This window comes from Schistocerca nitens, chromosome 2 (assembly GCF_023898315.1).
Source record: "Schistocerca nitens isolate TAMUIC-IGC-003100 chromosome 2, iqSchNite1.1, whole genome shotgun sequence".
NCBI classification, from domain to species: domain Eukaryota; kingdom Metazoa; phylum Arthropoda; class Insecta; order Orthoptera; family Acrididae; genus Schistocerca; species Schistocerca nitens.
In genome coordinates this window covers 425,974,261-426,118,439 of record NC_064615.1, presented here as the reverse complement: position 1 = coordinate 426,118,439, position 144,179 = coordinate 425,974,261, and positions in this window count along the sequence as shown.

Here is a 144,179-nt window from a genome sequence, read left to right as displayed (position 1 = left end):
GACCTGAAATGCTACCATTCTCATTATTACGTCAGATACGTAATGCACGTAGTAAGGTCGTCGTATTCACGATTTCCTCTTCAAAGTAACATACCGTACTTATTATTTAACACATAATGAAATTAAAAATTTAAGTTATTCAAGAGATGCTAGTTGAAAATATGTATGAACTTCGAATGACACGACGAACCGTCTCGTTCAGCATATGGATTTAAACCCAGGTCATGCAGACTAATCAAAGGTTTCGTGACTAACGGAAACTAACAATCATTCCTGACTCGGCATACAGAGAGTGATATACCTCGATTTTAGACAGCATCAGTTAGGAAATATCAACTTTAAATTACATAACGTAAACATTATTAACGGACGCGAATTCCTACCCAGCATCTATTGTCCCTGTTAACGAACTAAGAGAGATGTTAAATATTGCTTCTTCACAAGTAACTTACTTGAAACGCCGTGAGGTAAGGCATTGTTTTCGACAGGGATTCGAACCCAGAACGTAATCGGATTGTTATCGAAGCACAATCAACTGTGACATATCGGATTTTATAGGCAGTAGCAAGATGTTTTAACTTAAATGACGAGACGAAACATTAATTTTTTCCTTCCCAGGTCTCCAACCCGGCACCTATCTCTGTTATACCTAGAGAAAACGAACGTTAAATATGGTTTGTTACACCAGCATCGAAATGTGAGCATTTTTGGATTAGAAATAATATGACGCAGAGTTCATTGCTGACTGGTAATCGAACCCCCACAAATATCGTCGTTGAATACGCACAAAGAGACGTCAGCTACCGAATTTTTCGCCACATCCTTTAACTCACAGCGATCTCGGAAATAGTTCTGTGTCTCACTGGGAGTCAATAACGTTAGATACCGTTAGTATTGACAACGAATGAAAATACATTAAAAATCAAAATTATTATCCACCAGCAGAGAGGTGTTCTCATGCTAAAGCTTGATAATACATAATGAAAGTTTTAGTGCCGGGCCAGGATTCGAACCCAATCCCCAACAATGTGTGGAGATGTTGAGGAATCTGCAGTTTTGCGTTAAGGGCGGCCTGAGTTGCATTCCCAGTTCAGAACCAATTTTATCCACATAATGAAGCTCAAATAAAAGGTGGAATAAGTGTCCTGTGACCCTACATAGCGTGTGTTTCGTCGCTAGAAATAAATAACTAATATAAGAAAGGTTACTGGTGATAGCGTTTCTATATTTCGCCACTCCTGAGTTTATTGTGGTTCAACCTAATGTCTCCTTGGTAGAGAAGGAATGTCATGTTTAATGTGAATTTCGGACCACAATGCCATTACACCTTCTTCACTTGGCGTAGCCAGAAGAAAATATAATCTGTCTCTCCCTATCAAAAATCATCAGCGGAAGTTGGAATCGAAGCCAGACCACGATTATATGAATCTATCAGCTCTATCAGCAGTCCAACAGACCACCAAATCCTCTTCTCTGTGCCTCATTCTTCTATTGTAAGGCCGTTGTGCCACACTGGATGAGAGGTGGGACACACAGGCTCCTTGTAGTGGTTTGCAGCATGTTCAGTACATTTATTTACTTGGTTGACCGAATCGCCATGAACTAGCTGCCTCGGCTAACTGTAACTTCTGGCCGTGATATGGCTATGGCTCAGCTAGTAGTGTAATGGTAAGTGTGGTGCACAGTAGGCAAAACGTCGCGAGTTCAAATACATTCATTGCTACATTTTTAAGCGCAATTCTGTTGTCTGCTGAAGTTATCAATCTAATGCAACATTGAACATAATTCCCTTCACTTCTAAATCCAATATAGTAGCATGTGGAAAAAGGGCCAACTACTGCGACTTTTTGTTCTTGTCAGGTTTAATAGACGGCCAGGCAGAAGAGGCATCTCGAAACCTTTTTATTATGGATGGGGAGAGCGCATCGTGCCAAAATACGTTAGAAAAGTATTTTCTACATTAGCTGCCTGTGGTAGTGGAATTTTATTCTTCTTCAAACCTTGTTTGACAGCTTTAACTCAGAACAAGTTTTCTACAAGTAATCAACAAACTGCATGTGCATTGTCAGACTCTTAATGATAACATCAGAGAATTCGCATATATCGTTGATGATTAATTTCTCTCTCATGTCTACAATTGTTTAAACAACACTAAAAGAAACCCCAAGAAAATGTGCACTGTTTTATAAGAAATGAAATAAAACTACCCGTGATAACCTTACGACGAAAGTCTGTTTTAATAAACCTGAGTGAATCTATCGGACGGAATTAGTAAAATACTACTCAGATTTCGATTGGGTCTGTCTTTATTTGGTGTGCTGTATCATACTCAAGAGGTATGCAAATTGAGCATTTCACAAATGAAGTTATTTACTTCTAGAAACCCAAAATTTGCTTGTCAGCAATGGAAAGAGGCATTACCAGTTTTGCAGTATTGGAAGTTTTTCACGGTTGCACTATGAGCCGAACGTACTTCCTTGTGTTTTCCTTATCGATGTTTGATCTGACTGCTTGTAGCTCTTTCACAGAAGAGCTAAAGAAAGTCAGGCAGCGTGACTGGAACCGCGAACCAGAACGGATGCATTTTTGGAGGTCAGCATGTTACCACAGAGCTAAAGGAAAGGTATGTGTCTGGTATTCCTATTATGAGGCTAATTGTGGCTAGAACTCGTAAATCGCTATGTAAAGGACACGATTATTTGCGATATCCATGTACAATAACTTTCCTGGGCTGAAAACCGTAAATTTACAATCTTTTGCTACAACTCAAGCGATAATAACTCAGATTATTCAATGGAAATGACAGGGAAAATCAAGTGAACTTTGAGGCTTAATTCCGTGCACACCAGGAAGTAACTCGTCGATCACAGAGTTGCCAAACATCCTTGCATTGTTGCCAAATCTCAGTTACAGTACCAACAGGAAGAATACGAACCGATGTGTTCCTAGAGAGGGCTGAGAAGTGACCACAGCTGGTATCTCAAAGACGCGGCTGGTACGGCCTGGAATACGTAATGCGTCTGATTCGCATTTCTGTAACTAGGTTTAGGGACTGGAGCGTAGTTACCAATAATACTCAGAACTGAATGTAAACTAAGCATCATAAATCATCAGCTCTCATAGTTTTTTTATATTTCTTTCGTAAGTGTACTCTAAACTAAAAAACTCATTCATGGACGTTTTAGTGCCTGGCCGATAGTCGAGCACAACAAACAAATATAAATAAAAAACAATGTTTGTGTATGTGTGTGTGTGTGTGTGTGTGTGTGTGTGTGTGTGTGTGAGAGAGAGAGAGAGAGAGAGAGAGAGAGAGATAAATATAAAAAAGAATGAGAGAGAGAGAGTAAATAAAGAAATTGCATCATGGTTTGTAAAGAAATCTTTCATTAAAATGACACGTTCCACATCATTACGAAATGTCGTCTTCATTATCTATGGAACAAATACACTCCTGGAAATTGAAATAAGAACACCGTGAATTCATTGTCCCAGGAAGGGGAAACTTTATTGACACATTCCTGGGGTCAGATACATCACATGATCACACTGACAGAACCACAGGCACATAGACACAGGCAACAGAGCATGCACAATGTCGGCACTAGCACAGTGTATATCCACCTTTCGCAGCAATGCAGGCTGCTATTCTCCCATGGAGACGATCGTAGAGATGCTGGATGTAGTCCTGTGGAACGGCTTGCCATGCCATTTCCACCTGGCGCCTCAGTTGGACCAGCGTTCGTGCTGGACGTGCAGACCGCGTGACACGACGCTTCATCCAGTCCCAAACATGCTCAATGGGGGACAGATCCGGAGATCTTGCTGGCCAGGGTAGTTGACTTACACCTTCTAGAGCACGTTGGGTGGCACGGGATACATGCGGACGTGCATTGTCCTGTTGGAGCAGCAAGTTCCCTTGCCGGTCTAGGAATGGTAGAACGATGGGTTCGATGACGGTTTGGATGTACCGTGCACTATTCAGTGTCCCCTCGACGATCACCAGTGGTGTACGGCCAGTGTAGGAGATCGCTCCCCACACCATGATGCCGGGTGTTGGCCCTGTGTGCCTCGGTCGTATGCAGTCCTGATTGTGGCGCTCACCTGCACGGCGCCAAACACGCATACGACCATCATTGGCACCAAGGCAGAAGCGACTCTCATCGCTGAAGACGACACGTCTCCATTCGTCCCTCCATTCACGCCTGTCGCGACACCACTGGAGGCGGGCTGCACGATGTTGGGGCGTGAGCGGAAGACGGCCTAACGGTGTGCGGGACCGTAGCCCAGCTTCATGGAGACGGTTGCGAATGGTCCTCGCCGATACCCCAGGAGCAACAGTGTCCCTAATTTGCTGGGAAGTGGCGGTGCGGTCCCCTACGGCACTGCGTAGGATCCTACGGTCTTGGCGTGCATCCGTGCGTCGCTGCGGTCCGGTCCCAGGTCGACGGGCACGTGCACCTTCCGCCGACCACTGGCGACAACATCGATGTACTGTGGAGACCTCACGCCCCACGTGTTGAGCAATTCGGCGGTACGTCCACCCGGCCTCCCGCATGCCCACTATACGCCCTCGCTCAAAGTCCGTCAACTGCACATACGGTTCACGTCCACGCTGTCGCGGCATGCTACCAGTGTTAAAGACTGCGATGGAGCTCCGTATGCCACGGCAAACGGGCTGACACTGACGGCGGCGGTGCACAAATGCTGCGCAGCTAGCGCCATTCGACGGCCAACACCGCGGTTCCTGGTGTGTCCGCTGTGCCGTGCGTGTGATCATTGCTTGTACAGCCCTCTCGCAGTGTCCGGAGCAAGTATGGTGGGTCTGACACACCGGTGTCAATGTGTTCTTTTTTCCATTTCCAGGAGTGTATTAATCTAATCTAATCTAATCACATTGTTGACTAGCCATGAATTGTCTTGAATTACCGAAATTTTCCCCAATATCAGTAACCAAATACTTGAAAATATGTGGATGCGTACCAAGTGTATATAAGTATATCTTGAAATACACAGGTTTCATTTTATTGAGGTTATAAATATTTAATTTATAACATGCTGCTACACAAGCAGCTCCAACTCTAACTAATAGAATCCTAACACTACCGCGCGAACAACGCGCCATAACAGTACTGATAAGGATCAATCGCATAACCTAAGTCGCCTAACCTATACATTTTTGTGCAACACGAGCCTAGTAATACTAGAGCTCGTGTTGTTGCACTGTCGGCTGCTGCTGGAAGACTGACTCTAACGCGAGAGCAGCGCGGCGGGCCAGTCCGTATCAGCTCTTATCTTGCGCAACCGGAAGTAGCAAAACCACATTTTCTGCGACACGAGCTAAGTAAATATAACCACATTTTCTGCAACATGAGCTAAGTAAATATATAGGACGCTGTAGCAGAAGCAGCGAAAAATTCTAATTCCCAATCAAGGTCACGCGCTGCTCGACGCGTAACACATATCTAACACAAGTCATTACAGCAAAGACGTTTTTCGTCGCGGCGAGATCTATTTACGAAATTTCAGTCACCAACTTTTTCTTCCGAATGCGAAAATATTTAGTTGAGCCCAACCTACATAGGTAGGAATGATCATCAAAATAAAATAAGAGAAATCAGAGCTCGAACAGAAAGGTATAGGTGTTCGTTTTTCCCGCGCGCTTTTCGGGAGTGGAATGGTAGAGAGATAGTATGATTGTGGTTCGACGAACCCTCTGCCAAGCACATAAATGTGAATTGCAGAGTAGTCATGTAGATGTAGATGTAGATGCAGAAAGGCACAAAGGGGTATTCGACCGAAAAATAGCCATGAATAAGATTGTAACTGTGGTCGACAGCATCGTCATCTACACCTTGACAACTCGAATGGTGACAGTTCTCGGTCTGTTACTTACGTTTACTGGTACCAAAGCTACAGAATAAAATCAGAAAAATGTTAATAACCTGATGATCATTAACTTTGGAATCCATAGTAAAGTAAAGCAGTCATCAGTTAGAAAATTTGTTTGAACACCACAGTGTTCTAATAGGCACGGCCCTGTTGGAGGTGGTATGGCGTTGCTTTCCTCCGACCTTTGAGTTCACTTGCCTAGACAATTAAAAGGGGAACCTACAGTTTAACGTGGCTTTCGGACCACAGTGCAACTCGGTATTTATGACATCAACAGGCACTGCCCGAGGGGGAAATAAGTGTGAAATGGGAAATAAAATTCCAAAGACTGACCAGGGGTCGAACCCGAGACCTTCGTACTCGTAGTTTTGCTATTTATCACTTTGCCTTCAGGTTGGCATAAACAGAAAAGGAGAAAAATTAAACAACATAAATGGTCTCTCTATGATGCCTCAATCTTCATTGCTATTATGCGTCTTATGAGATGCGGGTTTTGCAACTGTGAAATACTTTCCCACATTACAGAAGCGAATATTAAATTTGAACTAATATTGCGAAAATTTCGAATTTGGATAGCTTAGAATGAAAATCTTTTTGTTTATTGCAAAGGAAAACAATTGATTTTCTAAAACATTCTCTGTCATACACAACTTGAAACAGGTCACGTCGACCAAATCATATAGAAGAACTGACAGTGACGTATATCGGAAGGCAGTGAGATCCCTTAGCTTTTGGTGTGGCAGTATTCGGCAGTGATCTATAGTTGCAAGTATATGAAGAAAGGCAGGACGTTTTTGTTATCAAGTGACGTCTTCATCAATTACTTCAGTTTTAATGGACTCTACGAGTAATTGCTGATATTTGATATTAACATGAAAAGAATTCCATAGACAGGGAAAGAATCTGTGCTTGGGCAACTACTTCTATAATGACCAAAAGACATTAAATGATGTTCAAGCACATGTGTTACAGCAACGGTATGAAGAAAATGATAGTAATAATGACGGTGATTATCGAATTATCCGGTAACTTCAAACTTCACATTGGATTTTCTCGAACAAAGAAATTTGCTGAGTTAGTGAAAATTTCAAATGGCTTCACATCGGGGCTGTGATGCCTAGAAGAGTCTTTACATCCTGCTGGCATGAGAATAGCATAATCTCCGCGTCAGAATCTTGCTTCTACTTAACCACTTAATAGACTCGCATTTTTTCCACAGTGACTAATTTTGTAAGCTAAGCATATGATCTGTTACAGCACACTCCTGGGGCTGGGAAATGTGGCCACAGTGGTCTGGTGGAACGAACTATCACAGGTGCAATGCGTGGGTTCAGGCATTTACTTTTAAGAGGCACAAACAGATTTACATTACCCCTGGTAACATCAAGAGAACGATGTTATAATCCAGAATCCGAATTAAACATCACGTTCCTTCATTACCAACCTGGCAGAGCCGGTTTACGTTGGGAAATGACATTGGCGGATGACAAGGTAAACAGAAATATTGTCGTGAACGTAAATCTGCTCTCATTAGAAAGTCTTATTTTATTTGATGAACCGATAGCCCTTTAAAGGAACAGGGCTCTTATTTTAATTGTACTTGATTGATTTACAGACGATGAAAAATTTCGTGCTGGGCTGTGATTTGAATTAAAGCTGTCAAACAAGGTTTGAAGAAGAATAAAATTCCACTACCACAGGCAGCTAATGTAGAAAATACTTTTCTAACGTATTTTGGCACGATGCGCTCTCCCCATCCATAATAAAAAGGTTTCGAGATGCCTCTTCTGCCTGGCCGTCTATTAAACCTGACAAGAACAAAAAGTCGCAGTAGTTGGCCCTTTTTCCACATGCTACTATATTGGATTTAGAAGTGAAGGGAATTATGTTCAATGTTGCATTAGATTGATAACTTCAGCAGACAACAGAATTGCGCTTAAAAATGTAGCAATGAATGTATTTGAACTCGCGACGTTTTGCCTACTGTGCACCACACTTACCATTACACTACTAGCTGAGCCATAGCCATATCACGGCCAGAAGTTACAGTTAGCCGAGGCAGCTAGTTCATGGCGATTCGGTCAACCAAGTAAATAAATGTACTGAACATGCTGCAAACCACTACAAGGAGCCTGTGTGTCCCACCTCTCATCCAGTGTGGCACAACGGCCTTACAATAGAAGAATGAGGCACAGAGAAGAGGATTTGGTGGTCTGTTGGACTGCTGATAGAGCTGATAGATTCATATAATCGTGGTCTGGCTTCGATTCCAACTTCCGCTGATGATTTTTGATAGGGAGAGACAGATTATATTTTCTTCTGGCTACGCCAAGTGAAGAAGGTGTAATGGCATTGTGGTCCGAAATTCACATTAAACATGACATTCCTTCTCTACCAAGGAGACATTAGGTTGAACCACAATAAACTCAGGAGTGGCGAAATATAGAAACGCTATCACCAGTAACCTTTCTTATATTAGTTATTTATTTCTAGCGACGAAACAAACGCTATGTAGGGTCACAGGACACTTATTCCACCTTTTATTTGAGCTTCAGTATGTGGATAAAATTGGTTCTGAACTGGGAATGCAACTCAGGCCGCCCTTAACGCAAAACTGCAGATTCCTCAACATCTCCACACATTGTTGGGGATTGGGTTCGAATCCTGGCCCGGCACTAAAGCTTTCATTATGTATTATCAAGCTTTAGCATGAGAACACCTCTCTGCTGGTGGATAATAATTTTGATTTTTAATGTATTTTCATTCGTTGTCAATACTAACGGTATCTAACGTTTTTGACTTCCAGTGAGACACAGAACTATTTGCGAGATCACTGTGAGTTAAAGGATGTGGCGAAAAATCGGTAGCTGACGTCTCTTTGTGCGTATTCAACGACGATATTTGTGGGGGTTCGATTACCAGTCAGCAATGAACTCTGCGTCATATTATTTCTAATCCAAAAATGCTCACATTTCGCTGCTGGTGTAACAAACCATATTTAACGTTCGTTTTCTCTAGGTATAACAGAGATAGGTGCCGGGTTGGAGACCTGGGAAGGAAAAAATTAATGTTTCGTCTCGTCATTTAAGTTAAAACATCTTGCTACTGCCTATAAAATCCGATATGTCACAGTTGATTGTGCTTCGATAACAATCCGATTACGTTCTGGGTTCGAATCCCTGTCGAAAACAATGCCTTACCTCACGGCGTTTCAAGTAAGTTACTTGTGAAGAAGCAATATTTAACATCTCTCTTAGTTCGTTAACAGGGACAATAGATGCTGGGTAGGAATTCGCGTCCGTTAATAATGTTTACGTTATGTAATTTAAAGTTGATATTTCCTAACTGATGCTGTCTAATATCGAGGTATATCACTCTCTGTATGCCTAGTCAGGAATGACCGTTAGTTTCCGTCAGTCACGAAATCTTTGCTTAGTCTTCATGACCTGGGTTTGAATCCATATGCAGAACGAGGCGGTTCGTCGTGTCATTCGAAGTTCATACATATTCTCAACTAGCATCTCGTGAATAACTTAAATTTTTAATATCATTATGTGTTAAATAATAAGTGCGGTATGTTACTTTGAAGAGGGAATCGTGAATACGACGAAATTACTACGTGCAATACCAATCTAATAATGAGAGCGGTAACATTTCAGGTATGTCATTTATTGTAATAAATGTGAGCTTACAAGCCTTAAGGACAGTCTTATCTGTGATAAGGTGTTCCGTGATATTTGTAGTATCGTGGTATTAATTTACATCTTGAGTTATTGCGATACAGAGCAGTGTTTTCTAGTGGTGATTTGTTAGAACCATTTTCAAAGTCAAACGACTGTACCGAGGAGCGATTAGAGGACCTGCTAGACAGCTGCGTTATGGGGGTTGTATGCGAATCAGGCGAAATGGAATTCAGGTCGTTCGGATACTTTTGAGCACGACTGTACATTCTTTGACATAAATCCTGGCGTGTGGCCAGTGGGCTCAGAGACTACGTCCTAATAGTTCACTTAAGTAGTCAATAAAAATAGCGCTCCCTCAAGGTTCTAATATTTGCACGATCTGACGACACTGTAGTATGAGATAGTTTCTCCAGAAATCGTATCTTCCACTCGAGCTGTTATAGTACAGTATCTGTTCATGGTCAAGTAGTACACGTAGCACAATCTGGACGCAATGTCGAGACTTCGTGATCATTCGTTCATATATATTTTTAAGGCGTGACCAAAGAATTAGACGTTACAAACTAAGTATTATATACCTAGGCTTGAAAACGATAATAATTCTAACATTGGAAAAGTTCGTCTCATTAACACAGTTGCGGAAATTCTTGTAATGTTGTGAGTAATATAGTTGTAGACAGTGCGGCATATGGTGGCTGGGATCGGTCCGGAGAGCGTGCATGGATGATCGAGATTGTCGACTACTGGCGATAAGTGGCAAGTCCAGGTTGGAGTCCCGATTCGGCATAAATGTTCATGCGCTACCAAACGTAGTTGAAGTAAAAGGAATTCACAATTGAGAGTAAATTTGGTAAGGTACGTAACTATCGAGACTTCCTGAACGTCGAAAATTACCACGCGACGACGATATTATTTGAAACAAGAAAATTCGGTTCTGAGGTGATTTGTCTCATAACCCCACACTTAACACAAATTTTCCTTGCTGCTTACAGAGTCTTCACCCCTCTACTAAACGTAGTGCGAGCCGTATGACCCAAATGCAGGACTTTTTTCACTTGCGCCCAAATTTTGTAAAGCTGAACGAACGTTCACAAGTGGTTCAGTGGTTTACGGGCGCCACTTAGGCTAATGTTATTGCAGCTGCTCGTCGTCTTCAGGTGGTTACTGACGTGTTGCTGCAATGGCTCGCCAGCATATGCGCAGGCTCCCTACAAAAGCGCAGGCCCCAAGGAGTGGGACTATAACGTCATCGTAGGCGAATTACAGAAGACGTCGATATCCAGAGTCCCCTGCTGGAGGAATGGGCACAGCCTTCGCAGATGCGACGCCGAAGAAGCACGGCCGCAAGTCGTGACCAAACTCGCGAGCGGGCAGATATTTGGAGCCCATTTTAGGTATCCTGGTATCGATTCCCCGACAGTGATGACTCGTTGAAGTCGTTCGTCTATGGCGTATGTAGTGATAGTACCGCGAATATTGGTTTCCATACCCTGCTAAGCTGGAATACCATGTGTCCCTTAATCAGGTTCCAACGTCCGGGTTCCCCGGTTCGATTCCCGGCGGGGTCAGGGATTTTCTCTGCCTCGTGATGACTGGGTGTTGTGTGATGTCCTTAGGTTAGTTAGGTTTAAGTAGGTCTAAGTTCTAGGGGACTGATGACCATAGATGTTAAGTCCCATAGTGCTCAGAGCCATTTGAATCGTTTTTGAACTTTATCAGGTCGTGATTCATACGTATTTCTACTACTTGTTTAATGATGGAGTCTTTGTCTTTCCGTGGTTCGTGCAATGTCACCTAATCTGGCGTGACGTCTATGTTCATCGCAAATACATTTTTAAAAGAGCCACACTTCTGGAAAATGTATGATTTCTCATACTGGTACGGGATTTTGGGTATTGCTGGTCTCCTTAGACGCAGTTTATCATTAACAGAACCCAGTACCGTTTGCATTCACGCTGAAAGGCGAAAGATGCATTTTATTTGGTGTTTCTTGAATAGCCTGCCGATCATCAAGGACAAGCCACTAACATAAGGTAGTATAACCATATTCGTAGGATTCTCCGTTTCTTCTGACTGTCCTTGAGGTTTAGTGCGTGCCGGTTGAAACGCATTGCGAATCTGCTTGTGATAGTACCCGTTCTGGAAAGACACAGATAGAAGACGGCTAAGTTCTCCTGATACGCTCTCTGGATCTGAAATAACTGTAGACCCGTGAATGAGATTTCGTAATATACCACTCCGTTGAGATGGGTGATGGCAGGTCGTATCTCTTACATATACGACAGTGTAAGTTGTTTTAGGGAAGATACTGTGAGTCAAGTACCACCTTTTTTTATACGTGATCACTTTCTGAGCGAACGCAGCAGTAGGCGGTGGCGCTTCAAGCGGCCGAGTTCCATTGCCTTACACGCGAGCCATCGCAAGAAGGTAAACTATGAAGACCCACTGTGTTTAACTTCTGAGATAAACAACCGAGTGACGTTGCGATATTAGTGTTGGGAAAGGGACTAAATTTTGCACCCAGCCCAAAGACTTTCCCCATGAAGGATTTAACCAGTGTGGTTGAGCAAGTTGTCTTGGAACTTCCAGTGAGACAGCTGAAGACATTAGGCGAGAGACTTGTTGGGCTATTACTAGGATTCCTGCATCCAAACAGAACATCAACATCGAAGAAAGAAAAGGGATTTATTCCTTAACAGAAGACGCAGAAATAGTAATTTTAACTCCTGACGTAAGGAACGCTCCTGTTCTTTTGCCTGAGCATCTAACATTGGCAAGATGACGGATTTACTGCAGGATTCAGCGTATTGTCGTCTCCAGAAAGATCTAATGCCTGCAGTACAACGGAAGATATCTTCCCTCCTTAAATCCAGCCAGTTTCCTGATCATCCAAAAATTAGCTTAAGAATACAGACGCCAATTCAGTCATGACTTTATGGCCTGCCTGAGATACACAGGGAATGCATTCCGCTTCGCCTCATTGTGAGCAATATAAGAGCCCCAAGACATTAACTAGCTAAATACTTGAATCCTCTTTTGATTTCCTTTGGTAGGAAAATGAAAATCAGAAGACTGAAGAATTAGCGTCTCGAACTTGTTGGTGGAGTAGTGAGTTTCGATGTGGTCACTTTTTTCACACGAATACCTGTAGCGGAACCATTACAGCTCTCAGGAGCTAAGCTGGAGCAGGACATCCTTTCAGGCATGCAATTATTTCGTTTTACTCGTTATTTAACGAACAATATTTCGAACAAATTGATGGTGTTGCCATGGGTAGCCCTTTGTCCCCTAAAGCACATAACATGTTTATGGAAGACTTCAAGGACGCAGGACTTCAGTCGGCAGTTTTGAGACCTAAATGTTACTGGAAAGGCGTGGACGACACCTGTGTCGTATGGTTACAGGGAACAGCAACACTTTCTTCATTTCTGGATCTCTTTACTTCTGGGAGTGAAGAAAAATGGTCCGTGGAAAAAAATACTGTTTCTCGGATCAGTGTGTTGCATAAAATTTTCACTGACGTATATTTGTGAGCTACGATCTGCCATCACTCAACACAGTGGTATAGCAAGAACTCTCGTTCATAGGGCTGGAGTCATCTCAGCTCCAGGGAGCTTATCGGCAGAGCTTAGCCATCTTTGCTCTGTATTTTTCCAGAACGGGTACTGTGATAAGCAGATTCGAAATGCGTTTCAATCGGCACGCACTAAACCTCAAGGACAGCCAGAAGAAACTCCACTGGGATGGCCTACGCTAGTCGCGTCTCCTAAAATCTGTAGTACAATGTGGGTCATTTTTGACCCACGAGGCTTTGTCGCGGACCCTATCCTCCCTCCGTAATCATCGTAGAACCAAACACTCTCGTCACTTTTTATCATTTATGGGATTGTACAACGCACAAAAATTCCATCCCCCTAGCCCATCTAGCAGTATAAAATATTTCACTATTATACCTGAAGTACCACGTGGACCATTTATGACCCATACACAGCTTAACACAATCTGATATCAATAACACCAGTTTTCAGACTCTTAATAGTTTCTGGGCCTGGTTCGACGTTATTCCCGAGATGTTGGAATATATTACGACACTTAAGACAAAATTAACCTCAAGTACGAAGAAATCGGGGATCGTATGATGCTTTGTGCAATTATCTTACGTTTGGTTCTACGTCATCAAGGAGACAACACAAGGAAACTGATACATTCTGTCTTGATTCAGAAATATGGACTCCATTTACTGACAACTGCACTGCATGCTACAAATCAGGTAAGAACATGAATGTCGACGAGCAGCTGTATCCTTGAAAGTGCAGGTGACCATTCATACAGTACATGCCAAGTAAATCTGATAAGTAAGGGATAAAGTACTAAATTTTGTGTGATGCTGACAGGCGCTACTCCCGGAACGGATTCTCTTACAGTGGAAAAGATGACACTCATGTTGTGAGCAGGATCACCAAGGTCTTGGTCACCATGTCATTATGAAGTTGATATAGCCATTCCTCAACAACGGTTGTAACATCACGACTAACAATTTCTTCACCTCCGTGAAACTGGTGGATGAGCTGAAACAAAAAGGAACATGTTTAGTTGGCACACTTAAGATCTGGTCACTTTCGTTCACACGAATACCTCTAATGGCTTCATTACAATTCACATGAGCTAAACGGCTCCTGCAGCACGATATGGAAACGATGCATTTTACGCAACACACATGTATACTTTGTGCGACAATCTTCTCACAGTATGTTTAGAGATAAATAAAAAAGTCCGTATTCTGAGTAACATGCATGCTGGATGTCAAATCAATGCAAGAGTACTGAGAAGAAACTTCGACGAACTGTGAAGTTTCATGATACAGTAGACCAAATTACTAGACTCATTAGTTTCCGAGCTGGCACCCATCGATGGCCTGCACACATAGTTTGCAGATTTTTTTGACCTTGCCTTGATTGATATTCACTCAGGTTTAAATTACGTACCTCTAAAAAGATTTCACGGCGAGACTTTATCCTCAGAGCAGAAGATGAGTTTGCTGGCTTCTACAAACCGCAGAGAAGAGCTAGTCTCACCTTGCAGGCACTCAGTACCGCCGTTGGCCAACCTGGAGCTACGTAGAAAGCATTGCCAAATTCAGGTTTCCTGCAAAGAACAAAACGGGAATAAAACATCACACGTACATTCCAAGTGAAACAAGAATGCGAGCAAAAGTCGATAAGCCAATAATCTTGTCGAATGTCTAAACTGTTAGCCCACCCCAGCATAGACATTTCTGTCCACTCCTTTGTTCCTAAATGTTTCCAGTTATTTGTAACTCTAGAGTGAAACTGTTTCATCTTGTGTTTATATTCCCTGATTTTAATAAGCAAATGCTGCATTTTAGAGTCGTTTATAAATACTAGGTACTTACGTTATTTGTCTGTAAAAGAAACATTCAATTAGTACTCCTATAAGCAGTACATACTGACGCTGTTCCAATTTTTTTTATAAAGGAAAACGGTCTAAAATTGTTTTGATGATGCTCGATGAAAGACTCAGGAATTCCTTCTGTAATATTTAAAATAAAAAGCGTATATTGCTGTAAACTTATTTTTGACATTGTGCTATTCATATTAGAGATCAACCTATCCCTTGGAAGCAATTTAAAGTCTTTCTGAGCTGCTTTTTAACATGGTGACAAACAAAAAACCGTCCAAAAAGCAATAAAACGGTAGTTCCATACTGTGGGTACAAAACGACCCACGTGGTTCTTCTAGTGTTAAGATCGGCAGGCTATTCAAGAAACATCAAATAAAGTGTGCCTTCCGCCTACAGCGTGATTGCAAAAGATACTCGTGCTCTGTTAATGACATCCTAGCTCTGAGGAGACCAGCAGTACATAAAACCGTGTACCAATGTGGGAAACAGATTGGGCAGAGATGTGTTAAAGGTAGATACGACCAACATAGACATCACACAAGATTAGTTCAGGCAGAAACGTCTGCTGTTGCTGAATACGATCTTGACAAGGGGCATAGTATGAACTACGGAGAGAGAAAGATCCTTTCGTCCGCCTCTATTTAAAGGGACTCCATCATTAGAGAAACAGTCGAAATACGAGTAGCTAACGATCTCATTAACAGACAGATGGTATTTCAATAAAGCGGAGCATGAGAACTAATATTCGCGGTCCTACGGCATCTTCGGTGCAGACAAACGAATACAGCGAGTTAACACAGACAGGAAATCGGAGTCAGGACACAAAAACGCGAACACTGGGCCGTGACTTGCGGCTCCGCTTTTACCACGTCGTGCATCTCATGCGAACAGCGTGACCGTTTCTCCGGCAGAGGGCTCTGAATGCCAACGTCTTCTGTAATTCGTCTACGACGATGTTACAGTCCCACCCTTTGGGGTCTGCGCTTTTTTAGTGGCTAGCCCATATATTGGCCAGCCGCTGCAGCAACACGTTAAAAAGCGTCTAAATATGATAAGCACCTGTCCCGATTCACAACGTTATCGGTCGGGATACCAACTGTCATTTGTTTCGTTTTGTTTTAGGGCGCAGAAACAACTAAGGTCATATGCGCCCATGTCAGAACCGTACAACACAAAGACGAGAAAGGAGTTAAAGCGACTACACATTAAGCACAATCAACGAAAAAAAATCTAAAAGTAAGTACTTGAAGGAAGGTTCATAAAACACGCCATGGAGACAAAGGAGATCATTAACACAAGATGCTCATGGTTTAGTGGCTAGCGATGCTGCCTCTGGGTCACCGGGTCCCGGGTTCAATTCCCGGTAGGATTGGGGCTTTTCTCTGCCCGGGGACTGGGTGTTTATGTTGTTCTCATGAAATCCTCATTATCATCACCATTATTGATGACAGTGGCTGGATCGGATTGTGTGTCCGCAGCTCGTGGTCGTGCGGTAGCGTTCTCGCTTCCCGTGCCCAGGTTCCCGGGTTCGATTCCCGGCGGGGTCAGGGATTTTCTCTGCCTCGTGATGACTGGGTGTTGTGTGATGTCCTTAGGTTAGTTAGGTTTAAGTAGTTCTAAGTTGTAGGGGACTGATGACCATAGATGTTAAGTCCCATAGTGCTCAGAGCCATTTGAACCATTTTTTGATTGGATTGTGTAAAAAATTGGACTCTTTACAGCTTGGGAATTTGTACGGGCGCTGATGACCGTGCCGTTGTGCGTCCCACAAACCAAACATCATCATCATGAACTGAAGATTATATGTCCTTCCCCATATTGTTATGACGGATAAAAGTAAAACAGTAGATAGCCGGCACTTCGTTCGCTAGAAAGCACGATAACTCAGTCGGCAAACATAAATTAGAGCGTAGGTGGTTAAAAAAAGGGCATTCCGTCAGGAAAAGGCGAACCGTCAAAGGTTGAGGACAATGAGTATGAAGTGGAGGGGGATCACCACATAACAAAGGGCAATGGCTCAAAAGACGGTGTCCAGTACACAATCCAGCTAAAATGATCTTACGGCGAGGGATCCGAGAGGAGGTCGGCCAAACCGCTGGGTGAGGTTTAATTTCAAAAATGGTTCAAATGGCTCTGAGCACTATGGGACTCAACATCTTAGGTCATACGTCCCCTAGAACTTAGAACTACGTAAACCTAACTAACCTAAGGACATCACACACACCCATGCCCGAGGCAGGATTCGAACCTGCGACCGTAGCAGTCCCGCGGTTCCGGACTGCAGCGCCAGAACCGCTAGACCACCGTGGCCGGCAAATCCCTGACCCGCCGGGAATCGAACCCGGGAACCCGGGCGTGGGAAGCGAGAACGCTACCGCACGACCACGAGCTGCGGACAGGTTTAATTTCTCGTACCTCGTTCCCATTAAGGGAAAAGCAGTGATATTAGTTGAATACAGTCTTAGTTGCAATTTTAGTTTTTTTATTTATCAACTACGCCTTTCACCTTATTTAGGCATCTTCAGGTTGATCTTAATTTGGTATTTCTTAGGACGATCCATTTGACAGTGTAGGTAATGGGCATCGTCCAGTACATCGGGCCAACATTGCCTTCGTTAACCTCAGTAAATACTTTCTAGATGGACGTGAGTGACTCCAAGACCTGCATAATCCGTTCACGCTCACGACAGTAAATAATCGAAAAAGATGCGGCTTAAGTAGTTAGCATTATGCATAGAGTTATTGTGTGGTTCAGCCCCCACATTGATTGTTCGAAATGAAACTCGTATTTTTTCACCTAACATCCTGAAAGCCATATATCAAGGCAGTTGTGGAGATGTAGCATTTGTCCATTTAGTTAAAAGTATTTGACTCAACTCCCTATATACGTTTATTATAAAAAACACGTTCATATAGTTTATGAATCGAAATTTGTGAGTGGATTGAGGATTCTTTGTTTGGAAGAACGAATAAGTCATCTTGAATGGAGAGTCATCAACAGATGTAGAAATAACTTCGGGTGTGTCCCAGGGGAATATGCTGGGACTTTCACTTCCCCATGAACCATGGCCTTGCCGTTGGTGGGGAGGCTTGCGTGCCTCAGCGATACGGATGACCGTACCGTAGGTGCAACCACAACGGAGGGGTATCTGTTGAGAGGCCAGACAAACGTGTGGTTCCTGAGAGGGGCAGCAGCCTTTTCAGTAGTTGCAGGGGCAACAGTCTGGATGATTGACTGACCTGGCCTTCCAACATTAACCAAAACGGTCTTGCTGTGCTGGTACAGCGAACAGCTGAAAGCAAGGGGAAACTACGGCCGTAATTTTTCCCGAGGGCATGCAGCTTTACTGTATGGATAAATGATGATGGCGTCCTCTTGGGTAAAATATTCCGGAGGTAAAATAGTCCCCAATTCGGATCTCCGGGCGTGGACTACTCAAGAGGACGTCGTTATCAGGAAAAAGAAAACTGGCGTTCTACGGATCGGAGTGTGGAACGTCAGACCCTTAACCGGGCAGGTAGATTAGAAAATTTAAAAAGGGAAATGGATAGGTTAAAGTTAGATATAGTGGGAATTAGTGAAGTTCGGTGGCAGGAGGAACAAGACTTCTGGTCTGTTGAATACAGGGTTATAAACACAAAATCAAATAGGGGTAATGCAGGATTAGGTTTAATAATGAATAAAAAAAATAGGAGTGCGGGTAAGCTACTACAAACAGCATAGTGAACGCATTATTGTGGCCAAGATAGACACGAAGCCCACGCCTACTACAGTAGTGCAAGTTTATATGCCAACTAGCTCTGCAGATGATGAAGAAATTGAAGAAATGTATGATGAGATAAAAGAAATTATTCAGGTAGTGAAGGGAGACGAAAATTTAGTAGTCATGGGTGACTGGATTTCGAGAGTAGGAAAAGGGAGAGATGGAAACATAGTAGGTGAATAAGGATTGGGCTAAGAAATGAAAGAGGAAGTCGCCTGGTAGAGTTTTGCACAGAGCATAACTTAATCATAGCTAACACTTGGTTCAAGAATCATGAAACAAGGTTGTATACATGGAAGAATCCTGGAGATACTAGAAGGTATCAGATAGATTATATAATGGTAAGACAGAGATTTAGGAACCAGGTTTTAAATTGTAAGACATTTCCAGGGGCAGATGTGGACTCTGACCACAATCTATTGGTTATGAACTGTAGGTTAAAACTGAAGAAACTGCAAAAAGGTGGGAATTTAAGGAGATGGGATCTGGATAAACTGAAAGAACCAGAGGCTGTACAGAGTTTCAGGGAGAGCATAAGGGAACAATCGACAGGAATGGGGGAAAGAAGTACAGTAGAAGAAGAATGGGTAGCTCTGAGGGATGAAGTAGTGAAGGCAGCAGAGGATCAAGTAGGTAACAAGATGAGGGCTAGTAGAAATCCTTGGGTAACAGAAGAAATATTGAATTTAATTGATGAAAGGAGAAAATACAAAATTGCAGTAAATGAAGCAGGCAAAAAGGAATACAAAAGTCTCAAAAATGAGATCGACAGGAAGTGCACAATGTCTAAGCAGGGATGGCTAGAGGACAAATGTAAGGATGTAGAGGCTAATCTCACTAGGGGTCAGATAGATACTGCCTAGAGGAAAATTAAAGAGACCTTTGGAGAAAAGAGAACCACTTGTATGAATATCAAGAGCTCAGATGGAAACCCAGTTCTAAGCAAAGAAGGGAAAGCAGAAAGGTGGAAGGAGTATATAGAGGTTCTATACAAGGGCGATGTACTTGAGGACAATATTATGGAAATGGAAGAGGATGTAGATGAAGATGAAATGGGAGATATGATACTGCGTGAAGAGTTTGACAGAGCACTGAAAGACCTAAGTCGAAACAAGGCCCCGGGAGTAGACAACATTCCATTAGAACTACTGACGGCCTTGGGAGAGCCAGTCCTCACAAAACTCTACCATCTGGTGAGCAAGATGTATGACACAGGCCAAATCCCTCAGACTTCAAGAAGAATATAATAATTCCAATCCCAAAGAAAGCAGGTGTTGACAGATGTGAAAATTACCGAACTGTCAGTTTAATAAGCCGCAGCTGCAAAATACTAACGCGAATTCTTTACAGACGAATGGAAAAACTGGTAGAAGCCGACCTCGGGGAAGATCAGTTTGGATTCCGTAGAAATGTTGTAACACGTGAGGCAGTACTGACCTTACGACGTATCTTAGAAGAAAGATTAAAGAAAGGCAAACCTACGTATCTAGCATTTGTAGACTTAGAGAATGCTTTTGACATTGGTGACTGGAATACTCTCTTTCAAATTCTAAACGTGGCAGGGGCAAAATACAGGGAGCGAAAGGCTATTTACAATTTGTACAGAAACCAGATGGCAGTTATAAGAGTCGAGGGGCATGAAAGGGAAGCAGTGGTTGGGAAGGGAGTGAGACAGGGTTGTAGCCTCTCCCCGATGTTATTCAATCTGTATATTGAGCAAGCAGTAAAGGAAACAAAAGAAAAATTCGGAGTAGGTATTAAAATCCATGGAGAAGAAGTAAAAACTTTGAGGTTCGCCGATGACATTATAATTCTATCAGAGACAGCAAAGGACTTGGAAGAGCAGTTGAACGGAATGGACAGTGTCTTGAAAGGAGGATATAAGATGAACATCAACAAAAGCAAAACGAAGATAATGCAATGTGGTCGAATTAAGTCGGGTGATGCTGAGGGAATTAGATTAGGAAATGAGACACTTAAAGTAGTAAAGGAGTTTTGCTATTTGGGGAGCAAAATAACTGATGATGGTCGAAGTAGAGAAGATATAAAATATGGACTGGCAATGGCAAGGAAAGCGTTTCTGAAGAAGAGAAATTTGTTAACATTGAGTATAGATTTAAGTGTCAGGAAGTCGTTTCTGAAAGTATTTGTATGGATGTAGCCATGTATGGAAGTTAAACATGGACGTTAAATAGGTTGGACAAGAAGAGAATAGAAGCTTTCGAAATGTGGTGCTACAGAATAATGCTGAAGATTAGATGGGTAGATCACATAACTAATGATGAAGTATTGAATAGAATTGGGGAGAAGAGGAGTATGTGGCACAAGTTGACAAAAAGAAGGGACCGGTTAGTAGGACATGTTCTGAGGCATCAAGGGATCACAAATTTAGCATTGGAGGGCAGCGTGGAGGGTAAAACGTAGAGGGAGACCAAGAGATGAATACACTAAGCAGATTCAGAAGGATGTGGGTTGCAGTAAGTACTGGGAGGTGAAGAAGCTTGCACAGGATAGGGTAGCATGGAGAGCTGCATCAAACCAGTCTCAGGACTGAAGACCACAACAACATCAACTTTCTGTTCATTTAGTGTACTGAGAACCTTGCGGACAATATTAATAGTAACATAAAACTTCTCGCAGGTAATGCAGTTATCTACAATGATAAATTGTCTGAAAGGAACTCCACAAAATCCAGTAAGCTCTCAATAAGATTTCAAAGTGCTACAAAGATCGGCAAATTGTTTTAAATGCTCAAAACGTAAAATGATGCACCTCACAAAACGAAAGAATATAATTTTAGTTAGTCGCAGTGGAAATTGGTCAACTGATACGTTCCTGGTTTAAACAATTTGTAGGGATATGAAATGGAGCGATCATACAGTCTCAGTCATAGGTAAAGCAGTTGATAGAGTACGGTTCGTTGGTAGATTATTAAGGAAATGCTGTCAGTCTATAAAGAAGGTTGTATAAGAAATAATCGTACGGTTCATCCTAAGATGTCGCTTGTGTGTATGTGGCACATCCAAACAGGACTAACAGGGGTAATGAACGGATACAAAGAAATGCATCAATATTCACAGGTTTGTTTGACCCACGGGAGAGTGTCACGACGATGCTAAAAATAGAAAAAACTGAACTGTCAGAGGATTGATAATAGACTCAAACTGTCCCGTAAAAATCTACTTAAAAAGTTCCAGATTTAGGCAATGAATCTAGATCTAGTAGTATATTACAAGCCCGTACATATCGCTCCCACAGGTATTGTGAAGATTAGAGCAGACTAATTACTGCACACACAGAGACATACAAGCAATCATTGTTCCCGCGCTCCATACATGAATGGAACTGTCAAATGTCCTAATAATTTTACACTGGGACGTACCATCCGCCATACACTACGCAGTGGTTTGCAGAGTACAGATGTAAATGTTAAGATACTGTATGTACAATAAGAACGATGTGCTCAGATTGAAAAGGGAGTAAGACAATGAAGGGGTCTTTCTCCCGTACCATCCAACCAATATATCGAAGGAAACATACAGAGAAGCTGAAACTTCCTAGCAGATTAAAACTGTGTGCCGGACCGAGACTCGAACTCAGGACCTTTGCCCTTCGCGGGCAAGTGCTCTACCAACTGAGCTACCCAAGCACGGCTCACGCCCCGTCCTCACACCTTTACTTCTGCCAGTAACTCGTCTCCTACCTTCCAAACTTAACAGAAGCTCTCCTACAAACCCTGCAGTCCAACCAGTATATCGAAGGAGCGAAGTCGGAAATAAAAGAAAGGTACCAGAGGGTGACAATTCAGAATGGAATTATATCAATGCTAAGTTTCCTCGATGACATTATTATCCTCAGTGAATGTGAAATAGAATTACTGGTCCAGTTAAATTGAAAGAATGTCATTCGTGCAGAATACTGTTAAGTGTAAACCGAAGAAGGATTTGCACAGTACTAGCGGAAGCTGTAGGGACTAAGAACTTTAGGGAAGACAGGAATACAACCAATAAATAACTGAGACCATTAGGTGCAGATGCTACACTGACAAGGTAATCGTCCAGTCCGACATGTCGAAACCTATCCTGAAGTTTTGCATATAGTAAGAATACACTGAAGGAAACGCACTGTCAAAGATTTATCTGCTGAGGTGAATTGCAAGTATTTTTAAAAATACTGTGTGGAAAAGAAAGATCACAGGCTCGACGTACTCGAAGAGCTGGTGATTTTGAAGAATATTTCTAAGAACGATGGCCTCATACTCAACGAACTGTTAAAATTACGTAACAAAAAGTTTTTCAATGGCCTTAATGCACTGCTTCCGGATTTTTGATATCTTTAATTTTTTACTAAGTTTTCCGGCCTCTAGTTTCGAAACGTCTTTTTCTTCAAATCACATGTTGTTGTATACTAATAAAGTTTCCTTCATGGAGATGTTTTTAGATTATACAGCTGTTTGTGTAAACATTCTACAATACTCTGTACTTCACGTAATGGGAATTTCAGTAAAACCTAATCGATGGCTCTTAGTTGTACTTCATTTACTTGACTACTTTGTATTTTCAAAAAAAAAAAAAAAAAAAAAAAAAATTAAGTTATCAGCCTTCGATTTTTGTTTTTTTATACTTATCTGTTGTTTAATTCAGTTATTTCTGTTACAATGTCTCAGGTGGACATATGATACTGTTCGCGCCCACGCGAATAAATAGATGCAGCTGTGAGAAGAGGAGGTAGCGCCGCTTGGCGCTAAGTCCAAAAGTGTGGACTGCGATTTTTAAGCCTTTAGACCTTACCAAAAATGTCTCAACCGAATAAATTTTTGAGCAACTTGCAGTTCATGTCGTCACTTAGTTTTTGCAGATGTAATTGTTTCAGTAGTGGCAAACAGAGGAAAGAAAATCAAGTCAGCGTGTGATGTCACATTACAGACGATTTATAACCGGAACTTCAATTTGTAGACTTTAAAAATCTTGTAACAGTTCCTGTAGCACAGTACTTATGATGATTTTTGAGTAATATGTATTTTACTAACAATAAAACAATTCCTTGTTTATTCCTCCGCAAAAATGCGGAGTGACTGTTGGAAGTCAAAAACAAACATTTTCGTTACAAAAGGTACACCGAATAAAATAAAAGTTAATGCATTTAGGCACTTCACAGTAATTACTGCTCTTATTTAGACAGAAGTGTAGTGCAATAAGAAACAGTCATGGCCTTTGTTCTGTAAATTGTGTTGCTTACCAATTGATCAAATTTTGTAAAATTTTGTTATACAAAATGACAACGCATAAATGACAGAAGTTCAACAATACCCTTCCACCAAAACCCTGAAATGACGAAGAGTTACCAAAAAATTTTGTTGTCCGGTAACGTTTAGAAAAATGCTTTACATTGTTGAAATTTTGTTATCGATAAGCAGAATCACCCTGTTAGTTTCAGGTAGAATCCGAATTACATTAACAGTTTTATCGTCGTCCTCCTAAAGACAGAGTGTTGTTTTGTACAGGCCAAGAGTCCAACAAAAGCAATGAACCAATCTCTAAAAATGGTAAGAGGCAGTTTCTGATGTAGCATTGAAAATTGTTCTATCCCACTTTTCCAGATTTTGCTACATCGATTGCAAGATTTTTGCAACTAAACAGTTCTTTTGGTCCAATTTGCCTTGAGGTCGCAGTATAAAACTGCGCAAACAGTAATCCACTGATACTTCTCACTGGCATTGATGTGTACGAATGTGTCATAGCACTCATAAACTTCGCAAGAGACTTCGTCTTTTTTCGATCGAAATGATAAACTTTGGTTTGCATGCAGTTCTTACGCGAAATCTGAGTGATTATCCTAATGAACAGCGTTTTATGGGATAACAGGAAGCTTCATGTCAGCCACGAATCTCTCTATAGTATTACCTATCAGTTTAACGAAATCGAAGAAGCCTGGAAATAAGTAATGTTCATCTCACTTGTGAACCAAAGCGACCATCCGCGTAGATCTTCCTCGGAAACGGTGCACTGGCTCTCACGAGCAGTTCTAAATGTTTGGAGTAGTTATTCTGTCACAGTTTTGTGAGTCTGACTTTGGTGCATATGTCGTACTTCGTTTAAATGTTTCTGCCATTTACACAATTCATGTTCAGTTTATACAAAATGAAGACAGCTTTGCACACTGTTTAAAACATGGCGCTGAGCATTATGGGACTTAACATCTTAGGTCATCAGTCCCCTAGAACTTAAAACTACTTAAACCTAACTAACCTAAGGACATCACACACATCCATGCCCGAGGCAGGATTCGAACCTGCGACCGTAGCGATCGCGCGGTTCCAAGCTGAAGCGCCTAGAACCACTTGGCCACTTCTGCCGCCACTGTTTAAGTTTTTCCCTTCCTTCATTTAACCAAAAGAAATTGTAGTGTTTTCTTTGTCACTGAAAGCTAATAGTTTACATATTTCTGTGTGCTTTTAAGGCGCTCTATTATTGCTCTGATTTTATTAGCACAACAATAATTGTTCAAACCATAATTCACGGAATCGTTGGAGTGACTTCCAGTTTCTTATGAAGTTTCCACAATTTTTAACGAAATGACATCAGAATGAATATCCAAGAAATTAACTAATAAGTAGAAGATACTTAAGTCTTCAGGAGAAGTAGGTAATTTCGACTGCATACCATTTTCTTCATATTTCATCTCCACAAGGTTCAAAACATTAGTAGGACTCCACATTACTGTGAGAGTCTGGAACCACCATAAAGACAGATGCTATTGGTAAGCACATACGAAGAAATCGCAAAGAAATTCAGTTCAGCTTCAGGGTGTTTCAAAAATGACCGGTATATTTGAAACGGCAATAAAACCTAAACGAGCAGCGATAGAAATACACCGTTTGTTGCAATATGCTTGGGACAACAGTACATTTTCAGGCAGACAAACTTTCGAAATTACAGTAGTTACAATTTTCAACAACAGATGGCGCTGCGGTCTGGGAAACTCTATAGTACGATATTTTCCACATATCCACCATGCGTAGCAATAATATGGCGTAGTCTCTGAATGAAATTACCCGAAACCTTTGACAACGTGTCTGGCGGAATGGCTTCACATGCAGATGACATGTACTGCTTCAGCTGTTCAATTGTTTCTGGATTCTGGCGGTACACCTGGTGTTTCAAGTGTCCCCACAGAAAGAAGTCACAGGGGTTCATGTCTGGCGAATAGGGAGGCCAATCCACGCCGCCTCCTGTATGTTTCGGATAGCCCAAAGCAATCACACGATCATCGAAATATTCATTCAGGAAATTAAAGACGTCGGCCGTGCGATGTGGCCGGGCACCATCTTGCATAAACCACGATGTGTTCGCAGTGTCGTCTAAGGCAGTTTGTACCGCCACAAATTCACGAAGAATGTCCAGATAGCGTGATGCAGTAATCGTTTCGGATCTGAAAAATGGGCCAATGATTCCTTTGGAAGAAATGGAGGCCCAGACCAGTAATTTTTGAGGATGCAGGGACGATGGGACTGCAACATGGGGCTTTTCGGTTCCCCATATGCGCCAGTTCTGTTTATTGACGAAGCCGTCCAGATAAAAATAAGCTTCGTCAGTAAACCAAATGCTGCCCACATGCATATCGCCGTCATCAATCCTGTGCACTATATAGTTAGCGAATGTCTCTCGTGCAGCAATGGTAGGGGTTGCCGCGTTTGAATTTTGTATGGATAGAGGTGTAAACTCTGGCGCATGAGACGATACGTGGACGTTGGCGTCATTTGGACCGCAGCTGCAACACGGCAAACGGAAACCCGAGGCCGCTGTTAGATCACCTGCTGCACTAGCTGCGCGTTGCCCTCTGTGGTTGCCGTACGCGGTCGCCCTACCTTTCCAGCACGTTCATCCGTCACGTTCCCAGTCCGTTGAAATTTTTCAAACAGATCCTTTATTGTATCGCTTTTCGGTCCTTTGGTTACATTAAACCTCCGTTGAAAACTTCGTCTTGTTGCAACAACACTGTGTTCTAGGCGGTGGAATTCCAACACCAGAAAAATCCTCTGTTCTAAGGAATAAACCATGTTGTCTGCAGCACACGTGCACGTTGTGAACAGCACACACTTACAGCAGAAAGACGACGTACAGAATGGCGCACCCACAGACTGCGTTGTCTTCTATATCTTTCACATCACTTGCAGCGCCATCTGTTGTTGAAAATTGTAACTACTGTAATTTCGAAAGTTTGTCTGCCTGAAAATGTACTGTTGTCCCAAGCGTATTGCAACAAACGGTGTATTTCTATCGCTGCTCGTTTAGGTTTTATTGCCGTTTCAAATATACCGGTCATTTTTGAAACACCCTGTATATCTCCATTGTCAACACTTAGCGATACTGCGAATGCAACTGCTAATCGATGTTCAGTTACAAACGTGACCGACAGTGACTAAACAATTGTTTCATAGTAACTATTGTGAGCGTGTGGGTGCTATTCTGTCATTCTGCGCAACGGCTTAATCTGAGATGTACCCTTTATCCTGTGGCTCCTGCAAGATGCAGTTTCCACCACCACATTACTACAGAAGTCAGACAGAAACTCCTAACGTTCTAAAGAGAAATGCCTGAAAAACTTTCAGCAATAAATATCTTCTGGACTCGTCCGCTGTAAGGAAGTGACACAAAAATTCGCAAAATTTCTTACGTAACTAGTGGGATACTTGGGTACTGGGGTAGTGCTAGTTAGTGTAAGAAAAACATGAAGCTAACGGAAATTATTATTTATTTTGCAAAAAATCTGAGAAATCACAATGGCACTTTTAGTTATGAACTGAACAATTTATTTCCAGTTTCTTTTCGGAATGTGAAGTTACCTCTTAAGGATAGTATTCGCTTATGAAATTTCTATACAAAATTTCAGATTGTTATTGACTTTGTAGAATGGCTGAGAGCCGCGCCTACTTAACTTGTATAATTATCCGTTAGAAAGTTGCTAGGTCCGGTCAGGCTGTCGTGTGTGAAATGCAGTGAAGTGTACTGTTGTGGAGGAAATATGGGTCTCGAAAGAGCTGTAGCGCACAATACCGTAATCTGTGATGACTGCTGTCTGCGCCGCTCTCTGCTGACAAATAAGATAACTCTCGTTCTATCTGGATTGACCTTCGCCAATCAAACTCTCCCTACGCCTTGATGAAGTCAAGGACTCCTACTCGCCCCTAGTCTAACTATTGGCATGGTACACAGGTCAGATAACCAGTCCACCACGATGCCACTAAAAAATTCGCTCGCAGGCGTTTAACTATAACTCTGTCTCTTCACACTGCACAATAAGTGTGTCAGCCAACACAGTGAACAACACTTAATCACAAGGACTCAATATAGATCGCACTCTGATTTGCTCTCGACAGAAGTGCTCTCCCAGTGAAGTACTGAGGAGAGACTTGTCCCTGTCTCTGTGAATACACGTAGAAGCGCACACGCTCTCGTTACGTGTTCTCGCTCCAAGACCGACAACGGAATGGTCCCTCTCCACGCCAGACGTGAAGGGGTATATCTTTCGGTCTCTTCCATTACTCCTTCAGCTCAAGGCGTCAGAAATATCGTCTGCCAATCAGCATTGCTCTTCTAAAATGGGAGATTGACGTTTCGTTTAAGATAACCAATCGAGAAATCTGTAACATCGGCGTTTGGCGTTTGCTGTCTCCCTGTGAAAATCTCTGAAACTGTGTGCTATATTTGTAAAGAATGCGTAGGCTGGGTTCTCCCACACAATGTAGCGGAATTTGCTTTCAAGCCAAACACGGGGTCGTGCTTTTCAAAAAATGGTTCAAATGGCTCTGAGCACTATGGGACTCAACTGCTGTGGTCATTAGTCCCCTAGAACTTAGAACTACTTAAACCTATCTAACCTAAGGACATCACACACATCCATGCCCGAGGCAGGATTCGAACCTGCGACCGTAGCAGTCGCACGGTTCCGGACTGCGCGCCTAGAACCGCGAGACCACCGCGGCGGTCGTGCTTTTACTCTGGCAAACGCTGTCTGCTCTACGGGCGGTCACCGGCCAATGTAGATAGGTTGGGACTGGCCTCCTGGCGTGCGGTTGCTCTCCCGAACTAAAAGCTCCTGTGACCGTCATATCTGGAATGTGTATGTGTACACCAGCCTCGAGTATTTCAACCACGTTGCGCACTTGCGATTTATTAGTTATTTGCATATCATTTACATGAAGTCATACAACATTGACTGTATCTTATCGAGTTTGGGTTCGAATGAAGCGTCTTGATTCGCGGAATATGATTGTGAGGGCGGAATATGTAAGCAATGAAGGTCAGGAGACCATGACGTCATACACTATCAACGGAATCTGAAAATCACTGTAATAATTACGATCACGTTGTGTTGAGTTATCTGTTTGCCGATGTGGCGTTAATCAAGAATATGTGCCCGACGTGTTACGCACTCACTGTCTGCTACAGCTACGGTACAGGGGTGTATTTCTTCAGCCGCCCGGCTAGCGAGGAGTACGGCAACTCACAGCATTTTTTAATACTTACAGTGATTCTTAGCAGCTAAAATTTTGACTGTTTCTTTCGTTGTATACTTACTCTATAAAAAGAAAATCAGGGCAAGTTTCGACATGTGAGTCAGGACCGTGCCCTTGTGAGATCGACATGTGAGTCAGGACCGTGCCCTTGTGAGATGAGGCACAGGAGAGAAAGTTGTGGTGGGCCATTTCAAAATAATCAGAAGACTTCAGTTATAGTTATGTATTCCTGTACATCTGCAGCGGGGCGGAGTCGGTCGTCTATGTTGTTGTTATCACTATCGTTCAGTCCACCTACCTCGATAGGATTCTTGCCGATGTCCCTTCACTCTGTGGTAGCAGATACGTACTAGGCAGTGTAAAGCAGCGTTGATGAAACAGCCACCTATTACGTACCACACAGAGGCCGTGCCGGCCGGAGTGGCCGAGCGGTTCTAGGCGCTACAGCCTGGAACCGCGCGACCGCTACGGTCTCAGGTTCGAATCCTGCCTCGGGCATGGACGTGTGGGATGTCCTTAGGTTAGTTAGGTTTAACTAGTTCTAAGTTCTAGAGGACTGATGAACTCAGAAGTTAAGTCGCATAGTGCTCAGAGACATTTTGAACAGAGGCCGCGTAATTCTGGTTCAAAGTCAGTTTGGTTCAAATGGCTCTGAGCACTATGCGACTTAACTTCTGAGGTCATCAGTCGCCTAGAACGTAGAACTAAATAAACCTAACTAACCTAAGGACATCACACACATCCATGCCCGAGGCAGGATTCAAACCTGCGACCGAAGCGGTCACGCGGTTCCTGACTGAAGCGCCTAGAACCGCATGGCCACAGCGGCCGGCGAAAGTCAGTTTCTGAAAGTTCATGATTAAAAAATGAGTAGTTCGGGATATTCAGTCTACGTGCAGAAAAGCCTTTAAAATTAGATTAACTCTGTTTTATGTTTATATTGAGACACATGAAATGGTTATCAAGTCCGTATTCAATATGGTGAAACGTTATCGTTGAAAGTTGACTGTATGTATAAAAAATATTCACTCGAAAAGCAGCCAGAATTTTAGCAAGTCTAATCCGACTCATTTTCACGTTATATCAGTCACAGACCCACAACTGTTCGCGGGTTAAACATTCTGTCGTTTCAGTGGTCTTCTTCGTAAGAAGTGCTCGCCAAAATATTCCGTACAGAGCCCGAAACACGGAGTTGTTACTAAGGCCACATAGTTCACTCCCTAATATCTCTCATACTATTTAACTTATAAACACCAAACTTTCATTAAAATGTTCGTAACTCCAGTCACGATGTGTTCGAACCGAAATTAGTTCACTATTTCCTCATCTTACAGAGTATTTTTTAAGGAGCGATCTAACATCGTGTTATCCGTAGGCCGGCTAGCAAGCGACTCTCTCGGGATACTCTCCTCTCTGCACACTCCTCTATTCGTGGGGTAACTGCTTAATTCTGTTTGGCTGTTGATCTAAACGTCCAATCAGAACGTTTCTTCCTGATCATTCTCGCGGCAAATCTTGCCTTATCCTATCAATAATTTGATAGTACTTAATGTCAGCAAAACTTCAATTTCTTGTATTATGTTCAATCAAAATAAGGAAAGTGCAAAGAAATTTTCAAATTGATAAATAAAGTTATTCCGCCTCTAACTGCCATTCTGGCTGCTTTTATACAAAAGTATGCTCACACAGACATACGTCACGTGAATCGTGGTTGCCACATAACTTTCCCGTGGTGCGTTTGTACAAGGTTTTACGTAAAATGAAATATTAAATTTTAAGGTATGTCCCATACACACTCTCTCAATTATTCTCATGCACTCACACGACAAAATATAATAAAATAATAATTTAGACCGATTTTTGTATTACGTAGTGCAATGTGACTAAAGTTTTAAAAAGAAAATTCTAATTAATTGATTTTTATTCACTGACAACTTTGTAATGGCTTCAAATGATAATGAAAGTCAACCTGTCATTTTTCCTAACTTTAAAAATCAAGTGTAGGTTTTAAGACGTTTAGGTCATTACCTTTATCTCCGGAATTATAATAAATAAAAATCTGAAATTTTGGCAGCATCATTCCATTAATAACAAGAGGCTGTGTCTCAAATTTGAACAAAATCGGATAATAACTAATACGTATTATTTAGATTCATAGACGGTATGAATCCATATCGACTGAATGTTACGCTATGCAATTCTCACGGCAGGTAGCGTCAGCTGTGCTGTGAGAAGAGGAGAAGAAACATAGCCATCCTGCAGTCACAGTACTATAAGGCTGTGTACCTTACTGCAACGAATGTCATCTCGTAATAACTTCCTGGGTTACACGTCGTGCCAGACTCTTAGGGTCCATGCCTGCCCATAACATTTGGAGAGGCTCGTGGAAGGCACAGATCAACTACGAAAGCCTGTTTCTCGCGCTAACACTGTGTCTCCAGCATAGCTAGACGGCAGGTGGGCAGATGGCGCGCACAATGCGAGTGAGCCCGGAGCTTAGCCCGAGGCGGCGTTTAGTGGCGCTAGCAGCTGGCAGCTGGCGCCAGTAGACCCGCCGGATTACAGATTGAAGTAGAGGCTGGTGCCAGCGACGGCGGTGGGTTGTGGCGATGGCTCATCCTGGATGCGATAACAGCAGCGGAGCTCGAGACCCTGCAACGACGCAGTGCGCTGTCCCTCGCCCGAATCTCGGGTGGATCTCCCCTCCCTGACGAGATGGCCGTGCACGGATGAGCACGATAAATTCCACAGCACGCTGCTAGAATGTACACAGAAGATTGGTCATTATCTCACAAGTTATTAATTTTTGCACCCATATGTACATTAATTGATAAGCTGACTGCCTACCGTTTCAAAAGAATTCTTTACGTTTACTGCGTCTGCTGCATATTTGAAGATTGTTACTCCTCGGCAGAGCAACGTCTTCTTTCGTAACGGCGTGGTGGGCGTGTCTGACATACAGAGGACACGGGCTCAGTTTTCTATGCTGCGAGCGTATTTTACGAAACTCCCAGTATTTTTAGTTTTTTGGAAAGGCTGGAACAAGTAGGCTTACGATAAACACTGAGAGGAAAACTGAACAGCTTCTTCACTGAGCAGCAGCGGATCCGATGTCTGAAAAATAGAAAACGGCTCGGACATCAGTGTGCGGAACTCAAATCCATCCATACCGAGCAAAAGGCGCAATTTGGTAGGGGATCACGTAATCTATCGAGCCTTATCGTGAAGTTACTATTTTTGATAGCATAACCGATGTACAGTACCATAAAAATAACAACAAATAGTTATTTTTCAGTCTCCCCGAGCGCTTCATACAGTGTATGCAAAATTCGACAGAAAAAGTTCAGGAATAAACTCCTCATACAACAAGAAGAAAATAATTCGACCAATCTTGGGCTCTAAAATATACACACCAAAAAAGTTTTGCATCCCTCCCAGTTCCCAGAACTCCTGAAGATAGACGTTCACTGTGGATATTGTATCACAGACACAGTCCCTTTGACTGTTCAGATATGTCAGTAAACCCGCCCAAAGATGTAAACAACCATGCATAAGCAGCACCTATTAGACGGAGGGGGTGTGACAGCCGATCAGTTCCATTCATTCCACCGGGAAGGAAGGTACACAGCTCGTGTCGTCTGTAGCTCAGCCATGCCTAGACCGTCAACACCGCGGTTCGATCGCGTCCTCATTGTTACTGTGTGCCAACAAGGTCTCTCAACAAGGGAAGTGTCTACATCTACATATATATTTATACTCCGCAGGCCACCCAACGGTGTGTGGAGGGGGGCACTTTACGTGCCACTGTAATTACCTCCCTTTCCTGTTCCAGTGGCGTATGGTTCGCGGAAGAACGACTGCCGCAAAGCCTCCCTCCGTGCTCGAATCTCTCTAATTTTACATTCGTGATCTCCTCGGGAGGTATAAGTAGGGGGAAGCAATATATTCGATACCTCATCCAGAAACGTAGCCTCTCGAAACCTGGACAGCAAGCTACACCGCAATGCAGAGCGCCTCTCTTGCAGAGTCTGCCACTTGAGTTTGCTAAACATCTCCGTAACGCTATCATGTTTATCAGATAACCCAGTGACGAAACGCGCCGCTCTTTTTTGAATCTTCTCTATCTCCTCTGTCAACCCGACCTGGTACGGATTCCACACTGATGAGCAATACTCAAGTATAGGTCGAACGAGTGTTCTGTAAGCCACCTCCTTTGTTGATAGACTACATTTTCTAAGGACTGTCCCAGTGAGTCTCAACCTGGCACCCGCTTTACCAACAATTAATTTTATATGATTATTCCACTTCAGATCGCTCCGTACGCATACTCCCAGATAGTTTACAGAAGTAACTGCTATCAGTGTTTGTTCCGTTATCATATAATCATACAATAAGGGATCCTTCTTTCTATGTATTCGCAATACATTACATTTTTCTAGTTTAAGGGTCAGTTGCCACTCCCTGCACCAAGTGCCTATCCGCTGCAGATTTTCCTGCATTTCGCTGCAATTTTCTAATGCTGCAACTTCTCTGTATACTACAGCATCATCCGCGAAAAAGCCGCATGAAACTTCCGACACTATCTACTAGGTCATTTATATATATTGTGAAAAGCAATGGTCCCACAACACTCCCCTGTGGCGTCTCGGAGTGAGCCAAAGCGATGTTGTTCAGACGTGGAGGAGATACAGAGACAGGAACTGTCTATGATACGCCTCGCTCACGGCGCCTAAGGACTACTACTGCAATGGATGGCCGCTACGTACAGATTATGGCTCTGAGGAGCCCTGACAGCACCACAACCATGATGAATAATGTTTTTCGTGCAGCCACTGGACGTCGTGTTACGACTCTAACTGTGCACAATAGGCAGCATGATGCGCGACTTCACTTCCGACGTCCATGGCGCAATCCATCTTTCCCTCTGCCACACCATGCAGCGCGGTACAGATGGGCCCAACAGCATGCCGAATGGACCGCTCAGGATTGGCATCACTTTCTCTTCACCGATGAGCGTCGCGTATGCCTTCAAAGTGAGAATCGACGGAGACGTGTTTGGAGGCAACCTGGTCAGGCTGAACTTTAGACACACAGTCCAAGAAGTGCAGCAAGTTGGAGGTTGCCTGCGGTTTTGGGGTGGCATTTTGTGGGGCCGACGTACGCCGCTGGTAGTCATGGAAGACGCCGTAACGGCTGTACGGTACGAGAATGCTATCCTCCGACCGATAGTGCAACCACATCTGCAGCATATTGGCAAGGCATTCGTCTTCATGGACGACAATTAACTCCCACATCTTGCACATCTTGTGAATGACTTCCTTTAGGATAACGACATCGCTCGAATAGAGTGATCAGCATGTTCTCCAGACATGAACCCTGTCGAATGTGCCTGGGATAGACCGAAAAGGGCTGTTTGTGGACGACGTGACCCACCAACCACTCTGAGGGATCTACGCCGAATCGTCGTTTAGGAGTGGGACAATCTGGACCAACAGTGCCTTGATGAACTTGTGGATAGTATGCCACGACGAATACAGGCATGCACCAATGCAACAATACTTACTACTGTGTATTAGACGTACCGGTATGTACATCAATCTGGTCCACCACCTCTGAAGGTCTCGGTGTATGGTGGTACAAAATGCAATGTGAGGTCTTCATGAGCAATAAAAGGGGCGGAAATGATGTCTACGTTGATCTCTATTATAATTTTCTGTACAGGTTCCGGAACTCTCGGAACCGAGGTGATGCATAACTTTTTTTGATGTGTTCATTTACCTTAAGAGCTACAAGCATAGCCGGCCGCGGTGGTCTCGCGGTTCTAGGCGCGCAGTCCGGAACCGTGCGACTGCTACGGGCGCAGGTTCGAATCCTGCCTCGGGCATGGATGTGTGTGATGTCCTTAGGTTAGTTAGGTTTAAGTAGTTCTAAGTTCTAGGGGACTGATGACCACAGCAGTTGAGTCCCATAGTGCTCAGAGCCATTTGAACCATTTGAAGCTCCAAGCATATGTTCATATTAGATACTGTGTATTGGCTCCCATGTTTGGGGAGAAAGTAGTGTGGAGAAATACAAGAAAAAAAATCCAGTAAACATGGCCTCTAAACTGCATACATTAAGAGCTATGGTCCACAGGTACTAATCATAAACGTCCTCGCTAAAATTATCACCAATGCCGGTCAAAGTCCTCCTCGTTCAGCCAGCGTCCTTGTGAAAGAGGATGGAGGAGTACACGCAAGTTCAGGAGTGGGAAACTGCTCCTAAAGGTGGAAGGATCAGCATTAACCACTTTTATGAGGATGCAGGACGTAATGGAAACTACTGCGTTAAAGAAGCATAATGTGTATCAACAGGACATGTGACCCGTAACTGAAAGAGTGTCATGATAATCTCTCCACTGGCAAACGGTACCGGAATTGTACCCATTAGGATCTCCAAGAGGGGAGTGCCAAGGAGGAGGTGACCATGAGAAAAAAAATTGAATAACTAACGAAAGGAAAATGTTCTACGAGTAGGGGCGTGGAATGTCAGAGGTTTCAGCGTAGTAGGGGGAACTAGAAAATCTGGAAAAGGAAACAATAAGACACAGTTTAGATAGTAGGGGTCAGTGAAGTGAAATGGAAACAAGACAAGGTTGGTTGGTTGGTGTGTGTGTGAGGGGTGGCGGGGGGGGGGGGGGAGGCCATCGGACAAGAGAGGGATTGCAGGCCGTGGGAGTATAAGATAAAAGATATTATCGGCAGCAGCAGAAGATGGTTTAACGGAACTAGGATTTGTTATGAGTAGGAAGGTAGAGCAGCGAATGAGCTGCTGTGAACAGTTATTTGATAATGTTGTTATTATCAGAACTGATAGAAAACCAGCACCGGCAACGATAGGTCCGGTATACATGCCGACGTCACAAGCTGAAAATGAAGAGACGGGGAAAATACACGAGGATACTGAACGGATAATTCAGTACGTAAATGACGATGAAAATCTAGTAGTCATGGAGGACTGGAATGTGGTTGTAGGGGAAGGGGTAGAACAAAGGATTACTGGAAATGAGGGTTTCATCCTAGGAATGAGAGAACAAAAAAACTAATTGAGTTCCCCAAGAAATAAATTAGTTGTAGCGAATACTCTGTTCAATAATTGCAAGAGGAGGATGAATACATTAAAAACGCAGGGATATACAGGAAGACTTTAGTTAGATTACATTATGGACAGGAAGATATTACGAAATCAGATTACGAGCTGTAAGGTGTAACAATGATGAAGAGCAGGCAGAAGTTTAAGCGTTTCGTCAGGGACAATCAATGCGCTAAAATGTGGGATACGTAAGTACTAAGGAATTAAGAGACACGCTTGTAGTTCCCTCCTGAGGCTATAGCTACTGCGATAATGAATAGTTGAGTATGCAGTTCAGCTGATGAGGAACGGACATCCCTAAAGAGGTCAACCACAGATGATGGAGAGAGAAACGTAGGCAGAAGGAAGCAGCCACGGGATAGCAGAAGAAGTACTTCAGTTGGTCGGCGAAAGAAGACAGTACAAAAGCGTCCATCATATTTCAGAAATGCAGAAACAAAAGCCACTTAGGAATGAAATAAGTTGGAAGTGCAGGAAAGCAAAGGCGAAATGGCTGCACGAAAAGTGTGAAGAAATCGAGAGAAATGTTTGTCGGAAGGACTGACTCAGCATATAGAAAAGTCAAAACAATCTTAAAAGCAAGAGTGGTACCTTTCAGAGTGCACCGGGATTTCCACTGTTAAATGCAGAGGAGAGGGCGAATAGATGGAAAGAGTACACTGAAGGTAAAGACATATCTGATGATGTCATAGATGAAGAAACAGGAGTCTATACAGAAGAGATACGGGATCCAGTATAAAATTCGGAATTCAGATGAGATTTGGAAGACTTAAAATCGAATAAGACAGAGGGGAAGGATAACATTCCATTTCAATTTCAAAAAATCAGTCAGGAAAATGATAACAAAATGAGTACTCATGATGGTGAGTAGAATATATGATTCTCATGATGTACCGTGTGGCCTTCGGAAAACCATTATCCAAGCAATACCGAAGATTCCAATAGCTGACAACAGCACAGTCAGCTTACCAACTCATACATCTAAGTTATTGACATGAATAACATACAGTAAAATGGAAAAAATTGGAGATGTGTTGGATGACAATCAGTTTGGCTCTAGGAAAGGGAAAGGCACCAGACACGTAGTTCTTAATGAAGACTAAAGAGAAGTCAAGACACGCTCACAAGATTTATCGACGTGGGAAAAGAATATGACAGTATCAAATGGTGCTAGATGTTCGAAATTAAGAGGGAAATAGGGGTAAGTTGTAGGGAGAGGCAGATTATACACAACATGTACAGGAGTCAAGAGGAAACAGCAAAAGTTGAAAATCAAAAAAGAAATGCTCAGATTAAAAAGTGTGTAATACAGTGATGTAGTCTTTCGCCCCTACTGTTCGTTCTAGACACAGAAGAAATAAAAGAAAGGTTCAAGTACTGGATTAAAATTCAGGGTGGAAAGATATCGGTGATAAGATTCACTGATGACATTGCTGTTCTCAGTGAAAGTGAAGAGGAATTACAGGATCTGCTGAATGGATTAAACAGTGTAATGAGTACAGAATGTCGATTGAGAGTAAATCGGAAAAAGCCAAAAGCAGTGAGAAGGAGCAAAAACGAGAACAGCGAGCAACTTAACATCAGGGATAGTGAGCACAAACTAGAAGAAGTTTAAAAAAATTCTGCTACCTATTCAGCGAAAAAGGGCATTCCTGGCCAAGAGAAATCTACTAATATCAAACGTATGCCTTAATTTGAGGAATAAATTTCTCAAATTGTACGTTTTGAGCACAGCATTATATGACAGTGGAACAGGTACTGGGAGAAAACCGGAAGAGAAAAGAATCGAATGATTTGGGATGTTGTGCTACAGAAGAATGTTGAAAATTCAGTGGACTGAGAAGGTATACAATGAGGAGGTTCTCCGCAGAAACGGCGAGTCAGGCATATATGGGAAACACTGACAAGGGCGAGGGACACTGTGGTAGGACAACTGTTAAGCCATCACGAAATAACTTCCGGTAACTAGAGGGAGCTGTGGAGGGTAGAAAAGAGACAGAGATTGGAATGCATACGGAAAATAATTGAGGATGTAGGTTGCAAGTGCTACTCTGAGATGAAGAAGTTGGCACAGGACAAGAATTCCTGGCGGGCGGCATCGAACTAATCAGAAGACTGATGATGAAAAAAAAAAAGTGCTTCCAGCACTTATTGAATAGAAGAGATGTGTTGCACAGAGCCGAAGATCAGCAAGTGGTGCATAGCTCTCAAGGGAAGCATTTTAGAGGCTATTTTTAATGCACATTTTTTCCTTCATTCGGTCGATACTACCTCGTCCCAAAACATCGCAAGCAAAGAGCTGGTAATGGAAGAGATTTGTTTCACAGAGCCGACGATGAAGAGGTGCTCATAGCTCATAAGGCATGCATTTTAGCAGTCACGTTTACTGGGCTTTGTTTGTTTTTGTTATATGAGGAATCCTATCCTAAACCTGTGCCGTTGAGTTTTGAAACGACCCGCGTATACTGTATGAAGGACTCAGGGAGACTGAAAAATAAGTATTTGTTTTTATTTTTATCATATGAGAAACAATCTTAAATCCTTGTAAGGGAACGTTTTGCTCAGAAGTAACTGTTAAGAAAAAATTCAATTTGTTCCGGCGTTTCCGAGTTAATTATCATTGGATTTAGCCAGTCAGATGGTTGCGCGCGTAAATTCAAGCGGCCCGCCGGATACTGTTAGTGTCAGTTGTTCACATAGCGTCGATAATAGCGCACGAGAATGCTCAGTCTGCGGTTCGGGTTCGATTCTTACTATCATCCAACGTACAATTTTTGTATCGCTCTGTTGCTCAATTTTAGGAAACAAAACGAAGAAAACGTTTGACGACACCGTCCCTGGCTGACCTCTTCAATTTGCGCTTCCAACGGCCTGATTCTGTAACTTCAATCGTAATTAACTTGGAAACAGCATAATTTATCACATTCGTACCTTAACAGTAATTTTCCAGGAAAGCACCCTTACTAGCTACTCAGATTGTTTCTCACCTTATATTTATGGTATTTGTTTGTACAATATTTCGACAATTATCCATCTTTCCACCATAACGTGTAGCTATCAGTTATGTTTGTTCAGAGGAAATAATATTAATAAAATAACCGCATAGCATTGCCGACTGCTATGGTCAGCTCCCCAACAGGAAAGGACACACAGTGACGTCATTCAGTCGAATATGATTGAATTGTGTCTCAAGTACATGTGTTACGTGTAGATGATTCTGTTGTGTGTGGAGGTATAGGATAATATGTTATAGTAAAATGATTTGGCTCTTTAACAAAGTAGTTCCTTGTCGAGCAACTGTGGCAACCATAAACAAAGGGTTGGATGACCCAAATGGAACCTCCTATGGAGCCACACTGGTGTGCGAAACTGTTGGATGAAAGTAGTCTTAGCATGATGTGTCACTGCCAAGCAACGAAGTTCGATTAAACTTGAACATACCTACAAAGAACTGCTTCACTATAGTACAGAAGGTAATTGAAAGAAATACTCAGTGAGGCGAACAGAAATGTCACTCTTATTCAAAGACAATAATTACACTGAAAATATAGTGATTCGTGATGGTTCTCTGGTATTACGAAAGGCGGTACATGGTTCTTAATAGCTTGTGCAATCACCAAGGATGGCAACTGAAATTTGGAAATTTGTGGTAAGGTTTTATGGGACAAAACAGCTGATGTCATCGGTCACCTAAGCTTACACACTATTTAATCTAACTTAAACTAACTTACGCCAAGGACGACACACAGACACACCCACTCATGCCTAAGGGAGGACTGGAACCTCCGACGGGGGGGGGGGGGGGGGAGGGGGGAAACAGCGCGGACCGCGACAAGACGCAAACAAATACCAGGCGCGGCAACTGATGATCTGAAACGTGCTCCCACAATGGCCGCAAAGTTAGTATGGAGATTTTGTGTTAGGGCGTTCCATTCCTCCACGAGCGAAGCGGACAACTGCTGGATTGTCGTTGATGCCTGTGGACATGCTGAAAAAAATCTCTGCATCGCATCTCACACATGATCGATGGGACTTAAATTGGAGGATTGGGCGGGCTAGTCCATTCGCCGATTAAACTCTCGTTCCACGAGATCGTCCTTCTGCACTGTTCGATGTGGTCGCGTATTTTCATCTGTAAAAATGAAGGCAGGGTCGAATGGTCCTCTGTAGGATCGCGCATGGGGAAGGAATGCAGTGTCTCAATAACGTTGACAGGTGAGTGCACCGTGCCGAAAGATTTGGAGGCAGGGAGGCCCATGTAACATTGTGCCTCCCCACACTGTAAAACCCGGACCACCAAACCGATTATGTCCGACAGTGCTTAAGGTACCCGCATACGTCGAGAGTTGGAAAACAGTAATACATTCAGGAACTCTGCCGAACATCTGTGTTTTGGTGGTCCAGGTGTGCAGTAGGCCCTGACTTCATTTTTATGTGCAACAACGCATGATATCTTCGAACAGCGCAGGCGCAGGAGCTCTTGGAGCGAGAGGATTTTAGGAGAATGGACTGGACTTCCCGTTCTCCCCGGCTTAAATTGCATCCAGCACCTGTGGGATGCTTGTGGAACGTATTTCAGCACGTTGACGTGCACGAGCGACTATAAAGCAGCTGTCAACCGCGGTTTTGGAGGAATAGAATGTTCTACCCCAAGAACTACTTACGAAAATCGTCCCCATCGTGTGAGCACAATGTGCTCCGTCACCCGTGGTGGTCACTCATCTTATTCAGAGCCGCGCGGGTTTAGTCGAGCGGTCTCAGGCGCTGCAGTCATGGACTGTGCGGCTGGTCCCGGCGGAGGTTCGAGTCCTCCCTCGGGCGTGGGTGTGTGTGTTTGCCCTTAGGATGATTTAGGTTAAGTAGTGTGTAAGCGTAGGGACTGATGACCTTAGCAGTTAAGTCCCATAAGATTTCTCACACATTTGAATTTGAACATATTCAGAGCCATGTTCCACCTTGTGTAATGTCCAGGAGACCACCATGAATAGCGATGACTGAAGTTTAATTGTTGTGTATAAGATAAAGTCTCATTTCTTTTCGTCTCATTCCGTATTTCTTTCAGTTACATTCTGTAATATACTTAAACAGTTCTTTCTGTATGTCTTCCAAGTTTCATCTAGCTATGTTATCTGTCACTGACACACCATTGTAATGTGTTGAGGAAGTCTGTGGGATCAGAAGTCAGTAGACGACGCACTGAGACTGTAAAAAGAGCACCAGCTGTGTTTCAACGGAGTATACTATACGTCGCTTTATGGTCACCAACCGTCTTTTGTCTGTATCAGAACCTCATGTATTAGCTTAGAGTAGAATCTTTCATTCAATCAAGAGTCTGTTGCACAGTTCAAAACATCTATTTCATGACGAAATAACGACATTCGAAACTCACTACAGCGAAAACATTTTGACAGACGGAGATTATGTTGATAACTATTTTTCTGTACGTGCAATACATCTTATTTATCATCTCTCTTGCCAAGATTTACGACTAAATCAATTTAAGAATCTTCATACTGCCATGATATATTCTGAGCTAATAAAATTTAATACACAAACTTTAATAAGTACGCTACATGTTTCACAGTGAAATTAAATTCATTATATACACTCCTGGAAATGGAAAAAAGAATACATTGACACCGGTGCGTCAGACCCACCATACTTGCTCCGGACACTGCGAGAGGGGTGTACAAGCAATGATCACACGCACGGCACAGCGGACACACCAGGAACCGCGGTGTTGGCCGTCGAATGGCGCTAGCTGCGCAGCATTTGTGCACCGACGCCGTCAGTGTCAGCCAGTTTGCCGTGGCATACGGAGCTCCATCGCAGTCTTTAACACTGGTAGCATGCCGCGACAGCGTGGACGTGAACCGTATGTGCAGTTGACGGACTTTGAGCGAGGGCGTATAGTGGGCATGCGGGAGGCCGGGTGGACGTACCGCCGAATTGCTCAACACGTGGGGCGTGAGGCCTCCACAGTACATCGATGTTGTCGCCAGTGGTCGGCGGAAGGTGCACGTGCCCGTCGACCTGGGACCGGACCGCAGCGACGCACGGATGCACGCCAAGACCGTAGGATCCTACGCAGTGCCGTAGGGGACCGCACCGCCACTTCCCAGCAAATTAGGGACACTGTTGCTCCTGGGGTATCGGCGAGGACCATTCGCAACCGTCTCCATGAAGCTGGGCTACGGTCCCGCACACCGTTAGGCCGTCTTCCGCTCACGCCCCAACATCGTGCAGCCCGCCTCCAGTGGTGTCGCGACAGGCGTGAATGGAGGGACGAATGGAGACGTGTCGTCTTCAGCGATGAGAGTCGCTTCTGCCTTGGTGCCAATGATGGTCGTATGCGTGTTTGGCGCCGTGCAGGTGAGCGCCACAATCAGGACTGCATACGACCGAGGCACACAGGGCCAACACCCGGCATCATGGTGTGGGGAGCGATCTCCTACAATGGCCGTACACCACTGGTAATCGTCGAGGGGACACTGAATAGTGCACGGTACATCCAAACCGTCATCGAACCCATCGTTCTACCATTCCTAGACCGGCAAGGGAACTTGCTGTTCCAACAGGACAATGCACGTCCGCATGTATCCCGTGCCACCCAACGTGCTCTAGAAGGTGTAAGTCAACTACCCTGGCCAGCAAGATCTCCGGATCTGTCCCCCATTGAGCATGTTTGGGACTGGATGAAGCGTCGTCTCACGCGGTCTGCACGTCCAGCACGAACGCTGGTCCAACTGAGGCGCCAGGTGGAAATGGCATGGCAAGCCGTTCCACAGGACTACATCCAGCATCTCTACGATCGTCTCCATGGGAGAATAGCAGCCTGCATTGCTGCGAAAGGTGGATATACACTGTACTAGTGCCGACATTGTGCATGCTCTGTTGCCTATGTCTATGTGCCTGTGGTTCTGTCAGTGTGATCATGTGATGTATCTGACCCCAGGAATGTGTCAATAAAGTTTCCCCTTCCTGGGACAATGAATTCACGGTGTTCTTATTTCAATTTCCAGGAGTGTAAAATAAAGGCTGGAAATAATAAAGTTACACATTTAACGAACGGAGTCACAGGGAAACTAACACAAAAAGTTTCTAAACTTTTCCTGTGGGTACTTAGGCTGTTTAATTGACAGAAAAATGTAACTAAGAGACTGGACCTCTTTCACTTCAGTAATATCAAAGAAATTGCGTAGAAGGAATGGTAAAACGTGACTGCCAGTGAGTCAAAGAAGACCAGTGATAGAACTAGCAGGGTTGTTTTCCTTCTTTATATGTAATTTGAGTGAACTTTTACGGCGACTTTGATTTCAGTTGTGTGCTCAAGCGAATGCTGCTTCCTGCGTCCTCACCGCCCCATTTTGAGATGCCAGGCTAGATTCTCTGTCTTATTTTCGTATTAAATATTCTTTGCTGTGGCTGGTGTGATAAACCTTTTGCATTTCCTTTATGTTTTCGTCTTCTTTAAAGGCAAAGAGAGAAGATGAAGCGGTAGCCCATCATAGAGCCTATGCCTACCGTCATGTATTTTTTGACTTTCAGTTGTTAAAAAACAGAGGATTTTTTCTGGTACCAGTAGGAGGAAGGAAGGATTCGCGCTCACTAGTGAACGAGTGAGAAGCACGCCAATTTTTAACGAGTAATTGTAGACCGCCATTTTGAGGTCGCTATGAATAAGTGAGGAGTATGTATTTCATATGTGCACCGTTTAGAAAAATACAGTATTGTTTTATTAACAGAAAGGTCGTGTGAGTTGTTATTTCAAATAGTACAATAATTACAAGAACTGAAGCCCACCTGTGTACTTTGGAAAATTACGAAGATCCGATAAGCTTAATGGGAACACGGTCAAGACTTCAAAGGTGAACACGGCGACCAAACGTAGCATTATAAAGAATGGTAAGCACAAATCTACAGCGGAGAAAGAAACTACTTCGCCCTGCAAAATAATATGAACTAATACGAACTTATTTCCAGGCATAGTTCAGCTTATTGTGCTTGTCGTTCATGCCGAATAATTAATCTCATTAATTCAATATATTTTAAAAAGCCACGCATTTCAACATTTTATTATCATCTATTCCATTATTTTATTATATTATACTGGTTAAGCTAATTAAGCGATGAAATTCCTTTTTATTCAGTGAATTACACCAAAAGGAGCACATATGATAAAACAGAAGCTTAAGCCACGCCATGTCTAACACTGGTAGTGGTTCGAATAAATATCATAGGTAACAGGTTGGTCTCTTTCGTGACTGAATTTAAGGGCGTTGTGTTGCTTTAAACTGGAATAAACTACAATCCTGCCATCCATCCCTCATTTACTGATCTTCCTCTTTTACTAATCTCCTTGTTTTTTGCAGATACTATACGTTATTCGTCTGTCTCTATACATTACCTTCATTCGACTCAGCACTTTGCTTGCATAAACGGAGGAAGGCATTACACCTCAGTTTAATAAGGGATGCTGTAGTAATATTGTTCGTTAAATGATTTAGAAAATTAAGACATTGTCTGTCACACTCTTTGATTGCCAGACTTAGTAGTATAATAACTGCTACAAAGGAAAAGACCTGAAAAGTGTTCTACCGATAATGAAAGCTGCACGAATTCCTTCACAAAAACTAGTATACCTTATACTATTACCTGATTAATAGAAGCCAGAGAGACTCATCCTTAAGTATTTCCTAAGTATGGTCGTAGCCGGCCCTCATTTTTAGGCAGAACGGCTCTTAATTTGGGCGCTGCTCGCTGGATGTATCGTTCGCACTTGCTGGCCCCTAGATTCCAGTAATTAACTGCGTTACTTCCTCATTACGCGAACCCCGGGCCGGAGGCCGTTCTCATTCCGCAGTCGGAATGGCTTCCCAGCATCACATTAATGTTTCCGCCGCCGCTCTTAGGCGCTCCCAGCGGCCCTCTTGGAATTGCAATTAAAAATCCCGTCGGAAAAACTTGGCGTGTAGAGCAGACTCGTTTCCCAGATATCCATGGGCGCCTTATTTAATTTGAGTCCTCTGCACTAATAAATCTTCGACCCTTTCTGGAGATCAGTCTCGGTTTTGGAGAAAAGAAAGTAAAAATAAAAGGACGTATTTCGCGATATTTATAGTCGTTAGCGATACCAAGTATTAGTGGCAGCTTGGAAAATGCGATCAGTATACGACACCCCAAGACAGAATACGGCATTCCAGTGTACGCTGATATTTGAGTGTCAGTTGTTTCATGTAGCATTTGACGGTAGCAGTCATGCATTGCCGATTACAGGGATAAACTGATCGCCAAAACAGTAGTTATTATCTTAATCTCGTGAGCCTAAATACTAGTCACTCTCTTAATAGAGCAAACTAGCCTCTCTGGAGCACTAATGACGGTACAGATCTGGTACTAGGTGGCTGAATGTTCCTCCATCGCAGATATAGCTGTGGAATTAGTGATTGTGTGTCAAACGGTTGCTTCAAATCTATGTCGTAAGATTGATCGACGCGCAGATGAGACAGTAAGGAAGGAACGGGCTACTCTTTTAGGCCGTACCCATCACCAAACCGTGAATAAAGTTGCTCGATTTGTCGATGTGATAACGTAAACTGCCCAATGTGGGCACATGGTACGATGTATCACTGACAGCTATGTAACACGGCTTAACAACAGTGGGTGTAAAAAGATCGTAACCGGCAGAGACAGCAGCGGAGTGTGACGCCTTGCCAGTGATAAACGGTTCCAAATCCTACAGGAATTACTACTGTGGGTGAATGCAGGTCCACCTCAACCAATTTCCGTGAGAACATTGTGAAGGGAACTGCATGTGGTGGTGGACATCTCGCGCTATTTCTGTGTTATTTTTTTGGCTGCTATTTACCTTTAACCTCCCACCTATAGAGGAATACAGGTTGCGTTTGCACAGTACTGAGTTACACAAGTACATAAAATGAATCTTTTGTGGTTTCTTAGTATTTTAACAAATTTTTTAAAATAGTTATAGCTGAAATTACTTGTTAACGCTTAAAATTAACTGTAAATTTCAGACTTTGGCTGCAAGTGGACTTTGATGGAAATCAATGGGGGAAGTTGAAAATGTGTGCCGGACCGGGATTCGAACCCGGGTCTATGCAGATGCTTGGACACTTTTTTTTCTTTTTGCCAAATTGGGGTATAAAAGAGGATGTCAGCGGGGGAGAGTGGTCTCAACCCGAGGCCTGCCCACGCTTCCTCATCACACCGGCACAACTTCCGGAAAAGAGGGAGAAGGGGAAGTATGTGGCAAACCAAAAACCAAAGAGAAGCATGGTAATGCACAGCCACAGAGCAACAATTATATTATTTAATTTTATTTATTTATTACATTTATTAGTATTTTTATGTATGTATGTAGAACCAAAGTCGAAGACCTATGGCACACCATGCTAGGTCGGACGGGGAGAACTAAATGACAGTTATCACGCATTAAAACACTGAGGAGAAAAACGAAAAAGAAAGTAGTAACAGACACGGCGGAAGTGATGCACCATCGTATGTGACGAAGGATTATCCAGCGTGTCCCCTCGTTACAGTCCGTGTTGTGCCAAGATCGTTCTTAAAGTATATGATCAGTCATTTTGAAACGTCCCCTTTGAACAATTATGCAAGACTATGCTTAAACTGACACACAATATTTTTAGCGCAACGGAATCTGACTTTCAATAATCCCTACAAAAGATGGCCCTGACTAACATTAACCTATACCTTTCACAAATCACTTACCTCACAAAAATCTTCGTTACTCGAACTACTTCAATACAGCAAGCGCCACTACTACCAGCTAAATAAAAGATTCAAATTACTGAAGGCACTAACTACTGATAGGCATAGTTAGCAAAAGAAAGATTTTGATAGAGAACAAACAATGTATTTACCTTAATAGTGTTCGAAAGTCATAATATGTATATCAGTTCATGACATCCATTCTTACAAATGTACTTTTTCTGATGGACACACGTCCAGATCATCCGCTTTCAAAAATCCGCCATCTCACTTCCCCACATCCACCACTGCTGGCGGCTCACCTCCAACTGCGCAACGCTACGCGCTGTTAACAGCTAACTGCCCAACACTAGAATAGCCAACAACAACGCAAACCAGCCACAGACTGCACGCAGCACAGCCAGTGATTTTCATATAGAGTGCTACATGGCGTTACCAATATAAATACCTAAACAGCCTACTTACGTAGCCCCCATGCTCCCCACAAATAATTTACAAATTGTTTTGGGCAGTGGCCAGTATTGATTTGATAAAATTTTTCATAATTACAATAAGAAAGATATCAAATGCACACACTTATTGATACAATGTTGGTCAAAAGCTAAAATTTTCTCACAGTCCATAAAGACAGTCCTGATCATTCATCACAGTATAATTGCAGTTTTTTTCTCAAAGTCTGACCAATAAAAGAAAATGCACATGGAAGTAGTGGATTTCCATGCAGTCTTGAAGAAGTAGTGTTGTCCTTCCAACAGAAAGACAGTGCTCACTCTTGACATGCAGACAGGTAATGGTCCATAACAGAGCAAACCCACAGCAGAGTCAGTCGAAGTTCTGAAGAATATTGGTAGGTAGGTCATCACAGAGTAGACCCACTGTAGTCCTGGTAGAGATTATGGTATTGGTGGGCCACCAGAGGTGCAGACCCACTGCAGTCCTTGTAGAAATAATGGTATTTTTGGATCAACAAAGGTCCAGACCCACTGTAGTCCTTGTAGAGACGGCCAGCAGCCATCTGTTGCGACTGTGCAGGTGCACAATCACCGTCGAAGAGTCTTGCGGAGAATATAGCAAGTCCATAAACCACCACTTGTGCACACACAAACTTTTTGGAATTATCCTTAGAACCAGTAATGCTGTTAACCAGTCCCTTGCTGAATAATCAACACACGTGCAAACACTAACGGTCCCAACTTCTCACATATTGTGCATATACTCTGACCAACAGAAACGTGTGCAGTGAAATGATACTTAATTTGAAGAACTGGTGTCTATACAATTATAAATTTACAACATAAGAATACAATTACAAAGGTACAGAACACATCATTAAAGAACATAATAGTACAGGTAACATTTGTAGTAATACAGGCTTTACAAAAGAATAGAAATAAACATGTACATCAGTGTTACAAGAATTATGACATAAGTAAATATATAAAATGTCAGAATAACTTTCGAAACATCAACTTCACACGTGAGCATTAAAACAAAACAGAATAAATAATGTCTAAACATCTTTACAAAGTAAATAACACATTATTAGAAAAATTCTATAACATATCTCTTATCGGATAAACACATAAAGACAGGAAGAACACAAATACACAATGGTACACAAACACATAGCGGAATAACACAGGAGGAAAGGACAGGGTTTGTTTTCAGTGTAACATTTGGTACTGCAGTCCAACCCAAAACTTCATTCCATAGATCTTTCGTTTTATTTCAACATTTGTTTCCACAAAAAAAAATCCTATCCAAGCGTGCTTTCTGTATTTATACGTTCACATATTTCTTACCTCACTATTTATTTTCCATTATCTTACTTCATCATCTATTTCCAAGAAAATCCTACCTAAACCTGTTGTTCCTAAACCCTACTTTTTTGTTCATATCCTCTTTCAAAATACTTTTTTTGGCCAAACCATTTTCTTATAGCTTCTCAATGCATTTCTTCCAATTAATCACAACTCGTTCTCTTATATAGCCTACCCCATCTTAAGCTAACTTAAATCTACTAAGCTCAGATGCTAAACTAAGGGATGAGGCAATGCAGCAGCACAAAACAATTAACACAAACAACAATGACAAAAAATGCAAATTGGCAAAGCAAGCAGCAATAAATATAAATCAGCAAAACAAATGCAACATTACAACTAATATAAGGCAATGTGCAGCAAATAAGAAAAATAACTCAGTAGTAAAACTGGCTTAACAGAGTAATACAAAGTGAAATTCAGTAGCTCTATGCCTGGCAAACAGCAGCAGCAAATGCAATAACTAATATCTAAACATGACAAAGCTCAAGCAGAAAAAATAGTACACTAAAGCAACAATGCAGATAAGGGAAATGTATATTCACATCTTAATGTCTATGTAAGTAAAGTGGTGCACCACAACTTATTCTGCAAAATAAATTACCAAGTACTTGAAAAGGAAATTATGTATGCAGTTCCTGTGAAGCGAAATGTCTTTTTGTGCTCCCTCATTTTTTGGAAGTATATCATAAAATTATTATTTACTGGATCTGTAGATAGAAAATATTTATATGAGTACATCTATTAAATTTTATTTTGACCAATGCTGAAGTGGAGCTAGAAACTAGATATTAAACAAATTGAGCAATCTCTCAACTAGAAACACAACAGATCTAAAAATGATTCTCATCATTTAATTAGGCATTTTAGTAAATATCATAAATTAAGAGCTCCACAGTGTAATCATATGTTTTCACGTTTGAGCGTGTCGTATTTGCGATGCTTTCTACAAAGGAATGTCAATAGCGAGGATAATGGCGTCTGTTTTTTTTTCACCTATGCCTCTGAAAGGCACACACTAATGGCTTTTTTCCAGGCGACTGTCACGCAGCTGGGTGCCAATGAAGCATTACGTGAAGGAGGTCACTTAACTTTCTTACCGAAATATTTATGACACCAGTTTGCACTACAGTGACAGTCTCATATAAAATATTTCACAGGTCGAGAATTTGCGTTGCAAATCTGTAGAAACAAAATCCTATAAATATAACAGCGTCCAAAAAATATTCGTCGGCATTGTGATACAGATACGCATTTATACACATTTCATATCTCTTAAAGTACGATTCTTGGTTTCCAACATCCTTTTTCACAAGTCAGAGTCCCTAACCACTTCTCATTATTCCTTACCTTATTACACATATACATATTCGCCGACACTTCTTCAATATTTCATCATAATAAATACGTAGCATAATCAAATTCCTCATATAGCATCAGCTTATTGATCATAAACATACCTCAACTGCATAATACACATTGTCGTCGTAATAATAACACCACAACACCTCAGCAAAATCTCAAAAACGTCGTAGCTTTCTGCAATAATTTCAAAACAAAAAAAATTCTCTGCTCATTTCAATAATGTCATCTACCTCAAACGTACTTTAAAAATCATGACCTCATACCAAATACGACATTCAAAGCTCTCATAGTATCACAATCGTTCCAAAAAGATATGAACAGTTCACAAAGTACTGACAAAATACAGTTTCATAAATGTGAAGATATCCAACTGTGTAATTGTGTAAATATGTGTCACTGATGTAGTAAAAAAATGTTTGTATCTCTGTTAAATAATCAGATAGCTGTGTAATTCTGTGTTGGAGAAATATGATACCGATGTGTAAAGCTGTATAAGCAAATACCATATTAGCTAGGGCTCCTTGTGCTTGCCACACACATGGTATACAAAGGAGCGTGTACCCCCCAGAGGATTAATGTAATTATACCCTCAGGTGTTACAGATTACAGCAATGGAATGAAATGTATCACGAAAACTTTCTTTGTAATTCAAAAATCTTGAAAAATAAATGGTTTAAGTACAACATTAATCACTCAAATGCATGTCCTGTAGCGCCAAATGTGCGTCTTGCTGTAAGATAATTCTGTGGAAGTGTCGTAGTTATCATCCTCCGAAAGCTAAGTTCTGCATAAGTCAATGTACTTACCTCATGATAAACAAAAGTAAAATGCTTTGCGTATAGATATCTTAATTATTACGCTAATTGCTGTGATGAAGAAAGTACTGTGCTACGAGTAAGGCAGTGTCTTTGTAGCTATACCACAAAGTTACTACTAAAACATGTTTTACTTTTCCGAAGAATCCAGAAAAACTGTGCTGATATAAAGCAGATACAGCACAAAAGCAACAATGTAAATTGTGTCACACATTAGTAGCGTCGTGATATAGTCATGTAGCTATCAAAGAAACTAACCACTGTGTCATCTGGTATCTCTCAGAAAGCACTTTAAATCCATAATGTATTTTCAAGTAAACCAAAATGATGCAGTAAAATCTCATTAGCAGTACCAATATATGTTCTAAGTATGTATGCCTGACAGTCGTTACGTAATTGTGCAACTAACAAGCAAGAATGTACAAATAACAACACAGTGTCGTCTGTTCACTATAACAATGCATTCGTAATTTCTATTTAAAAATGTTCCCTAGGTTCTAGACTGGATAGTTAACTTCAAAACATTGTTGCATGTTAACAGTTTGTAAGTCTGACAAAGCAAACTAGTAATGTAAAGTAAAAATTTTATAGCAAAGCCTAAGTTAAAAAGCAGATTATCTTTCAATAAACGGTTTTACATGTGAAATGTGGTGCAGTCCTTTACTCTTTCTAGTGCGCAGAGTTTCAATTTCAAAGTAATTATCATGTTGTATACATCGGTAAGGAATGCTAAAATTTTTCTCAAGGCTATCGTCTATGTTATTTTTCGCTGAGCCAGCCGGCGCACGTGGCTGCCCTTGATGCGAGTCACTGTCTGTCTCTTTGTTGGCGTGCGTCGTTATTGGGATTAGGAGACCTAACTTTTACAAATTCACCTTGTCGAGACGGCCCTGCCCTGTTTGAATCACGCCAGTTCTGATGAAATTCAGGTCTGTCGTTTTGTCGGTAGTTTACATAGTTTCTTTTTTGTTGGTCATGTGGTGGAGAATTTCTCATGGAATGGTAACTGCGCGGTGGACCGTTGAGTCTGACGTTATTCTGTCTCCCTTGATAATAATTATTTTGATTCCCATATTGTCTGAATCTATGGTTGTCTCAGTGATAGTCATTACTGCAGAGAGGTGATCTTTCCCTGTAATTATTACTACTCTGTCAACGGTTGTCATACGGGTGGCGTATGTTTTGGTCACGATGTACGTTGTAAGAATAGCCTTGTCGTGTCCAGTTATTATTTCTTTTATCACGGAGTTGCGATGGATGTGACCTGTAATTGTTGTGTTCCTGTTTTTGCGTTCCGCGATTGTCAATGTGAATTTTTAATTCTAGTAAGAGTCCCTGAAAAGTTTCAATGTCGTCTTTGCAACGTCCTGCCAAAATAATATGTCGCAAATGTTCAGGTAATTTGATTAATCAAATGCGGATGAGTTCTGAGGGGCTGTATGGGTTTGACAGGTACTGATTCTTGTGCAACATGTCTTCAAAATATTCAGATTGTTCGAAATGTTTCATCATTATGAAGCTATGTTTTACTCGGTCTTGTGTAGCTTGAGACCAATATGCTGAGAGGAAGGCATCATAAAATTCTCCTTCACTGTGGCAATAGTGAATGACCGATCGCCTTCTTACAGCTGGTTCATTCTCTAAATAGCCACACATAAATTCTAATCTGTGCTCTAATGACCAGTTGGGAGGAAAACAATGATAGAATTGATGAAGCCACGCTTGTGGATGAATGTCGTTGCCGGAATTCTTAATGTTTTAAATTTACATGTAGTAATAAACAGCTTATAGTCAAAATCATCATGTCGGCGAGTCGCATATCGGTCATTGTTACGTCGTGTCGGCGGTTCCATCTCAAAATTCGGTCCACCTTGCCAATTTCTTTCATAATTTCCGAAATGCCCTGTGTTATTATTTTGTGGCTTTTCCGTATTTCTAAGTCCCTCTTCCCGTGTTGGAGTGCCAGTGTCCTCTGAAATATGTAACTTTTGTATTACTTGTGCCAACTGATCTTGTCCTTCCCGGATTTCTCTTTTGATTCTGATTTTGTTTGAATTTCTTAATTTTTTCATACTCCTCTGTGTCAGTGATGGCTACAGGTCTTGTGTCATTCAGATCATCATCTACCTTTGCAGATAAGTTAGTGAACTGATCCGAAAGTTTGGCTACTTTCTCCGATAGTGTACTTATTTCCTCATTGTGTTTTTCTGAACCAAGTTTCAGAGTGTCCATTTGTGTTGAAATCGTATCTACTGTGTCCTTTAAGTTTTCCTGAGTTTTTGCAAGTTGTGTAACCGAATCGGTAGTGCAACTGAGTCAATTTTAGCTTGCAAGGTCTCATGATTTTCATGAACAATAGTTTGCAATTATTTTATGGCTGCTTTGTGATTCTGTAATGTATTTTCATGCCGCGAAAAAATAGGTTGAAAATTCTAACAAATTTGTGTTTTTACGTCATAACAGGCTTTTTGACATTTCGATTCGATTTTATGTAACTCAGTAGTTAAATCTTCACGTGTTTGTTCAAGCGTATGTTCCACTAAGTCTAAATTTTGAAGCTTTTCTTCCATTGCGTGTAACTGTTGCTGTGGTTGTCTCTGGTGTTGTTCCATTGTGTCTAACTTTTGAAGATTTTGTTCCATTGTGTCTAACTTTTGAAGTTTTTGCTCCATTGTGTCTAACTTTTGTAGCCTTTGTCCCATTTGTTGCATTAACTGTAATAACAATACACTGGTGTCTGAAACATGTTCCTCAGTGCTTTTCAGCAGTGAAGTTGAACCAGCAACATTCTAATTTTGACAGGCAGAAAATGTGTCTTGACTTATTTGAGAAAATGGTGAGGACGCAATCCTGAATCGACAGTATTTGCAAGATTATGTTCTGTCATTTCGGATTCCTGAGGCGAGCTGTTGCCAACCGATCGATCAATAATGCTTCCCTGTTCACTAATTGTTTCACTGCCTACACCATTATTTGCAGCCCGCTCCATTTCCCTATGCACAATTACCAAATTACTACTTTGAACATTAGTTAATTCATTTCTCGGCGGCGCTAACACACTGCTTTCGTCTTCACTGACATTTCTCAGTTTACTTTGGAGCCTAGTATTACGTTTTTCACACGCCATTATTGTCACAATATTTCACACGACAATACAGAATAGCACAATTTTAAGAGCAAAAATAAGAGAACACATTAACATAGCACTGAAAATAATATCTAGTTAATTGCAAGCGCAGCTGCGAAATACTTGGTGCAAATCTACATGCATGCCACAACTGTTTTCCTGTACAACAACGAAAGACTGCAACTACAAAGGAGATTCTCTCTACAATTAAGTTCTAGCAATAAACAAAAGCTACACTAATTACACAAACTTCAAGAAAAATCAGAAGATTCCAGTGAGGTATCCTGGCAGGGTCGCCATATGAAACGTCCCCTTTGGACAATTATGCAACACTGTGCTTAAACTGACACACAATATTTTTAGCACAACGGAATCTGACTTTCAATAATCCCTACAAAAGAATGGCCCCGACTAACATTAACCTATACCTTTCACAAATCACTTACCTCAAAAAACTCTTTATTACTCAAGCTACTGCAATACAGCGAGTGCCTCTACTGCCAGCTAAATAAAAGATTCAAACTACTGAAGGCACTAACTACTGATAGGCATAGTTAGCAAAAGAAAGATTTTAATAGTGAACAAACAATTTATTTACCTTAATAGTGTATAAAAGTCATACTATATATATATGTTCATGACATCCATTCTTACAAATGTACTGTTTCTGATGGACACACGTCCAGATCATCCGCTTTCAAAAATCCGCCTTCACACTTCCCCACATCCACCACTGCTGGCAGCTCACCTCCAACTGCGCAACGCTACGCGCTGTTAATAGCTAACTGCCCAACACTACAATAGCCAACAACAATGCAAACCAGCCACAGACAGCACGCAGCACAGCCAGTGATTTTCATATAGAGTGCTACATGGCGTTATCAATATAAAAACCTACACAGCCTACTTACAATTTCTACTTCTCTCGCCGGGGACGTTCCAGCTGCTATGTTTATGGTGCAAGACACTCCACAGGTAATTTTTAAAATGTTGATCGCATTGTGGTTGGCTAACAAGAGTTTGGTGCCGCTAATGGAGATAATACCAGAAATCAAGAATTTGATGGGGTCCTTACGGTAGAGGTATTTGGCGGCCTGGCCGCGAATCCACAAGACGACATTCGTCCCAGCCCTGGGGCAGAACGTTTAATTCGGTTAAATAATCATGATTGCCCAGATATGGAGCGACCTTGCACCTCACCTGCCCTGCGTCCCAACAGATGAGACGGTGTTCGTCGGTATCGACTTCTTGGCATGTTGGGCAAGTGAGTGAAGCCACCAGGTGTATGTGTTCGAGTGTCATATACCTATTGTTGACAGCCAGATACCACACGGCTTGTGTGTCATTCAAGTAAGGAATGGTGTATTGTTCTCCACACCACTCGCCTCCGCGTAGTAAAATATTTGGATTCGATCACGTTGTGCCGGCGGCACCACTGTAGATCACCGTAAAGTCGTTTCGCGTCAACAAAAGTGGAGTCGGGGTCACTTGGCATTAATAACTGTGGTCCAAACAGAATCATCCAAGATGACTGAAAGGAGCTGGGAGGTCTCCTAACATAATTGGAGCATCGAGAGAGGCCGGTTCCATCGCCATCAGTAATGAGTTAGTAAGTAAGGCTCAATGGGAGTCTACGTCGCAACTTTACGTGGGCACTGATGTAGAGGCCACCGCCCTGTCGTAGACGTTGTGTGTATTAATTTAACAAAATAGAAAAAACGGTAGATCTGTAGCCTGCCGCCACCAATACTCTCTAGGAGACAGTGCCTGAGAAAGACGTAGGGTCTTTCGCTCATGCGCAGGCAACAACCCATCAATTATTACTCGCCATTCGAGAGAGAGTACCTCGCCAATACTTCGAGTCTCTCGCCCTCAGATGAAGTGATCCTACATCTAGGTTAGGATTTATATTTTATTCACTCTACACGGCATCGTGTGCTGTTCTTTATTTATACATTTTTCTTATAATTCAAAAATGCTGCCTAATTTAGAGGTATTTTCGTGTCACTAGGTGTCTATAGCCCCGTGGTGGTCAAACTGGTCCCTACCGCTCACTGTTGAGCGAACCTGTTTTCAGGGTGGGTGGTAGGTGGTAAGGGTTTTGCAAACTTTTTCATTTGGTTTTCATACAATTTTGACATAAAGTAATTGGTACTAATTATTAATATTCACTTTAATTTGCAATAGATCTGCTTCATAATCTTTGCAATTCAAAGTTACTTCCCTGCTTGCAAAGTTACTTCCCTACTTTATAAAACACCATTAATGAGGAATCAGTGGGCGGTTAAGAAATTTTATTACTAGCAGAGATATAAAAGTGGGTGGTAGCTAAAAAAGGTTGATAAACCCTGATGTAATCTATTTAGTCCCTATTCTATGTTGGTTCGTCTTCACCTAGCACACCGTCTCTGGTCTGCTACCACTACTACTTTTGTCTGCTTCGCTAATATTCATTCATCACTTGTGCTCATTGCCGCCTATACTCCATCACTCCAAGTATATACGTAGCACTCCTGACATTCTGTCCGCACAGTCAGATGGTTGAAATGGCTCTAAGCACTATGGAACTTAACATCGGAGGTCATCAGTCCCCTAGACTTAGAACTACTTAAACCTAACCAACCTAAGGACATCACACACGTCAATGCCCGAGGCAGGATTCGAACCTGCGATCGTAGCAGCAGCGCAGTTCCGGACTGAAGCGCCTACAACCACTCGGCCACGGCGGCCGGCTCCGCACAGTCGCTGAGATCAATCGACATGGTCTGATCACTAAGTGGTGTGTTACCTCGTCGAGTGTTAGTCGTCTTTCCTGCGACCAGCGGTTGAAGTACAGAACAATGTATTCTGAGGTCTCTCTCTCTCTCTCTTCCCAGACACAATCAGCCCCATGACCAAGGGGTACATATAGCAAATGCGTGGCGTATGGCACGCAGGCATTTAGGGAATTAACAATGCTCTCCTAGGACTGACTCGTTTAATCCTCAACTGCTTCATGATATTAGGAATGGGTGCACGTATGCTGTGGACCTTTTCTAAGTTGTTCTCCGTTTGGAAAAACTTCTCTCTCCAGTTTTCAAGTTGTCTCAAAGTAGCCGCGTATACTGTTAGGTTGATACCGAGGACCATCTATGCGCAGTGCCTGCATTGACGTGTTGGCGAAACCTCCCCCCCCCCCCCCCCCCCCCCGCAGCCACAGGAGCACACTTCTGTGTGCCGCGCGGTCTATGGGCGCCTAGTCTCGATACGTGTGGCTCCCCCCGTCAAAGATTCGAGTCCTCCCTCGGGCATGGGTGGGTGTGTTGTCCTTAGCGTAAGTTAGCTCAAGTTAGATTAAGTAGTGTGTAAGCTTAGGGGCCGATGACCTCCGCAGTTTGGTTTCATAAGACCTTACCACACACACACACACACACTCCTGTGTCCGCGCCATACCAAAGTGAGAGCGAGAAGATATTTTCTTAACATATTCGTGGATAATCTGTAGTTAACACTGCTGGTTCTAGCAAGTTCGTGCAGTAACTTGCATACTCTTTCTGAAGTTGCTTTGATATTTCGATTAAAGTTTAATTTATGGTCCAGGTGTATGCCCTAATACCTTTTTACCTGTTTCTTTATATTGTTTCCATCTAGTTCCAGCAAGGTTCCTTTTCCATTTCCTTTCAACATAATGTAGAGGATTTTATTTGGCACAACGGTAAATCTATTTCTAGCACAACAGTTGCTCATGGTTTGCAATATTGCTGGTGTTTTCGCGTCAGACTGCTCTCTCTGGAAGGCCACTGTCGCCACTGTCGCAAGGAGATCTTCAGCACATGCGACTTCTCCTGCAGTGTAAGCGCCTCCTTCCATTTCCCTGATAATGCGCCAACAAATCGACGCCTTTGTGATCTTTAGTATTACCTAACGATTATGCGCTCGCCACTCAGCGATTCTCTTTCTGCAATAGCCTGCAGTAGTCTGCGAACATTGCGGGTCACCATAAATTATCGAAAATGCCTGAGATTGCTGTTTGTAATGCTACTGCATATTTCCAATGCGTTCTGTTTACTGTTCGGATAGCCAGATTATGTGCGTCTTTTATCGATTTTGCTGGTGAACATCCAAACTGATGTACACTCCTGGAAATGGAAAAAAGAACACATTGACACCGGTGTGTCAGACCCACCATACTTGCTCCGGACACTGCGAGAGGGCTGTACAAGCAATGACCACACGCACGGCACAGCGGACACACCAGGACCCGCGGTGTTGGCCGTCGAATGGCGCTAGCTGCGCAGCATTTGTGCACCGCCGCCGTCAGTGTCAGCATGCGGGAGGCCGGGTGGACGTACCGCCGAATTGCTCAACACGTGGGGCGTGAGGCCTCCACAGTACATCGATGTTGTCGCCAGTGGTCGGCGGAAGGTGCACGTGCCCGTCGACCTGGGACCGGACCGCAGCGACGCACGGATGCACGCCAAGACCGTAGGATCCTACGCAGTGCCGTAGGGGACCGCACCGCCACTTCCCAGCAAATTAGGGACACTGTTACTCCTGGGGTATCGGCGAGGACCATTCGCAACCGTCTCCATGAAGCTGGGCTACGGTCCCGCACACCGTTAGGCCGTCTTCCGCTCACGCCCCAACATCGTGCAGCCCGCCTCCAGTGGTGTCGCGACAGGCGTGAATGGAGGGACGAATGGAGACGTGTCGTCTTCAGCGATGAGAGTCGCTTCTGCCTTGGTGCCAATGATGGTCGTATGCGTGTTTGGCGCCGTGCAGGTGAGCGCCACAATCAGGACTGCATACGACCGAGGCACACAGGGCCAACACCCGGCATCATGGTGTGGGGAGCGATCTCCTACACTGGCCGTACACCACTGGTGATCGTCGAGGGGACACTGAATAGTGCACGTCCGCATGTATCCCGTGCCACCCAACGTGCTCTAGAAGGTGTAAGTCAACTACCCTGGCCAGCAAGATCTCCGGATCTGTCCCCCATTGAGCATGTTTGGGACTGGATGAAGCGTCGTCTCACGCGGTCTGCACGTCCAGCACGAACGCTGGTCCAACTGAGGCGCCAGGTGGGAATGGCACGGCAAGCCGTTCCACAGGACTACATCCAGCATCTCTACGATCGTCTCCATGGGAGAATAGCAGCCTGCATTGCTGCGAAAGGTGGATATACACTGTACTAGTGCCGACATTGTGCATGCTCTGTTGCCTGTGTCTATGTGCCTGTGGTTCTGTCAGTGTGATCATGTGATGTATCTGTCCCCAGGAATGTGTCAATAAAGTTTCCCCTTCATGGGACAATGAATTCACGGTGTTCTTATTTCAATTTCCAGGAGTGTAGTTTCTCTGAGCGGTCTGTGTCGCTGACGGCGGTCATAGAGGTAACGGTTTGCAACCTTAGCTAGCGAATTTAGGATGCAAATTGTTCGATAACGTTTTTCCGCCTTCCAGACTGCAGACACTCATCCCAGACGGATTGGGTTTCGTCAAGTATGGTGTGATTTGCGGAGCAGCCAGCTGTAGCACTTCTGAGCAAATTCAGTAGGGGCCAGGAGCCATATTTCTCTCTAGTCTTTTAATGGCTAAAGCGACATTCTCTCCGAGCAGAGTAGAACGGTATTGTGTACAATAGTCTCTGGATCGTCGCCAGGGGGAGCCTCTTTTATGGAGTCGCCAGTCTTCTGAATGGTTTAATTCGCTCTCCCGTGTTAACCTCTTCGTCTCAGAGTAGCACTTGCGACCTACGTCCTTAATTGAGTGCTGGATATTTTCCAGTCTCTCTACTGCTCCCTCCAGTACCATGTAAGTTATTTGGAAGTTGTTCACTGATGTCCTATCATCTAGTCCCTTTTTCGTGTCATCGTGATCTGTATTTTCCTTTCTATGATGAGTCTGCGGAGGACCTCCTCATTCCTTATCATTACACCTTCTTTTCAACATCCTCTCGAGCACCACATCTCAAATTCTTCGATTCACTTCTGTCCCTGTTTTTCCACAGTCCATGTTTCCCACTACGCAATGCTGTGCTCCAAACGTACATTATCAGAAATTAGTTCCTCGGATTAACGCCTATGTTGACAGCAGTAAAATTCTCTATTCCAGGAATGTCTTTTTTGCCAGAGCTAGCCTCTTTTTTATTTCTTCATTGTCCATCATAGTTTATCTTGCTGCCTAGATAGCAGAATGTCTTAAGTTCATCTGCTGCGTGATCACCAACTCTAATGTCAAGTTTATCGCTATTCTCAGTTCTGCTGTTTCTCATTACTTTCGTATTTCTTCGATTTACTCTCATTCCATTCAACAGATACTGTAATTCTTCTTCACTTTCACGGTGGATAGCAGTATCACCAAAGAATTTTATCACTGATATCATTAGACCTTCAGTTTTAATACCACACTTGAACATTCCTTTTATTTCCGTGATTGCTTCTTCAATGTATAGATTGAATAGCAAGGGCGAAAAACTACATCCCTGTCTTACTTTTTAATCCGTGGAACCTTGTTCTTGGTCTTCCATTCTCATTGTTCCCTCTTGGTTCTTGTACATATTGTATGTTACCCGCATTTCCCTATAGCCTACTCCTATTTAAACCCTTTTAAATTCTGACTCTAATAGTGGATCCCGTTTCTCTCCCCTGCAGACTCCTGTTTTTTTCTGTCATGTCATCAGTCAAAACCTCCAATGTACTCTATCTACCCATTCGCTGTTCCATCTGCTTTTAACAGTGGAATTCCTGTTGAACTTTTAATGTTACCTCCATTGCTTTCAATTTCACCGAAGGTTGTTTTGACGTTCCTATAAGTTGATTCCGTCCTTCCGACAATTATTTCGTTATCGATTTCTTCAGATTTACGAGGATAGTCAAATGAAAACATTAAATATTTTTTTACATATTATTTATTGTGCAGAAGTGGTACAAAGCTGTATGACTCTGCAACATAATCTCCCCTACGCTCAATGCAAGTCCTCCAGCGCTTACAAAGTGCATAAATTCCTTTGGAAAAAAATTCTTTTGGTAGCCTGCGCAACCACTCATGCACCACGTGGCGTACCTCTTCATCAGAACGGAACTTCTTTCCTCCCATTGCGTCTTTGAGTAGTCCAGACGTATGGAAATCACTTGGGGCAAAGTCTGGTGAGTATGGTGGATGAGGAAGACACTCAAAATGCAGGTCTGTGATTGTTGCAACTGTTGTACGGGCAGTGTGGGGCCTTGCATTGTCATGTCGCAAAAAGGACACCTGCTGACAGCAATCCATGTCGCTTTGATTTGATTGCACCCCGCAGATGATTTTTTAGGAGATCTGTATATGATGCACTGGTGACAGTGGTCTCTCTAGGCATGTAATGCTTCAAAATGACGCCTTTTTCGTCCCAAAAGAGTGTCAGCATAATCTTCCCTGCTGATGATTCTGTTCGAAACTTCTTTGGTTTTGGTGATGAGGAATGGCGCCATTCCTTGCTCGCTCTATTCGTTTCCGGTTTTTGGAAGTAAACCCAGGTTTCGTCTCCAGTAACGATTCTTGCAAGGAAGCCATCACCTTCTAGTTCAAAGCGCCGAATAAGCTCTTCACAAGCATCAACACGTCGTTCTCTCATTTCAGGAGTCAGCTGCCGTGGCACCCATCTTGCAGACACTTTGTGAGACTGGAGCACATCATGCACAATGTGGTGTGCTGACCCATGACTAATCTGTAAACATGCTGCAATGTCATTCAGTGTCACTCGGCGGTTTTCCTTCACTTTGGCTTCAATTGCTGCAATGTTCTGTGGAGTCACAACTCGTTGTGCCTGACCTGGACGAGGAGCATCTTCCATTGAAGTCACACCATTTGCGAACTTCCTACTCCATTCGTAGATTTTCTGCTGTGACAAACATGCATCACCGTACTGAACCTTCATTCGTCGATGAATTTCAATAGGTTTCACACCTTGACTAAGGAAAAACCGAATAACAGAACGCTGTTCTTCCCTGGTGCAAGTCGCGAGTGGGGCGGCCACCTTTATACCGATACCGCGACGGTATGTGTGAATCAGCACTAGGCTTCCACCTACAGGCCATTCTGCACGCTGTTTGTAACACGCTTACCAACTTACAGTATAACGGCACGAAATTTAGATTTGTTATTACAAATTTAAGGATTTCATTTGACTCAGCCTCGTATCATGTAGCTATTTGGACGTAGCTTCCCTGCACTTCCCGTGTATTTCATTCCAAAATGACTTTTATTTCCATATTCATGAATTTCTGTTAACGTTTTCGTACTTCCTTCTTTCGTTGATTAAATAATGTTTTGTACTTCTTCAGGCTTTCCCAGCGAGGCGTTGTCATGTTGATTAATCGGATTTCTGCGGTTATTCGCGTTTTTCCTGCACGATATTGTAACTGCTTGAATCGCAGTCTTCTTCAGGTGCTGTCCGATACTGATTCCAGTGTGACACGAATCCGGCGTTTATGCCTACGTGGCTCTAGGCGTTCCCTCTACGGTTCGCGCCGCGTCTGGCGCTCTGTCCATGGTGCGCGCCGACCAGTAGCAACGGCTATAGCGTTTTCAAATGGTTCAAATGGCTCTGAGCACTATGGGACTTAGCATGTGAGGTCATCAGTCCCCTAGACCCTTGAAGTACGTGAACCTAAGTAACCTAAGGACATCACACACATCCATGCCCGAGGCAGGATTCAAACCTGCGACCGTAGCGGTCGCGCAGTACCAGACTGAAGCGCCTAGAACCGCTCTGCTACACCGGCCAGCTGTAGCGTTTTCTTCTAGCCGCTGTACGCCTACTTTGTGGTTACTGTCTGTGGTCAATAGAGCTGAATTAAGTTCTGAATGGCGTCCAAGCTGTGTTAGACGTTTTATCTTCCGATTGTCGTCATTTTATTCCTGTGAATTCGAAAGTTTGTTACCGTGGTGTGCGGTGTTAGAGGTTCCATCCGAAGTTCTTGCCTCCCCAGGAGCGGCTGCAGTGTTATTTTCTGGCCGATTGTGTTCAAATTGTCGCTCGAGATTCAGAAGAACGTTCTCAGATATTGTGTCTGCTGTCTGAGGTACCATTTCACGTACGTCCATTGTTACATTTACTGGTCTGTTATCTCTGATTCCATCTTTATACTTATGTCCCTTGGGGTCTGGATGTTGGTTACGTTGCTTCTTCAGAAGAGCGAGTGCTGGGTTCCAAGCTGAGCTCAGCTGAAAACCGGTGTCCCGCTTAATGAGATTCTCCGCGAACTTAATCTCAACAGATTCTCTGATGCCGCTGTCCCAATATCTCGAAGTTTGTGTTAAAATCTTGGCGTCTTCATAAGTCATAGAATGATTGAGTTGTAAAAATGCTCGGCAATCGCTGACTTGGTTTCCTGTCACAGTCTGGTGTGCCTTTCGTGTTCTTTGCACCTGATGTCAACGGTCCTGGGGGTCTGGCCGACGTATGCCGTACCACATTCACATGGTACGTGGTAAACGCCCGGTTTCTGTAGACGAAGGTCATCCTTCACAATCCTTAGCGGAGACTCAATCTCGGTAGGTGGATGGAACATGATTTTAATGTTTGAGGAGAATTCTGACGATTTTGGCAGTGGGGGAAACAGGGCGCAGTGCCTTTTGAACATCTCTATAAAAGTATCCAGTTTTGTAGAACACAAATTGTGGATGTTCTATCTCCGTCGCCAAATTATCCGCATCTGACAGAGTTCGTGTCCGGTGAACCAGTGTTCTGAGTACACCGTTTTTCTGTGCCGGGTGGTGGTAACTGCTGGATTGCAGGTAGAAGTCGGTGTGAGTGGGTTTGCGGTACGCTCCGCGACTGAAGGTACCATCTCCCTTCCTCTTAACTAGTACATCTAGGAAAGGGAGTAGTCCATCATTCTCCAGTTCCATGGTGAATTCAGTGTTGGCGTGGCCTGAGTTTAAGTGGTCCAAGAAGACATCGAGGTGTTCCATCCCGTGGGGCCATATGACAAAGGTGTCATCCACGTATCTACAAAAGCATTTCGGTTGATCTGGGGCCGATGTAAGTGCGTCCTCTTCAGATCATTCCATAAGGAGACTGGCCCCCACCGGCGAGAGCGAGCTGCCCATTGCTCTACGAGCAAACGGAAGTTACATACATAACAAGACAGATTTATCATGCTTTGGTGGGTACCTAAGGAAACCCAAGGTGGGAGCGGACACAAGCGACAGCGAGCGCAGTGACGCGGCAACCAGTAACGCAAACAATTGGCAGACAATACTGACACGAGTATACAAACGCAATGAAATGGCTTAAAAGGATGAATAAATAGACCGGGCAGGCCGGTATCGATATAGGGACACAGGAAAGAACTCGTCCCCCCCCTCCCCCACCCCAAGGTCATTGCAAGTCAGAATTCCAAAATTTATGGCAGAGATCGGATTAAAACACTCAAATTCGCTCTTACCTTTATAAAACAACACTATGAGGTAAAACTAACAGAACTCTGGTAAGAATCCATCATGCGTGGCACAGGTTTAAATCTGGAGGAAAAGTAATCATTCTTTAGTTTATTAAACAAACTTTAATTGCAAAACATACCCTCACACATGGTGCCGTTCCTGTTTGAGACTGATTTTTTTACTCCTTGCGTATAAGCCATCTCAACGCGTAACTTTACATCATTTCTTAGGATAGCGACCGAATAACGAGGCCAATCAAGAGCGGCCATTAATTCAAGAAATTAAAACAGTGACGACAGGCAGCTCTACACAGTAGTGTAGCACATGGAGTTTAGTTTAAATTAGGAACATGACAGCCAGCTGCGGCACGTGGTCGCATTAGAAATTCCAGACATAAAGGGCTTACAATAGCAGCACTACGCTCTCACCAGTCACCTGAGGAAAGTACCACCCATTAGACACTATCGGGGTAATAAAAATCCGTCCCGCGGAACGCACTGGCCACTTCCCAGGAAAGACGCGGACAGGTCCTGATGCACGTCCACAGCTTAGCCGCCGCGATACGGCCCCGCGTGAACACCATTCTGACTCTCGTTGACCGCCGTGTCAACTTTTTCTGGGGCCGGCCAGCCCAGACGTCGTAGCAGGAAGGAGACGTCCGCTGTTAACCGTTGTTCGTTCCTAAATGCCAGCGCCTCTGGGTCACACCTCCCAACTGCGCGGAAACGTCCAGCAGCCGGCGCTGCCACCCATACCTAACGAGCAGCTGAAGATGTATTGCCAGCGAGCCACATGGCTGACATCATCCAGTTTTTCTGAAGTTGTAGTCTTTTATTTGTCTGTAAATGTACATCATAAGTACCGAATTCCGTCCCTTTAGGATAAAAGAAGAAGCCGCGAAACTTAGTGATTTATGGACGGAGGCTCTACACCGCCGGTAGACAAGTTCCACCTTTGACAGACGGAAGTTCAATTGTTATGTTTTATTTCTGATAAGAATTATCTCTGCCGATTACGTGTTAACTTTTTCCTACCCCTTCGAGCAATATTTACGTCGTCCGAAACAGTCAGTCGGCAAGACAGCATCTCTAAGGTGTCGACTGCTGCTCTGGTCGAAACTTTGGGAAGGAAAAAGTTTCACTGGGCCACTACCATACATAGCTTAAGAAGAGCGATACTGATTTTATTCCTTGCCTATAAACTGTTCAAGTGTGTGTACGAATTCCTAAGGGACCAAACTGTTGTGGTCATCGGTCCCTAGAATTACAAACTACTTTAACTAACTTAAACTAACTTATGCTAAGAACAAGACACACACCCATGCCCGAGGAACGACTCGAACCTCCGTCGGGAGGGGCTGCGCAATCCGTGACATGGCGCCTCAAACCACGCGGCCACTCCGCGCGGCCTCCTTGCGTATAAGTGACGTCAACGTAGTAACTACGGTAACAGCTTGACGAAACGACTGTAAATAATATATGTGTATTCGCACAATGCGTTGTGAACGGACAGAATGTAAAAGTGGGCGTGTGGCTGTAGTGCGCCAATATCGAATGGTTCGAATGGCTCTGAGCACTATGGGGCTTAACTTCTGTAGTCATCAGTCCCCTAGAACTTAGAACTACGTAAACCTAACTAACCTAAAGACACCACACACATCCATGCCCGAGGCAGGATTCGAACCTGCCACCGTAGCGGTCGCGCGGTTCCAGACTGTAGCGCTTAGAACCGCTCGGCCACTCCGGCCGGCGCGCCTATATCATTGTGTCACAAATCACAATGTGGCAACATCTCCAAATCAAATGTTCAAGGCATTATCCAGAATCGTTTGAAGAACAGAGAAATATGTAGTAAGTTTTTTCCGCACACGTTGACTGCGGGACGAGTGGACAGAAGCTGCCATTTGATTAAAACTGAACGCGTGGAGAACTCCTTCCTGAAAAAAGGAAAAAAAAAGAGCAAATCACAGTTGACGAGAACGTATTGCTATCAATACGGAGCTACCACAGAACGACCAAATGCAGAATGGGTCTGTGATGGCTCACTATGAACGAAGAGTGACGCGCGACTGGAAAAACGTCGAAAAGAAGGACGTTTCTGAGAGTTATACACGGTTGCGTACGACATTCCATGCTATGTCCTCTAGTGAGTATGTGGAAGGGATCGAATAGTTTTCGTTTTTCTTTTTATTTGCTGTCATTCAAAAATGATTTTCCACATAGTTCGTAAGGCAGTCGTTTTTTTCACAACATTAAATGGTATATATGCGTGATATAAAGAGTATTTGTTTCCTTCTTGTTTTAAAAAATTTAACTACATCGCAGCTTTGAATACTTGTATATTTAAAACTAATTAGGAAATGGCAAGACTTAAAATTAACAGTTTGCTTATAAAGTAGAAAAAATTAGGAAGGTAGGAAAGAGTTTATATTGATAGAACGCCAAAACCGACGGTGTCCTTGACTGACTGCCTCAGGATGACTTTGAGCCTCTCGTTCTCAGGTGACGTGATTCTGCATCTATGTTAGGCTACTTTAAATAGCGGGATGTGCTGTGTTCTGTTTCTATATTTCTCTTACAATGTAATATTAATGTACTGTGAACCGTTCTACTGTATACGTAATAATTCCAATCCCAAAGAAAGCAGGTGTCGATAGATGTGAAAATTACCGAACCATCAGTTTAATAAGCCAAGAATGCAAAATATTAATACGAATTCTTTACAGACGATTGGAAAAACTAGTAGAAGCCGACCTCGGGGAAGATCAGTTTGGATTCCGCAGAAATGTTGGAACACGTGAGGCAATACTGACCCTACGACTTATCTTAGGAGATAGAATAAGGAAAGGCAAACCTACGTTTCTACCATTCTTAGACTTACAGAGAAAGCTTTTGACAATGTTGACTGGAATACTATCTTTCAAATTCTGAAGGTCTCTGGACTGAAGACCACAACAACAACATGAACACTTCGTGACGCTGCTAATACAGGGAGCGAAAGGCTATTTACAATTTGTACAGAAATCAGATGGCAGTTATAAGAGTCGAGGGACATGAAAGGGAAGCAGTGGTTGGGAAGAGAGTGACGCAGGGTTGTAGCCTATCCCCGCTGTTATTCAGTCTGTATATAGAGCAAGCAGTAAAGGAAACAAACGAAAATTTCGCAGTAGGAATTAAAATCCATGGAGAAAAAATAAAAACTTTGAGGTTCGCCGATGACATTGTAATTCTGTCAGAGACAGCAAAGGACTTGGAAGAGCAGCTGAACGGAATTAACAGTGTCTTGAAAGGAGGATGTAAGATGAACATCAACAAAAGCAAAACGAGGATAAGTCGGGTGATGCTGAGGGAATTAGATTAGGAAATGAGCCGCTTAAAGTAGTAAATGAGTTTTCCTATTTGGGGAGCAAAATAACTGATGATGATCGAAGTAGAGAGGATATAAAATGTAGACTTGCAATGGCAAGGAAAGCATTTCTGAAGAAGAGAAATTTGTGAACATCGAGTATAGATTTAGGTGTCAGGAAGTCATTTCTGTATTTGTATCTAATGTAGTCATGTATGGAAGTGAATCGTGGATGGTAAATAGTTTAGACAAGAAGTGAATAGAAGCTTTCGAAATGTGGTGCTACAGAAGAATGCTGAAGATTAGATTGGTAGATCACATAACTAATCAGGAGTTACTGAATAGAATGGGGGAGAAGAGAAACTTGTGACACAACTTGACTAGAAGAAGGGATCGGTTGGTAGGGCATATTCTGAGGAATCAAAGGATCACCAATTTAGTATTGGATGGCAGCGTGGAGGGTAAAAATTGTAGAGGAGACCAAGAGATGAATACACTAAGCAGTTTCAGAAGGACATAGGTTGCAGAAGGTATGGGAGATGAAGAAGCTTGCAGAGGATAGAGTAGCGTGGAGAGCTACATCAAACCATTCTCTGGACTGAAGACCACAACAACAACATGAACACTTCGTGACGCTGCTATGACTACACATTTAGTCCTTATTTTATTTTTGTCTGCCGTCGCTTGTTCAGCTCTTGTCAGATGTGCTACCCCTACCAGTGCCATCTGTCTCACTAGTATTGCCTGCGGAGTCGCTCGTCGCCTGTGCTCGGTACTGCACCTACTCTCGTCGCTGCAAGTACTCTTTACCCAGCGCTCTGGATATTCTGTCTGCACAGTCGTTGAGATCGGTGTATGAGGTCTGGTCTGTAAGTGATTGTGTTCTGTCATCGTGTGAGTGCGTCACTCGTCTTCCTGCGACTAACGGTCACGGTACAAAAGTGTGTGTTCTGGGGTCCCTCTCCCTCTACAGACACAAGCAGCCTCCTGACCGAATCTGACACGCACTCATTTCACAATTGTCCCGCTCCCTTTGCCATGAATTCACTCTCTAGCTTTTGAGCTCTCTCAAGGTCTGAATTTCCTCCCGTAAGAGGTTTCTGGCTCCGTTCGATATGCCCGTTTTCAGCCAACATGGTACAGCTCCAGCACCACGCGTGGTGCCTCCGCCAACGTGGTGTTGAAAACCCCCGATTGCAGCAGGAACACACTCCTCTGTCCGCGCCTTATCACCTTGGTATTAGCCTCTGCGCAGAGTAGATCTGTCCACACTACGACAGCAAAACATATTGTTGACTCAAAGAGAGGGCAGTGGTGTGTTAGATTTATACTCGTAGGTAATGTGTAAATCAACAAGCTGCGACATAGTCGCGAATACAAACAGTGATCCAGGTATTGTCAATTTTTTTTTTTATTCCAGTCTTTGATCACAATACAAAGTCCTTCGACGATGACAGGTTTCAGTCAGTAATGACCGTCTTCCGATCTCAGTACTGATTTTCTGCTTCAGTTTACTTGGCCTTTTGATTCTGTCGTAAGCCAGACATGGCACTAGTTTCACAAGCTGCGACATAGTCGCGAATACAAACTGTGATCCAGGTACTGTCAATAGCTATCCCAGTGCTATCAATAACATAGAAATGGTCCATAAAGGATTAGGAGCGAGGTACAAGCATGGTCAGTTGCCTTGAATGATCGAGATGACAGACGTGATTTTCGCGAGAGAATTGCAAGGACGAGACGTTTGAAGAAGGGCTACGGACGAGCTGGTGCCTCGTCTTACAGGTCGGTGGCACACTCTCAGAGTCTGTAATGTGCAGAAAGGTCTTTGTCAAAGAATGCACCTCAGCCAGAAGAAAACGGGCGATAATGACTATTTCTCGTTTTGTGTATTTTGTAAACCATTCCCTGGAGAATGAGTTTACAGGGGGAAGGCTCAGCCGTGTCGCAAATCGAACTATCGCGCCAGAATTTTCTGTGCACTTAACTTCGTCTTGAGGGCCGTCCACCGGTGGCTTCTAGCAGGTCTCTGGCGGGTTCCATCCCTCTCAGGCAACAGGCTGAGGAGGCAGGTGATAGCAGGAAAGCTCGTTGGGTGTGCGTAGCGCCTGGCAGTCCGGGATTGTCGGCTATGCTTTCAGCGGCGGGCGTGTGATTCGCTTTCCACCGTAGTTGGTGGTACCGCGGGGAGAGAGGCCTTTTCCAACGCAGCCTAAGGGCTGGTGCTGTAAACCTCCGCTGTCCAGAGTCATACTACTGTACGTGCCGCCACGGAACCGCGAGCTCCATGTTTACGTCTCTCCTTTAATACCCAGTGATGAGCTGGAAGTCGCTACTTACATTTAACAGTGCAGCAGCGCTGCAATTACGACATATTATACCAGCCGAAAGGTGCACTAATTTGGTTAATGCTCACCAACTGCGTGGACCTCTGAGAGAAGCCAGTACCGTTTATCATCTTACTATTGAAATCGCTTGATTTGTGTGGAAAGGTTCAGCCTCCCATGGTAAAACTTCCATCTAATTACATGCTTGCTGAAACTTTCTGGCAGATTAAATCTGTGTGCCGGACCGAGACTTGAACTCAGGACCTTCATCACGTTGGGCGCCAATTTAATGAAATTAAAAAAAAAAATATGTATATATATAAAATGAAATGTGAATTGATTTGCAAATGTACGGGGGATTGAAATGTTGCTTTAAATTGTTTTTATTATTTTTTCTTTCAGTACGAACTTTGTTGTAGAACCCCTTATTTACGTGTGGTAATAAAAATTCATTTAGACAGAATTAAACACATTTAAAATTACGTGAACTTAGTCAACCCTCTCATGCTGATAAATTCATATTAACTGATTAAGAACATTTAGTTGAAAATTGTATAAATTAAATTTTTTACGTATTTCGGACTTGGCACACATTTTCTGAATGCAGTGGTTTTTTTTTTAAATATTTACTGAATTCTTTCCCGGCGTTGGCTACGGAACACAAGACTGTCTCTGTTAGCAGAAAATGGTTAAATATTGCCAAGCCGACCTGAACGTTTAATTATCATTGATAAAACACACTTCACTATACGTTTAAGTTATTTGCTTTAGAAATTGAAAGAACCAACAGATTGTTAAACTTCAACGTTAACTATCCGCCTATGAATGCACAAATGTGAAACCAGTAATAAACTCCGTCAGTCTCAGGATTGCTGTAAAAGAAAAATATTTTCGTAATTCACTGCTAATTTTATCTGCTCCCGATTTACGGGTTTGGTTAATTTTTCTTAGCGGGACAATTTTTTAAATGTGCCGCCGCTGCAAATCGTTCGGTCGCGGCACAGCCCAGCAACACCTGCGATAATTGCTAAAAATGCTGAAAATTCTTTAAAGAAATATTATAGATGACATGGGCAAGCTAATTTACATTAGTAGTACACAATTTTGATAAATTATAATATATTTAGAACACAACAATAATTAGTTTGTAATTACTCCTCTAATGGTGGCTAAAGATAGATACAGACAAATGAAGTCTACTCATTCATAAAATGCTACGTCACAGGTTCCTCTCTCTCTCAGCTCTCGAGGAAGACGACAAAGAATGCACACTATGTATTCCTATTTATACCACTGCCGACCGTTTATGTCTCTTTGCAATCTTACAACATTACTCCCCTCTGTGGCTGTATTTTACATTTTTCTTATCGCAGATATTGACATATTTCGTAATTACATTATGAGTATAGAAATATTACAATCATAAATACATCGAGAATATTATTACAGAAAATATTACAATAATAACGAATGTCCTTTATACAAAATTAAATAACATTATTTCTTAAACAATTATAGTATATACAAATTGCTTCATAGCGGCGTATATAGTACAATTAAATTTTAGTTTATTAATAGTGTGTGTGCTGCCAGGGAACGTTACATTGCTCCGTGGCAGCATTTGGCAAAGAGTTTCTACACTTTGACACAATGGTGCCAGTAACGTTCTTTACAATTCTGTATTTCTTTTTATGGAATGGCTCTTTTAATTAGTCCCAGGGTTATATATGTTCATGGCTCCCCCATTTGGGCGAAGGCAGACAGGAAACCTGGGCAAAACTGTGCCGGAGCCCAGCCATCACAGTTGGTTCATGATTAATCTTGTCTCTTTAACAGTCATTCTTTTAAATTGATTTAGCAGTTTGTCATCAACGGTTACATAATATTACAGTCACATACAGTTCAACGAAAGTTTGTTGTGTGTGATTAACAACTCGTAATTATCAATTTTGCGATATACTGCAAGGTCACTTGTACTAGGATATATCACTTAGTTTTTTGAAATAATTTAGTATAACGTCACTTTTCATAATGTTCCCACTACCTACGTGTTACAAATTCATCTCCTACACTTGTTAGTGTTCATTTTCTCTCGCCAATTTACGGGTATACATAATAAGTGTTCAATGTTTGTCAAAAATCGAGTTCATTGACATGTTATGCAGTTTGTGTAAATATTTTGGAATATGTCAATAATGATGTAGTTGGTGAGCGGTGCGGAGTGATTGTTGAGCGGCGCTCGGCGCGACGCTTCGGCTCCGTGTAGGTCACCGCCCCCGGTGTTGACAGCTACGGCGCGGAGGGGCGTGTGGCTGTCGGGTCTGCTACGGGGTGCTGCGGCCGCTGCATGGCTGATGTAGCCGGATGCGCGTTGTATATCAGTGACATCATCTTGCAGTGCTCCAGCAAACATGCAACAAGTTCACAAACAGTGTACTATCCTTATGGGCATCTTTCCTGCTGTGGGAAAAGAAACGCACACAGTTATTGGCAGTTATTATTCAGTAGGCCTTCACTAGTCTGGTTTGCACAATGTTTCGTTGTCACAGTAACACGTTTTAATGGGCACACAATATTTATTTTTTCACCATGTCATGACTTGTCGTTAGTCACACGCAAGTTTTCACCTTAGGAGAAAATGTATCTCTGTAGTCAATGCGCTTTCCTGGCGTCCCTTGACACACAAAGAGTTATAATTTGACACTAGCTTGGTCCACCATCTGTTATCGGCTCACTGTTCGTGTCGTGCTAGTTCCTTGTCCACTTGCACACACGGCGATGATACAGTTTCTTATTGCTTGTTCGAAACAACCTCGTGACGTATTGCTGCAGGTTTAACAGTCACTGTCTGTCTCTGCCACACAATACTGCACTTTTGTTTAAGTTTTGTTTTTTCAGTTACAATGTCCGTTGTGCAATGTCTTGTGACAACACATTCGTAACTTCTTTGTTCGCTCTTTACCAAGGTGTGTGATAATTGCGTACATGGTAACAAATATTAAAATTTCGTATTATTTTGCCCAAAAATCATCTATATTTATGTTCGAGTAGATTTTATTTGTGCATTCCAGCCGGATTCAGGCATATTGTTCAATAACTCCTTTGAAATTATGTCTCACTTTAATTGCAAGGTCCTACGTAACTACAGTGTAGTCTCTGTAGGCTAAACTTGACTTGCACTGTATCGGGCTAGCTCTTTTAACTGATTGGATCTGCACATGCTTCAAATGAAGCTTCTTTGTGCGTAACTTTGCGTTACTTAAATTCGCAATAAGTTTGCCTCCCATGGTGCCCTCGGGTCACTACTGGGTGCATTACTCTTTGATAACACTGGTTTGAAAATAAAGTTCTCAGGGTCTCATATTATTGATATTATTCTGGGTTCGAATCTGTCAGTCTGACAGCTACACATATATACATATACAGGGTGAGTCACCTAACGTTACCGCTGGATATATTTCGTAAACCACATCAAATACTGACGAACCGATTCCACAGATCGAACGTGAGGAGAGGGGCTAGTGTAATTGTTTAATACAAACCATGCAAAAATGCACGGAAGTATGTTTTTTAACACAAACCTACGTTTTTTTTAATGGAACCACGTTAGTTTTGTTAGAACATCTGAACATGTAAACAAATACGTAATCAGTGCCGTTTGTTGCATTGTAAAATGTTAATTACACCCGGAGATATTGTAACCTAAAGTTGACGCTTGAAACCTCCGACATTCACTTGCGTGTTGTAAAAAACAGCTGCAACATACATCGCGTTTCTACAGAATGATCTGCCAACGTTGCTGGAAAATGTCCCACTGGAAACGCGTCGACGTATGTGGTATCAGCATGATGGTGCACCTGCACATTCCGCAATTAACACTAGGCTGACCCTTGACAGGATGTTCGACGGGCGTTTCATAGGACGTGGAGGACGCATAAATTGGCCAGCCCGTTCTCCTGATCTTACACCTCTGGACTTCTTTCTGTGGGTACGTTAAAGGAGAATGTGTACCGTGATGTGCCTACAACCCCAGAGGATATGAAACAACGTATTGTGGCAGCCTGCGGCGACATTACACCAGATGTACTGCGGCGTGTACGACATTCATTACGCCAGAGATTGCAATTGTGTGCAGCAAATGATGGCCACCACATTGAACATCTATTGGCCTGACAAGTCGGGACACACTCTATTCCACTCCGTAATTGAAAACGGAAACCACGTCTGTACGTGTACCTCACCCCTCATGGTAATGTACATGTGCGTCAGTGAAAAAGACCAATAAAAAGGTGTTAGCATGTGGACGTAATATGCTGTTCCAGTCTCTTCTGTACCTAAGGTCCATCACCGTTCCCTTTGGATCCCTACGTAATTCGGTGCCCTCCGATACACACAATCGAACAGCGGAGGAATGGTACTCAAGCGTCAACTTTAGGTTACAATATCTTCGGATGTAATTAACATTTTACAATGCAACAAACGGCACTGATTACGTGTTTTTTTATATGATCAGATGTGCTAACAAAACTAACGGGGTTCCATTTAAAAAAAACGTAGATTTGTGTTAAAAAACATACTTCCGTGCATTTTTTTACGGTTTGTATTAACCAATTACACTAGCCCCTCTCCTCACGTTCGGTCTGTGGAATCGTTTCGTCAGTATTTGATGTGGTTTACGAAATATATCCAGCGGTAATGTTAGGTGACTAAAAGGCTGTACCAAGAAATATTTCAACTTTGACACACATATAGAATATTATGCAGTACACAAACTAATCACTACTAAAATGTTCCTCCTGACTGATCTCTGTCACAATTTAACACTACAAATAATTGCACTAATCAGGTTATCTGTGCAGACATTTAGAGCATGTTTAAGCTAACACTAATTAAAAGGGAGACATAACACAGATAATCATAAACAAAAGAGAAAGTCAATCATATTCTTATAACTAAATACGTCTGCACTAGTACATTATCTCTACAAATGACACATCATTAATGTTCATTCATTTTCAAAAGAATGGTGTACCTTTTTTTACACATAACACATAGGGCTATTAGTCATTTACTGTAGGAATATTTTCACATCCTTACGCGGATACAATCCCCGTACTCTTCCTGAGTGGGGATCTGCTAAGAGATAGCTACACTCATGTGGCACACTTACTATTCCAAAAGGTCCATTGTACACCAATTGCCACTTGCTATTCTGTTTCAAGGATGCCGAGGACTTAGGATGATTGCGTAAGAGCACCAAGTCCCCAACACTAAGTTTTTGATTATTCGTCACAAGTCGATTATATTTTGCTTTCCTTTTCTGAGCGCACCTAGTAAGGTTGCACCCTGCTTTCCTTATCTTCTCTTCCTTAGGCTCAGGAATGACTGGGACCTTAGGCAAAGGTGCCAGCCACTCATTCAGTACTCTATTATTATTCATTATAATCTCGGTTGGTGGATACCCCATAGAGGAATGCGGGGTTGCGTTGTGAATTTCCAAAAATTTAGGTATCAGATCTGGCCATCTTGTGTGCTTACATGCAAAGTATAACCTGAAAAATTTATTTATCTCTCCAAATGTTCTTTCTACTAAACTTGCTTGTGGGTGAAAACGGGATATTAGTATGTGCTTTATACCTTGTTCATGTAAATAGTTCTTCCAGGTATGACCTGTAAAATAGGAAGGATTATCTGATAATATCACTTCAGGCTTACCCACCTGTGTAAAATATTCTTTCCCTAAGCATTTAACTATTCCACGAGCGGTGGCTGATTTAAGGCAGTATATTTTTAAGTATTTAGAGAAAAGGTCATATACCGCTAAAATGTACTTTAATCCACCCCTGGCTCGAGGGTAGGGTCCTGCTATGTCTATAGATACTAACTGAAGTGGCCGCTGAGGCACTATAGGATGCAGTTCAAACCTTGTGGACTTATTTTGAAACTTAGCTTTTTGGCACAGAGGACAAGTCCTGATAATGGTGCGAGTCTGCTGGCTTATTCCCTTAAAGTAACAGTATCTGGATAAAATCCTTATTGTTTTGCCTCTCCCAGCATGACCCCATGCTAAATGCGTGAGCCACACTACAGCTGGGATAGCCTGTAGCGGTATACACACAACTCCATGGTCATTTGACACACCTGTTTTATAATACAGAATATTATCTACTATTTTGAAGTTCTGAACACTTTTAAGATTGGTTCCTTCTTTAATTTTGCTAACGACATCTCGCCAAATCGGATCAGTTTCCTGCAATGTAAACATATTCTTACACATATGTAAAAAGTCCCTCCTATGTACCTTATCTTGTACTAAGAGTATTCGATATTCCTCCGATTGTTCCAAAATCTTTGACACTGAGTATTGCCCTAGTGGGAGCCTCGACAAGGCGTCAGCAGCAACATTATCTTGTCCTTTTATGTACATAATCTTAATTTTGTATTCCTGCAAAGTTAACCTCCATCTTAGCAAGCGGGTATGGTATAATTTGCAAGACATTAAATAGCTCAGAGCCTGGTGGTCACTGAATACTTTGATTTCTTTGCCATGGATGTAATAGTTGAATTTCTTTACCGCCCAAACCACTGCAAGAGCCTCTAACTCGGTAGCGGAATATGCTATCTCACAGATGTTTAATGTGCAGCTGGCAAATCCGATTACATTATTTGTTGTGGGGTCGTTGCTTCTGTCCCACTGAAAGAAACAAGCGCCCAGACCGTATGAACACGAATCTGTCACTATGCAAAAATCTTTTGTCATGTCTGGGTGTCGCAGTATGTTTGCATTCACCAAGGCGCTTTTGATATCGTCAAATGCGCGTTGACATTCTTCTGTCCACACCTGTAAGTAGGCTGTTTATGTTTTCTTATTGGCAACGTTACGTAGCGCTCTGTATGAAAATCACTGGCTGTGCTGTGTGCAGTCTGTGGCTGGTTTGCATTGTTGTCTGCCATTGTAGTGTTGGGCAGCTGGATGTTAACAGCGCATAGCGTTACGCAGTTGGAGATGAGCCGCGAGCAGTGGTGGATGTGGGGAGAGAAATGGCGGAGTTTTGAAATTTGTAAGACTGGATGTCATGAACTGCTATATATATTATCACTATTAAGGTAAATACATTGTTTGTTCTCTATTGAAATCTTTCATTTGCTAACTATGCCTATCAGTAGTTAGTATCTTCAGTAGTTTGAATCTTTTATTTAGCTGGCAGTAGTGGCGCTCGCTGTATTGCAGTAGTTCGAGCAACGAAGATTTTTGTAAGGTAAGTGATTTGTGAAAGGTATAGGTTAATGTTAGTCAGGGCCATTCTTTTGTAGAGATTTTTGAAAGTCAGATTGCGTTGCGCTAAAAAAAAATATTGTGTGTCAGTTTAAGCACAGTCACGTATATAATTTTTCTAAGGGGACGTTTCATATGTCTACCCTTAGCCGAGGATATCTCACTGGAATCTTCTGATTTTTTTCTTGTAGTTTGTGTAATTAGTGCAGCCTTTGTTTATTGCTAGCGCGTAATCATAGAGAGAATTTCCTTTGTAATTGTAGTTTTTCATTGTTGTACAGTAAAACAGTTGTGACATGCATGTTGATTTCGCATCTGCGCTTGCAATTAAGTAGACATTATTTCCATTGCTATGTTATCTTATTTTGCTCTTCAAATTGTACTTTTCTGTGTTATCGTGTGAAATATTGTGACAATTATGGTGTGTGAAAAACGTAATACTAGACTCCAACGTAAACTGAGAAATGACAGTGAAGACGAAAGCAGTGTGTTAGCGCCACCGTGTAATGAATTAACTTATGTTCAACATAGTAATTTGGCAATTGTGCATAGGGAAATGGAGCGGGCGGCAAACAATGGCGTAGGCAGTGAAACAATTAGTGAACAGGGAAGCATTATCGATCGATCGCTCGGCAACGGCTCGCCTCAGGGATCCGAAATGACAGGACACAATTTTGCAAATACTGTAGATTCAGGTTTTGCGTCCTCACCGTTTTCTCAAATAAGTCAAGACGCATTTTCTGTTTGTCAAAATGTGAATGTTGCCGGTGCAAAAGCACTGCCGAAAAGCGTAGAGGAACAGATTCCAGACACTAATGCATTGTTGTTACAGCTAATGCAACAAATGAAACAAAATCAGAGACAAACACAGCAAAAGCTTCAAAAGTTAGACACCACACTTGAACAAACACGAGAAGATTTAACTACTGAGTTACATAACATTGAATCGAAATGTCAAAAAGTCTGTAATGAAGTAAAAACACAAATTTGTGAGCATTTTCAACCTATTTTTTCGTGGCATGAAAATGCACTACAGAATCACGAAGCAGCCATAAAAGAACTGCAAACCATTGTTCATGAAAATCACGACACCTTGCAAGCTAAAATTGACTCAGTTGCATCTACCGGTTACGCAACTTGCAAAAACTCAGGAAAACTTAAAGGACACAGTAGATACTCTGAAACTTGGTTCAGAAAAACACACTGAGGAAATAAGTACACTATCGGTGAAAGTAGCCGAACATTCGGATCAGTTCACTAACTTATCTACAAAGGTAGATGATGATCTGAATGACACAAGACCTGTAGCCATCACTGACACAGAAAAGTATGAACAAATTAAGAAATTCAAACAAAATCAGAATCAAATTAATACGCAACACAAAAGAGAAATCCGGGAAGTACAAGATCAGTTGGCACAAGTAATACAAAAATTGCATATTTCAGAGGACACTCGCGCTCCAACACGGGAAGAGGGACTTAGAAATACGGAACAACCACAAAATAATAACACAGGACACTTCGGAAATTATGAAAGAAATTGGCAAGGCACACCGAATTTTGAGATGGAACCGCCGAAACGACGTAATAATGACCGACATGTGACTCGCCGACATGATGATTTTGACTATAAGCTGTTCATTACTACACGTAAATTCAAAACATTTAAGAATTCTGGCAACGACATTCATCCACAAGCATGGCTCCATCAATTCTCTCATTGTTTTCCTCCCAACTGGTCGTCAGAACATAGATTAGAATTTATGTGTGTCTACTTAGAGAATGAACCAGCTGTAAGAATGCGATCGGTCATTCACGATTGTCACAGTGAAGGAGAATTTTATGATGCCTTCCTCTCAGCATATTGGTCTCAAGCTACACAAGACCGAGTCAAACATAGCATCATAATGATGAAACATTTCGAACAATCTGAATTTTCCAATCTTGTGAAATATTTTGAAGACATGTTGCACGTGAATCAGTACCTGTCAAACCCATACAGCCCTTCAGAACTCATCCGCATTTGCTTAATGAAATTGCCTGAACATTTAAGAAATATTATTTTGGCAGGACGTTGCAAAGACGACATTGAAGCTTTTTAGGGACTGTTACAAGAATTAGAAATTGACACAGACAGTCGCGGGATGCGAAAACAGGAAAACAATCACTGCAGGTCACATCCGTCACAATTCCGTGACGACAGAAACAATAACTGGACACGACAAGTCTATTCTTACAACGCAAATCGTGAACAAAACAGACACCACCCGTATGACAACCACTGGCAGAGTAATAGTTACAGAGAAAGATCGCATTTCCGTAGTAATGAATATGACAGAGATAACCATAGAAACAGACAATATGGGAACGAAAATTATTATTATCAAGGGAGACAGAATAATTTCAGACGCAACAGTTCTGCGAGCAGTTACGATTCAGGGAGAAATTCTCCACCACGTGACCGACAAGAAAGAAACTTTGGAATCTACCGACATGACGACAGACGACATAATCATAACGACAGACCTGAATTTTATCAGAACTGCCGGGATTCAAACAGAGCAGGGCACTCTCAACAAGGTGAATTTGTAGAAGTTAGGTCTCCTAATCCTAATAACGACGCGCGCCAACAAAGAGACAGACAATGACTCGCACAGCAGGCAGCCGCTTGCGCCAGCTGGCTCAGAGAAAAATTACATAGACGCTAACCTTGAGAAAAATTCCAGTATTCTATACCGACATATACCACATGATAATTGCGTGGAAGTTGAAACACTGCGTACTAGGAAGAGTAAAGGTTTACACCACATTTCACATGTAAAACCGTTTATTGAGAGGTAATCTGTTTTTTTTTTTTTAATTTAGTCTTTACTATAAAATTTTTCATTTCACGTTACTAGTACTCTTTGTCACACTTAGAAACTGTTAACATGTAACTATGATTTAAAATAAACTATTCAGTCTATAACCTAGGGAACATATTTAAACGGAAATTACGAATGCATTGTTATAGTGATCAGACTTCACAGTGTTATTGTGTGTGTACATTCTTGCTTGTTAGTTGCACGATTATGTAACGACTATAAGGCTTACATACATAGAACATATACTGTTACTGCTAATGAGATTTTAATGCAACATTTTGGTTTACTTGAAAATACATTCTGGATTTAAAGTACTTTCTGTGTGATACCAGACGACACAGTGGTTAGTTTATGTGACAACTACATGGTTTTATCACGATGCTACTAATGAGTGACAATTTACAACATTGCTTTTGCGGTGTTTCTGTTTTATATCTGCACAGTTTTTCTGCATTATTCTGGAAAGTAAAACATGTTTTAGTAGTAACTTTTGTGGTATAGCTACAATGAAACTGCCTTTTCCATAGCACAACAATACGTTACACCACAGTACTTTCTTCAAGCATTTCACTTTTGTGTATCATGAGGTAAGTACATTGACTTCTGCAGAACTCAGCTTTCGGAGGACGATAAGTACGACACTTCCACAGAGATTATCTTACAACAAGACGCACAGTTTAGCGCTACAGTACACGCATTTGAGTGATTAATTTTGTACTTAAATCATTTAGTTTTAAAGATATTTGAAGTACAATGATACAAAGGTTTTCCGTGATACATTTCATTCCATTGCTGTAATCTGTAACACCTGAGGGTATAATTACATTAATCCTCAGGGGGGTACACGATTACTTGTGTACCATGTGTGTGGCAAGCACAAGGAGCCCTAGCTAATATGACATTTGCTTATACAACTTTACACATCGGTACCATATTTCTCCAACACAGAATTACACAGCTACCTGATTATTTAACAGAGAAACAAACATTTTTTTACTACATCAGTGACACATGTTTACGCAATTACACAGTTGGGTAACTTTACACTTACGAAATTGTATTTTGTCTGTACTTTTTGAACTGTTCATATTTTTCCGGACCCATTGTGATATTATGAGAGCTTTGAATGATATATTTGGCATGGGATGACGATTTTTAAAGTACATTTGAGGCAGAAGACACTTTTGACATGAGCAGAGAATTTTTTTTAGGTTTTGAAATTATTGGAGGAAGCTACGACGATTTTGAGAGTTGACTGAGGTGTTATGATGTTATTATTACGATGACTATGTCTATTATGCTGTTGAGTTGTGTTTATGATCAATAAGCTGATGGTATATGAGTTATTTGAGAATGCTACGTATCTGTTATGATGAAATATTGAATAAGTGTCGATGAATAAGGTAAGGAATAATGAGTAGTGGTTAGGGACTCTGGTTTGTGAAAAAGGTTGTTGGAAACCAAGAATCGTACTTTAAGAGTTATGAAATGTATGTAAATGCGTGAATGTATTACAATGCTGACAAAAATTTTTTGGACTCTGTTATATCAATAGGATTTTGTTTCTACAGATTTGTAACGCAAATTCTTGACCTGTGAAATATTTTTATATGAGACTGTCACTGTAGCAGAAATTGCTGTAGTAAAAATTTCCGTAAGAAAGTTAAGTGACCACCTGCACGTAATGCGTCGTGGGCAGCTGCGAGACAGTCGCTTGGAAAAAAGCCATTAGTGTCTGCCTTTCAGAGGCACAGGTGGAATAAAAGAAAGAGGCCATTATCCTCGCTATTGACATTTCTTTGTAGAAAGCATCGCGAATACGACACGCTAAAACTTGAAAACATATGATTATACTGTGGAGCTTTTTATTTATGATATTTACTAAAATGCCTAATGAAATGATGAGAAACATTTTACATCTATTGTCTTTCTAGTTGAGAGTTTGCCCATTTTGTTTAATATCAAGTTTCTAGCTGCAGCAGCATTGGTTAAAATAAAATTTAATAGATGTACTAATACAGATATTTTATTCCTACAGATCCAGTAAACAGTAATTTAATGATGTACTTAAAAAATACGAAGGACCACAAAAAGACATTTCCCTTCACAGGAATTGCATACAGAATTTTCTTTTCAAGTACTTGGTAATTTCTTTTGTAGAATAACTTGTGCTGCACCACTTTAATTACATAGACATTAAGATGTGAATAGACATTTCCCTTATCTGCATTGTTGTCTTTAGTGTACTATTTTTTCTGCTTGAGCTATGTCATGTTTAGGTATAAGTTATAGCATTTGCTGCTGCTGCTTGCCAGGCATAGTGTTACTGAATTTGACTTTTTATTACTCTGTTATGCCAGTTTTACTACTAATTTATTTCTATTGTTTGCTGCACATTGCCTTATATTAGTTGTAATATTGCAATTGCTTTGCTAATTTACGCTGCTTGCTTTGCCATTTGTATTTTTTATCATTGCTGTTTGTGTTAATTGTTTTGTGCTGCTGCATTGCCTCGTTCCTTCGTTTGGCATCTGAGCTCAGTAGATTTAAGTTAGCTTAAGATGGGGTAGGCTATATGAGAGAACGAGTTGTGATGAATTGGAAGAAATGCATTGAGAAGCTATAAGAAAATGGTTTGGCCAAAAAAAAAAAGTATTTTGAAAGAGGATATGAGCAAAAAATTAGGGTTTAGGGACAACCGGTTTAGGTAGGATTTTCTTGGAAATAAATGATGAGATAAGATAATGGAAAATAAATAATGAGGTAAGAAATATGTGAACATATAAATACAGAAAGCATGCTTGGATAGGATTTTTTTGGTGTAAACAAATGTTGAAATAAGGCGAAAGATCTATGGAATGAAGTTTTGGGTTGGACTGGAGTACCGAATGTTACACTGAAAACAAACCCTGTCCTGTATTTTTGTGTTATTACACTATGTGAATTTGTGTTTTTCCTGTCTGTATGTGTCTAGCTAATAAGATTCATGTTGTGGAATTTTTCTGATAATATGTTATTTACCTTGTAAAGATGTTTAGACATTATTTATTCTGTTTTGTTTTAATGCTCATGTGTAAAGTTGATGTTTCAAAAGTTATTCTTATCTTTTATGTATGAACTTATGTCATAATTCCTGTAACACTGATGTATATGTTATTTCGATTCTTTTGTAAAGCCGGTACTACAAATGTTATCTGTATTGTTATGTTCTTTAATGGTGTATTTTGTACCTTTGTAATTGTATTCTTATGTTATAAAATTGTAATTGACACCAGTTCACCAAATTAAGTAACTTGTAAGTTCCATTTCACTGCACACGTTTCTGTTGGTCATAGTATATGGAAAATATGTGAGAAGTAGGGACTGTTAGTGTTTGCACGTGTGTTAATAATTCAGCAAGGGACTGGATAACAGCATTGCTGGTTCTAAGGACAATTCCAAAAACTTTGTGAGTACACAAGTGGTGGTTTATGGACTTGCTATATTCTCCGCAAGACTCTTCGATGGTGATCGTGCACCTGCACAGTTGCAACAGATGGCTGCTGGACGTCTCTACAAGGACTACAGTGGGTCTGCATCTTTGATGACCCACGAATACCATTATTTCTACAAGGACTGCAGTGAGTCTGCACCTATGGTGGCCCACCAATACCGTAATCTCTACCAGGACTACAGTGGGTCTACTCTGTGATGACCTACCCACCAATATTTTTCAAACCTTCGACTGACTCTGCGGTGGGTTTGCTCTCTTGTGGCCCATTACCTGCATGCATGTCAAGAGTCAGCACTGTCTTTCCATTAGAAGGACAACACTACTTCTTCAAGACTGCATGGAAATCCACTACTTCCATATGCATTTTCTTTTACTGCTCAGACTTTGAGAAAAACACTGCAATTTTACTGTGATGAATGATCAGGACTGTCTTTATGGACTGTGAGAAAATTTTAGCTTTTGACCAACATTGTATCAATAAGTGTGTGCATTTGATATCTTTGTTATCATAATTATGAAAAATTTTGTCAAATCATTATTGGCCACTGCCCAAAACAATTTGTAAAATTTTTTGTGGGGAGCATGAGGGCTATGTAAGTAGGCTGTTTATGTTTTCTTATTGGCAACGTTACGTAGCGCTCTGTATGAAAATCACTGGCTGTGCTGTGTGCAGTCTGTGGCTGGTTTGCATTGTTGTCTGCCATTGTAGTGTTGGACAGCTGGATGTCAACAGCGCATAGCGTTGCGCAGTTGGAGGTGAGCCGCCAGCAGTGGTGGATGTGGGGAGAGAAATGGCGGAGTTTTGAAATTTGTTAGACTGAATGTCATGAACTGCTATATATATTATCACTATTAAGGTAAATACATTGTTTGTTCTCTATTAAAATCTTTCATTTGCTAACTATGCCTATCAGTAGTTAGTACCTTCAGTAGTTTGAATCTTTTATTTAGCTGGCAGTATTGGCGCTCGCTGTATTGCAGTAGTTCGAGCAACGAAGATTTTTGTGAGGTAAGTGATTTGTGAAAGGTATAGGTTAATGTTAGTCAGGGCCATTCTTTTGTAGAGACTTTTGAAAGTCAGATTGCGTTGCGCTAAAAAAAAATATTGTGTGTCAGTTTAAGCACAGTCATATATAATTTTTGTAAGGGGACGTTTCACACCCAGTGCGCATTTTTACGCAACAGGCTCAATATCGACTCGTTATTGATTAATTGGTTTGGAACAAACCGTCTAAAAAAGGATGCAAGACCTATAAACGCTTTGAGTTGTCTCTTAGTTCTCGGGCTAGGAAACCCACGAATTGCATCAATTTTTTTGCTGCTAGGTTTGATGCCTTGTGGTGTTATTATGTGACATAGAAATTTAATCTGATTACGTCCAAATTTGGATTTCTCAAGATTCGCTGTTACTCCCGCTTGCTTAAACCTTTCTAAGACTCCACCCAGTAGTTCTACGTGCTTCTCCCAGGTGGCAGTAGCAATCACCAGATCGTCTACATACACTGTTACCCTTTGCAGCAAATCCGGACCTAAAACCGCGTCGAGGGCTGTTATGAAAACTCCTGCACTTACATTTAGGCCAAAAGGTAGTACCCTAAATTGGTAGTTCCTTCCACCAAATAGAAATGCAGTATATTTCCTCGACTCGGGTGTGAGCAGGATTTGCCAGAATGAACTTTTCATATCAACAGATGTCAAATATTGCACTCCATGGAATTTTTGAATTTGCTCATCTAAGTTTTCCGGATGAGTCCTGACAGGTACAATAATTTCGTTTATATCTCTCGCATCTAATACTAACCGTACCTGTCCGTCTGCTTTTGCCACCGCCACCAAAGGACTGCTATAAGGGGACAAAGACGGATCTATTATTCCCCACTCGATCAGTTTTCTAATTTCTTTAGCTACTATTTCCTTCTTGGACCAAGGAATGGAGTATGAGGCTCGACAGTAGGTTTTGTGAGGCTTCATCTCGATATTGTATTGATTTCCCTTAACAATTCCTGGTCGTTCTGAAAATACATCTGCATAGTTAGATAATAACCGTACCAAATCCTGCTGTTACATTGAGTTCAAATTTTCGGACTGTGATACTTTGTTCACAAGTGCGTCCACATTTACTTTTAATTGATCACTTTGTACGTCTGGATAATAGAGATTTTGTCCTAGAGAATGATTGTCTAAATGTAGTATCCACTAATTCCTACATTTTATGTTAATAGCATTACAATTGGGTACAGGTACCTCTTCAGATCTGAGCATGGACAATTCTATCCTCCTACCCGCGTTCATCAAACTTTATTTTCCCCGAGAAAGGGCGATTACTGCGTCCCTTTCTCTCAAAAAATCTACCCCCAAAAGGCAGGCTACCTTTAAACCCTTTACTACCAGGAACGAGCACGCTATGGCTTCTCCCCCTATATACATCTCTACCCGCACTTGGAGTTTAATTATTTGTCGCTGTGCACTGATGGCTCCAGTGACTTTGCAATTGTTCACAGGAAAAGTCAGCATACGCTTTTCTTTCCCCAGTACTCTGAATAAGTCCATACTCACGACGCTGACAGTAGCACCTGTATCTACGATTGCTTGCACATCAATATTGTTAATTTTTATCTCTATTATCGCTTGTACTTCGTCTGTGTGCTCCTTTATGCACGTGGGTGGTTCAGTTATTAATTCATGTACCATCTGTACCCCGTCATTATACCTGAGGATACAGATTTCCGGTGTTTTGTTCTGTGTTGGTCTGCTCTCACTCCAAACCTCAGCCGACGATGGAGAGCGTATCTCGGCTGAACCTAGTTTGTTGGATTGTTACTGGTGGATGGGTGTGGCTGCTCTGTGTCGCTGACCTCCACTATGTGTAAGTTGTGTTGCATCGGCCGCCGTGGTTGCGCAATTGGCGCATTTTGTGGTGGCGGTTGGTTATTGTTACATCTTTCACTGTTTTGCCTGTCCGGACTGGGCCTCTGGTTCTGTCGCCAATTTCGGTTTGCATCGTTATAGGTATTAGTGTTCCACGGCCCCCTGGCATTTTTCCATCTACTATTGCTTGGTGGGCCTGTTTCTTATCGGTCATCGGACCTCCTTTTCCGGTCATTATTCACCGGCGGACTATCGCCGTTCCGGTCTCTACCTCTATTCCCGTTTTGTACATAATCTTGTCTCCTATTGTTACCTCCGCCGTTTCCATTATTAGGTGGAGGCGTGTTATTTCGAACATTTCTGTAACCGTTTCCATTACTTCTAGCCTGTTTAGAGGCTGCCTTAACATCCTCCTGAATCAGGTCAATTGAGTCCAGAACAGACAAGAAATATTCCATGTCGTTCTCCGGTACGTGTATAAGTTTTTCCTTTACGTGTATCGGCAAGTGTGATTTCAAAAGTCTGATCAAATCCCGGGATGAAATCTGCTCGTCCCAGTAACGGGTCTTATTAATGTATTTCTCAAAATATTTTCGCAAATTGCCTAATCGTGGAGAATACGGCTCTGGATTATATACCTCTTTCCGTAATCTCTCCTGAATACATGTTGACCAATATTTGGCCAAGGAAGCCTTTTCAAATTTCTCATATGTGCCGCAACTGTCAACTGCTTCGGTTGCCCATAATGCAGCATCTCCTTGTATGTAAGACATAACGAACTGTATTTTCTGTGTATGACTCCAAACGCTAGGCAAAATGTTTCTAAATCCCTTGATAAACACTACAGGGTGAACAGATTTCTTCTCCGTTGTAAAGATCTGAAACTGTCGGTTTCTAATCAGGCTTTCTTCAATCACTATTTTGGAGTGACATTTGTTTGTTTCGCTAACATTGGTTGCATGTTCTGTCTCGCAGTAGCAATTTTTCACTGCTGTATTTATATGCCTATCATTGTTGGACCTGGCTGGCGTGACACACGCCTGTGCGTCGCCTTGCAACAAGCTGTTTTCCAGCTCCGCAAGACGACGGTTGACATTCCGCTGCCACAGCGGAATGTCAGTGTGCACCGCCCTTTTTAGGTCCCGCACTTCCGCACTCGAGCCCAAGTCTTTGGCCTTAATCTCGGCGTGCACCTTCTCGTCTATTTTTTTTATAAATTAATTTTCAATTTTGTGCACTTGTTCAGACATTATCTGCTCAATTGCTTGACTTATGTCAATTTCTAATTGTTTCATCCTGTTAGCCAGTACACTGACTTCATCTACGATACTGGCGTTAGCCACCTGGATATTATCTACTCTTTCGCTCAGTTCTTGCACCGCTTTGGGTATGGTTTCATAGTTTTGTCTCAAACTAACAATCTCACTTTGCATAGCTTCCAAAGATTGCATTAACTGCAAGTCTCTCTCATGCTGGTATCGATCACGCTCTGCTTGTTTAGCATCACGTTCAGTTTCTCGTTCTGCATGCATAGCATCACGTTCTCTATCGCGTTCTGCTTGCATACGTGCAAATTCAGCTACCAATCTCTGGTCACGCTCTGCTTGTTCATGCACAAACGTAGCTTGGAAATTCTGCATGCGCTCGAACATAACCCTTAATGATTGCACATCTGACACCTCACCACTCTCTGATCCGTGTCTAGTGCTTGTAGGTGGCACAGTATTTCTACTTTCAACTGAATCACTGGTTGGCAGTTGCATCCCTTCTTGCCCATCTGACCCCAGATTCTCACATTGTACTTCCTAAACTACGCCACTAACATTACTTTGTGCCCCACTTTCTAACTCGGTATCACTGCTTGCTAACTGTTGTTCATTATCCATGTTAATATCTTTCTGACTACGCAATCTAACCATAGTCAACAAAAGAAACAAAATCTGAACTAAATATCCTAACACTCAGGTTTCACTGACATAATCACACAAGAAATGGTCATTTGTTGTAACACACTTATTATATACTACGATGACAAACTACTCAAATGTCCTGTTATTAAAAAAAAACACTAACAACAAGCACACCACTAATGAGCCGAGAACACCGCACTGAGGCTACTTTACAACCCACAGGACAACCTACACTGTAGTTTTACCTTTTGGTGATCTATCTGGGGTGCAGCTGCCCCCTGGTATTGTGGTAGGTAATTAATTTTTTTGATATAATGAGCTCTCTTCTTCAGCTTGCCTCTGGGTGTATAGTGTTCTCATGCAAAAAATAATATACAGGTATTACCACACAATATTGGTTAGACAATACATACAACACATGAAAAAATTATTAATTGTTCTCCAACAAAGTTCGACTACAATAATTCCCTAGTCATCTCATGGGTATTTTGTGGCCACTGCTTATTTGAGCCCCACGTTGGGCGCCAATTTAATGAAGTTATATATATATATATATATATATATATATATATATATATATATATATATAATGAAATGTGAATTGATTTGCAAATGTACGGGGGATTGAAATGTTGCTTTAAATTGTTTTTATTATTTTTTCTTTCAGTACGAACTTTGTTGTAGAACCCCTTATTTACGTGTGGTAATAAAAATTCATTTAGACAGAATTAAACACATTTAAAATTACGTGAACTTAGTCAACCCTCTCATGCTGATAAATTCATATTAACTGATTAAGAACATTTAGTTGAAAATTGTATAAATTAAATTTTTTACGTATTTCGGACTTGGCACACATTTTCTAAATGCAGTGGTTTTTTTAAATATTTACTGAATTATTGCCCGGCGTTAGCTATGGAACACAAGACTGTCTCTGTTAGCAGAAAATGGTTAAATATTGCCAAGCCGACCTGACCGTTTAATTATCATTGATAAAACACACTTCACTATACGTTTAAGTTATTTGCTTTAGAAATTGAAAGAACCAACAGATTGTTAAACTTCAACGTTAACTATCCGCCTATGAATGCACAAATGTGAAACCAGTAATAAACTCCGTCAGTCTCAGGATTGCTGTAAAAGAAAAATATTTTCGTAATTCACTGCTAATTTTATCTGCTCCCGATTTACGGGTTTGGTTAATTTTTCTTAGCGGGACAATTTTTTAAATGTGCCGCCGCTGCAAATCGTTCGGTCGCGACACAGCCCAGCAACACCAGCGATAATTGCTAAAAATGCTGAAAATTCTTTAAAGAAATATTATAGATGACATGGGCAAGCTAATTTACATTAGTAATACACAATTTTGATAAATTATAATGTATTTAGACCACAACAATAATTAGTTTGTAATTACTCCTCTAATGGCGGCTAAAGATAGATACAGACAAATGTAGTCTACTCATTCATAATATGCTACGTCACAGGTTCCTCTCTCTCTCAGCTCTCGAGGAAGACGACAAAGAATGCACACTATGTATTCCTATTTATACCACTGCCGACCGTTAATGTCTCTTTGCAATCTTACAACATTACTCCCCTCTGTGGCTGTATTTTACATTTTTCTTATCGCAGATATTGACATATTTCGTAATTACATTATGAGTATAGAAATATTACAATCATAAATACATCGATAATATTATTACAGAAAATATTACAATAATAACGAATGTCCTTTATACAAAATTAAATAATATTTTTTGTTAAACAATTACAGTATATACAAATTGCTTCATAGCGGCGTATATAGTACAATTAAATTTCAGTTTATTAATAGTGTGTGTGCTGCCAGGAAACGTTACAACCTACACCCTTTGTTTTTTGGGGGTCATCCTTTTAAATTTCCTGATTTCTGTGGAATTGTTTAATCTTAGTAGACTGTAATTCAAATGTGCATTAACGAATGATGTTCAGTCCCCATTTGCTCAGGTCCCCATTTGCTCAGACCTTCCTTGTCCTGCCTCGTCAAAGCGTAGTGAGGCATCTCACGCCCTAACGGTAAAATGTACCATAGCACATCTGGTTACGCTAGCCTGACGTGTTTCATTCATTAATGAAACACCTTAGACGGCATGAGTTGCACCTATACGACGTGGTTCAGCCGGACGAAGTGGGCGTGCGGTTCTAGGCGCTGCAGTCTAGAACCGCGAGACCGCTCCGGTCGCAGGTTAGAATCCTGCCTCGGTCGTGGATGTGCGTGATGTCCTTAGGTTAGAAAGGTTTAAGTAGTTCTAAGTTCTAGGGGACTAATGACCTCAGAAGTTGAGTCCCGTAGTGCTCAGAGCCATTTGAACCATTTTTCGACCTGGTCCAGCAGTGATTGGATTACGTCAAGCTAACGTATGTGTTGTTATGCATTTTAACGTATACTGTGTCTTTTTAAGTCTTAACAGAAATCTGTCATATATGGACATGGCGAAGTGCACAACGTGTGCCCTGGGTAAACGTCTTATTTTTGATAAAAAAGAAAAAGAAAACATAATATGACAGCGAAAATCTGCCTAACCTGGTTGTCCACGATAAGTAAATATTTATGTGGTCTTAGATATAGGAAATATCTTACTAAGGGAAACAGATCGCTCCTCCTCATTTCTCAACTATAGTGTGTAGAAAGTTCCCTGTTCCAGGACATTCTGTCCCTGGGTCTATTGGTGGTGACGGAGATGGCATTTATTAGTACATGTGCCCTGTACACTACATTACCTTCCACACTGTGCAGCGCGAAGGAGGGCATTAAGCGACGAAGAACGTGTGCGAAGGCGTACATAGGACACCTGAAGTGTAAAAACCACTGTCTTAGCTTTCTTTATTTCTTTTATGGATCGTGCCTTGGAACTACACTACTGGCCATTAAAATTGCTACACCAGGAAGATGACGTGCTACAGACGCGAAATTTAACCCAAAGGAAGAAGATGTTGTCATATGCAAATGATTAGTTTTTCAGAACATTCACACAAGGTTGGCGCCGGTGGCGACACCTACAACATGCTGACATGAGGCAAGTTTCCAACCGATTTCTCATACACAAACAGCAGTTGACCGGCGTTGCCTGGTGAAACGTTGTTGTGATGCCTCGTGTAAGGAGGAGAAATATGTACCATCACGTTTCCGACTTTGATAAAGGTTGGATTGTAGCCTATCGCGATTGCTGTTTATCGTATCGCGACGTTTCTGCTCGCGTTGGTGGAGATCCAATGATTGTTAGCAGAATATGGAATCGGTGGATTCAGGAGGGTAATACGGAACGCCGTGCTGGATCCCAACGGCAGCAGTCGAGATGACAGGCATCGTATCCGCATGGCTGTAACGGATCGTACAGCCACGTTTCGATCCCTGAATCAACAGATGGGGACGTTTGCAAGACAGGAGCGCCTGCGATGGTGTACTCAACGACGAACCTGGGTGCACGAATGGCAAAACGTCATTCTTTCGGATGAATCCAGGTTCTGTTTACAGCAACATGATGGTCACATCCATGTTTGGCGACATCGCGATGAACGCACATTGGAAGCGTGTATTCGTCACCGCCATACTGCCGAATCACCCGGCGTGATGGTATGGGGTGCCATTGGTTACACGTCTCGGTCATCTCTTGTTCGCATTGACGGCACTTTGAAGAGTGGATGTTACATTTCAGATGTGTTACGACCCGTGGCTCTACCCCTCATTCGATCCCTGCGAAACCCTACATTTCAGCAGGATAATGCACGACCGCATGTTGCAAGTCCTGTACGGGCCTTTCTGGATACAGAAACTGTTTGACTGCTGCCCTGGCCAGCACATTCTCCAGTTCTCTCACCAAATGAAAACGTCTGGTTAATGGTGGCCGAGCAACTGGCTCGTCACAATACGCCAGTCACTACTCTTGATGATCTGTGGTATCGTGTTGAAGCTGCATGGGTAGTTATACCTGTACACGCCATCCAAGCTCTGTTTGACTCAATGCCCAGGCGTATCGAGGCCGTTATTACTGCCAGAGGTGGTTGTTCTGGGTACTGATTTCTCAGAATCTATGCACCAAAACTGCATGAAAATGTAATCACGTGTCAGTTCTAGTATAATATATTTGTTCAATGAATATCCGTTTATCATCTGGATTTCTTCTTAGTGTAGCAATTTTAACGGCCAGTAGTTTATTTGGACTGGTGCCCAACAACCCATAAGATTTACCAGCAACCGAAACAGTATACTATCTTTGCTGAATATAGGACGCGTGCTATCATAACTTTGAAAGCTTTCACTGGCTCCGGACCGTAAGTTCCAATTCTAAAGTTGTATTTCGACTCAGGTACCAGCTCAGGTTGTGAGGAACCCCATAGACTGACAGGCAGATGATGGCAGAGATACTGGCTATTAGCACGAACCCTGTTATGAGGCCACCAGAGAATGAGCGCTGTCGCTCGTGGGAGTCGTGTGTCGCGGCGGCCACTCTGGGTCAGCGGAGAGGCGCCGCTCGCCAGTGATCAGCCGGCGCCGGCGCTGCCGCCGGCGTCGGTGAGTGACAGAGGAGGCGACATCGGCGGCGGCGGCGGCGGCGGAGGCGGCCGCTTTGAGGCGCGCCGGCCGACCGGCCGGCTCCTGTGATGACGCGGCCCACAATGGCTCTTGTTTGCTCAGCGCCGTCCGCCGGGAACAAAGGACTTCTAATTAGAACACCCGTGGGCGGCCGGCCTGCGGGACACGGCGCGGCGCGGCGCGGTCTTCCTCGCGAAACTGAATATCCGGGCCGGCGCGCCGCTCTACGGGCGCCGCTATATTCTCGGCGTTGCACGAGGCGGGTGGCGCCAGCGCTAATTAACGGGGCGATGGCCGCCCGCTGGGACAGCTAGTGGGCGCCGGATTGCACAGCTTGACGATCGTCATACGGTTCTTGGAGAGTCTACGATACTCCTGTCAGATTAAACATGTTTACTTCGCTGGGACTCAAACCTGGAGCCTTGCATTTCTCTTACGGACTGAGCTATCCAGACACAACTCAAGACTCGATTTCCCAGCCAACGGTCCCACCGTCCAGTACCTAATTTCTAAAATTTTAGCCACCGGAAGGCACCTCTTCAATCATACAACACTCTTCCCCCCAACTCGTCCCTCATCCCCTTTGAACCATAAAAACCACAAGTTTCGATTTTTCAAAACTTCTGACAAAAGTGTTAAAAAACTTACGTTTTTCAGACATAGTTTCTTATAGACCTCCAATTATCCACCTTGTGACACCTTCACGTGTCACGGACCCACAAAGTTGTTACAAGTTCCCTCCAGAAAACCGAGGTACGCTGCCTCTATGTTGTTGATGTCGTCTTCAGTCAAAACACTGGTTTGTAACAGCTCTCCAACCACTCTATCCTGTGCAAGCCTCTTCATCTCCGAGCAACTACTACAACCTACATCCTTCTGAATCTACCTAGTCTATTCGTGTCTTGGTGTCTATGATTCTTACCCTCCACGCTTCCCTCCAGTATTCATTTGGTGATCCCTTGATGCCTCAGAACGTGTACTATCTAACAGTCCCTTCTTCTAGTTAAGTTGTGACACAAATTCCGCTTCTCCCCAATTGTATTCACTACTTCCTCATTAGTTACGTGATCTAGCCATCTAATCTTTAGCGTTCTTCTGTAGCACCATATTTCAAAAGCTGCTATTCTCGTCTAAACTGCCTATCGTCCATGTTTCACATCCATACATGGCTACACTCCATACAAATACTTCCAGAAAAGACTTCCTGACACTTAAATCTACACACGATGCTAACAAATTTCTCTTATTCAGAAACGATTACCTTGTCATCTCCAGTCTACATTTTATATCTTCCCTACTTCGACCATTCTCAGTTACTTTGCTGCCCAAATAGCAAAACTCATCTACTACTTTACGTGTCTCATTTTCCTAATTTATTCCCCTCAGCATCACCTGATTTACTTCGACTACATTCCATTATCCTCGTTTTGCTTTTGTTAATGTTCGTCTTATATCCTCCTTTGAAGACACTGTTCATTCCTTTCAATTGCTCTTCCAAGTCCTTTGCTGTCTCTGACAGCATTACGATGTCATCGGCACACAAGGTTTTTATTTCTTCTTCCTTTATTTTAATTCCTTCTCCAAATTTTCCTTTGGTTTCCTGTACTGCTTCCTCAATGTACTGGGCCGGCCGGTGTGGCCGTGCGGTCTAGGCGCTTCAGTCTGGAACCGCGTGACCGCTCCGGTCGCAGGTTCGAATCCTGCCTCGGGCATGGATGTGTGTGATGTCCTTAGGTTGGTTAGGTTTAATTAGTTCTAAGTTCTAGGCGACTGATGACCTCAGAAGTTAAGTCGCATAGTGCTCAGAGCCATTTGAACCATTTTGAACCTCAATGTACTAATTGAATAACATTGAGACAGTCAAAGACCTTCTCTCACTCCCTTCTCAACCACTGCTTCCATTTCCCGCCCATCGACTCGTTACAACTGCATTCTGATTACTCACAAACTGTAAATACCCTTTCGCCCTTGTATTTTACCCCTGCCACCTTCAGCATTTGAAAGAGAGTATTCCAGTCAACATTGTCAAAAGCTTTCTCTCTAAGTCTACAACTGCTATAAAGGTAGGTTTACCTTTCCTTAACCGAGCTTCTAAGCTAAGTCATAAGACTAAGATGATCTTCCCCGAGGTCGGCTTCTACCATTTTTGCCTTTCGTTTGTAAAGAATTCGTGTTTGCAACCGTACTTATGAAACTAACAGTTCGGTAAATTTCGCACCTGTTTTCTTTGGAATTGGAATTGTTATATTCTTCTTGAAGTTTGTGGGTATCTAGCCTTTCTCATACATCTTGCCCACCAGATGGAAGAGTTTGGTCATGCCTGGCCTTACCAATGCTATCAGTAGTTCTAACGGAACGTTATGCACTCCCAGGGTCTTGTTTCTACTTAGGTCTTTCAGTGATCTGTCAAATTCTTCTGGCAGTATCGTATATCCCATCCCACTTTTATGTACGTCCTCCTCCAGTTCCATAATATTCCCCTCTAGTACATCGCCGTTGTGTAGAATCTCTGTACAGTCTTTCAAATTTTCTGATTTCCCTTCTTTGCTTAGGACTGGTTTTCCATCTGAGCTCTTGATATTCATACAGGTGTTCTCTTTTATCCAAACGTCTCTTTAATTTTTCTGTAGGCGGCATCTGTCTTACCTCTAGTGCTATATGGTTCTAAATCTATACATTTGTGTCTAATCATTTCCCCTTAGTCATTTTGCAGTTCCTGTCGATCTCATATTTTACACGTTTGTATTCCTTTTCGCCAGCTTCATTTACTGCGTTTTTATATTTCTCCTTTTCCTTTTACCTACTTGATCCTCTGATGATTTCACTATTTCATCTCTCAAAGCTGTCAATTCTTCTTCTACTCTATTCCTTTTCCCTGTTGTTGGCCGGATGGGGTGGCCGAGCGGTTCTAGGCACTACAGTCTGGAACCGCGCGACCGCTACGGTCGCAGGTTCGAATCTTGCCTTGGGCATGGATGTGTGTGATGTCCTTAGGTTAGTTAGATTTAAGTAGTTCTAAGTTTTAGGGGACTGATTACCTCAGCAGTTAAGTCCCATAGTGCTCGGAGCCATTTGAACCCTGTTGTTATCAGTCATTCCCTAATGCTCCCTCGGAAACTCTCTACAACCTCTAGTTCTTTCAATTTATCCAGGTCTCATCTTCTTAAATTTCTACCTTTCTGTAGTTTCTTCAGTTTTAATCTAGAGTTCATAACCAATAAATTGTGCTCACAGTCCATATCTGCCCCTGGAAATGTCTTAAAATCTAAAACCTGGTTCCTAACTGTCTTACCATTCCATAATCAGTCTGAACCCTTCCTGTGGCTCCTGGTCTCTTTCATGTATACAACCTTCTTTGATGATTCGCAAACCAAGCGATGATTATGTAATGCTCTGAGCAAAATTCTACCAGGTGGCTTCCTGTTTCATAACTTACCCCCAGTTCATATTAACTTACTACTTCTCCTTCTGTTCCTTTTCCTACTATCGAATTCCAGTCTCCCACGAATATTACATTTTTGTCTCCCTTAACTATTTGGGTAATTTATTTCATCATACATTTCTTCAATCTCGTCATCCTCTGCGGAGTTATTTGTCATACAAACTTGTACTGCTGTGGTAGGCGTGGGCTTCGTGTCTATCTTGGCTACAATATGCTTCCACTATGTCATTCGTAGTAGCTTATAAACGTTCCTACTTTTTTAATTCATTATTAAGCCTACTCCTTTATCACCCCTACTTGATTTTGTATTTATAACCATGTATTCACTTGACAAGAAGACCTGTCCCTCCTGTCACCAAACTTCACTAATTCCTACTATATCTAACTGAAACCTATCCATTTTCCTTTTTAAATTTTCTGACTTGCCCGTCCGATTAAGGGATCTGACATTCTACATTCCGATCCGTAGACCGCCAGTTCTGTTTTTCCTGATAACGACATCCTCTTGAGCATTGCCCGCTCGGAGACCCGAATGAGGGACTATTTTACCTATGGAATACTTAACCAAAGAGGACGCCATCGTCATTTAACCATAGAGTAAAGCTGCATGCCTTCGGGGAAAATAACCGCTGTAGGTTCCTCTTGCTTTTAGACGTTCACAGTGCCAGCACAGCAGTGTTGTTTTGGTTGATGTTACAAGTCCAGTTCAGTGAATCATCCAGACTGTTGCTCCTGCAACTACTGAAAAGGCTGCTGCCCCTCTTCAGGAACCACACGTTTGTCTGGCCCTCAACAGATACTCTCCATTGTGGTTGCGCCTACAGTATGGCTACCTGCACGGCTGAGGCACGGAAGCCTCCCCACTCCCCACCAACGGCAAGGTCATGGTTCATGGGGGTGGGGGTGCGGGGGGGGGGGAGGAAGGGCCTTCTTTGCCATCCATACCTACGTAAACGTAGTCGGTGGAAGATTTTTTGGAGGAGCTTACCTTTAGATTGTCCCATAAATGTTCCATGGGATTGACGTCGGGCGATCAGGATGTCCAAATCATTTGCTCGAATTATCCAGAATGTTCTTCAGACCAACAGCGAACAATTGTGGTCCAGTGATGCGGCGCATACTCATCCATAGAAATTCCAACGTTGTTTGGTACCATGAAGTCCATGAATGGCTGCAAACGGTCTCCAAGTAGATGAACATGCACCAATGAGCGGTTCTGTTCGACCAAAGGAACCAATATATTCCATGTAAATGTAGCTGACAGCATTATGGAGCTGTGACCTGCATTTTCGCAGATTTTTCGGCAAATAGATGTGATGGAAGGTAACCTGATACGTAATTTAGTTTTTTGCATTGTGCAGCTGGAGTCGGCCCAATAGATTCTGTTCCTCACGTAATTGTTAAACAAAGGGCATTTCCGCGAAGTCCAAAATACACAAAGATGAAAAAAGTTATTTACAGTTTGTTACGAAAACCGTGATTTTGTGAGTGATATCTTATTAGAAATAAAACGGCGTGCATTTTTTTACTGAAATGACTATTACATATGTGTTAATTGGCATGTATTGATGAATTTTATATTTAAACGATGTAGGTATTCGAACTGAACAGAATAAAAACGGGAAAACGTAACCGAAATGAGACTCGGACCAGCCATTGCCGGTCTCGCGCTACTGATTGTTACATCGTTACGTATTTTACGCTTCACGGAAATACTAGTAGAAGATGTCACTTTGTTTAAAAATCTTCCGACCATACTTTCAGGTATTAAAGTACTCGCAAAACTTCAAAGACGATTTCTTCAAGAATTCGTGAGAGTTGCATCGAACTGCTTTGTGTGATGAATGTTTGACTTCTGAACCTCACATACCATATACACAAAATATTACAAAGCTGCGACTGCCGTATGGTCTCCTTGTAAGGTGAGGTCCAAATAAGTGACTTACGAAGCAAGACTGAAGAAAAATCGAGACATCCTGTGAGGATCCCATATCCTCTCACTTCGAGGTATTCGATATTATTTGTTATACTTGCTGTAAATTTATTGACCAACATCTTAGCAGATTACTTATTACCTTATCTTGGCTACCGCTGGCTTAGCTGAATTTAGCATTTCAAGGTATCCGTTGCACCCCGATACAGTGCCTGCTGCTGCTTGGGCGTGCGTTTGACTTTGCGGACTGGGAATTGAGTTCAGTACAGATAGTGTGTACGAGCCGGCGTTCGTTGCTCGGTCTCCCGTGTGAGCGTGGTTTTGGGTTAATTAAGCGCGCCGTTTTCTGACAACCATAAAGTTTCAGGATGAAGCGATGGACGTCTTGCAGGGGCATGTGGAACACTGCTGAAACTGAACGTAGTTATCTGAAACAAGCCTTAATTTCGGTAATGAATCGTACTTTTTGTGATTCGCTAATAATTCTTCTCAACAGAACAGGTCATTGCTTCCTAAAAGTTACCAGCAAGAGAGAATAAATCATTATAGCACTGAATATAATAGGAGAGATGCAGCACCAATTAATATGTTATACCATCTGGTCGTATAACAACGTTCGTAGGATTTTGTGGAAAACCCACTCGACAATGTAAAATAGAGCGATGTATTCGAAATTCGGAGCAGAATAAAAGTAAACTATAGTGAAATACGGATAATATACAGAATGTAGAATAACCGAGAGCGAGATATAAGAATGGAAGAAGAAGAACGGAGTGATCGGATTAAAAATTGTATAGACGGGGATATAGCCTTTCACCCGCACTGTTCAATATGTACATCGAAGAAGCAAATCACGAAAATAAAAGAAAGTGTCATGAGTGGGACTGAAATTAGAGGTGAAATTATATCACTGATAAGATTCGCTGACGACTTTGTTACCCTCATGAAAAGAGAAGAAGAATTGCAGGATATATTCAATAGAATGAACAGTCTAATCATTACAGCATACAGATTGAGAATAAACCGGGAAAAGTAATGAGAAGTAGCAGAAATGAGAATAGCGAGTAGTTCATAATCAAAACTGGTGGTTACGGAGTGGACGAAGTTGAGGAAATCTGCTGCCTTGGAAGCAAAGTAACCATGATGGAAGAAAAAAGGACATGAAAAACAGCCTATCACAGACAAAGAGGACATTCCTGGCCAGGAGAGGTTTACTGGTATGAAGCAAAGAACTTAATTTGAGGAAGAAATGACTAAAAATGTACGTTTGGAGATCATTTATTACCGACGGTGCGACAGTAGGAAAAGAAGAGAACTGAAGCGTTAGAGATTTGGTGCTATCAAAAAATGTGGAAAATTAGGTGGAATGATAAGATGAGGAATATGTTGGTTCTCCACAGAATCGGGGAAGAATGGAACATACGAGAAGCACACAAGAGAGATGGACAGGATGGTTGGATATATGTTAAGATTAGGATTAGGTAGATGTAGATAGTAAAAACTCTGGAGGAAAACATTGGAATACATCCAGCAAATAATTCAGCACGTAGGGTGTAAGTGGTGCTCTGAGATCAAGAGGATCGCTCGAGAAAGGAATTCGTGGGGGACCGCATAGAACCGGAAGCTGCCCATCTGCAGTATTTTACTAAATTTGCTTCCCTTAAATGCGACGTGCCCTAACCTTCATCCATTATTTGACCTGACTTACCCAGCTCGTTACAGGTGGATCTATAGTTCAACGAGGACTCCGGACGGCGGAGCAACTTGGTGTTTATCACACTAATAAATCATTGTAAAATGTGAAAGAAGTGATAAATGACAAAAGAATCCTTGGAACGACTATGATCCAACGCCTGGATCTTTATGTCCGTAGCCTGGCAGATATGCAATGAAACGTCAAGTCACATGAAACAGAAGAACTAAATGTAATAAAAAACCGCATCGTAGAGAGAGATTAAATCGATCAATAGAGAGTGTGTTATCTGTTTAATAAACAGTCTTCCCGAAGTTGGACAGCTTAGAATCCGTACTCTCAAGGCTTGAACCTTTGTATGAGCACGTGGCATATCAACATGAATTCACGCACACAAGTTCCTGCTCAAACTTACACTCGTTCCACTTGGGCCTGTTCACCTTACAACAGACACTTATATGTTTATCAATATATACGCAACGATATTGCCGAAGAGAATAATTCGCACCGATCAGATCCGTGTCCCTGGCTTGTCTATTCGTCATGTAGTATGCATGATTTACTTGTTGCAAGGTCCAAAGAAAAAACAGCGAATGGTGACTTAGAGATTTTAGGCGCATGAATATGTCTGAGTTTACAGCTGGCGTCTACGACATTTCTTGGTAGCAAACGGCAGGAAATAGATTTGACATAAATAATGAAGTATCTAACTTCACTCCATAATGTTTACGATAAACACGCTCCCCTAAAGACAGTCAGAGCAAGGACAAAACCTGCACCATGGCTTACAGACCAACTCAAACTCCTTAGGAGTGTCACAGATGCACCACACAGGACATACAAAAGACACCCGACCTCTGATAATCATCTCAGCTACAAGCAACTACGCAATCAATATGTGAGGAATGAAAAGTTCAGGTATGCCACCCGCTAACTGAGGTCTTTCACAAACCCATCAGCTTGTGAAAAAACCCTAGACGTCTAGGAATAGACAAAGCCAAATCTGCAACTAAAACTGATGTTCCTGTTCAAGATCTAAATGAACATTTCACCATACCGATATCTTTACCTGAACAATGCACAAGAGTGCAAACCATCGAGTCCCCTAAAGTGTTAGTGGCTGCAGCCAGTAAGCCCTAACATGGTCAGGAAATCAACTTCGTATATTATTTTTATAGTTCACTATAAACATAAATTAACGATTTAAAATTGAAGATTTTAATTACTGTTCGTGTCACGTCAGCTGCAGGACACAATAACGTAGCAATGCAGATGATCAATATCTTCGTCGATTCTCTCCTTCCTTGTTGTGGCGGTCCTACAGCTATCGCTGCATCCCACATCTCTGTCATCACGTTCCTCAGTATTCTTCCTCATCCTCTGCCATTCCTCTTCACTCCATCGCTTCTTCGACACCACTCAGGCACACTTTACGTGGTATGGCTCTGCTTTTCCTTCCAGGAGTTTGCCATGAAATTACTATCATGTGCCATCTGTCTTCATCCAATGTTTTGATATGCCCAAACCATCCTAGCTGTCTTTCTTCTATTTCATCCGTAATACTATAATGAGTCTGAGTCCTTTCGCTTAGTTCCTTAGTTCTTACGTCGTAAAGTCGGGAAATTCTACATTCTCTCAAGTGGTCCACTTATAAAGCTCTAAGTATCCTTTTATTTCTTTCTGTGAGTTCCCAGCATCCACTCCCATAGGTTGCTGTTGCTTCCATGATGTATTTGTGTAAATTATTTTAATCTTTAAATTCATTTTTGACGACCAAAGTGCAGGGTTTAACTCTTAGATATCCGCCCTTCCCTGCCTGATCCGTTGTTGGACCTATCACATCTTCAGTCATCTGACAGGGTAAACTATTTTCACACTTTAATAAGACGTCCGTCAACGTTCAGGCTACTTCCCTCTTCCACGCAACAGAGATAGTCCGTCTACCCAAAATTAATTTTCAAATCCCGTTTTTTACAATCTTCCAGCAACTTCCTGAGCGTGTAAGATATGTCCCTTTCACCGTTTGGTGCATCGACAAGATCATGAGCATAGAAAAGTGTGTACGTACTCACTTAAATGGACATTCAGCCACCAGAACAGCCATCTGAACACTCACCCGTGAAATCTTCTTAAATGTTTCCCGATCCCTAACTAAAATTGATAATAATTTGATGCAGAATGATTTGTACAGAACTGTTTTAAATTTATCTGCAAAATGATAGAACAAATGGTGTTCCACTAAAAATTGTAACTCGTTGCCGTATATCTCTGGAAAATAACTGCAGGGCAATCCAGATAGGCCGGCTGGTGTGGCCGAGCTGTTCTCGGCGCTCCAGTCTGCAACAGCGAGACCGCTACGGTCGCTGGTTCGAAACCTGCCTCGGGCATGGATGTGTGTGATGTCCTTAGGTTGGTTAGGTTACAGTAGTTCTAAGTTCTAGGGACTGATGACCTCAGAAGTTAAGTCCCATAGTGCTCAGAGCCGTTTTTGAGCAACCCAGATGTCCCCTACCGATGTCGTTTATGCAACCCGCCATGTTATATCTGGCCTTCGGAAACCACAGAAAAAAAAAAAAAAAATGAACAGGGCCTTTTGTAGGAAATTAAATGAAATTGAAATATGTGCTGGGAGACGTTTTCGTTAGAGGTCGTTTTCAAGAGAAACGTACGAAAGTGACGTTGAAACGCCAGTATTTCTAGTATGTTGTTCATGGTACTCCCGCGTACAACTCTACAAAAATTGGCTACTGCGTATATTATTTTCCACATTCGATCTACATTGACGGGCGTCCTTACACTGCTGTCTTAGCCGAGCAGTTACAAATAATAAAATTGACGAATTTTAATAGGTTACAACTACGTCGTCGTATTCGTCAGGTCTTCTGACTAAGAAATTACTGTGTTTGCAGATGTTAAGTTTGAATCGAATTGTCAACGTAATTAGTTTTAGCGTAACTTTTACAAATTCGTCTTTCTTCCGTTACTCCCACGGGTATGTTCAGACTAATAATGTTAACGAAATAGCCAACTATGCTCGTGGCGTACTAGCCCAGTCCTTAAAGAGCATAGAAGGTCAATACCAGGAACAGTTCGTATAGGCTGGCGGGAGTGGGCGAGCGGTTCTAGGCGCTACAGTCTGGAACCGCGCGACCGCTACAGTCGTAGGTTCGAATCCCGCCTCGGGCATTGAGGTGTGTGATGTCCTTAGATTAGTTAGATTTAAGTAGTTCTGAGTTCTAGGGGACTGATGACCTCAGAAGTTAAGTCCTATAGTGCTCAGAGCCATTTCAACCATAGTTCGTATAGTCGGAAATTATCGTAAAGTGGTAGGCGGGAGTGGCCCGAACAACACACTAGAAATCCCAACTGATGAGCGATGAGTGTGGGGCTGTAGATGCGTTTGAAAGCCACATATGTACGTTTTTGATGAGCAACTCATAAATCGTGGCCTGCAGCGAAAACGCATTCCAGTACGAAAGTTAACTACATGTATCTTTCTGGAAAATAACTCAATATACTATTTTAGTAATTTCACACGTAAAGCAACATTTCCTGTGTTTCCCTAACTACGTAAATATTCCTTTCACTTACGGTCCTGTGAGTCACGGAGGAGAGAATGTTGTCTGAAACATCCTTGTATTCATTACTATTTCAGTGTGTAAGTACAATGTGGGAAGAGACAGATTGCGGGCGAGTGCTCTACCAACTGACCTACCCAAGCACGACTCACGCCCCGTCCTCACAGCTTTACTTCCGCCAGTACCTCGCCTCCTATCTTCCAAACTTTACAGAAGCTCTCTGTAAACTTTGGAAGGTAGGAGGCGAGGTACTGGCGGAAGTAAAGCTGTGAGGACGGGGCGTGAGTCGTGCTTTCGTACGTTTCGTGAGGAGAGAATATTGTCTGACACACCCTTGTATTCATTACTATTTCAGTGTGTAAGTACAATGTGGGAAGAGAAAGATTGCGGGCAAGTGTTCTATCAACTGAGCTACCCAAGCACGACTCACGCCCCGTTCTCACAGCTTTACTTCCGCCAGTACCTCGCCTCCTACCTTCCAAACTTTACAGAAGCTCTCTGTAAAATTTGGAAGGTAGGAGGCGAGGTACTGGCGGAAGTAAAACTGTCAGGACGGGGCGTGAGTCGTGCTTGGGTAGCTCAGTTGGTAGAGCGCTTGCCCGCGAAAGGCAAAGGTACCGAGTACGAGTCTCGGTCCGGCACACAGTTTTAATCTGCCAGGAAGTTTCATATCAGCGCACACTCCGCTGCAGAGTGAAAATCTCAATCTCGAAGAGACAGATTGCTATTTACCGTAAGGAAGACACGTCAATTTGCAGACAGGCACGATTAAAATAGACTCACATACAGCTTGTGGCCACAGCCTACGTCAGTAAAGTGGGACACAAACACAACATTCACACACACATACATACACACACGAGCAAGTACATGTCACGCACACACCACCGCCAACTCCAGCATCTCGGGTCTGGAGTTTCCATGTTCGATAAGTGTATAACAACAATTTTTTCAACAATTTTTCTGTAGGACTAATAATTTGCTCGTAGCGAGAGGCAGAATATTAAAATCTTATGCGTAGGTTTTGAAGGCCAGATATAACATTCGGGGTTGCATAAAACGACTTCGGTAGAGGCAACTGGGTCATTTATATGACACCCATAATGCCACTGTTCTGCAACTAATGTGAATCATCACGCGATGATGTACAACTGAGAGCCACATCCATTACTAAATTACAACTCGAAGCTACGACCTCCACAGCACGAGGCAGGTGGCCACCCGGACACCACGGATGGCTTCGGCGCTATCGTGTACTTTGCCGTTTGGTGCTCGCCATGCAGTCCGTTCGCAGGTGGCGCCGTGCTCCCTGCCGCGGCCACCGTAATCCGATAAACGCTCGCACGGTTTTGGTCCGACCTCAATATTGGCGCCGAAATGAACGCAGATCAAAGCGCTCGGCAAGACACTTCGATAATGATGTTAAATTATTCACGTGCGAAGCTAATCAGTATCGCAAATAACTTGTTTGCACAAATGAGGTTTCGGTGGCCGGGACGCAGACTTTGCGGTACCCTTTGTAAACTTTCAATAAGCCAAACTAGGCCCTAGTTTTCTAAGTGACTACACTAAACGCATTCAGCTTCGCAAAGCTTTCTTTCCTTAGTCATACCTCAGTTAATTAGTAAGACCTAAGAACTGAATGATATACGTTCCCCTCATTTCACTGAATTTATTACTCATACATTAATCAAGAATTAACTCGTTGGGTGGGAACAGCGTATGTGAAGTAACACTTCGCCTCCGTCTCTTTCGTCGCTATACTTCCTTCATTGCATGGTGTTTATACATAAATGTGTTACTTAAGCCCCACCATCTAAACAGTGCAAAAATAAATGCATATTTACTCATAAGACAGACGCAGTGAAAGCGAGAGTTTAAATGCGTTAACGTTGAACTCTTAACTCGCACAGAAGGACGAAAGTACACATTCAGTCTAGCAAGACGTAACACGCGAAATTTTGCGGCGGTGGTCATAACGTCATACATGTACGTAATCCGCACAGTTCTCATGCCAAAGTTCCTTGCTTTGATCACACTGTAGCCATTCATCATCAAAGTTACATCCACACGACGGGCAAATGAATTTTTTGTTTCTTAGGAACTACGAAATTTTTGCAGAATGGCTTTTTTCTGTTCTGGAATATACTATTGACTTTTTCTCTCTTCCACTCGGATTTTATGAACATAATTATCTGTATGAGAACCATCTTCACCGGTGACGTTGAGAGAATTTTTGATTTTTTGGTCAGCTTCAGTCAGCTGACGATAATTCTATTTGTGGTAGGACGTCAGAAGAGGACATTTGCCCTTTCACGCTTTCGAACTGTATTCTACCACTCCAGGAGCAGTTGCTGGCGTATATCCTGTGTATGACCACTGCCTCCAGTCTAATGATATTCGATGATCTGAACTTCAGTTTCGTCTCTAGTTGTTATTCGAGAAGCAGAAGAATCCTCCTCCTAACAAATATTAGAAATCCACGGTCATACTCCCGTTATTTCACATACTTGTTCGGACTTCTTTACAGTTACTGTCCTGCGGTAGGAGCGTCTGACTAAGCAGCCACTTTGGTGAGCACTTTTGTTCGAAGGCCACTGCCAGGAATTAAGAGAGAGACGTCAGCAAATATCTGATCTTTATGTCACAATGCACTGCCCCAAGCAATGTCAGTTTCCCAGCAAGTGCAGCCAACCTAGAGAAACATAAAAAACTCACACTTGCCCGACTTCCATTAATGTTCATAAAAGTGTCTGTCGGAGACTAAAGCTTTTATTCCAAACGTTCTTCTTCTCTTCAACGTTATGGATTAAGTTTCTCACTCGTTCGTCCCAAAAAAGTTTTTTTTTGTGTTCCCACACCTAATTTGCCTTCTAGTTACAACCTAGCGCTAACTGCGGAAACGAAGTGTCACGCCGGCCGCGGTGGTCTCGCGGTTCTAGGCGCGCAGTCCGGAACCGTGCGACTGCTACGGTCGCAGGTTCGAATCCTGCCTCGGGCATGGATGTGTGTGATGTCCTTAGATTAGTTAGGTTTAAGTAGTTCTAAGTTCTAGGGGACTGATAACCACAGCAGTTGAGTCCCATTGTGCTCAGAGCTATTTGAACCATTTGAACGAAGTGTCACGGTACTTAATTATTCTACGTTCAACTGTCTCTGCTTCTAACATCTCTCACACCAGTCTTATTTCTTTTTTTTCATATTTTATTTTGAAAGTTACGTAGATTACATTTTGTAAACCCTCAGCGTTAACTCTATGGGGGAATATCTGAAGAGACGTAACATTAAAAACCTTTAGCCATGTTTCTTGCCACGTATCGCTGCTTTCGCATTGGGCACGATGTCACCCATATTTTAAACGTAGTTCTTCTTAAAGCTACTGGCATTAAAATCGTCTTTCCAACATTGATTATAGGCGAACGACATTGCTGTCTCTATCGAATGGCCAAACTTTGGTTACAGACACCTGGTTATAGCGATGCTCAGATGGTGTTATTGCTAAATGCTGGTTGCAATCAACCATTATCTTGTGCTTCTGAGCTACCATCCGTGAAACTGGAGTTACTTAAATACCGTCATTCGGTATTTCAATATTAATGTATGTGCTTCAGGTTTTAGAAAATTTCATTTTCATTAATATTACAGAAGTAAGTGTTACTTGACATACCTTAGTTAATAGATTTCATCAACTAATTTATTTACTTTGTATTTATTATAAATTTTGATACTGTTTATGCTTTTTATATTTTCAATAATTTTCATAATTTTGCAATATTAGACACACATTAATTCTGTTCACGTTTTAAACATTGTGCAAAGCAATGTATATTTTAAGATTGAATTTTCAGCTTTTCTTTCTTGCTAAAGTACAGAGACGTCAATGATGGGACTTTCCTTCCAAACTGCGTAGTATACTTCACCATTTCGACGCGCAAGTCGCCGAAGTGGCGTCAAATCGAAAGACTTGCACCCGACGTACGGTCTACCCGACGTGAGGCCCTAGTCACACGACGTTTACTTCACCACTGACAATCTATGAAGTCGTTTTAAAGCTTTCTTTTTTTCTCTCCGTTTTGTAGCTTATCCTTGCAGACAACTAAACTAAGAAGACACGTTTACATAATAATGCCAAAATTCGCTGTTACCTCTCTTGACCGAAATTATTGCTTTTATTTCTCCAACGCACAAGGCATTTCGTTTGCTCGCAAGCAAGTTTGCATAAATGGATTATAAGTGGTAATATGTTCAACTTCATGCCTCCATACTGTATTGTTCTTTAATTGATTCCCGTCAGTTTGCTGTTATCAGTGTACTGAAACTCATCTGTCGTATGTGTACCTACTTCGTCACGTTTATCTTTATCTCAGCTAGATGTTACTGTTCCCTTCTCTGGTATCATATATAATTTTCGCACAGATTCCATTGATTCCTACGTAAACATCTTAGTCTATAATGTATTTTAATGTCTTCCAAGCAAATTTTGGCTGTAACGAAAATTACTCTGTGTGTAGTATACGAAATTCTTCATTATACATTTCTTATTTTGTGTTGTCTCTACCTTTTCTTTCTTTCGTGCAATATGAGTTTTGTTAAGAATGCGATATATAACCGATGTTTTTCATTTTCAGAATCTCTGCAGTTTTCCATTTCCGGAACATCAGATCTCCTCTCTCTCTCTTAGCTTCTTTTTCCTGATGGCGTTGGTATACTACTTGTTCCATGCAGCGACGACTATTCTATTTTAGTAGGCGTTTCGTATAGGCAACCTCTAAGACTTTTTCATATAATTGTCTGTGACCATTCCTGTAGTAATTACTCTTCATATATTTAACCTGGAAGGCAGAGTTGTCAAGATGTTTATATTTTCCTCTCTTCTATATGTCGCACTTTTCTGTATACAATTTTTTGGAAGAAAGTCGAGACCTCTAAAGACATGCACATCTCTAAATTGAAGACTTAGCTTATTAGTTTTTAGGATAAAATATATTAATTCTCTGTATCTAAATGTGCACCATGTACAACTGTAAATGTTGTTAAATCAGAAATATTTTTTCGTTACTATTGATTAGGAAAGGTAACCCTGGTGGGGACTGTTTAAATGACTGAGATTGTAGGCTAAGGTTAGTGTTCTAACAACATTTATTTTTCTCAAACCAGACATAATTTATGCTAAACAACTTATTGACTGAATACAGTAAACAACTAACAGGTGTGATTCTTGAAGTTTTCCCGGCGGACATAATGTTCCATCAGCTTTCGGGCGTGCACTCGGGACAGCGACAATTCTTCTTGCGATATTTCGGCTGGAAACCTCCCAGCCATCTTCAAGGCGAGTCGGAGACTGAGTTCATAGCGTTTGCGCGTGCCTATTTATACGGAGAGTCACGTGATACAAAGCTGCTGAGGATTGAAAGCGCATGCGTCAAAGATATCAAAGTCGCCACTACTGCGCTAGTCATAGATAAGATGTATATAGCAAAGATAAACATATAAGCGCAGAATGTAAACAAAATAGTGCTGCTGCGAATCCACCGTGCTTGTAAATAAATAATTAATCTTTAAAAGTGGTGACATCTGTTGGAGGTGAAGATGCAGAAATTCTTTCCGAACGAAGGTGTGAAATAAGCGGTTTCCAAGCATTGTCAAGATGAAATCCTTCGTCTCCCCTGGTGGCTAATTTGTTTATGGAGGATTTCGAAGAGAAAGCCCTCAGCTCAGCAGTATTAAAACCGACGGTCTTCTGGAGATACGTAGATGTCGGATTTTTCTTATACAACAAACACATCTGGGCGAAGTGGTTCATTGGCCTATTTGCACTATTGGTGACCATGAAAATAGGTGAACTTTTATTACGCATAGCTCTGCACACAATGACCAGTTTACCACTCCACTGTGTAGACACATTCCTTCCTATTGTCACCCCAGCCCAGGCTTCTGCTGGCGCCACGGCAGGTAGTGCGGCATTGTTCTGCTGTAGACCTGTCTCAACAAGGGGCTACCCTATCTGCCCTGTATGGCTGTGGACCTGTCAGCTGATTTACTAAGGGACGTGCTCGCTGCCTGGTGTTTTCAACTTCCAACATGCCGTTTCTACGAGTTAAGAATCATAAAAATACATGCTTTTAGCGCCCTACCAGGCTCCATCAATGTCTGATCAGGCCGTTAACTTTCTAGAGTCTTGCTCAAGGTGAATCAGGTTGTAATGAAATCTTTAATAATTTTCCATTTGCGAAAAAAAGGTGAGAGACTAACTTGTCTTGTCTCACTGCCCCCACCTTGTCATTGATTTCTGTATGGGTAGTGACTCACTTCAATATTGGGTAGTGTGACACAAACCAGAAGAAATCATTGAAAATAGTAGGATTTATATGCGAAAAAGATAACTTTGCCAATCAGGATTGTCCATGGGTAAAACACACGCTAGATTGATCTCATTCATTCCAAGGATCATTCACTCACACGAAACTGCAAGCCAGCAAGAGGAGATGAAAACATTGCTGTGAGTAGTATGAATTACGTTAGACCCAGGGGCTATTGCTACATCACAGACTTCTGTCATACATTTTGTAACGCCGGAAATGCACATCCTCCTATTTCCATCTTTTGTACTATAATTTTTTTTCCTTGTTTTGTTACCTCAAGATATGACATTTCTGTCTCTTTATATATTGTAATTGTTTTACTATTTTTATATATATATATATATATATATATATATATATATATATATATATATATATATGCATTTATGTCGATGTATAATTGGTTTGCTTTGTAAATATTATTTGTATTTTACGCTGGGTCTGGCCTAGGGAAAACCATACTATCGAACGAATACATCGATAGGTCGTGTGGAGAACGAAAGTGTTTAGGATCTTTCTACATCTATATCTACATCTATACTCCGCGAGCCACCTTACGGTGTGTGGCGGAGGGTACTTATTGTACCACTATCTGATCCCCCCTTCCCTGTTCCATTCACGAATTGTGCGTGGGAAGAACGACTGCTTGTAAGTCTCCGTATTTGCTCTAATTTCTCGGATCTTTTCGTTGTGATCATTATGCGAGATATATGTGGGCGGTAGTAATACGTTGCCCATCTCTTCCCGGAATGTGCTCTCTCGTAATTTCGATAATAAACCTCTCCGTATTGCGTAACGCCTTTCTTGAAGTGTCCGCCACTGGAGCTTGTTCAGCATCTCCGTAACGCTCTCGCGCTGACTAAATGTCCCCATGACGAATCGCGCTGCTTTTCGCTGGATCATGTCTATCTCTTCTATTAATCCAACCTGGTAAGGGTCCCATACTGATGAGCAATACTCAAGAATCGGACGAACAAGCGTTTTGTAAGCTACTTCTTTCGTCGATGAGTCACATTTTCTTAGAATTCTTCCTATGAATCTCAACCTGGCGCCTGCTTTTCCCACTATTTGTTTTATGTGATCATTCCACTTCAGATCGCTCCGGATAGTAACTCCTAAGTATTTTACGGTCGTTACCGCTTCCAATGATTTACCACCTATGGCATAATCGTACTGGAATGGATTTCTGCCCCTATGTATGCGCATTATATTACATTTATCTACGTTTAGGGAAAGCTGCCAGCTGTCGCACCATTCATTAATCCTCTGCAGGTCTTCCTGGAGTACGTACGAGTCTTCTGATGTTGCTACTTTCTTGTAGACAACCGTGTCATCTGCAAATAGCCTCACGGAGCTACCGATGTTGTCAACTAAGTCATTTATGTATATTGTAAACAATAAAGGTCCTATCACGCTTCCTTGCGGTACTCCCGAAATTACCTCTACATCTGCAGATTTTGAACCGTTAAGAATGACATGTTGTGTTCTTTCTTCTAGGAAATCCTGAATCCAATCACAAACCTGGTCCGATATTCCGTAAGCTCGTATTTTTTTCACTAAACGTAAGTGCGGAACTGTATCAAATGCCTTCCTGAAGTCCAGGAATACGGCATCAATCTGCTCGCCAGTGTCTACGGCACTGTGAATTTCTTGGACAAATAGGGCGAGCTGGGTTTCACATGATCTCTGTTTGCGGAATCCATGTTGGTTATGATGAAGGAGATTTGTATTATCTAAGAACGTCATAATACGAGAACACAAAACATGTTCCATTATTCTACAACAGATTGACGTAAGTGAAATAGGCCTATAATTATTCGCATCTGATTTATGACCCTTCTTGAAAATGGGAACGACCTGTGCTCTCTTCCAGTCGCTAGGTACTTTACGTTCTTCCAGAGATCTACGATAAATTGCTGATAGAAAGGGGGCAAGTTCTTTAGCATAATCACTGTAGAATCTTAAGGGTATCTCGTCTGGTCCGGATGCTTTTCCGCTACTAAGTGATAGCAGTTGTTTTTCAATTCCGATATCGTTTATTTCAATATTTTCCATTTTGGCGTCCGTGCGACGGCTGAAGTCAGGGACCGTGTTACGATTTTCCGCAGTGAAACAGTTTCGGAACACTGAATTCAGTATTTCTGCCTTTCTTCGGTCGTCCTCTGTTTCGGTGCCATCGTGGTCAACGAGTGACTGAATAGGGGATTTAGATCCGCTTACCGATTTTACATATGACCAAAACTTTTTAGGGTTCTTGTTTAGATTGTTTGCCAATGTTTTATGTTCGAATTCGTTGAATGCTTCTCTCATTGCTCTCTTTACGCTCTTTTTCGCTTCGTTCAGCTTTTCCTTATCAGCTATGATTCGACTACTCTTAAACCTATGGTGAAGCTTTCTTTGTTTCCGTAGTACCTTTCGTACATGATTGTTATACCACGGTGGATCTTTCCCCTCGCTTTGGACCTTAGTCGGTACGAACTTATCTAAGGCGTACTGGACGATGTTTCTGAATTTTTTCCATTTTTTTGGTTAACTCTGCCGCGTGGAGCACGGGCAGAGGGGAGTCTGGCTGGGGTGGTGCAATGGAGCAGGTGTGTTGTGTGAAGCTCCCGCGAGTTGCCGCGCATTCGGGGTTTGGCAGCATGTAATTGCGCTCGACTTGCGATGATAGTTTCTGACATGGTGTCGCGGACGGGAAGCATTAGCTGGCGCACATCAAGAGCCCGTTTCGTCTGGTGACCGTGTCGAGAAGAAGGCACGCCAACATCCAGCTCCTGCAACAGCGACGGCCGACAATGAGTGACTGTCACCACCTCCTCGATCGACGGCTTCAAACCTTCAGTCAACCAACAAGGAAGACTGGAAGCACGTTAAGTTTTAGAACTGTATGGCAGACCTCAGCTTTTCAAACTTTTAAAATTGTTGCATCACAAAATTACAGCAACTGAGCATGAACCATTGTTGCTCATTGTCCCAATTGCATTGCCAAGCAGGGCCCCTTCCTTTTCCGAAATGAACCCGAGTGTCGTTGAAATTCAAACGCCAGCATCATTCGATTTCATTGATTTAATTTCAAAGTTCAGTTATTCATAGCTGGCTACAATATTTAGATTGCACAAGCACAAATTAAGAGTGCGAGTTTTGTTACCGTATTTTAGTTACCTGTGACTGCAGCTCAGCTTGGTACGTACTAAATTTTACTATTGTTAATTGTTCAGAATCATTTAAAACAAGTTCATAGTTAAATCTCTTATTTCTAAATTGCGTAGATTCAAGTAGCTTTTGAAATGTTTGTTGAGGTAGCCCAAGAATAACCGTATTTTACTGAATTTCGATGTGCTTCAGAAAGAAAGTGCACTATTAACTTCAGTCACTAAATTAACTTTCGATTTTCCGGTTTTATTAATTCTTTTGCTAAATTAAGTCAGAGTGTAGCGAAATTTATTACTTCTGACAAACTTTCAGTTTTCACACTACACGTGTCAACCTTTCAGTAGCCACGCTTCTAGTGCTAATTATATGTGTAATAACCTTTCTTTTTCAGTTACTATAATAATTGTCCTTAGGACTGGCGACCGTAATTTCCCCCAGATCTCAAATATCTAATTACCGCTAGTTAATTGTTATCGTAACGGCCGCACATTTACTTTCTTTATTAACTTTACCCCTTTTCAAAATTAATTTCCACCAGTTCTATTTGCGTTTTTCCTTTCATTTAGATGTAACCTTTTCCTCCCTCTTTACCGACAGATTAACTTCGGTGACGATTGCTTTTCCCAAATTTCCATTAGGTACACGCGGTTTAATTTTTCACTGTCATTAAGGTCGATAAGTGAGGGGGAGGTTACACGTGGCGACCTGGTGACAGGAGAATCTTCAGATTTGAGGTTGTTCTGGACACGAATTTTGGATTGTGCAAATCTCGTAACAAAGTACTGGTTATAAAATGGTCGATACGTCAGCGAGAATATTAGTGTGAGGAATACTAATTAGATTTGAGATTTGTCATTTAGATTGAAAATTTGTAAAATCAGTGAAGGCAACAATTACCAGAATTTGGTAGACTTGGATACGGAACAATCGGTCGAACAGTGGGAAACGCGCGCCGCGGTACCCATTGTTCAGGGGCAGGCGGCTAGCATGAAAGACGCGACCGCCGAAAGGGCAACAAAGAGCAGAAATGGAATTCCAAACTTTAGAAAATGTTTCGGAATCGGAAGTGAAAATCAAATGTGAATCCCTTGATGACGAATACGGGGGGACAATTAAAGAGGAACCCGCACGGAAGTAAAACTGGTAGTTTCCGGGAATTTAACTGATTTATTGAATGTTTTGATTAACGAAATCACGAGTCAGTCTGAAAAAATTGAACGGAAGCTAGACAATCAGAACAAAGCTATTAATGTTGTTAACAACAATGTTGGAGTTGTTTACACAAAAGTTGATAAAACCAAAGAAGATATTGTTGTGATTAATTCCGAAATCGGTAATCATAAACAGGAAATGATAGGCGTTGAGGCGGAAGTTGCGAGCATAAATACTCGTTTTTATTCCGAAATTAGCAGAATCGAGAAAAGTGTAGGAGAAGCAGTTTCTCCGATCATCGAGAATAAGGTGACGGAACAAATTCAATTAGTGAAAAAATAGAATCAAAAGAAGGTGGAAACTTTAAAGGCTTTAGTATTCGAAGTAGGGAAGTAGAAACGCTTGCGACAACCACTTGCCAAGTAATTACGAGAGTGTCGGAATTAGAAAAGAAACTTGACGAAAAACAGAGCTATGTGCCAATCTGTGCACATAGTTCGGAATTGTTGACGAAAGAGGAGCGGTTCGACCCCTTGAAAAAAGGCTGTATACACCCGACGGATTTCATTAAAAATTGTGAAAGAGTTTTACCCAGATCATGGATTAATGAGAGAAAAATTAATGCGGTTATTGATGTGTTGGCTGGTGATGCCAAGCGTTGGGGCTTAAACCTCAACATTAATAACCTGACTTTTGACGAGTTTAAAAATTTTTTTCTGGCTGAATACTGGTCAGAGCAAAAACAGCAAGGTGTCTGGCGCGAATTTGTCGTATCGAGGCCTTTCGATGCGAATTCGCGCGGTTCGATGAAAGAGTTTTGTGAGGGCTGGATCCGAAAGTTGGAATTTTTGCTTGATCGCCGCACGGAAACCGAAATAGTCTGGGAACTCTACAAGAAGCTTCCAGATGATACAAAACGCTACATAGGAAGCAATTACAGGACAATCAATGATTTCCTGGAAACAGTTGAGGACGAGGACAATTGGCGCAATAATCGCGATAGTAGTAGAGGCCGTGGTAACAACGGGTACCACAGCAACCACAACAGCGATAACCATGGGAATAATGCATACCGCAAGCATGGCAGCAATAACAATAATGGTTCGGACCGTAATAACAATCGGTACAATGCAAATAATAACAGGAATGACGGAAACCAGTATCATACTAGCGTGATACGGGCTTCGCAGAATAGTAATAACGCCAGAGGGTGTGATCAGCCGCCTCAGCAGCATCCGGGGAGCAGATCTGCTGGGACGAGACAGGGAAACCATTAGCCGCGCCGGTGAGGGGCCGACCGGGCGTGGAGAAATTTTGGAGGCCCAATAACAAGAGAAAACCCAGGTGTCGTCGTTATGAAAATTCCGTATGGAATAATCAACGGCGGGAGAGTGTGCCAGTGTTAAGAGAAAGGAGTGCGCCCACAAGTAGTAGATCAGCTGCATACACGGCAGTAGAAAGTACATTCACTGTCACTGAGAACAATTTAAGTAGTGTTCCGGAAATAGATTATAAAGTGGCAACTGTAACACCCACAGCAGAACTGAAGATTGAGTTTAAGAATGATTCGCAGTTGTTGAGAGAAGATCAGATGTCGGATAACACGTCCGTCATCGAGCGATGGGATGCAGAGGGGGATGAGGTCTGGTTAAGGCAGTTCGGTCGCTTATACGACGAACTAAGAAATTATAGGGGCCTGTACGGGAGAAGTGTTTATGGTGAGCTCAGGCAGGATTTGCCGCGTCTCGTCCCGCAGGAAGATAGTGTTTGTGAAGTGATAGAAAGTTCTGGCCCTAACTGGCAGACTTTACCAGAAACAGTTGATGTTAATGGGGAGCACGAGCAAGATTCGTCGTGTTTCGTCCCGCAGGAGTTAGATGTTGAAGTAGTAACGGAAAGTCCTGGCCCTAACCGGCAGACCTTACCGAAAGTTGTAGTGGTAGAAGTAGCCGACCCATCCGACACAAACCTCCAGATTAAACATTGCGAAAGTATTAAGGAGAAAGATTACGAAAATTTTAGTGATAGCCGGACACGATTGGTAGAAAAGCACATAGATTACAGCGTGTGTGAGGTTAGAGCTGCCATTATACGGTCAGACGGTAGCAGTGTGGGTTGCGCAGATCTAGAGGAAGTAATTGCAGATACTACTGGGCATATTCCTCCAGGTAGATTGGCAGATGAGATCAATCTGGCAAAAGAGGAATCAACGAAGGTGACAATTAGTGAAGTGATAGCAAAGCAACACTCACTAGTTGACGAGTTACAGGAAAAGGTTTCGGTATTGGAGGCGAAGCTACAGACTAAGCCTCAGGACAAACGTGTTGAAATTAAAACTGTATGTGAACAGAGGCTGAAAAAGCCGCCAGATAAGCCGGATTTAGGATCAAAGCCAGATGGTTTTTTCTGGAATGACCTGGATATAGACGAGGATTTATTGTGGGAAAAGAAAGAAACAGTCGAAGACAAGTGTAGGCAGATAGTAGTGTCTGTTAATATGCACGACCTACAACTAAACGTGTTGATTGACACCGGTGCAGAATTGAGTGCTATATCTGGGAAAATATTAGAGTTACTGAAACACAGACCTGGTATCGTAGTTATGCCAGTAACAGGAGTGAAAATTATCGGTGCTACTGGGAAGGCCAGTAAACCGGTCACATAACAGATTTTTGTCAACTTCGAGATATGTGGGGCACGATTTGAACAAGAGTTTTTCGTCGTGCCAGACTTAACTACGGAAGTAATTATCGGGTTCGATTGGCTATTGAAGTACTGTGCAGTGATTAATTGCAAAAGCAAAACTTTGACATGTACGTCACAAGATAAAGCAATAGTAGTTAGTTTTGACGAGGCAGGAAACGATGTGCATAGGCAATACCAGCCTATACACATTGTTAACTGGCCGGATGACATTGACGTAGGAATGATTTTGAATTGCCGTAACGTGACGAATCTCGGCATGACAAAAGTGTAGAAAGTGAATTGGAAGAGATAATCAAATTCCCTTCACGGATTGACATTAGTATTGGTGTGGAAAAAGATCGTTTGCGAGAAGTAATGAAGCTAAAAGCCGATGCTCGCATACGTCGTCATGACGCTAAAGCGCGTTTTGCTAAGTTTGCAATCGGAGACTTAATACCATTGTAGAATTGAAATTTTACCAACCTAGGATTGATTAATACCACAGAATGGGTAATTTGTACAGTATGTAAATATAGAGTGTAAGATTTAAACGATTTGCTGGATTTCAATGCTTTTGCCTGACCAAGAGGACATTAAAGAAGTTGTAATTAATAAGTAATTAATTTTTACTAAATGATTTAAGAGAAACTAATTATTAATCTACTGAAAAATCCAAGCTGCTAGTTTAAGTTTTCAGCTGAATCACAGTAGATTAAGGAATGGAAATATGATTTTGTAACAAGCTGTAAGATTTCATGAATATGTGTTTTACTAGTCATTGCCGATGTACTTAGACGATGTTTTAAGTATCAGGCATGTACATGTGTGATGATGGACAGTGTTGAGTTATCCACTGTGATAGTGTTAATGGACTCCTTGAGATTACTCGGGAGTGAGTTTTTCCGAAAGAATTCAGTGAAACGGACGTTCTGAAAATGCCGTTACACAGGCGAGTGAGATCAAGCGTGCCGCACAGGCGGGCGTAACAATATTGGCGAGGCGGGGCCGCTGTCGGCTCATGTGCCGCTGTTGGCATTCTTTGCTCTTGCGAGTACGGAGGGCGGAATTGTTTTTCTTCCCGGACAGCTGAAAGAATTCTGCTGTCAATATTTATGGTTTTTTCGATCTGCTGAATATTATGTTCTTGTTTAGCGTTAATTGGACTCTCATGATGAGAATATTAATTATGAAAAGGTTACATAAAAATGTGTATAATATGTAACTAATAATTAATTTGCGTATTTTGATCTACCTGTTTTTATAACCACGTACTAGATTAATTTTGTAAATAGTATTCCATTTCTTGATAGTGTTACGAATTTTGACGGTTTTGGAATAGCTAAACCATTTTCTATGTTTTCTATGAATTTTAATATGTCGTCAACCTGTTTTATTTTGTGCAAGATGACAGAGTGGAATAAGATTAGGAGTGTCTCCACTCAATTATTATGGTGTAAAAATTTATTTATGGTTAATTACACGAATGCTAAATTTTGTTGATGTTTTGAGCATATGTATTTCCGCTGTTTCTTTTTTGGGACATTTTCTGAGTCTGTTTGCGTTACACGAACATCCTCAGACAATGTGGGGCACGTGTAACGCCGGAAATGCATATCATCCTATTTCCATCTTTTGTACTATAATTTTTTTTCCTTGTTTTGTTACCTCAAGATATGACATTTCTGTCCCTTTATGTATTGTAATTGTTTTACTATTTGTATATATATATATATATATATATATATATATATATATATGCATTTATGTCGATGTATAATTGGTTTGTTTTGTAAATATTATTTGTATTTTACGCTGGGTCTGGCCTAGGGAAAACCATACTATCGAATGAATACATCGATAGGTCGTGTGGAGAACGAAAGTGTTTAGGATCTTTGGCAGGGTTAACTCTGCCGCATGGAGCACGGGCAGAGGGGAGTCTGGCTGGGGTGGTGCAATGGAGCAGGTGTGTTGTGTGAAGCTCCCGCGAGTTGCCGCGCATTCGGGGTTTGGCAGCATGTAATTGCGCTCGACTTGCGATGATAGTTTCTGACATGGTGTCGCGGACGGGAAGCATTAGCTGGCGCACATCAAGAGCCCGTTTCGTCTGGTGACCGTGTCGAGAAGAAGGCGCGCCAACATCCAGCTCCTGCAACAGCGACGGCCGACAATAAGTGACTGTCGCCTCCTCCTCGATCGACGGCTTCAAACCTTCAGTCAACCAACAAGGAAGACTGGAAGCACGTTAAGCTTTAGAACTGTATGGCAGACCTCAGCTTTTCAAACATTTAAAATTGTTGCATCACAAAATTACAGCAACTGAGCATGAACCATTGTTGCTCATTGTCCCAATTGCATTGCCAAGCAGGGCCCCTTCCTTTTCCGAAATGAACCCGAGTGTCGTTGAAATTCAAACACCAGCATCATTCGATTTCACTGCTTTAATTTCAAAGTTCAGTTAAGGTATTCATAGCTGGCTACAGTATTTAGATTGCACAAGCAGAAAATTAAGAGTGCGACTTTTGTTACCGTATTTTAGTTACCTGTGACTGCAGCTCAGCTTGGTACGTACTAAATTTTACTATTGTTAATTGTTCAGAATCATTTAAAACAAGTCCAAAGTTAAATCTCTTATTTCTAAATTGCGTAGATTCAAGTAGCTTTTGAAATGATTGTTGAGTAGCCCAAGACTAACCGTATTTTACTGAATTTCGATGTGTTTCAGAAAGAAAGTCCACTATTAACTTCAGTCACTAAATTAACTTTCGATTTTCCGGTTTTATTAATTCTTTTGCTAAATTAAGTCAGAGTGTAGCGAAATTTATTACTTCTGACAAACTTTCAGTTTTCACACTACACGTGTCAACCTTTCAGTAGCCACGCTTCTAGTGCTAATTATATGTGTAATAACCTTTCTTTTTCAGTTACTATAATAATTGTCCTTAGGACTGGCGACCGTAATTTCCCCCAAATCTCAAATATCTAATTACCGCTAGTTAATTGTTAACGAAACGGCCGCACATTTACTTTCTTTATTAACTTTACCTCTTTTCAAAATTAATTTCCACCAGTTTCATTTGCGTTTTTCCTTCCATTTAGATGTAACCTTTTCCTCCCTCTTTACCGTCAGATTAACTTCGGTGACGATTGCTTTTCCCAAATTTCCATTAGGTACACGCGGCTCAAATATCTAATTACCACTAGTTAAATATCTAATTAGCGCTAGTTAATTGTTAACGTAACGGCCGCACATTTACTTTCTTTATTAACTTTACCCCTTTTCGAAATTAATTTCCACCAGTTTCATTTGCGTTTTTCCTTTCATTTAGATGTAACCTTTTCCTCCCTCTTTACTGTCAGATTAGCTTCGGTGACGATTGATTTTCCCAAATTTCCATTAGGTACACGCGGTTTAATATTTCACTGTCATTAAGGTCGATAAGTGAGGGGATGTTACAATTTGATGGGCGGTTAAAAGGAAATATACCCATTCACACCATATCCTGAGGTCTGTCTGTCTGCCAACAGAGTGCATCAGTAGTGGGCTTGAACTGCTTGAAGCAGGTATAGTTCGCTTATGTAAACAAATCAGCTAGTTGGCCTAGCACATGTCTTGCTTATTTATGACGTAGTTAACGCTCAATCACAGTAATTTTAGTAACAGTTAACAGTCAGTAACTGTCAAGATAATTATTATAATTTATGGGCAATGCAGTAGCTGAGTGGGGAATTGGGATTACATTTGCACAGGTGATAGTTACTCATCAAATGCTTTTAGTGTAAAGTGATGTCATTTAATGTTGCTAATTTATAATCCAAAGAAACGGCGTCTCTCCCACTGTCATAGTGTTCATCCCCCCACCACTATTCTCACTATCCCACTCTTCTCGTATTGACCATACCCCCCACCATCACCTGTTACATCTCTTTAAGTCACCCCAGAATCTTGGGTCTGCATTATTACTCTGTACTTCACTCACATAACAAGAGTAGTAGCATCATTAAATTGTGATAATATTGCAGATTTCCAGTACAGCATAGCACAAAGTGCCCCAGTTGTTGTTGTTAAGGGGATACACTTAAGTACGGGAATTCTTAAGATGAGAGACATAAATATAGGTTTTCGATACAGTTTTATAGATATTCAAGAAATATGAGTAAAATTCGTTTCCTAAATAGTTAGTAACTGTAAGAAGCAACATTATATACAGTTTTAGGGAATTAGATTCAGTGACTGTTCTGTCCCTTTTTGGTGGAATATTTTATACATTATGAATGAGACACACACGAGTGGTGTAATATTGTACACTAACTGGTTTTTGGCTGTTACATGATAATCAGAAACACATATAGGTAGATAATACAGTGAAATTTTGTTCCGTCACAGATTTTAAACTAGTATGTGTACAGATAATTACCATTTCCAGAGATGATAAATGTTAATGTCAGAATTATGACTAATACAAGTATTTCAGTGTAAATACGATATATCATTTAACTAAAATAAAATATGTGAAACATTAAATGATGAACTATAAACAAATACAACAATTACACATAGAAGAAGTTGCTTTCTTAGTAGAAAGAGAATTTCGAGACAGTTAATGTTAGTTCTATAAATAATTCTATTGGTGTAACTGAACTTAGTTAACGTAGACATACAGTTTTTTTCAGTAAATGTAAAATTTTCCCATGAGTGAGAAGTGTGAGCTCTGTCATAGGTTTAAGAGTAGTGGGTTACGGCATGGGATTAGTTCAAAGTATTTTCATTGGGGAGAATGCTGTGGGGAAGCCTGTGGGCATTCTAGTGAGATCTTCTCCTGGGAATGCAGAATCTGTAGTAGAAATTAGTTGATAGAGGAGGAGGAGCATAAGATCTGTGCCCTTCAGGTGCAGCTACAACACGCAAAGGAGGAACTAGAAAGGTTGAGGAGGGTGAAGGGTGTTGGGGAATGGGAACTGGCAGTTGGCAAGAAGGCAGCTAGGAGGTGGAGGAGATAGTGAGATAGTTAAACTTTGCCTATATACAGTAGATTTGACTAACTGTCAGATTGAGTGGAGAGGAACCTTTTATAGCTGCAGGTGTAGGGAACATGCAGCAGTCTTCAGCAATTAGGACGCCTAGGTCAGTTGCAAAGTGTAACACAAAGAGGAAGGTTCTGTTGTTAGTTATTTCACACGGTGACGTGTGGCCTGCAGTGGCAGAAAGTGTTGCGGAGTGAGTACCAGGTCACCTTCATTGTGAAGCCTAGTGCAGGTTTGGTTCAAGTGACTGACAGCATAGGGAAGTTATGTAGGAATTTTTTGGAGGATTAGGTAGTAATAGTGGGTGGAGCCGGGAACAGTCTTGATAGGGACAGGGAATATAATGTAGGTGGTGACCTGGTAAAGATAGCTACAGAAACTGGTGGCACTAATATGCATACCGTGCGACTGTTTCAGCGTCATGATCGGCCTCATCTTACTGTGGCTGTTATGAGCATTAACATGGGGCTGGAGAAGGCACTGATGGCAGAGGGCATGAGTCACATTTCGGTGGTGCCAGTTAAGTCTGTCAGTAGATCAGGTTTCACTAGGCATGGCCTGCACCTCAATAGGCATGGAAAGGGGAGGCTGGCATAGCTTATAGGTCACAATGTGGTGGGATCAGTAATGGAAAGATCCTGTAGTAGTTGGTGTTAGAGCTGCACCATTTTAGTTTGAAGTCAATTGATAGGTATATCTGTTTAAAGGAGGCCCACCTAAGTGCTCACCTTCAGAGGACATCATATTTCGAAGTAGCATACTTCATCAAAATATAAAAGGTATTAGACACAAAGTTAGTGAACTGCTCATAATTGTTGACTCTGAAATTATCGGTACATCTTTGCACCATTTAAATAATTTGACAATTCAGAGGCTTCCTTTACCAGGATACAGATTAGCTAACTGTTTTTCTAAGAGTTCCTTGTGGGGCGAGGGAGTGGCTATGTATATAAAAAAGTATTCCATTTGAGCACATAGACGTATCACAGCACTGCACTTAACAGATATTTGAATGTTGTGCACGGGCAGTTGAATGTAGAGAGACTAAAGTCTTAACTATCGTTCTTTATAGATCCCCTAACTCTGACTTCAGACCATTCTGCTCAAGCTAGAGATTTAAGTGTCAGGAAGTCGTTTCTGGAAGTATTTGTATGGAGTGTAGCCATGTATGGAAGGGAAACATGGACGATAAATACTTTGCACAAGAAGAGAATAGAAGCTTTTGAAATGTGGTGCTATGGAAGAATGCTGAAGATTATATGGGTACATCACACCACTAATTAGGAGGTATTGAATAGAATTGGGGAGAAGAGGAGTTTGTGGCACAACTTGACAAGAAGAAGGGACTGGTTGGTAGGATATGTTCTGAGGCATCAAGGGATCATAATATTAGCATTGGAGGGCAGCGTGGAGGGCTAAAATCGTAGAGGAAGAGCAAGAGATGAATACACAAAGCATCATTAACTTGCTGTCTCACTTCCATGTCCAATATATAGTACTTAGCTTATGGTACAATACCGAAATTCTTATGTACGTTAATTTCAGATATGTATTCACGTGATGACAAATGTTGCACCATCATTTCATTTATCCTTTGTTTCACGTATTTTAGGCGACATCTACTGCCAATTTACAAGTAGTAGTGTTCGATTTTAGTGTTACATACGAATATATCGGAACGATATTCTTCTGGATATACTGACTATTGAACCAAATATTTTGATCAAGTTTTTTTTTTATTAAACTCTTGTGAATTAGGGATGAACGTGCTGTGTAATCGTGATGTTAAGCAAATGAGTGAAGCAGCTGTGCTATACAAAGGAAAAAATATTTTGAAACAGACAGAGACATGATAGTAATTGAAACAAAGGAAATGGTGCATGTAATTATGAAGGGTAATTTACAACATAGCTTGTATGGGATTGAGAGAAGTATCTGCAGTTAGAACTGACTAGAAGGGGAACTGTATCTGGTCATTCAGTACTCAGCTTGGGTTGGTAGATACGTGTTTATTAATTCCCATTAATTCAGAATAATTAATCTTCCTTTCTATATGGATGTGATAATACTTCATCTCGCACCTTGTAACTATGGTCTTTTATAAGGAGGTGGTCTGTAAAATTAGAAGCTCTTTTTCTAAGTTATGAACGTCTTTAGTGTTCCTTCAACCAGGTATATATTACCTTGCCACACTGACTTATATGGAATTTGCCACAATTATATGTAATTTTATATTTTTCACTCTTTTCGAAAGCTGGAGTGTTGTCTTTACCGTTGGGTAGAAAGTGGCCCACAGCTTTCTAGCTACATCCATTAAAGGTTTCCTTAAGTATGGAATTATGCTCCATTTATTGCCTTCTTCAGATGGTGGTTCAAGGAGGGGGTAAAGCAGTGAGTACACATGTTGTTTCTGTTTTTTGTGCATTGTAGATTCCACTAAGGTTGTATGATAGCTATTGCTTGATGGTATTTGTCTGATTGCATTTAATTCCATTTGGTTATTGTCTTCAGTCATGGGGCAGACATATGGCGATGTACCACAGAATGAAGGGCAATATGTTTATAGGTCACTGTTTGTTGAGAATTGGCCAGTTTTAATATATCTGTGATGGTGGGTTTCTTATGAACTTTGAAAGTATGAGTATAGTCACTAGTGTCTGTGGTTAGATTTAGTAGTGTGTACAGTTACTACCAAACTCCAGTGTGAATAATACACTGTTTTGTTTAGAATTTAGTTGCTTGAGGAATTTTCGAAGGCATCTGATAGTATCTTTCCATAAGTACAACACATCACTAACATGCTTAAGGCAGTACCCATCCTTGGATGAGAGAGGATTATTTAAAAAAAACTGTGTTTCTGAATTATTCATTAAGATTTCAGCAAGAACTGAACTGAGGGGGGGATCGCATGTCTATAAAATCCAACTGTTTGTATATCCTGTTGTAACAAGATATACAAACATTTGTAAAGAATACGGTGTTAGAGAAGTTTCTGTAGTTTACCTTATGTCATCGGTGACATCTGGGTTAACTCCTGATTTATCTAGTAAGTCCATGAGAATGTTCAGGTGCTTCTGAGCAGATATATTAGTGAATAATTTGTTAACATCAAAAGAAACCATCTTGGTACTAGGGGGGATTTGTATATCTCTTAACTTGTTCACCAAGTCAACTGAATTAAGGATACCATGATGAGGTTCGAATTTGGTTTTGATCTTGATCAGGACATTTAACCAATAATCGGAAATGTCAAACATTGCGTCTTCTGCCCCAACAGCTAAATAACAACAACTACTAAACAATTTCAGGAAGTAAATGATTGACAACAACGTTATCCCAATCTGGACGGTCAAAGGAAATTTGTTTAAGAATAAATGTGACTATGTTAACAAAGCGGATTGGTTTTCTAAATGCAGCCAACTTCCAACAGATACAGGATGACACTATACAGTCCTATAAAGATAAAATCAGAAGTGCTATCAAACTGTGTAATGGATGATACCAGTCACTGATGCTTGTTCACTCATCAATGTGAATTCTGCAGCTTCCTGACCATATAGCCTTCCTAAACTCAAGAAAGATAATAGCCAACCTGTTTTGTGCTATCTTCATTCTCAGTCCCACATTACAAATTAGCAACAGACTTACATGCCTCGATCATTGTGAAAACCAGGTTGAGACCTAGTCCTGGTATCCTTACTTCATTGGACTTACTGAATAAGTTAAAAGACATATAAATTGCCCCTAGAGCCCAGCTGGTTTCCTTTGATTTTAGCAACTTATTCACTAATATAACTGCTTAGGAGTGCCTAAAACTTCTCATAGACTTACCGGGTAAATGAGGACTTAACCTGGTTGTCACAGGTGACATTAGGTTACCTACAGAAACTTGTCTAATCCAAAATATCTTCTGTTCCTAGGACAGGCTATACAAACTGTTGAATGGTCTACAGATGGGATCACCCCTCAGTCCAGTATTTGCTGAAACCTTCATGGACAATTTTGAAATAGAGTTCCTGGAAAATAATTCAATCTCTTCCAAAGTTACATATGGGTTTAGATCTGTAGATCATGTATTTATGGATAGGTACTAACAGACAATTTCAAAAATTCATCAAGCAACTAAATTTTAAAAACAACCGTGTAAAATTCACAGTAGAGTTTAAGAGTGACTGCATGATTATTTATAGTGACCATATTCGACTTTCAAAATTTAAAGAAAGAGTTCCACACAGATATAATGATACTGGCCTAGTGATCCATTCATATTCTGCCTTTTATTCTACGATAAATCGCCTAATATCCTTCCCAAATAGTGAAGACCATACCCAAGTGGAATTAAATACGATCAAACAAATTGCATCAAACAAGAGCTATCATCTTACCTTAGTGGAGTCCACAATTCACAAAAATAGGAACAACAATTCTCCTGTCTTCTTTATCCTGTTCTTAACCCACCACCCCAAGAAGACAATAAATGGTGCACTATTTCATACTTAGGAAAAGTGTCACTGGATGTAGCCAGAAAGATTAAATCCAGGAACGTAAAAACGTTGTTATATGTTGACAACTCTGGTGGCATCATTTTGCCCAATGGTAGGGACAGCATTCCTGCTTTGTATAAGAGTGGAACACATAAAATTACTTGTATGTGTGGCAAATTCTATACAGGTTAGTCTGTCAGGGCGATATGTTTCCACTTGAAGGAACACCACAGAAATTGGAAACTCAGAAAAGGAGACCATACTTTTGCAGACCACCTACTTAAAGAAGGCCATAGTCACAAGGTGAAAGACAAAGTATTACATCACATTCATGAAAGAACGAAGGTGAATAGTCTTGAAATAGTGGAAATTAATAAACACACGTCCATCAACCCAAGCTTAGTACTGAATGACCAGACAGTTCGCCTGCTTGGCAGTTCTAACTGTAGATACCACTCATAACCCCACCCAGGCCATGTTATAAAATACTCCTCTTTGGAGATGTTCCTTTTATTTTATTTTGGTTCCTGTAATTTCTCTCACTCTATTACAAATATTTTACTTTGTTTAATGACAGTTGTTTCACTCACCTTCTTAATATCACTATTATCGCTTATATGTTTGTAACTTATTACCTATTAAAGACCAAATAGTTTTGTTCAGTCACACCTTCGGAATTTATCACCAAAGTTTGTCGATGAAATATATTTTTCTGTGAGCAACTGTTGTAATTTGTCTATTGTTCATTATTTAATGTACCATATACTTTATTTTATTTACTTAATGGAAAGTCGTATGTGATAATCGTTGAAATTTGACATTTTCTGTTCTCTACTCCATAATTTATTTCCTTAAGGGGATGTCGTATGTGATTTTCATTGAAATTTGTCATTTTCTGTTTTCTTCTCCATAATGTACTTTGGACTTTCCTTAAGATTTTGGTATATAATGCATTAAAATCAGACAATTGTGACCTAGAAATAATATTTTGAATGTTCATGTGTGACTGACAAATTTCGCAGCTACGCATACACTGCCACATTTGAGCAGGCATATCTTGGGAACTACACAGTCTAGAAGTCTGAATTGCTTGGTTTTGTGACTACTGCTACGTCTCAGAAGTTGGCATTACGAATAAACAAATCAGTGCTTTGTTTCTGATACTAGTTTTCGTTGAAAGTAGAATGGTATCGGCAATGTTTTAGTAAGATAACCCCTATTGCTTTTTATACGTAAATAAAATGACTAAGCATAAAAGAAACACAAATTTGAATGTAACAGGTATGAGAGACCTGCATTGGTAGCAGTGAGGGAAACCACGATAATGTTTCTAAAGTGTCCACCCCCCCCCCCACTCCCACCTAGTGCATCAAAAAGGAAAGTAACTTTAGAAACGGGTGACAATGGTAACAGTAATGATATTAAGGCAATCAAACCAATTTCCAAAAATCTGGAAAATCCTGAGCTACTGAAGAAGTGTTTCAACGAAAAGACCCAGAATGTGAATGAGTCCTTCAATAACGTTGTGTGGTGCTGTATGCCTGAAAATGTATTTGTTGGCCTTGTGAATCTAAAGTTAGCAATGTCTGATGCTGTAATAAATCTTAATGGTGGGAACTACGAAAGACTTAAGGTTCTGGAGAAGTTAGGGGTAAGATTTGGACAGAACACAGCTAAAGGGCTGCGGGAACTGGATGAACTTCGTCTATGTGAAACAGAGGTAACTGCTCAGCAAATGACAAAAGAAGCAAGAAAGAAAAGGAGGAGGCAAGCACTGGGCTGTTTTGACATTGAAGAAGACACAGACTATGGGAAAGGGCAATTGTAGTGCATAAAAGATGCGGAAATGTAAGTCTGTATAAGAATTTGTAATATAAAATGTTTTAAGCCTCAGTATCACTGAACTAAATTTTTTTCAATAAATGATACATTTTCTAAAAAAACTACAGATGGTAGAGAGTTGAAATTTTCGCAACATGCCAAGTGTGAGATTCAACACTTGTGGAACTAGAATAATTAAAATATCCTGAGTTGTTTTGTTTTCATGTTCATTTATTTACAAAATTGTGTAAAAAATTGAGTGTTTGAAAAAAAAAAGATAACATGACCCACAATACAATTTTAATAATAATTATACTTCAGTGCATCTTGAAAGGTGCATTCAATAATTATGGAAAATTGTAAGTTGGTGTCTTAAAAAGTTTCCAAGATAATGGGTCAGAAAAATCGATAATTTAACATTGGCGGCATAGGACATACTATGTCCCTTTAATTTTCATCATATGTCCATCGAAATAATTTCTCTTGTTTTATTCCCATTTTTAACACTAACAGTTTTCATCCCTGGAAATGTAGATGGTGTGTACATCCACAAGTTTAACATCTTTGGTCAAAAAAATTTCACTTCACCACATACTTATCTTTGTACCTGATGATGGCACAACAGCCGAAAACTAGTTCGTGTAACTAATAATAAATTACGTAAAATATTTACACCTGTGTTGTAATTATTTCTTTCTTAATGTATAAAATATTCTGCCAAATGCCAATGGAGCATCCAATAAACGTTCATTTAAATGTGCCAACGCCGAAATACGAGTGTGTATGACTAAAGTCAAAGAATGCTGCTTCTAATAAAGGCAGCAGGCGTCGCACAAAAAAATGCGACTCAAAGGAGAAAGGAAATGGTCTTAGCATCCATGATCACGTAGGTACACACTTGAAATTAACGCACTTACTAATTTCGGCCCTTTTGTACTTAACTGAGATCGACATATTGGACAGCGAAGTGAGACACGAACTTAATGACGTCATGTGTACCATATTCGAAGAAATGAAGACTAAAATTGATAAACTCTTTAATGGTAAACAACCTCCAAAACCAATTCAGAAGCAAGTTTCCAGATGGTGTAGCTAACTTTTGGGCATTACAAAGGAACAACGAAGAGCTCACTGTATGGGGAAGAGGCTTCAAATATGCTCCACCACAAAAAGTCCGAAAAGAGACTGAAAATATTAAAAATAGGCATCGAATGGGAATTAGGTGAGAACATCTGCACTAAACATCTCGTAGATCCTTAGCTGGAAATACCTAATCTCGTTTGTAGTGTCGAACCAGTTAAGAAATCACAAGTATTAGACAATTTCAGGAAGAAAATGATTAACAACAATGTTATACCTGTCTGATGAGACAAAGGAAATGCGGTGGTATAAATGAACGAAGTGACTATGTTTACAAAATGGAAGATATGTTAATGGCATCAACTTCCAGTAAGTACAGAAAGGCCCCCCACAGTGCTACAATGATAAAATTAGAAGTGTTTCAAATTGTCCATTAACCTACCGACATATTCTACAGGCCCCAGACTTTATGGGCTTCCTAAACACCATAATGATAATAAATATCCCAATTCGTCCTGTGGTGTCTTCAGTGTGAGATTCATATTATAAATTAGCCAGGGAGTTAAGTGACCTGATCAAGGTGAAAACCGAGTTGAAACCTAATCATGGCGTCCTAAATACAGTTGGCTTAGTAAAGGAGTTAAGAGACATAGAAATCCTCCCTAGTGCCAAGCTGTCGCTTTTGAAATTAGCAAATTATTCACTAGCATACCTATTTAGTGGTTCCTGAACATTCCCAGAGACTTACTATATAAATCAGGAGTTAACCCAATTGTCACAGACGACATAACGTTAGCTATAGGAATCTGTCTAATACCAAATTATTTCCGTTTCTTGGTATACAAACAGTTGGATGGTCTAGCTATGCAATGCCCCCTCAGGGCAGTCCTTGCTAGAATCTTCATGGACAATTTTTAATCACAGTTTTTCAAAAATAATCCACTGTCTCCCATGACTGGATACTGGCTTAGGTATGTTAACGATATGTTGTGTTTATGGGTGGGTTCTACCAGGCAACTACAAAAATTCCTAAACAACTGAATTCTAAAAACAGCACTAAAATTAACAATGGAGTTTGGAGGTAACTGCACAAATTCTTTAGAGTTAACCGTAGACGTCATTGACTGTATTCATACTTTCGAAATTTATAAGAAATCTACCATCACAGATATTCTAAAACTGACCAAATCTCATCACTCAGTGACCTATAATCATGTTACCTTTCATTCTGCGATACATCGCCTTTTATATAACCCATGACTGAAGTCAATATGGAAATTGATTTAAATGCAATGAAACAAATAGCATCAAAACAAAGGTTATCTTCCTACCTTTGTTTAATCCATAATGCACAAAAATCAGAAACCACAACTGCACTCCCTTCTTTACCCTCGCCTTGACGCACCACGTCCAGAATGCAATAAATTGTGCACAACTACATACTAAGGAAAAGTCTCACTGAATGTAGTCTGAAAGCTTAAATCCAGGAGTATAAAAACACCATTCTATGTTCACAACACTGTTGGCCACTTTTTGCCCAACGATAAAGGCAATACTACAACTTTTGAAAATACTGGGATACATGAAATTACTTGTAAATGTGATAGATTCCATATAGTTAGACTGGCAATTCAATATGTACCTGCTTGAAGGAACGCCACAGAAGTTGCGAACTTAGAAGAAGAGACTTCATTTGCAAGTCACCTGCTTAAAGAAGGCCATAGTTAAAACGTGAAAGATGAAGTATTACATCACATTCATAAAGAAAGGATAGTGAACTATTTTGAAGTAGTGGAAATTAATAACAAGTGCCCATCAACGCATGCCTAGTACTGAATGACAAGACATGGTCCACTTACTCGCCACATCTGACTGCAAGTACTACACATAATCCTATACAGGTCATGTTGTAAATTATCCCTCTTACTCGCATGTCCCATTACCTTTATTCTGGTTGCTGTAATTTCTCTAGTTATGTTAAAAAATAATTTACTTTGTATAGGCACAGCTGTATCACTCGCCTGCTTAACATCGTAAATATCTGTTCGTAATTTAGTACCCATTAAAGACAAGATTGTTTTGCTCAGCCGCATCTTTGGAGTATGTCAGCAAAATTTGCTGGTTAGTTATTTTCTTCTATGTGCAACTGTTGTAATATGTCTACATCTGGTTAATTAATGTGTCACAGATTTTATTTCAATTACAAAGTTTGACATGGCATTTCCATTGAAAAAATTCCTGTCGTTTAATTCGTAATTCTAACATTAACAATTTACGATTCTGGAAATGGAGATACTGTGTACACTCACAAGTTTAAAGTCTATGATCTCCCATAATTTCACTGCACAACATACCTATCTTTGTGCCTGAGGATGGCGTCGCAGCCGAAATCCGGTTAGTGAAACAAATAATAAGTATTGTAGAATATTACACCAAAGTTGTATGTGTTTCATTCATAATGTTTTAGCGATTCGTTAAAATTTTATCGTTTTTCTATCAGTATTTCGCAGATTCATATTTTTTCCTGGATGCGGACTGAAAACAATTAACGCCACAGACGATACCTTACGAATATACTACCATACGACACTATTAGCGTTTTTTAAACCATTTGTTGAAATTTTATCGTTTTTTCTGAGTAGTCTGCCAACAGTCACCTTTTCAGGAAGACACACCACAAGAACAAATATGCAGCAGGCCTACATTTCATTTAAAACGAACTTACCCTTCATACTTTTCGTGTGTGCTTTATTATTTCTCCTAACCATATATGATTATACTGGATGTGTAAAAAATGACGGCTGGAAAGCCTTTACAAATAAAGTGAAATGATCCACTAGCGAATCGCGCTCTATGCCGGCAGACCGTATGTAACTGTCACTCCCAGCACATCACATTTCAGTACTCCAGGAATAGTATGTGCATAATTACAACGTCTACATTTGAAGAATTACCACGTAGTGCAGCACTCCCTTAACAACACATAAAACGGTAAATATACGAATTCCGTACATGATCCTTATCGCGCAAAAGGAACACACTGTGTCTTCAGTCACCACACCTCTCAGCCCACGGGAGTAATGTGATGCTGCGTCGGTCAAGGGCTAGCTACAGCAGCCCCGTATGAACAGTTCCCTCCCCCATCCCTCTGCACACAGGAGGCGTAAAGACAGAGAGTCACTGTGCGACCAAATTGGACTGTGGAACACCCCACTGACAGCTTGCGAACCTCTGCTCTGTCCCCTCATACTCATGACGGCGTGCTTCTGTCCACCTCTGTAAAGCGTTTATGACATAGTACCATGTGTATCGTGATTAAAAATTTGCTTTGACCACTTTATTTCTTCTACGCATTCGAGCAGAACATATGCGCGAAATCGTATCCCTCGTGAAGTCTTGTATACGTTTCTACAGGTATGTGACTTCACTTGTTTTCCTGAACTTCACGTTCAATTACGGTGTGACGTTTCTGGTATTTTTTTCCATCACTCCGCCAGAATGAAGGTTGATTGATGTATCATACATAAACTGACGCTCCCAATCTGGCAGATGGCTCTCCCATCGTTCTAAGTCTCACTACTGTAGCGATGAGATGTACACTTTTGCACTCCTAGGAATAGTTACGCGTATTATGTTTCTCGAAAATCGATAAAATAGCAGCGAAAAGCCATGTATGTATAAAAACGTCCCCTTAGAAAAATTATTGAATTACTGTGCTGGTAAACCCCTTACGTTATTTGATTTTCAAACAGCTGAGCAGGACTGAACGTACTCAGATATTTCGCTCTGTACTTATTCTGATCAACACTAAACTGACACACAATATTTTTAGCGCAACGCAATCTGACTTTTAAAAATCCCCACAAATGAATGGCCCTGACTAACGATAACCTATACCTTTCATCGATCACTTACCTCACAAAAATCTTCGTTACTCGCACTACTGCAATACAGCGAGCGCCACTACTGCCAACGAAATAACAGATTCTAGCCCCCCCATGAACCATGGACCTTGCCGTTGGTGGAGAGGCTTGCGTGCCTCAACGATACAGATAGCCGTACCGTAGGTGCAACCACAACAGAGGGGTATCTATTGAGAGGCCAGACAAACGTGTGGTTCCTGAAGAGGGGCAGCAACCTTTTCAGTAGTTGCAGGGGCAACAGTCTGGATGATTAACTGACCTGGCTTTGTAACACTAACCAAAACGATCTTGCTGTGCTGGTACTGCGAACGGCTGAAAGCAAGGGGAATCTACAGCCGTAATTTTTCCCAAGGGCATGCAGCTTTACTGTATGATTAAATGATGATGGCGTCCTCTTGGGTAAAATATTACGGAGATAACATAGTCCCCCATTCGGATCTCCAGGCGGGGACTAGCCAGGAGGAAGTCATTATCAGGAGAAAGAAAACCGGCGTTCTTCGGATCGGAACGTGGAATGTCACATCCCTTAATCGGGCAGGTAGGTTAGAAAATTTAAAAAGGGAAAAGGATAGGTTAAGGTAAGATATAGTGGGAATTAGGGACTTCGGTGGCAGGAGGAACAAGACTTTGAGTCAGGTGAATACAGGGTTATAAATACAAAATCAAATAGGGATAATGCAGTAGTACGTTTAATAATGAATAAAATAAATAGGAGTGCGGGTAAGCTACTACAAACAGCATAGTGAACGCATTGTTGTGGCCAAGATGGACACGAAGCTCACGCCTAGTACAGTAGTACAAGTTCATGTGCCAACTAGCTCTGCAGATGACGAAGAATTTGAAGAAATGTATGATGAAATAAAACAAATTATTCAGGTAGTGAAGGGAGACGAAAATTTAATAGTCATGGGTGACTGGAATTCGACAGTAGGAAAAGGAAGTGAAGGAAATGAAGTAGGTGAATATGGATTGGGGATAAGAAATGCAAGAGGAGGCCACCTGGTAGAATTTTGCGCAGAGCATAACTTAATCATAGCTAACACTCGGTTTAAGAATCATGAAAGAAGGTTGTATACATGAAAGAATCCTGGAGATACTAGAAGGGATCAGATAGATTATATAATGGTAAGACAGACATTTAGGAACCAGGTATTAAATTGTAAGACATTTCCATGGCAGATGTGGACTCTGACCACAATCTATTGGTTATGAGCTGTAGATTAAAACTGAAGAGACTGCAAAAAGGTGGGAATTTAAAGAGATAGGGCCTGGATAAATTGAAGGAGCAAGAGGTTGTACAGAGTTTCAGGGAGAGCATAAGGGAACAATTGTCACAAATGCGGGAATGAAATACAGTGGAAGAAGAATGGGTAGCTCTGAGGGATGAAGTAGTGAAGGCAGCAGAGGATCAAGTAGGTAAAAAGACGAGGGATAGTAGAAACCCATGGGTAACAGAAGAAATATTGAATTTAATTGACAAAAAGAAAAAAATATAAAAAAAGTGGTAAATGAAGAAGGCAAAAAGGAATACAAACGTCTCAAAAATGAGATCGACTTTTAGTGCAAAATGTTAAAAGCAGGGATGGCTAGAGGAGAAATGTAAGGATGTAGAGTCTTATCTCACTGGGGGTAAGATAGATACTGCCTACAGGAAAATTGAAGAGACCTTTGGAGAAAAGAGAACCACTCAGATCTATACAACGGCGACGCACTTGAGGACAATATTCTGGAAATGGAAGAGAATGTAGATGAAGACGAAATGGGAGATACAATACTGCGTGAAGAGTTTGACAGAGCACTGAAAGACCTGAGTCGAAACAAGGCCTCGGGAGTAGACAACATTCCATTAGAACTACTGACAGCCTTGGGAGAGCCCGTCCTCACAAAACTCTACCATCTGGTGAGCAAGATGTATGAGACAGGCGAAATTCCGTCAGACTTCAAGAAGAATGTAATAAATCCAATCCCCAACAAAGCAGGTGTTGACATATGTGAAAATTACCGAACTATCAGTTTAATAAGCCACAGATGCAAAATACTAACGCCAATTCTTTACAGATGAATGAAAAAACTAGTAGAAGCCATCCTTGGGGAAGATCAGTTTGGATTCTGTAGAAATATTGGAACACGTGAGGCAATACTGACCTTACGACTTATCGTAGAAGAAAGATTAAGGAAAGGCAAACCTATGTTTCTACCATTTGTAGACTTAGAGAAAGCTTTTGACAATGTTGACTGGAATACTCTCTTTCAATTGCTAAAGGTGGAAGGGATAAAATACAGGTAGCTAAAGGCTTTTTACAATTTGTACAGAATCCAGATGGCAGTTATAAGAGTCGAGGGACATGAAAGGGAAGCAGTGATTGGGAAAGGAGTGAGACAGTGTTGTAGCCTCTCCCCAATGTTATTCAATCTGTATATTGAGCAAGCAGTAAAGGAAACAAAAGAAAAATTCGGAGTAGGTATTAAAATCCATGGAGAAGAATAAAAACTTTGAGGTTCGCCAATGACATTGTAATTCTGTCAGAGACAGCAAAGGACTTGAAGGACTTGAAAGAGCAGTTGAATGGAATGGACAGTGTCTTGAAAGGAGGATATAAAATGAACATCAACAAAAGCAAACCGTGGGTAATGGAATGTAGTCGAATTAAGTCCGGTGATGCTGAAGGAATTAGATGAGGAAATGAGACACTTAAAGTAGTAAAGGAGTTTAGCTATTTGGGGAGTAAAATAACTGATGATGGTCGAAGTAGATAGGATATAAAATGTAGAATTGCAATGGCAAGAAAACTTTCCTGAAGAAGAGACATTTGTTAACATCGAGTATAGATTTAAGTGTCAGGAAGTCGTTTCTGGAAGTATTTGTATGGAGTGTAGCCACGTATGGAAGTGAAACATGGACGATAAATAGTTTGCACAAGAAGAGAATAGAAGATTTCGAAATGTGGTGCTACCGAAGAATGCTGAAGATAAGGTGGGTAGATCACGTAACTAATGAGGAGGTATTGAATAGAATTGGGGAGAAGAGAAGTTTGTGGCACAACTTGACTAGAAGAAGGGATCGATTGGTAGGACATGATCTGAGGCATCTAGGGATCACAAATTTAGCATTGGAGGGCAGTGTGGAGGGTAAAAATCATAGAGGGAGACCAAGAGAGGAGTACACTAATCAGATTCAGAAGGACGTAGGTTGCAGTAAGTACTGGGAGATGAAGAAGCTTGCACAGGATTGAGTAGCATGGGGAGTTGCATCAAACCAGTCTCAGGACTGAAGACCACAACAACAACAACTACTACTACTACTGATGGGACTAACTACTGATAGGCATAGTTAGCAAATGAGAGATTTTGATAAAGAGCCAACAATGTATTTACCTTAGTGTTCAAATGTCATTATATATATATATATATATATATATATATATATATATATATATATATGTGTGTGTGTGTGTGTGTGTGTGTGTGTAGGACCGGATGTCATGAACTGATATATATATATATATATATATATATATATATATATATATATATATATATATCAGTTCATGACATCCGGTCTTACAAATTTACTGTCTCTGATGGACACACGTCCAGAACATACGCTCTCAAAATTCTGACATCTCTCTCCCCACATCCACCACTGCTGGCCACTCACCTCCAACCGTGCAACGCTACGTGCTGTTCACAGCCAACTGCCCAACACTACAATAGCAAATTCCAATAATGGAAACCAGCCACAGACTGCACACAGCACAGTCAGTGATTTTCATACAGAGTGCTACGTGGCGTTACCAATAAAAAACCTAAACAGCCTACTGACATAGCACCCATGCTACCCACAAAAAATTTTACAAATTGTTTTGGGCAGTGGCTAATGCGGTTTTGAAAAAATTTTTCATAATTAAGATAACAAAGATATCAAATGCACACACTTATTGATACACTGTTGGTCAAAAGCAAAGAATTTGTCACAGTCCATAAAGACAGTCCTGATATTTCATCACAGTAAAATTGCAGTGTTTTTCTCTAAGTCTGAGGAGTAAAAGAAAATTCACACGGAAGTAGTCGATTTCCATGCAGTCTTGAAGAAGTAGTGTTGTCCTTCCAAAAGAAAGACAGTGCTGACTCATGACATGCAGACAGGTAAAGATCCACAACAGAGCAAACCCACAGCAGAGTCAGTCGAAGTTTTGAAGAATATTTGTAGGTAGGTCATCACAGAGTAGACCCACTGTAGTCCTGGTAGAGATTATGGTATTGGTGGGCCACCAGAGGTGCAGACCCACTGCAGTCCTTTTAGAGATGGCCAGCAGCCATCTGTTGCGACTGTGCAGGTGCACAATCACCATTGAAGACTCTTGCAGAGAATATTGCAAGTCCATAAACCACCAGTTGTGCACTCACAAAGTTTTTCGAATTGTCCTTAGAACCAGCAATGCTGTTAACCAGTCCTTTGCTGAATTATCAACACACGTGTGGGCACTAACAGTCCTCTTTTTTCCACATATTGTGCATATACTATGACCAACAGAAATGTGTGCAGTGAAATGAATGCTTACAGGTCACTTAATTTGATGAACTTGTGTCAATTACAATTTTATAACATTAGAATACAATAACAAAGGTACAAAGTACATCATAAAAGAACATAACAATACAAAAGAATTAAAATAACATATACAAAAGTGGTACAGGAATTATGACATAAGTAGATTAATAGAATCATAAGAATAGTTTTCACATATGAGCATGGAAACAGAACCGAATTAATAATGTCTAAACATCTTTATAAAGTAAATAACATAGTATTAGAAAAATTCTACAACTTATCTATTATCAGATAAGCATATAAAGAAAGGAAAACCACAAATATGCAACGGTACACAAACACCTAGTGGAATAACACAAAAGGAAAGGACAGGGTTTGTTTTACTGTAGTATTTTGCAAACAAAACTTTCTTTACTTCTTGGAGATCTCCCTTCATTCATCATTATTCCCAAAAAGGCCTATCTCTACCAGTTGCCCCTAAACCCTACTTTTTCTCATATCCTCTTTCTAAGTAAATTATTCTCATTGTACAATACTCACTTTTGCCCAAATATTTTGCATATAACTTCTCAATGCATTCTTTCACTATTCTTCATAATTAGTTTCTTATATAGTCTACCCCCACTTAAGCTAACTTAAATCTACTAAAGGACAAGGCAATGCAACAGCACAAAACAATTAACACAAACAGGAATGACAAAAAAAATGCAAATTGGCAAAACAAGCAGTAGTATAACTAAACTAGCAAAGCAATTGCAATATTACAACTAATATACGGCAATGTGCAGCAAACAAGAAAAATAAATCAGTAGTAAAACTGGCTTAACAGAGTAATACAAAGTGACATTCAGTAGCACTATGCCTGGCAAATTGCAGCAGCAAATGCAATAACTTATACCTAAATATGACATAGCTCAAGCAGAAACAATAGTACATTAAAGACAACAATGCAGATAAGGGAAACATCTATTCACATCTTAGTGTCTATGTCATTAAAGTGGTGCACCACAACAATTTGTTGTTGTTGTTGTGTTCATCAGTCCTGAGACTGGTTTGATGCAGCTCTCCATGCTACTCTATCCGGTGCAAGCTTCTTCATCTCCCAGTACCTACTGCAACCTACATCCTTCTGAATCTGCTTAGTGTATTCATCTCTTTGTCTCCCTCATCGATAAAATAGCAGCGAAAAGCCATGTATGTATTAAAACGTCCCCTTAGAAAAATTATTGAATTACTGTGCTGGTAAACCCATTATGTTATTTGATTTTCAAACAGCTGAGCAGGACTGAACGTACTCAGTTATTTCGCTCTGTACTTATTCTGATCAACACTAAACTGACACACAATATTTCTAGCGCAACGCAATCTGACTTTCTAAAATCCCTACAAAAGAATGGCTCTGACTAACAATAACCTATACCTTTCATGAATCACTTACCTCACAAAAATCTTCGTTACTCGCACTACTGCAATACAGCGAGCGCCACTATTGCCAACTAAATAAAAGATTCTAACTACTGAAGGGACTAACTACTGATAGGTATAGTTAGCAAATGAAAGATTTTGATAAAGAACAAACAATGTATTTACCTTAATAGTGTTCAAAAGTCATAATACATATATCATTTCATGACATCCAGTCTTGCAAATTTACTGTCTTTGATGGACACACGTCCCGATCATCCGCTCTCAAAACTCCGCCATCTCTCTCCCCACATCCACCACTGCTGGCGGCTCACCTCCAACTGCGCAACGCTACGCGCTGTTAACAGCCAACCGCCCAACAATACAGTAGCAAATTTTCCAACAATGCGAACCAGCCACAGACTGCACACAGCACAGTCAGTGATTTTCATACAGAGCGTTACGTGGCGTTACGAATTAAAAAACCTAAACAGCCTATTTACAGTATGTGTCGTCTTAAAAATGTCGGTAAAATTAGTCACGTAACCCCTATTTACGTGGTAGGAGTAGGCTCCTAAGGGACTTGAGGCTCCTGTGCCTATATCACATGTTACCCATATTTACATGTATGTTCTAATAAGTGGGGAAAATAACAGTGAAACCCACATTTACATGTAACTTCTTGAAAAATGTACGGTAATCAAAACATAGCTGTTAGTAATGTATCTTCTTAAAAAATCGCTGAAATTTAGTCGTAAGACCGTAAACAGTGTTGTATATAGCAGTAAATAGCGTTGGGTGTGAACGTTAACAAAAACTAGGCCACTGTTGCTGGGTGGCATACTATACTGGAAATCTCCTACATTGCCTGAATTTACTGATGATGCCGTTCCTTTAGTAAGATGCAGATTAAGTATATCAGTATCAAGATGCTGGGGGCACACTAATGGGCTATGGGATCAGTAGTGTGGGTGTGGCCAGCAGGGGCAGTGTGGGGGTGGTGGTATGTGTGCTGGTGGGAGGGGGAAGGAGGATTAATACACTGCAACAAGGAGGGAGACATCGTTCCTTTCGGCCATAAAGTACCAATATTCAAATGACAGTTTTCACTTTATGGTACAAGCATTTGACCACTAATTAACACATGGGTAAACGTTAACCTGAGTCCCCAATTCAGTCACCATCTTGTCTATAAATTATGGTAATTAGCTCGATTGTTACTGTCATTATCATGGCGTTAATTGCCTATCAATATATTCTTAAATTACGAAACCATGGTAGGGCAACTGAATGATCTGTTCACATAAGAGAAAAATATCCCCTTTATTCTGAGAATGGCTCACGCCCCCCAGTAACATGATAAACATCCTCACTCGCATTTCATTCACCTCCTCGCATTAAACATGGCTCGACAGAAATTTTCTGTTCCTAACATTTTTGCGATTATTAACAGTAGACATTCAAATAGACATCTAGCTTCCCAAACTGTCACTCTCCCTGTAGATAGGAATGCCCTTAATAGCTTGTTTGTAATAGGAATCGCACCAATGCCGAAAAATGAACCGACATTGAAGAAAATGTCAGTCCATCTCAACCCACAAACATTGCAGAAAATATTAGTAACCTCTTTTCAGCAAGTAACCAGCGTGAAAATATTCGAAGGATATGGAACTAAAGAAGTTTTACTTTTCATTTTAATATTGTGATATGTCCACAATTATTGTATTAATCTTTACTGAGAAGATAGTCAACGGCTGAACTGTTTCAAAAGCTAAGTGGACCTCTCAGGAACAACACTTTCATTCGTTGACAAAAGATAGAGCCTGTACTCCTACGAAACAGGCACTGCTTTGAAATTATACAGGTTTCTTGCTTGTTGACTATGTCTTCACTTTTAGCTCTTGCAGAACATCTTCCAATGCTCTTTCTGTAAAGTTATTGACGGGAATTGCATGAGGTACTGGAAACACTCAGTCAGTTTTGGCTGAACTGTAGCATTTAAAATAGACATCTATTCCCCAAAAAATTCACAAAGTTATTGCCCAGACTAATTAAAAACTGCGGCTCTTTTACAAGCTATGTGACATCCGATTGTGTATCCAAGTGATACAATCTCTTTAGTGGTCCATTCAATTGATATTGCACCTATGCTGTCAGAGGCTTGTCAAGAATCTGTTCTTTGAGTAGTACTTGGCCTTCATTACTAATTGTGACTGCTTTATTTTCACCAAGCACATCCCCTGCTGTCGTGTACCGAATACCACATAAATATATCGTTATCGACGGTCCGCCCCCGGTAGCTGAGTAGACAGTGAGCGAGAATGTCAATCCTAAGGATCCGGGTTCAATTCCCGGCTGGGTCGGAGATTTTCTCCGCTCAGAGACTGGGTGTTGTTTTGTCCTTATCATCATCATCTCATCCTCATCGACGAGCAAGTCACCGACGTGGCGTCAAACCGGAAGGCTTGCACCAGGCGAACGGTCTACCCGACGGGAGGCCCTACTCACACAACATTTATTTATTTATCGTTATTTATGCAAGTGATGAGTTAATGATATGCAACTACTGACGCACAGATACGCTAGTTCTAGAAATACACAACGCGCTTGTATATCATGAAATTATTTCTGATGATGAATTCCTTACTTTACAGCAACATAGCGAGCTTGTGACGTCACACTAGTCGCCTTGCCCGGTATACATCACAAACGTTCATATACGTCTGGCGCCAAGCAGGAAATCAGAGTCTGAACGAGGAGATACACAATAATGTCTTTAACATTGTCATATTTAGTGAGAGCGTGAGACTATTTAAAGTCGCTGCTGTAAAGTATTCATGTGGTCACAAATAGTAACTCTTTCCACACAGGAGACGGTCGCTACAATTAGTAAGACCTGTCGTGTCACATAATGTCACTCTCGGTACTGTGCTCGTGTATCTTGCTGTTTCCCATTTATTTTAATCTCAGACAATTTGCTACATCTCTTTTGGACACACACACACACACACACACACACATATATATATATATATATATATATATATATATATATATATATATATATATATATATACTCCTGGATATTGAAATAAGAACACCGTGAATTCATTGTCCCAGGAAGGGGAAACTTTATTGACACATTCCTGGGGTCAGATATGCACAATGTCGGCACTAGTACAGTGTATATCCACCTTTCGCAGCAATGCAGGCTGTTATTCTCCCATGGAGACGATCGTAGAGATGCTGGATGTAGTCCTGTGGAACGGCTTGCCATGCCATTTCCACCTGGCGCCTCAGTTGGACCAGCGTTCGTGCTGGACGTGCAGACCGCGTGAGACAACGCTTCATCCAGTCCCAAACATGCTCAATGGGGGACAGATCCGGAGATCTTGCTGGCCAGGGTAGTTGACTTACACCTTCTAGAGCACGTTGGGTGGCACGGGATACATGCGGACGTGCATTGTCCTGTTGGAACATCAAGTTCCCTTGCCGGTCTAGGAATGGTAGAACGATGGGTTCGATGACGGTTTGGATGTACCGTGCACTATTCAGTGTCCCCTCGACGATCACCAGTGGTGTACGGCCAGTGTAGGAGATCGCTCCCCACACCATGATGCCGGGTGTTGGCCCTGTGTGCCTCGGTCGTATGCAGTCCTGATTGTGGCGCTCACCTGCACGGCGCCAAACACGCATACGACCATCATTGGCACCAAGGCAGAAGCGACTCTCATCGCTGAAGACGACACGTCTCCATTCGTCCCTCCATTCACGCCTGTCGCGACACCACTGGAGGCGGGCTGCACGATGTTGGGGCGTGAGCGGAAGACGGCCTAACGGTGTGCGGGACCGTAGCCCAGCTTCATGGAGACGGTTGCGAATGGTCCTCGCCGATACCCCAGGAGCAACAGTGTCCCTAATTTGCTGGGAAGTGGCGGTGCGGTCCCCTACGGCACTGCGTAGGATCCTATGGTCTTGGCGTGCATCCGTGCGTCGCTGCGGTCCGGTCCCAGGTCGACGGGCACGTGCACCTTCCGCCGACCACTGGCGACAACATCGATGTACTGTGGAGACTTCACGCCCCACGTGTTGAGCAATTCGGCGGTACGTCCACCCGGCCTCCCTCGCTCAAAGTCTGTCAACTGCACATACGGTTCACGTCCACGCTGTCGCGGCATGCTACCAGTGTTAAAGACTGCGATGGAGCTCCGTATGCCACGGCAAACTGGCTGACACTGACGGCGGCGGTGCACAAATGCTGCGCAGCTAGCGCCATTCGACGGCCAACACCGCGGTTCCTGGTGTGTCCGTTGTGCCGTGCGTGTGATCATTGCTTGTACAGCCCTCTCGCAGTATCCGGAGCAAGTATGGTGGGTCTGACACACCGGTGTCAATGTGTTCTTTTTTCCATTTCCAGGAGTATATATATATATATATATATATATATATATATATATATATATATTCCAAAAAGATGTAGTCTCTCGTTGTTTTCATATCTGATGCTTCTCATTACTTTCCTCGTTTTTCGATTTACTCTCAA